This window comes from Oryzias latipes, chromosome 13 (assembly GCF_002234675.1).
Source record: "Oryzias latipes chromosome 13, ASM223467v1".
NCBI classification, from domain to species: domain Eukaryota; kingdom Metazoa; phylum Chordata; class Actinopteri; order Beloniformes; family Adrianichthyidae; genus Oryzias; species Oryzias latipes.
Genome location: NC_019871.2, coordinates 25,574,510 through 25,718,688, shown reverse-complemented (window position 1 = coordinate 25,718,688; position 144,179 = coordinate 25,574,510). Strand labels below are relative to the sequence as shown.

The 144,179-nt window shown below is 39.4% G+C and overlaps 4 protein-coding genes and 1 long non-coding RNA gene across 30 annotated transcripts in view; 2 read left to right on the top strand and 3 right to left on the bottom strand.

Annotated features, from left to right (window-relative positions):
• Positions 1-22,780: 22,780 nt before the first annotated feature.
• LOC110016254 lies at positions 22,781-53,027 on the bottom strand. Its single transcript, XR_002291571.2, has 3 exons — positions 52,231-53,027; positions 27,281-27,421; positions 22,781-23,593 (listed from the first exon to the last, which is right to left on the bottom strand). It is a non-coding gene; the product is annotated as an uncharacterized LOC110016254 (long non-coding RNA).
• gramd1b (GRAM domain containing 1B) lies at positions 25,649-123,547 on the top strand. Of its 21 annotated transcripts, none has more exons than XM_023961254.1 (24): positions 25,649-27,477; positions 39,504-39,617; positions 44,249-44,275; positions 88,402-88,612; positions 91,950-91,970; positions 93,026-93,049; positions 96,707-96,727; positions 97,412-97,435; positions 105,952-106,036; positions 108,789-108,892; positions 108,973-109,068; positions 109,744-109,824; positions 109,915-110,030; positions 111,012-111,174; positions 111,257-111,446; positions 111,536-111,703; positions 111,769-111,887; positions 111,973-112,115; positions 112,233-112,336; positions 114,396-114,690; positions 114,848-114,859; positions 114,991-115,098; positions 116,797-116,917; positions 119,863-123,547. In XM_023961254.1, the coding sequence occupies exons 1-24, from the start codon at positions 27,068-27,070 to the stop codon at positions 119,950-119,952; spliced, it is 2,847 nt and encodes a 948-aa protein (XP_023817022.1). In that variant the 5' UTR covers positions 25,649-27,067; the 3' UTR covers positions 119,953-123,547. The 21 variants fall into 21 exon arrangements, with proteins under 21 accessions (XP_023817022.1, XP_023817029.1, XP_023817024.1 ...); XM_023961257.1 differs by having other exon boundaries at positions 25,650-27,477; positions 111,536-111,679; XM_023961261.1 differs by lacking the exon at positions 44,249-44,275.
• A 3,186-nt stretch (positions 123,548-126,733) lies between these two features.
• dact3 (dishevelled binding antagonist of beta catenin 3) lies at positions 126,734-139,118 on the top strand. 5 transcript variants are annotated; one of them, XM_011482884.3, is made up of 4 exons: positions 126,734-127,460; positions 135,443-135,575; positions 135,952-136,062; positions 136,750-139,118. In XM_011482884.3, exons 1-4 carry the CDS (start codon positions 127,230-127,232, stop codon positions 138,192-138,194), a joined length of 1,920 nt encoding a protein of 639 aa, XP_011481186.1. In that variant the 5' UTR covers positions 126,734-127,229; the 3' UTR covers positions 138,195-139,118. The 5 variants fall into 5 exon arrangements, with proteins under 5 accessions (XP_011481186.1, XP_011481187.1, XP_011481189.1 ...); XM_011482885.3 differs by having other exon boundaries at positions 126,735-127,460; positions 135,479-135,575; positions 136,747-139,118; XM_004075897.4 differs by having other exon boundaries at positions 126,736-127,460; positions 136,747-139,118.
• On the bottom strand, positions 139,059-142,284 carry LOC101169056 (C5a anaphylatoxin chemotactic receptor 1-like). The gene is made up of 2 exons (XM_004075896.4): positions 141,243-142,284; positions 139,059-141,087 (listed from the first exon to the last, which is right to left on the bottom strand). The coding sequence occupies exon 2, from the start codon at positions 141,063-141,065 to the stop codon at positions 140,028-140,030; it is 1,038 nt and encodes a 345-aa protein (XP_004075944.2). The 5' UTR covers positions 141,066-141,087; positions 141,243-142,284; the 3' UTR covers positions 139,059-140,027.
• Positions 142,285-143,977: 1,693 nt separating this feature from the next.
• The window catches only part of LOC105355502 (protein LBH-like), a 14,230-nt gene continuing 14,028 nt past the window's right edge, over positions 143,978-144,179 (bottom strand). For both annotated transcript variants that reach the window (XM_011482883.3, XM_011482881.2), the window contains exon 4: positions 143,978-144,125. In XM_011482883.3, the coding sequence (XP_011481185.1) occupies positions 144,055-144,125 (71 nt within the window). In that variant the 3' untranslated portion in view covers positions 143,978-144,054. The remainder of the gene's footprint in view (positions 144,126-144,179) is intronic.

Sequence of the window (144,179 nt, the reverse complement as noted above, 5' to 3'; positions counted from 1 at the left end):
GGTCAGTGTAGTAACTCCAAGGAAAATGTCGGGAAAAAATACTGAAGTACTTATACAGTTGATGGGGGAAGAAATGGCAAAATCAAACAAGACAGTGTTCAAATCTGTCAGTTTCTTAGGGTGTTGATTTGTATCTAATAATTTAAATCTTTTCAAGACGACTTACATGAGCCTCCATCTAAACTCACAATTGTTCTCTTTGTGCAAACTACAACAAGATTTCGAATGTGGCTGTAAAATGTCTGACAGCGTTCAGGCTCTTCATGCTAAGACTACAAAAAGCTTCGAAAACTATTTCTATATTTGAAAGGAACTGCATATTGCATTGTTCGACAACACTTGAATAAGACATGGATGCAATAGCAAAAGGATAATAGATGGTGAATATGTTTTACGCTGCCCAATGGTGATTTAGCTATCCCTATGCAGTCGCACAGGTCTGTCTGCATATTTTTGGCCATTGAAAACCAAAAACATACCCTTGAGGTCTTCATTGGTTCTCTTGTAGCCAGGATTTTTGTGTGTCTGTGGTAGAGTAGTCACAGAGTATGTGAAATGAATTACTCTCCATGACGGCACATTGCAACAACAGCACTGAGAGAATTCCTTTTTCTTAAGTGCTGACTCATCGATACCCAACACTTTTTCCTTGTAATTGGATTTTTTTTATCAAGCTGCTGCTATTTCGGAGCCAACTGTACGAACAAACCTTATCTACAAACACTCTTGTGCATTACACACAGTTTTAAATATTAAAAAATCTCCATGTAGACATTACTGTAAGGCATGAAAAGAACATTGATTTTATCTTCACCTGTTATTAACTTGGAAAATGATAACTGGAATTCTGGGAAAAGAAGCTGCATATTGATTCCATCTGAACTTCCCAACATTTTTAGTGCAATGCAAGGTGGCGCACAAGAGTTTGCAACTGAATTATTATTATTTTATTAAAAGAAGGGATAAACATTTTAAACTTTTCAGGATCTATGTGAAAAGCTAAACCAGGGATTGACTGCAGTTAGTCATGATTGTGACTCAAAGCAATCTCTTTATAAATTTCAATAGTAAACAAAGGCATGTTTGTGTCACGAACTGGTGGTGGAGGACCCAAAATGCAGGAGACCAGGCTTGGTTACAGGAAATAAAACATTTAATAAACAAACTGAAACATGACAAAACTATGGGGAGAAACAAACCAGTGACACAACAGAGCAGATAACCTGACAAGGATGAACTGAAACCAAGAAACTTAAATAGGCTGAGGGTAATTAACTGAACTGAAGACAGCTGTGGATCATGAACCTGAAACTGGAGTGACTGACAAAAAGAAAACCAAAAACGTGACCAGAACAAAACCAAACCACAGAATCCTTACAGTTTGGGTGTAAGGATGCCTGTGAGTACACTTGACGTCCTGAAACTCTCAGCTGCTGCTCAATTATCGACTTTATGGTCTGTACACTTGCAGCCCTGTGTTCTGGCCATGCAGGTGAAGGCAGGCTGAGCTATCACCCAATGACCACCTGGAAGGAAGGAAAGCGGAAAATGATTGACGGTTATTGTTGGGGTAGTGTTTAAACAATTGTAAAAACCTAAGTAAATTGTTTTGATAGTTACAATTCAAAGGAAAGACATTTTCTTGACACTCTGAGCTGTATGATTTTTGATGCCATAAGCATTGGTTTTTACCGGTTTACTTCAAGTAATACAAGTAAATAAATAAAAATAAATACAAATACATTTCAAACCTAGTTAAGATTTATAGATATAAATTATTAAACATATAAAGAAAGTAAAAGATGACTATGCAATTATAATAAAACATATTTGCACTCGTACTGTACACACCGATCCAATATATACCCATTATATATGGTTTTGAAATAGAGGTTCTTGAACAGAGAAAGGCAGTTTCTGGGTGGGGGAGACTCCTGCCCCAGAGGAGCGGAAGAAAGAGGCCGGGGAGAGGGAAGTCTGGGACCCGGTCCCTGATGAGCGGAGGGATGGATGGATGGATGGATGGATGGATGGATGGATGGATGGATGGATGGATGGATGGATGGAAACAGAGTTTTAAATATTCCTTGAAAGGGAGTGAGAAGAAGAAAACATATGTTTTAATGTAACTCATGTACAGTACAGACCAAATGTTTGGACACACCGTCTTATTTAAATGAATGGAAAGGTGTGTCCACACTTTTGGTCTGTACTGTATATATTTTTGCACTACAGGGGCACCAGATGGTAAGGCGCGCCATCAATGAATGGTCTATTTTTGAACTTTTGTCTTGTATAAGGCTCACCAAGGTAGAAGACGCATTAAACAAGACGAAACAGTCAGAGACAAGTCATAGTAACTCTAGAACATATTTCAAATATTTGCATTGAAAGCCTTCATTAGTATAGTCATATAGATTCGACAAATATATATGCTTTCTTCTCTCTTTTTTTCTGTAACACAACAATACCTACAAAAACGTGTCCCTCTGAAAATCACTTTAAATTAGTAAACAACCAGACTTAATACACAAATAAAATGCTCCAGATTATGACGCATTGTTTTTATTTATTTTTAAGAAATTAAGGCCTTTAAGCGCCTTATATTGTAAAAAATACGGTAAGTGCTACAATTTAGATTCTATTGCAAATGTACCAAAAGTATGAACGTTATCCTTTATTATTCAAGGTCTAAATGTCTGTAAATGGGGCAGTCTGTCTGTTAACCAACCCAAAAGTCAAATATTTAATTTAGTTTGTTGTAAATTTAAATGCAATCTTGTTGTAATCTTAATCTCTTTACCTTAAAATGTCATTTAAAGTTATTGTTCTGACCTTCGATCAAAGCTTTAAAACCATCAAGCTTGCCTCCCTTTAAAGATTAGTAAGACAAGTTGTCTACATCCAAGCTTCACGCTACATGATTTATGTCTTTATAAAGGAAGTCAGTACAAGACTGGCATTTTTAGGAGGAGCTGGGATGGGTTCATGTGCATGTGCTGTTTTTTGAAATTATAATTGTAACATGTGATTCACAGGAACTACAAGTATATTCTTTCTTTAGTCTAAAACGCTCACTGTAAACTAATCATGATGCAAGCTTTGTAACTGAAGAGATAACAAATTCAAACAGAAACTAAAACCGATCAGATTAGAGGGATAATTTGCACATAGTGGCGTTGTCATGGAAATCTCAAGGGCCTGGCCACAGAAATGACAGATTATTTCAGTCTTCCCAAAAGTCAGACTCCTCGAGAAAGAAGCATTTTCTGACAGTGAGTGATCTTGATTGTTATCAGATAGTAGATGCAGCATTTCTTTCTTCTGTTATAGTTTGCCCCCCTTTCTTATCACTTCACCAAACAATTGAGTCGTTGTTCAGCCTCTAGTGCCAGACAACACATGTGTGCAGGCTTTGTGCACAATCAGGCTCCAAGAAAAGACGCACTCTGTGATGGGTGTGCAGATGTACACAAACACGTAGACACGGGCAGCTTAGTCACGCACGCTGGCGGACGGGCCTTTCTCTGTAACCTTCAGTTCTTTGTTCCCAAAGAAGCAGCAGAGCGCCGACATAATGATCTGCGGCGTGACAAGTCACTGTGGACTGCAGTCTCCTCGTCAGCTTTTGAAACATGGGATGAAGGCTTTCTTTGAAGTGTGCCCAACACGTGCAGGGATGGGGCGCTCTGCCGGCTATGAGGTTGTCAGTTCCTCAAATCAAAGACAGCGCCTTGTAAAAACTCACATGGAAATGATGCTTGTTTGACCTGAGACTGCAATTTGTGCTTTTGAGTGTGAATATTTTTTAGCAGCAAAACTTTACTGAGTTTGAATTTCAAAGATATTAGCTGCAAAGAAGTTTGTTTGTTGTTAGTCTTTTACATGGAAGGGAGATCAGGCAGCTTGGTGGAGTACAGTATTCCCAGCAATTACTGTTTCATGTTGACCAACATCTTTCTAAAAAGAACTGAAATTAACTTCTCACAGCCTCTATTTACTTCAGCTTTTGCTTCCTGTTTTGTGGGATATTTTCCAAAGAAGTTATAAGACACTATTTCTGCTTCCAAATCATCAGGGGCCTCATTTATAAACGTTGCGTACGCACAAAAGAAGGTGTACGCCACTCTCTACGCAATAGTTGAGATTTATAAAAAGCAAACTTGACGGGAAAATGTGCGGTCCTCCACGCAAGCTCTGACCCAGGCGTACGCACAAAAACGGGTTAAATGAGAAACGGCGACACCGTCGGCAGATGGAAGAAACACGTGAAAGTGAAAATGACAATACTGCCTCTCATAAATAACATGAAGACTTCACAAAGCAAGTCTTAGAATTGACAGCCTACACGAACACCCATTTGATCGATCAGCAGTGAAACAAATAAAAAAGATCAAACGAAAATTACAAAAGAAATTCAAATGAACACATATTTGCAGAAAGAAAAGTGAAATATGTTCTGCAATATTGGCATGTTGTGCAATTCATCCTCATAAATAATATAGTTAACAGAACGAAATAATGTACAAAACTGATATTCTCGTCAATGTGTCCGTCTGGCGGAGCAGATAGGTGCGGGCGTGCGGACGGACGGACAGATGTACTAATTGTCCACTGGGGAAAGTTGTCTTCATATTAAAACATTTCTTCATAAGCTATGGAATTATGGTATTCATGCATATGCCTTTAGTTAGTTTTATTTTTGAAAAAAACATTGTATGGCGTATGTCTCAACCATTCAGAAAGCAACAAGAAATTACATTTGCGCTGAACAATTTCCCATTTCCACATGGATTATTGCCGACATCTGTAGCTTGTCAGATGTAATTAAATGGATGGAAATAGAATGCCCCATCACAATGCGTAATGACGCACAATGGCTGATCTTGCGCTCTTAGAAAGAAGATGTGGCAAATGGAAGAATTCGGAGTGAACGCATCTTTAGACAGCAACAAGACTTGCTGGCAAACGAGGACGAGTGGCTTATGAGCCGGTTCTGACTTCCTCCAGCCGTCCTGTTGGACCTCTGCGGGCTTTTGGGCCCGGCGTTACAGAGGAGCACTCGGAGGAACCACGCGTGTCACCCGGTGCATCTGGCGCTCCGGTCCCCCCGGCGCATGCATCTAGCACTCCGGTCCCCCCCCCCCCCCCCTGGCGCTCCGGTCCCCCCGGCGCATGCATCTAGCGCTCCGGTTCCCCCCCCCCCCCCCCCCCCCCCCCCCGATGGGGCGCTGTAGCCTCACAACCTCGGATGGTTGTGAGGCTACAGCATTTATGGCGTCTGCCACCGTTTGCCGCTCACGTGCCTTTTTGGCATTAGTAATGCCCACACTGTGGCCTCCAAACAACACTTTTCTCCTCTTTTCCACCTCGCCAACAATAACTTCTACTTCACATTGAGTGAAGATACGTTTTTTTGATTTCCTCTCGGTGTTTGCCATGGTTTCGCAATCAATGAATATTCATTTGTGGGCGTTTCACGGACTATTTATGGACAAATATGGGCGTGTCACGAAGCTGCAAAAAGCTGCGCTGCATTTAGAATCGGTTGTGATTTATTAAGGGAAAGATGCGTAGGATGTGCGTGCGCACGGTTTTATAAATCCGAATATTTCTGTGCGTACGCACGTCCTATGTTTCATCCGTACGCCACTTCTGACGCAAATCCTACGCAAAGTTTTATAAATGAGGCCCCAGGTCATATTTCTTTGCTTGAAATAATAAATAAATCTGCACTATAAATGTTATAGTTTGCAGTGTTGATCCCTTAATTATCACTTCTCAAATTGCACAAAGGATCATATTGAACATATATTTCATTCTTTTTGAGCATTTGTTGCAAAAGCGTTTTGTAACTCTAGTTGTTTTGCTACTTACAAAGCTTTTCTTTTTTTAAACTGAACTTTTTTTTGCTATTTAAGAAATGTCGATTTTAAAAATGTGACTTCTGTTTTTAATATAGTGGCACAAATGGAACTTCATACATGTGAGGGTTCTCAGATTTTCGTCAACATGCTGACTTGCTCACAGTATCTGCAGGCTTTGTTTAGACTGTTGGTGGTTAAAGCATGGTCCACTTCAGAAGTGAAACTGCACACAAAGCCTGTGCTGCAGCTCCTTTTGCACTAGAATTGTGTGACTCATTCATAGTGGGAAAAAGGCATGACTATGAAAAAAAGGTGGTTTAACTTTAAAGTATGTCATATCTTAAGTCCTCATTAACAAACCCAATCTGTGCGTTGGTTATTTAAATACTAGGCAACAAACTACAACTTAATCTATTTGGACGATTTGTAATTGGAAAAAAAAACAGGTTAGAATTAAACTGTAGTAATTTTTTGGGCAGGAGGTCAGATTTGAGGAAAATCTGGCCCGCCATGTAATTTTATGTGGCCCGCAAGAGCATGAAAGTTTTAATTTCTTGAAATAAATTTTTATTTTAGTTACATATTATCTATGTGTAGCTGCTGTTGTAATTATTCAATGTTTGCAGATCTTATGTTTGTATGCAGACAAAGTGTTGTCATCAAACCATCAGCTGGATGCAAGGCTGTGTGCAGCCCTTTTTTGTAAAATGTTACATGTGTAATACATGTTCTTTGCAGCTCAGTTTGATGTTGTTTTTCTTTATTTACTTGGACAGTTTGATCCTTCATTGATGGAGTTATGTGGGTTTTAATAAGCGGACAAAATTTAAAAGGATTTATGCTAGAGTAACAAGCAAACACGTGTTTTCTATGCAACTGTAATTGTCACTTTAAACAGTTATAATAGATAAATAATGAGTTATTTTACATTAAGGAGTAGGGACATTTAGTTTTCATTACATTTAGTTATATGTATAAGTTATATCTGGCCCTATGCTGATGTGGCCCTCGGTGAAAATGAGTTTGACACCCCTGGTCAAGCTGATGAGGAGCAGCCAGTAAGAGGTTAACAGGAGGGAGGGAGGTCACTGCTGCTGTGTGGACAGACACTGATAGGTCACCGCTCAGTGCTCTGCTCCGCCGCTCTCATCCGTCAAGTAACGGCTCGCTCTCCGCCTCCGAGATGTACTGATTTTTTGAGTCTGCGCAGAGGGAAACGCTACTTCGGATCTATGCGACCATGACTGAGACTCCGAGCCCCTTTCGATTGGCGTGACCGTGCGTAAACGCGTGGAACGGGGAAGTTGGAGGAGGTCGCTTCGACTCCCCGAAGGTAAAAGCAGACACGGGTCTTCCGCTGCGCACTTGTTGCTCATGTGGGGGGGTTACTGGGGGCTGGTGTGTTCAAGCTCCTCAACGTTGCTGAAATCCGGGAAACTGATGATCAAATGTTAGTTTGGCCTTTTTTAGGAGACACGCGTTAAAATACGCGCAGGTGAATCCAAGCAAGCCTCATTAGTTTAGAGTTGATAACTTCAGGTAAATCACTCTGAAAGGCTAAACAAAACACAAAGTAAACTAAAAAACAGTGATTTAAATGTTCACTGCTAACTATAAAATGATTTCCATTATTGTGTATCATTTTTTGTTGTGATTTCTGATATATCTTGCAGAAAATAAAGCAACATTTCCAAATTGGAGCCATGCCTCACACCTGTAAAGGTGATTAACATGTGTTGTTTTAAATCACATTTGGGGCATGAGGTGCTCATTTAGGCCTGTCAATCAGAGCTTTGGAATAGTCTTAGAATTCTTCATAATCAGAGAGTAGGATTGGTGTATATTTATTTGTTGCAAGGCTTCCTACCGTCTTTGTCTCCATGTAACCGTTCTCGTGTTATTCATGATTATTGTGTGGTTTTACAAATGAGGGATCAACTGTGACACACAACTGGATTTATTAGATGGAAAGTGTTTCTCTTTCTTAAAAAGTAAATACAGTAAGTACAGAGAAGTTCAACATTTCTGTAAATATCAAGTGTTAAAGGTGAAAGTTCATTCATTATTTGTTTTACTTTTATACTTGTGTTATTAATTGCATTTTTTTTACTTTACTGAAATTTAAAAAAGTTTAATTGCAGTAAGAGCTTTACAGCTTTCACTTTAAACAAACAGAAGTAAATTGTTTTAAAATTACGATTTTAAGGTTTGTAGTTTTTTGTGTTTTAATTTTAGTTTTGAAATTATTGGTCCTCAAAATTTGTCTTTAGCTTCCTCTGATATTTTTAGTTCTGTAATTCGCCACGGCCATAGTCCATTTAAAACTCAGACAAATTAAACACTAAGACAATAAAATCATTCAAGGGGAACATTTGTAAAAAAATAAAATAAAATAAGAAGAAGAAGAAGAATTAAAATACTGAAACATAAAACTGTGAATCATAATAATCAGAAAAACAAAGATCGATCGGAATGTTTTTTGAATGAATATCCGCTGCCTTAATGTCTTCTGAGAAAAGTGCCATACAGACCACTAACATACATAAACTCAGATACTGTAGCAATTGACTGTACAGAAAGTCTGCGACCTCTTTGCACTATGCTCTTCAGCATCCATTGACCCCTCTCTGTCAGTTTACGTGGTCCACCACTTGGACGCTGAGTTGCTGTTGTTCCCAAACTCTTCCATTTTATTCTGATAGAGCTGAAAGTTGACTGTGGAAGATTTAGGAGCAAGGAAATTTCCCCACTGGATTTGTTGCACGGGGGGGATCCTATGACAGTTCCACGCTGGAATTCACAGATGTTTGTAAAAACACTCTGCAAGCCTGAGGGCTTGATTTTATACACCTGTGGCCAGGCCAAGAGATTAGGACACCAGATTCTGATCATTTGGATGGGTGAGCGAACACTTTTGGTAATATAGTGTACCTGTAAATGAGGGAGTCTTTCAGGTGAACCCTAATGGAGCAACATTATACATTGCTATCCAAAGACAGGAACTAAAAAGAGAAAAGGCTTGTTGTCACTCTTTGAATCATTCATTTTCACAAGTAGTTTCCAAGTTTGACATTGTAAAAGGTCACCTGAGGTTTGGTATGGATCAAACAAGCAAACCCCAGTCCAGTTCAGAAAGAGGATGTCATTTTTTAGGGTAATGCAGATGACCTCAGTGTGAATCCAAATGTTCACACACTAAAGAGCAAAATCAAACAAATGTAGCCTTTGCCTCATAATGTGAGCATTACACAAAATATTTCAAGTTACTGCATCTAACTGTTGAAGGTAAAAAAAAAATCTACTTTGACAATTTACATTTATTTTTGTAAAGTTTCTTCTCATTGTTCACCCCAAAAACGAATCTGCCACTCTGATCACATTATTATTATCTACAAATGGGATTTTTTTTTATGTGGACAAAATCTCTAAGATATCAATTTTTTTAGCATTGTTTTTTTAGTAAATGTATTTTTTATCTATACCGTATACCGTATTAATTGCAAGCTTGGTGTGTCTTCATACATCAAAAATAAATTAACAATTAAGGGTCTTGATGAATGTTTTGACAAAAAAAACTAGGAGAAAGCCTTTGTTGAAGAACAATAGGCTCAGATTGATAAATTGAAATTGCCTAACTGTCGGCAGGCTTCTCTCTGTGAATGAAGCCACTTTAAATGCAGCTCACATCTCCCAGTTTTGGACAGCCCCTCTCTTCTCAGCTGTTTCTGGTTGCCAGGCCTGGGAAACTAATTCTCAGCCCACAGGAAATGATGGCAGGTCAGCAGACAAAGCTGCTGCTCTTTGCTGTCCTCACTTCCTAAATTCATGTGGTGTGTTTAGATGTGTCTTTTTCATGTTATTTCACATGTGTGAATCAACTCCTGCAATCGGAAAACATTAAGAGTCTTTGTGTAAAGAGCTGCATAATGATAAAATGACAGATGCACATATTTTCTCTTGGTTTTTACCTCTTGGTTTGTTTACTGTGGTTAAAAGTTTCGTGAGCCTCTTCCTGTCATCCACTAACTACATCTTAATGAGGATCTTTTGAATTCACACGCCCAATTAGGTTTAAAAGTTCAAACACATCAAACGCTTGATGTGATGCCGCCATGTTGTCAGTAAACAGCGATTGCTCTGAGTCGGTCTGAGTCAACAGTTCTATGGCACCTACTATGCATGGAACATGGAAGAATCTGTCAAATGTTTTGAATGTTGGACAGGAGACCTTTACTGAGACATCTGATTGGCCAGTTTATAACGTGAATAACTTGCACTACAGAAAAAATATAATGAAAAAAGAAATTAGGATTATCAAGAACATGTTAAAAAAAGGCAACAGATCAAGAATGTTTATTCTGATAAATAGAATGACATGTTTATTTCTCTATAGAAGTCTATGGGATTTTGGCTTCTAAGAGCCAGCTGTTACTGCCTATATGAAATATGAGGGAGGAGGGCTCACTCAGTACAGTTTTTACACATTGATTGTATAGTTCATATATTTCAGATGACTGATCTGCATTTGCCATGTTGATTTCTAAAATAGTTATTTTCTGACGTAATACTTAAGTAATTCATCTTTGTTATGTGCTTTATCGATATCTTATAATTTTTAATTCTGTCTGATAAAAACTGGGACAGATATTGATAAATCATGTAATAAAATGGTTACAGTATAATCGGGGTGGGATTATATAAGTTTGCTTCCTCCCACTCCCTTTCAAGCAATATTTATTAATATGTCTAATTATCCTAAGTTTGATTAGTTACTGTATGCATGTATAACTGATGTTTATATTGCTGTTGTGTATTATTTCTACTTAATTGCTTGAAATAAACAATTTCAAATCAAATTCAAAATCAAATAGTAACATACAATCAATGTATGTTACAATAAGTGGTTGATTGATAGAGATTGATTTGGTTTCATTAAAAATTGATTAGCACTTTTTGAATTTTTGTCTAATGCTTTTTTCTCCTGTCATCTCGTGTTGAGTTTGTGTCACTTGGAGAGATAAAAACCAGATATTTGTGCTTCTAACACAATCAGCAGTTTCCTGCTCCATCTGCAGTGTGCTTTCCTGGCTTTTATTTCTAGAGAGTGATGACTCTGTGGCTTTTTGTTGGGAAAACAGAAACTACTTTTATTTTCGGTGTTGTGCAGATTTATTGCATTTATTTTGAGCAGATTTAGACTAAAACACGTAATGCTTCTTGGATGGTTCTTATGGAAGACGCTTCTATCCACGTGATGCCAAAGAGCTGTGCCTGTTCTCATAATGTATCCGAGCTATTTTTAGACAGTGGGGTTCCTGAATAAAAGACGAATAGCTGTTTTGATCACTTTAGTAAGCCCCGAGAGAAAGGGAAGGCATGCCGTTTAATGATGACAGCTGGGACAATGGATTCCCTGCTATCTTGTTAAGTAGAATCCTCTCTGTCAGTTTGTATGACAAAGGACTGCCCCAGCATTTGTAAGGAAGAGGATTCTTCCAGCCCGCCTTTTAGCTTTAAAGTGACAAGTCTTTAAATATTAAGGAATAAATGACTTATGGCGAATGGGAAATAAAAAATAATATTTTTTTTTTCTGTTCCACCTAAAATCAAGAGGTTTAATATGTAAAGAGAGTGCAGTCCTTCACAGTACAATATGTTCTTTTTCTTTGCAGCACTCGAAGCACAGATTTGATTAATGCAAGAGATTATGACGAGAAAAGAGAAACAGTAAAATGTGCTATCTTATGTAACATGAACACAGTTTATTATTGTGACAGCATGCTGTACATTGCATGGAAATTGTGTCCATGTCCTTGCAGGAGTGAGTAACTGCTCAGTAGCACATCCATTCATTACATTTGTGCAGTAGGTTGTTCTGTATTGGCACCATATCAGAACACATCAGACTCTTTCCTGAGAGAAAAAAGATTATGAACCAGAAGAGTGTAAATATTTAATGTGAAAAGGATATTACACCTGCTTTTTTTTAAAAAAAACAAAAAGAAAACCTGCCACTTCTGTTTAGGCGAAGCCCTTTACTTCTGTTTTAAACACGTGATTTCACTCTCTTTACGTCTTTGACTGAGCTGATACTGCAGGGTTCTCCAATTTGTAGGCTCTTCTCCTTGTTTCTGACTGTGAAACACCAAAAGTTGAATCTAGAAACAAGCTTCACGTTTGAGTCCAAAGTTTTAAAAAGAAAACTGTGTGTTACATTACAAACTTCTTTTTTTGGTCTATTACCGTAATTCAGTGCTGTTACGAAAAAGTCCTAATGACATGGTAAGCTTTTGCAAGTCCCCACAACCCTAATGGTGAGGCTAGAATCGGGCTTCAGTTTGAGGTCTTTTAGAGCAGTGTTTTTCAACCAGTGTGCCGCGCCACACTACTGTGCCGTGGGAGATGGTCAGGTTTGCCGTGGGAAATTACTCTCATTAACTGATCTAGAACATTTCCCATCTCCAGGATTTCAGCTCTGTGTTCATCCAAACAGGCCCTGATTAAAACACTAAGTAATTAGGAATATGAAAGATCGAAAAAGACTTTTTTTCTTTGTGTTTATTTGATTCTATTAAAGACATTTTGATAGGAATGACGGTACCGCGATTTAGCCGTAGCTACAGCTGTTTTCTGAAAAGTCTCGCCCCTTTAACTGTCTCCACCAATCATTCTTGGAGGCTTAGTTACATGTCATCAGTCTGAGCAATTAGAAGTGGTTAAAGTCTTCACTTCATTGTTCTGATTCTTCTCATAAAGTCTCTCAGTTCTAACAAAAATACCAGCTAAAGCTCGTCTTTAGCGGTGTAGCTTTCCCCAGAATCTGGTGTCAGACCGTGGAACAAGTGGACAAAACAATGAAGCTCAGAGACGTGAGTCTTTCTGCCCTTTTGTGGCAGTTTTCGCACTACATCTCCCATGATGCATTGGATTAAAGTGACAGCGTCTCGGCGCACAATGAGCCTTTCTTGTTAAACGTCTTGAAACCACAACGAACACACATCAAACCGTTATTAAATCTTCTAACTTAACTTTTATTACATCTTTTAGTAAAAACAGCTGCAACTTCCAGCTTTTTCTGCCTCAATAATTATCACAAAAATGCATGTGAGATTGCATAGATCAATACAAACTATGAGTTTCTCTTTTTTTTTGTAGTTTTTGGATGCTGGTGTGCCGCTGGATTTTTGACGAGGTTAAAGTGTGCCGGTTGAAGGTTGAAAAACACAGTTTTAGAGATCTACTCCGATGAAAATTGTGTTGTTGGTGTTTTAAACGAAGCCTTGAAGCCTTTATCTGATTATGGAGGACATGGATAGAGAAATTTAAGATTGAAGTTGCATTTCTGAGTATTTCTTTATTAAAAGTGTGTTGAATCACGAGCAGACTAAAAATGATGTGTAAAACATTGTATTTGTGATGTGGAAAATGCACTGAGCGTTCCACAAGATCTCTGCTCTGCTCCACTCTGATGCATCCACTTGCAGACGAATAGGTCCCTATACGTCTTTGTTTTCCTCGTCTGAGCTGGAATCTGGCTCAAAACTGATAGCTCCAATATTGCTCACCAGTAATGTTAGATTGGGGGTGTGAGGAGTTGTAAGCTAGTGGGACATCATGTGAACCGATAGACGACAGGGTCTAGTCCTGCCCACCACTCTTGTTGCTCTGTAGAAAGTATGTCCTAGTAAACAAGCTTTTTGATAATGGTCACTTTTTTATTCCAATATTCACCTATGCTCAATAGCCTGAAATGAGCTTCCTCCGTAGGGTGGCTGCCTGGCTGGGCACTCCCTTAGAGATATGGTGAGAAGCTTGTTCACACGGAGAGAGCATGGAGTATAGCCGGTGCTCCTCCACATTGAAAGGAGCAGGTGGCTTGGGCTTCTGGTCTGGATGCCTCCTGGACGCCTCCCAGGGAAGGTGTTTCGGGCATGCCCCACTGGGCAGGGACCCAGTGGAAGACCCAGGACACGCTGCAGAGAGTACATGTCTCGGTTGGCCTGGGAAAACCTCGGGGTCCCCCCAGAGGAGCTGGAGTAAGAGACCGGGAAAGGAAAGTCTCTGCATCTTTGCTTAGACTTCTACCCCCATGACCAGGTCCTAGATGAGCGGAAGAAGATGGATGGATGGAAACAGCGTATTCATAAATAAAAGACCACCAGGAAAGCTTTTGAAATACCTCAAAAGACAATCGGAGTTGGATTTCAAAGTCGTGTCTTCTTCACATGCTATATAACCAGTGTTGCATCCACAGCCTGATTCTGTCAGTAACCCCTGCTGTCATCATTGATTAGTTCTATAGCACTGATTAGTAGTATTTTAGACCCATGCTGCTTTATTTGGCTGTCAGAATTACATTGAAGTCATTAAAAATTAATTAAATTATTCATATGACTACAACCTTTTTTGATACTATATATACTATTTTTTATGTTTTCGTATCTTTTGTGTCTTTTGAGTGATCAGAACTGTATGTTGGGTTTTTTCCAGCGTTAATCAACAGTAGTATACCTCTATAATCCATCCTCTGTCTTTGTCATTCTGCTGACAAGGACACAGGGCTAAGAATAGAGAGGCAGAGAGGCAGGGAACAATAGAGCTCAACCCTGATGGTCAGTAATAAGTCATGGGGGGGAAAGTGGTCACATGACCATTCCATGTCGTGCAGTCATTACAGTGATGGAAAACTGTGATCTTTATCTCAGCTGTAACAGCAAAGCCACTCTGTGGTAGGTCCATCTGTTCAACCAGCTAATGTTCGGATGAGAAACTCTGAGACCCAAGATGGCCCGATTATTTGGGCTTTTGCTGATGTGCAAGGCATGGGCCCATCACATCACCCATGGTTAGAATCCCGCTCCCATTTGTGCCTCATATTTCTCTTTTAAACCACATCAGCGGTGTTTGGTTATTGGGAGCAACTTGGTTTATTTTTTTTATTTTTTTTGCCATTTAAAAAAAAACATTACATTTTTAAGGAACAAATGGTAAAAATTTTAAATTGAAAAGATTAAGTTTACATTCAACTACCTAAATTTGTTCCTATTGGCCTGCTGTACTTGCTACTCTTTTTTTCACTCTGGCATTTTGTTACAGTTGGTCTGTGGTTAAAGTTCACATTAATTTGTGCATTCCTGTATAATTTTTTACATCAAAACTTGCTTAGAACAATGTTCAACTATAGATAAAACCTAGATGGCTCTATTATGCTCCCACTTATCACATTTAGATCTAATGGCACTTAGAAAATGTTGTCAAAGTAAAACCATTTATAAACACAAAGATGGGTCTAAAGAGAATGTTAATTATTGTTTATTTTCTTCTAAGAGGAGACGAGAAAATCAATTATTTTAAGTCACAATAAAATATGCCAGATTTCTTCTCCATGGGGCTTTTCTCACTCACCTGAACACACCTTCCTGCTCACCTCTGCACATCCATGTTTGTATGCCTACATACACGAGTAATCTATGAAATCTGTCTGTATTTGTGTGTTGGTGTGTGTAGAGTTATGTGTGTTGAAAGTTCCCTCCACAACGTAATCAATGCCAGATTACTTGTTCCTGTCATTTAAAGGTGGTCCCTGTCATGTATTAAGTTACTTTCTTAGTAATCCATGCAGAATTAGAACATAATGTGTTGTGACAAACAGATTTCAATTTTAAATGAAGGGTAATTAGGGTTGGGCAATATCCCTTGGATTGGCAGTTGACGATGTTTGCAGTAAACCAAGTGAGAGAAATGTTGCGTTCGTGTGGTGTTGGAATAATCCGAAAAATGACTGTCCAACTAAGTAAACACACATGAACGTTAAAAAAACAAGTCTTTCAACACCACATGAATGCAGAATAACTTTCTGCACTTAAACAAAGGTCCATTTATTTGTAGTGCACCATCTATGGGGAGACACCAGAAAATAAAACATTAATAAGGATTATTAATATACTTTACTCTAGTTTTGCGGGCCAGAATGAAGAGTTTGATGGGCCACATATGGCCCTCGGGCCGTAGTTTGCTCACCCCAGGCCTATTCTATCCGAATAAAAATATAGTCTTTTAATTTTGAAGAAAAGAGACTAAATGGAAAACGAAAGCATCTCAGACCAAAACACAAAATGAAAGCAGGTTAAAATTGCTCAACCTAACCTGCAAAAGCATAACGGAAAACGTATGGTATGAAAAAACACCACAAAGGAACAGAAAAATGAAAATATTTTGGTTCATGAAGCCCTACAGGAATAATGACTGAATTTTCTAAGTCAAGATGAGTTTTAAAAAAAACCTGAAAAGACCATCAACAAACAAAAACTTTTTTTTTTATTGTTAACATCCTGCTACTTTGAACAATTACATTTTGGGTGGGTTCTAACACACAATTTACTGAACATGTATTAGGCATATTGCAAAGCATTTTACAGCAATGCCTTACACTATATTTACAAGAAAACGTTATGTATTACTGTAATGCCTTACTTTGTAAAGACTCCCTAAATGGGTGCAGACAATAATTACCGGTATATTAGTGCTTTTTTGTGTGGACATTTGAGTGTGTAGACGTTTGTGGTTGTGCACTAAAATGCATGCCCTTGGTAAACTGTAATTAGTGACTCTGATAACATTTAGTCTCAAGCAACTTCTGTGGACTACTTTGTGATTTTCACTCACTGTTATTTTTTCTTCTGCCCTCCACCCTTCCCCCTCATTACCCTCTTCCTCCTCTCCAACCATTTTTTTCTTAGCTCTTTTTTCCACTTCTGCCTCACACTTTCACCTTTCTGACTGATCTATAATCTAAAACTAAGTAAATCTTTTTTTTTTGTATAAAAAATTGGTTTATCCAACTATACACCTGCTTTGCTCACTGACTATGTAGCAGAACCCCAGTTGTATAAATAAAATCTGTCCAACATGAAAGGATCTCAGCTTCAATCTGTTTGTTCAGCTGCTGGCCGGGACAAATAGGGGGGAAAAAAACACATCCAATAGTTTTTGTCAAAAAAATACAGTCTACAGTCTACACCTCAGTTTGATGAAGCTCAAACATGGAGTTCTATATCTGTAAATAGTTTAAAACAGTTGAAAAACTTGTTTATCAGACATTATGCTGCAATTTTTACACGATTTAATTGTATTTATTGTTTAAAAAATCCTCACATACTTTACATGTAAAGACTGGACTAAAACATGTTAAACAAAATTATTTTATTCTTATAGAACTCTAAAACTGTTTTCAAACTAGAAATCAAAAAAACAATTCTAATGGTGGAGGAAGCAAAGCAATTCTGGCTAGTTTGCTGCTGTTGGTGATATTAACAAACAAATATCGGACATACATAAAAAAAGGATAGTTGAGATTACTATTTAAAGTATTCTAAAAAGATTTTAACCCATTAGTAACGTTATATTTGGATAAAAGTATCCCTAATATTTACCATCTTGATGGTTTCCACTCATGCTCCATTCACATTCAACATGATTTGCTCGTGAAATTAGCATTTGCTGCCTCTCTTTTACTGTGCATCAAATTTGATGCTTGTCAAAATATATATTCATAAACTAGACGCTCCAGACGCATGTGGGATAAGAAACTCTCAAAAGTTTGCTGCATGGACGCATTGACTGTATATCACATCTGCAAAGCATGAAAGACAAAGATGATGTAAAGATCAGGTTGAGCTTCAAAAGCATCAGTAGTCAGTCTTCCATGTCTGGGTTCATGAGATCATTCAGAGACTCTCCTTATATGATGAGGTTCACCGAAGTCTACTGGTCGAGCTGCGACTGAATGACGGCCGCTTTCAGGAGCATCTCTATCAGTTTGGTGACTTGCTGTCCTGCATTAGTCAGAGGAGTGTAAAAATAAAAACAATGACAAAATTGGAGGATCTTTTAAACATTGTGTCAATGCAAAGAAGAAAAAATATCATAAAGTTCAGGAGAGTAATGATCAAATTCTGCTCCATGTTTGTTTTAGACTCCACCTGCTGATCCCGTCATCAACACAACATAAACCAAATATCTGAACTCTTAGCCAAAGTTCAGATATTTGCAATCTGGACCCACTGCGACGCCCAAAATGACCCTGACGTCCAAAACACACTGCTGCTGGACCGCCACACCACGTCTGATGTGGACTTTGATTATGACTGACTTAACACTAGCCGCGGTTACATGTGCAAAATGTTTAAATCGGATCAAAGATCGGATCAGAATTCAACCGTGCACATGGGCCCAGAAAATCTTTTTCAGATTAGAACAAACGTTTACATGGCCACACTTTTGGTCGGAATAAATCGTTTGGGAATGCGCAGTACTCTCTAAAATACTGGAAGAGGAAATGAGTCCCGCTGTAAACAAGCCGAGCTGCCACATACATATACAGTATGTGGCAGCTCGGTAATATACAAGATCATCTTCTATACGTGCTCTTATTGTTGTTATGCTTGTTATGAAGAGCGTGTTCACTCATCATTTTATTTTTAATCCGTGTGGTCAGTGCTTTTTTTGTGGCGGAACAGAGCTGGTAAAAGCCAGGGTTAGGAGAAGGCGAACAAGCGCCATAACCCACCTATCTCGATCGGAAAAAAATTTTGATCTGAACGAGTCTGATCGGAGCAGAGTATTCCAAACGGCGTGTTTACATGACGCATTTTTTCTTCCAATCAGGCATTCTTTCCGATTACCTTTGACCATGTAAATGCAGCTAGTGAAACCGGAGGCCCCGATGCATGAATGGTGTTCGATGTGAATTCAGCTTTAGTGTTCTTTATGCTTATTTCAACTCTTTAATTTAGATAGAATAACGCGTGTCAAGAAACATTTATCAAACTAGAAATAGCTAAATTTGTGTGATTGACATTTAACACATTTGCTTTCATAATGTCATTTTATTGTAAGGATTATTCTAAATGTCTGAAGTAGAAAAAAGGATATGACGCTTCTTTTTGTCTGCCTTTTATCTCCTACTTATTGCATAAAGTAGAAATTGTGTCAGTAGCTTTACTAGCGTTTAATATTATTTTACTCTGCTTTACTAGTAAGCAGTTTTAATTTATTGCAAACCAATGAAGTAAATTCTGCCCTGAAAATCAGGCAGGTTTTCTACTGCTCATGAACGTTTCTGCTGGGAAGGAAAGTCCCTCCACCTGCTCACTTGGATTAAGTTCAGCCATGACACAGAATAACTTGAGGCCTCAAATGGAGAACCTGTGAAACTGTAACAAGAAACGTTGTCTTGCCATGATTAATCCATGATGAAGCACACCCTTAGTAACTGTGCGTGTGCATGCTTTGTGTAACCGCACTTTACACTGTATAGGATGACTGGTATTTAATGACACTTGTTCCTGGGTACATGCTGTGGGTTATTCCAATGTCAACACAGATCCTTAAGTACAAAAAGTCAAATCAGCCTGGTGAATTCTTTTAAAAGGAAATGGTGAATGATTTATCATTGTTGGTCTTCAAACCCTTACTTTAAGCTTCCTACATGTTTTTCAAAACTGTAAATGCCACATTTCCATAAATATTTTGATGCTCAAACCAAGCCTTCAGTTTCCGTTCCTTAGTTTGTTGGACCAAATGTAGCAGTTCCTCAAATGATTTTCTCTTGTTACTTTGTCCCGCCTATTCAGCCACTTTTACCACTAAGTCGAAGTGGGTGGAGTAAACTCTGGACAAAGTCCTTTCCCACTTTTGGGTGTCTTTTCAGAGACTATCCATATACAAGCTTACAGGACCTGCAAATTGAAGACAGTGCACATTTTTTTGGGTTCATATCAGGTTGCTCATGTCAGATATGTTATTTCCATTTTTGGAGTTTGCACGCCTCCCCTCATGCACTCCCATAAAGGTGTACTTTCACTGCAAGATCTTGCAGTGAATGCAGCAAACTTTGTAGACTATGTTTCTGTGATTTGATTTGATTTTTTATTTGAGCATTCAGCTTTATTTGCTTAAAAAAGATTACATTTGGAAAAGAGAGAAAGAAGGGAGTGATGTTTTGAGTCTGATTTTACAGAATGAAATAATCTTAAAGTCCTAATGTTTGTGAACTTTTTTTAATGGACAGAATAGTTTTCAAAAGAAATCAGTCTCAACACTAGCATGTAAAAAAAATGCATTAATAGGCTGCTTTGAAGTCCTAAAGGCTGCTGGAGCGGATAGGTTATGGTGCTAAAATGTTACAGACTGTATAAACTAATAAGGGCAGGGTTTGCTTTGGAAGTTTCCTCTTAAAAGCACCATCGTTTTTCAGAAAGGTGTCTAAAGTAAAGTGATCTTTTATTCTCTCTGTTGTGCTGTTGGTACCAATATTTATTAAAAGAAAAAAACATTCCTACCTGTTTGTCTTAGGGACGCTTTGAGGAAAAGATACAGGTGTTGTGCAGGAATACTAGAAAGAGTCATGAAGTTCCTAATTGATTAATGGAAAAAAACAACAACTAGAAATTTAGACACAAGCAAATAATGCTACATTTGCTCATTTTAACCTCTCAGTTTTGGAACATCTAAGGTTACAGCTAATGATCATTTTGGTTTTCTATTAACCGGATTGATTTTCTATTAAATATGTAACCGGAAGCATTTAAGTTTATTTCCGGTTGAAAATACTGGTTGTGTAAAAATCACAATTATTTTGGGAGAACAAAATCGTTTTTCTTTTTTTGTTTTTTTTACCGATGTCAGGTCACGCCACGGGCTCTGTATTAAAGAGATAGTGCTCGAAAGAACGTCGACACTGAAGATAAAGCTCCGGTGTTAAAGGGTTACAAGATATTTTTAGATAGATACTATTTATATTTTTAAAAAAGTTGCTAACTGCAAGTTAGCAAGTGGTGTTTGTCTTGTTGCATAAAAAGGAAAACATTTCAGAAGTGTGTATGTCTTTTCTCAGGTTACAAGCAAATAGAGTAAAAAGCTACATAAAAATAGATGCTGCAGGATGCTTTTTACCGATGCTTGTGCCGATAATGGATGGGTGGTCACGATTTGAGACAAAGCACAATCTCAGCCTTGACCAAAGAACATGACTTCAGCCAAAATAGGTCCCAGCGAAAGCTGAGTTTGCTTTTATGCCTCATCTGATTAATTTCATCTTTAGCCTTTATAGAGAGACATACTTGATTGTTTTTTTTTATGAATAAAAAACAAACTATTAATATTTAATTTTTATTTAAAAAGAGCAACGTCATTTATTCTACATTTATCGACTTTTTGAACTGTAATAGTTCACAAAGTGAATAGCTATCTTTCTTTTTTTTTAAATTAAGAAATGGGATGAAAATATTTGAAAAGTGCACACTGCTAAAAAACAGTGACATGAACTGAAAACTTATTTGAAAAAAACCAAAGCATAAACAAGTGGTCCTTTTCACATTTAGGTTTCAGATTGAGTTTCTTAGTTCTTGTGATGTTCCGTCACACCAGGTTAAGGTTGACAATTTCCCACAGCTGCTTTGATTTGAGTTTATCACCCCTTGTGTATTTAAGCGTCTGGTTTTCAGTTCCTGTTGCTCAGGTCATTTGCTTTGTTGCCCCTTTTGCTGCTCCCTAGTCTAAATTTCTCTCTTAAATATTTGAATTTCTGTCACAAGCCTGGTTTTTTACACCTTGCTCCCTTCACCACAGGCTTCTAGCATATTATATGTATAACTTAATCCTAAAATAATTTTAGATTGTAAAGTTTTTCTTTAATTGATTTATTTTTTTTAGCCTTCAATTTTATTGTTTTTTACTACACAATTATTTAGTCATTATGTTGTAAATTGCGATGAGTAGGTTGGTTGTAGGGCAGGGATGCTCACACTTTTTTGCCATGTGAGCTACTTTTGAGTCGACGATGTCTTGAAGATCTACAGGTAGGTGGGTAGGTGGGTAGGTGGGTTGGTAGGTAGGTAGGTAGGTAGGTAGGTAGGTAGGTAGGTAGGTAGGTAGGTAGGTAGGTAGGTAGGTAGGTAGGTAGGTAGGTAGGTAGGTAGGTAGGTAGGTAGGTAGGTAGGTAGGTTACATGTTTGTTTATTAGTTACATGTTTGTTGTACATTGTTGATGATTAAAAACCACACAGTTAGATTACACAAAAATACTTTTGTATTAACAGATATGGCGTTTTATTACAAAAACAGAAAGCAGTGACTATCTTATGTCATGCTCTGTTGTAAATCGTGCAATGCGGGAAGCATGGCATTTCAAAGGCGCTGCTGGCTCTGTACGAAACACGTGCCACGGAAAAAAAAAACAGCTTCCTTAATGAGCTCATATTTATTGGGGGAGAACCGCAAAGCTGATAGCAGGAAGACACACGCGGGGCGGCTTCAATAAACACTCTGGTTGTCCGGAGTGGTTTTCTCCCGGGGATTTGACGTGCTGCGGTCAGAAAGCGACTTTCTGATGACGGACAGAATTTGCGCTTGGTGAATTTAGACACGCATGTGCAGTGAGCTATGCATTAGAAGATGTCCGATTGGCCGTTCTGCATGTCAATCATGTCCCGTACTTCTCAGTGAGGATTTTGATTGGCTGGTGGATTGTTTAGAAGTACATTTTTTTTTTGTTATTTATCTTTGCTGGCCTGCGATCTACCCTCATGTCCTTGAAGATCGACCGGTCGATCGCGATCAACTTAATGAGCACCCCTGTTGTAGGGGTATAACAGCTGTTATTGCCTATTTTGCTTTAACAGGATAGCCACCAGAGTGAAGGGATTTGCAGGGTCCTATTTGATGACACTGGCTGCACTTCTGACCATGACCACATCTAGGATCAAACATGTGACTTGATTTTTTAAAGAAATTTCCTTTTCTGGATGTGTCTTCTGTTTGTGAACTTTTGTACTGTACAGCTCTTAAATCATGTTGTCTCTTGAGTTGTGGACACCCAGCTGAGGCAGAAATAGGTCTGATGTTATTTCTAATGGTGTAGGCTTTTAGAGAATTATTGATTGTTGAGCGATACAATGCCATATAGTCTTTTCTTTGTGCTGGTTTATACCATGTCTAATCGTATTATATTGTGCCTCTATTGATTTTGAAGTACCTCGTATGAAATTGACAGACATGATTTTGGCTTATACACTCAAAAACATTTAGATAACATCTGTAAGCAGGAAGTAAACATACTGATGGCTTGTGTGTTGATATGGCTGTTAAGTTTTCTGATTCAATAAGATGGATGTCTGCTGAAAGAACTTTTGAGAAATGTCAGCAGAGAAGTTTGAGCAATGAAAGCTGGAAAAGTATTTAGTAACTAGCCAAATGTGTGTATTGTGGAACAGATCCATGCCGGTCAAGTCATATTTAATTCAATTCTATTTTTTATATATATATACAGTATATAGCCCAATATTACAACGACATTCATCTCAATGGACTTCATACCAGTAATTGTATAACAAACATGAAATTGTTAAGAACATGAAGTCGTAGAATTCAAAAGGTAATGGCTAAACGAAACGAAACAGATTAGGCTCAACTGGGCATCCCTGCCCTTAGACCCTCGGTAAAACGGATACTGGGAAGAAAAGAAGAAACCTCAGGGACATGAAGGAGCGATCCTCTACCAGGGCGCACAGGCGGTGACTATTAGAGAGTAATTAGCGTATCAAACTCTACAACTACATGTTCAAATAGTCCAGCAGATGGGCTTCATCCAGATGGAGTTGGGGGACAGCTGGGGGCACGAGACGAGCCAGAGTCCATGGCCAGGTGCAGGAGCATGAACGAGCCAACTGGAATAAATGGAATAAGAATAGAAGAGAGGAGGAGAGGAGAAGTAGATGAGAATAGAGGACTGAACACCCAGTGCACCATACTTTCCCCAACTTCTAACCTCTAGCAATAACAACTAATTGTTATTTTTATTACATTTGATTCAAACATGTTAATAGTAAGTTAAATAATCTCTGATTACAGCTAGCCTGGAAATAGGTCAGTCCAAAGAGGAATGTTTTAAACCTAACTTTGAATGTAGAAACTGTGTCGGCCTCTCTTACATGAGCTGGGAGTTTATTCCATGAAACAGGGGCTTGGTGGCTAAACGCTCTACCTCCAACAGTGCTTTTATAAATTCTAGGAACCACAAGCAGTCCTGCATTTTGTGAGTGAAGTTTTCTGTTTGGTTGGTAAGGCACTATGAGATCTTTAATATAGGACGGGGCCATACCATGTAAGGCCTTATAGGTTAACAGGAAGATTTTGAACTTGATTCTAGAATCAACTGGGAGCCAATGGAGCAAAACCAACACAGGAGTGATTTGATCTCTTCTGTTAGTTCCTGCTAACAATCTAGCTGCTGCGTTCTGAACAAGCTGGAGACTTTATAAGGAACTCTTAGGACACGCCGCAAACAAAGAGTTAAAGTTATCCAGCCTCGACGTAACAAATGCATGGATGAGTTTTTCAGCATCACTTTTAGATAATATATTTCTGATCTTAGTTATATTTCGTAGGTGAAAAAAATGCAGTTTTACATGCCTGTGACATGTGAGTCTTAAATGATAAATTCTGGTCAAATAAAACCCCTCAATTTCTAACTGAGGAATTGGAGGCTATACTTACGCCATCTGGGGAGACTATCTGAGCAGACAGAGCATCTCTGAGGTTTTTAGGACCTAGTATAATGACCTCAGTGTTTTTCTGGGTTCAGGAGGAGGTAATTAATTGTCATCCAGGTCTTGATGTGTCTGATGCAGTCATTCAGTTTCTCTATATGGTCATTCTGGTCAGGTTTAATGGATAAATACAACTGCGTATCATCTGCATAACAGTGAAAATGAATGCTGTGTTTCCTGGTTAGGATTCCTAAGGGTAGCGTGTAAATCATAAACTGGATGGGTCCAAAAACTGAGCCAAGTGCGACTCCGTAGCTAACTTGAGTACAATGACAGGACTGTCCATTTACCTTAACAAACTGGTACCTATCAGATAAATAGGATTTAAACCACTGGAGGGCAGATTCACTGATCCCGATGTCATCCTCTAACCTTTGGAGTAAAATACTTTGGTCAATAGTGTCGAAGGCTGCACTGACATCTAACAGGACCAGAATAGAAAGTAGTCACTTTTCTGAGGCCAATAACAAGTCATTAGAGACTCTAACTAGTGCAGTTTCAGTGTTGGGGTGAGGTCTAAACCCTGACTGAAAATCTTCAAAGTGGCTATTGCCCTGTAGGTGTTTGCGACTCCTGCTGCTTCATCATCTGCTCCGTGGAGAAGACGGGGTTTCTTAATTTAATTAAAACCTTAGACCAGATATGAGCTGTATTGTTAATCTTTTAGAAAATGGTGCTACTCTCAAGGTAAATGTGTGTCTCCTTTTAGTCAAGACTACAAAGTGTGACTTAAAACACAGCTGGGACTCTAAGTAAGTGACCTTTTATTTTGGACAAGTAAAAACAAGTGTAGAATAACAAAATTAGACAAAAACATGGTAAAACAAGAAAATCATATAAAACAAAATCATATAAACAACAGAAGTCCAAAAGGGAGTGAGAAGAAGAAAAATCTTATACTTAACTTTGATTCCAAGAGTGTGTTCATTTATTTATTATTCATCCCTGAAATGGCGGTTACATTTGTCTTGCGTTTGATAAAATAAAAGCAAAATTTGCTTTAAGTTGTCTGCCGTTTGTACTTATTGCTTTCCTTAAGTGGGGGGAGGAGGGGATTGGGGAAAAATCAGAAATCGAATTGAAAAAAATAAAATCTGAGATTTTATTTTGCAGTAGGGCTGGGCTGACCATATCGCCCAGCCCTACTGCATATTTAAAAGACTGTGGTACATAACCTGTTTCCAGAGAGGTATTTATCATAGTTAATATGGAATCATTAGTTAGGGGGAAGTTATTAAAAAGCTTAGTGGGGACTGGGTCTAAGAGACAAGTTGAGGTTTTGGAGGACGTACTAACTGATGTTACTGTATTTCCGGTTGATCTACAGCAGTGAAGCAGTCTAATGTTACCGAGGTTTCTATGGATGCATTCACTTCTACTGCTTCAGCCTGCTCTGGGCTGATGGTAGAAAAAACTTGATTCAACTTATGTCTAATATTTGAGATTTTTATCATCAAACAATTTAAGGAAATCTTCAGAGCTGAGAATAACAGGAATATGTGGTTTGGCTTGTACACTCAAAAACATTCAAATTAAATCTGTAAGCAGGAAGGAAACATATTGATGGCTTGTGTGGTGATATTTTTCTTTGTGACTGCTTTTTGTTTGCAGTCACAGATAAAAAGCTTAAAGGTCTTGCTACTCTTAACACCATGTTGGGATAGAAAGGTGTTAGGAACAGATAGACTCACGCTGGTGCATGGTGGTGGATTTGTTTAGTAGATTAACCTGTTTACCATCAGTTATCCTGTTGTCTGCCTGTGACTGTGTCTTCCTGTACATATTGTCTTGCCTGGCTGATAATTAGCTGGTGTTGTATGGCTGCTTAACTTGTTCATCATTTCCCTCAGACTTGAAGTCCTATCACCTCCCTCTGACTTGTAGGCTAAACCGACACGGAGTCAACGACAGACTGGATCTCTGTACGGACATCGGCGTCTGGCACAGGACCAAGTCAGACCAAGCGTCCCTCCTCTTTTGCCCAAAGTGACAACAAAGCAACAACAAAAAACCTCCTAGGCCTGCACTCTGCATTAGTAATGGTGTTAAAAGGGTCCAACAGCTGGAGAACTCGTCTTTAACATTGTGAAACAGCTTTGACTGCCTGGACAGTACATAGCCAGTGTTTAAATGAGTTTGTGTGTAACTTGGGCTGCGTGTCCCTGGAGAGAAACAACGAAGGAGTTTTGTTACAGCCCATGACAGGCCTTATGCATGTTTCATCTCCTGCTCTTAGAACAGAACCCCTTTTGTTATCTAATCTGCTGAAGCCCTCTTCTGTCCGGCCTGAGTGGCTGACTTTACTGCCTCAAGACAGGACTTCACAGACTGTCTGCCAGCTGCTAAACTGATCCATATTCAGCAACAGCTGAGGAGAAGCAGGAGGACTTTGTCGAGTTTAGGATCTCTTTTTTTTTTGCCAACTCAGTCAGCACTCAACAAAGTCTTTAATGTCCAAAGGGCTAAGTGAAGGGGCTATTGCAGTCCTTTTTGACTTTATTTTTTAAGCAATACAATTGTTGTCTAGCAATTTGAAAAGCAAATAATTTTATACCTTAAGAGCTAAGTTCATGTTGAAAAAAAATAAAGGCCATGGCTGACACTCTTAGACCTCCTTCGCTCCAGGTGAGTGTGCCGCAAGACGCTCCAGTATATTCTGATGGAGGAAACCACCCTGTGTCAGATGGCTGTGTCCGATCGAGCTCCTCCACTCCAACTCTTCGCCGAAAGCGCTTCAAGATGCGTCGGATGAGGAACGTGCCTAGTGAAAGGGAGCTTGAACGAGCACGGATTGCTAACACTCACCTGACGGCCAGATCTCGCTCCAGCTCCAAGGAGTACCTTCAGCTACCATCCATTGAAATCACGCCATCCAGCGATGAAGACGCAGCATCTTCCTGGTCAAGCTGCTCCACGCCGAGCGCGTCACCTCGCCGCAGGCGTTTCCTGTTAAGGAGATGGTTAAAGGTCAGAGAGAAGAAGGAGCAAGGCAGTGAGAGCAGGTTGGTATTGACCCTCTTGTATCCTCACCTACCCTTGTCCTGCATTAGCCCTAATGTCTCAATGCTGCTTCTAGCTTTTGCTACTTGCATTAATGTGGCTGGCGCCTTAACAACATGCAGAGCCAAAATTTATTGTTATTGTATTTTGGAAAGCTTTAGTAAACATTAGTGTGAGGATAAAAGGTACTTCAGATCCCAGGAAGTTGCATTCGGAATGCACAGCAACCACTTATGAAAAATAGTCTTTTTCTAAATGCTTTAAAATGCATGTTTCGTCCTTACGCGTTATTGCATCGCTGCACAAATTTTTAGGTCTGTTTTTGGGCTCTATGTTCAAAACACGTGGTCGCTGAAACCGCGTTGAAAATTAAACCCGTTGAACTTTGACCAATCAGGGACTTGGGTTTGGTAGTGATGTATGGGTAGCACGTTTTCTTATCAGTTTGACAGTCAACAGTTTGAAAATTGATCATGGAGGAGAAATTAATAATTGCAGTTTGTGTCTGGACTAAGTTATATGACATCATGTCTTTTATATATCGGAATAGAACTGTGAACGATAAAGCCTGGAGTAAGAATCGGCAGATTTGCACCACTTTGACATTTAGCACCAAGCCTTTTCCCATCCGTGAGTACTTGCATTAGCAATGGGTAGTGATGGTCCAGTGTGAATACTGAACAATAAAAGCGCATTCAAGAACCCCCATGCAGAACGTTCTTGAATGCGCTTTAAGAATGACCTTGTCATATGTAGCTTCTTGCAACTATATTTCTTTCTTTTCATTACGTTACAAGTCCCATTCAGAACCAACTCACAAAAACTCCACCCATTTCCGGTGATAAAAATTGTTACATTGCAAGAATCCACATCTTTGACTAGATGTGTTTCTATTGACCATGAAATTGCAGAATTGCAATAATATGTTCTCTCAATGGAAACACGTCCCTTTTGAAAAGTTTTTGCGCTTGGAGAAGGTGTTTTTGAGGCGTATCGAAATTGACATTTGTCACAAAACTGCAATGGAAATACTTTTTTCTAATTAAATAAGTCACTTGACCAACAATTCTGCACAGACAACCCACTGGAGGTGCGGGTTTGCTTGAAACGGTCCTGGCTACTGTTGGGCGAAGGAGGGATACACCCTGCACCCAGCCAGCAAGGCCAAGTGGGACCCATAAAGTTTAAAAGCGGGCCCTGAACGGGTTTGACTGCAGTCTCTGTGTCGGCCCCACCTGTGTTTTGTGGTCGCTCAGTGGGCTGGCTCACTAAATGGGAAATGGCGTATACTTGTATAGCGCCTTTCTTCCTACAAGGACAAAGCGCTTTACAGTCACAGACCCATTCACCCAGTCACACACACATTCACTCACACATTCACACACTGATGGCGGCTCCGCTGCCAAACACAGGCGCCTGCCTACCACCAGAGGCAAGGTGGGGTTCAGTGTCTTGCCCAAGGACACTTCGACTCATGGGCGTGCAAGGCGGGAATCGAACCTACAATCTTATGATCATGGGTTGACTGCCCTACCGCTGCACCACAGCCGCCCACTATGCTTGCCAGAGGTCCGATGGGCAGTGTTGGAGCTCCGCCACCCAGGGTCCTGCAGAGCAACAGAGCGGCGCCGCCCAGGGGCTGGCAAAGCCACAGAAACTGCGGACAAATCCATGCAAGGCCCACTTTTAAACCATATGAGGCCCACTTGGAGCGATCACAATGGCCACACCGGGCGGCCACACCGGGCGGCCACACCGGGCGGCCACACCGGGCGGCCACACCGGGCGGCCCCAGGGCGGCTGGCTGGACGGCAGACAGAGAGCCCCTGTAGGATGGGGAGGCAGCCAACTCGGGCCTCCTAAATATTTTTCTTATTTTCATTGCGACAACAAAAAAAAGATCCCCTAGTTTGACTCTTTTTTTATTTTTCCACTCTCAAACTAACGTGGGTCACAGAGACATGGAAGTAGCGATGCAAAGCGGCTTAACTGCAGGAGAGGCTTGAACTTATGAACCCAGCAACCATGATTGCCGATGCTTTTGTAGAGCTTTTTAGGATAAACAGATCTGATCTCTAAACATCCTCTCTGTCTTCCATGCATTGTAATGAGATATACACAGTAAATTTCCGTGTTTTCGAATGACTTATCACGCTAGTTGTTTTGTGTCTGTTTGCATAAATGATTAAATGGAAACAGTGTAATTGCGAAAGTGTTTTTTCGACATTTCCAGAATTTTGCGCATTTGTGGAATGGAAACTCAGCTATTGACAGGTAGAGTCTTAACCCTCAAGAAGACACATCAACTGTTATGTGTTTAAAACCAAAAGATTTTACAAGATACTGCAGGGTCATTTACTTTTTTTTTTCTTTAAAGAGGGTCCATCAGCAGCTGTGAGGAAAGGTTAAAAAAATGTAGTTTTTTTTTCTTTTCCTTTTGTTGAAGAGCTGACACAGGAGAAATAGGAAACCGATTTGTCACCTGACGAAAGCTGATCCAGTCAATATCTCTGCCCTGTGTAGGTTAAACTATTTAAAATATTTAGGTGTAGGTTAAATCTTCTTTAAACTCAGGTCAAAAATTAATGTATTTATAGATAATTAGGCCAACATGTAAGGAAAAAACATGTATCCGTGCAGTCTTTGCAAAAAGTAAATGTCTCAAACGATGAATTCCCTCGTGTTCGTCGTTGATAGAGGGTTGATGGATGTGCACTCGTGTTTCTTTGACGTTTGTGAGCAGCAAGCACCTCAGTGTACTTAGTTTGCTTGTTAAAAGTATGTTTACTTGGTGTAATGACCCCTTCCTCCAGTACTTTTCCATAAAATGCAACCAGAACACTTTTTTTCTCCTCAAGCTGATAATCACGCTGTGATTGTAGTGTAATTAAATCATGGTGTTAATAAGTGGAATGGATCAATGAAAGGAAGCGTTTCTAAGGGGGTTCTTTTCATTCGCAGCTTGTCTTGTTAACGTGATCTATTGGGATGACTCTTGGACATTTTTATGACACTTTACCTGATAAACTGTTCAGCCTTGTGGCATTCAACGTTGCATCTGTCTGGAGGGCTTCCACGGAGGCTGCATGAAGTCTGACTGCTGTCTAAATGACTGAAGAGCATCAATGTAACCAACAACACTTTATTATACAGTATATACCTTTTACCACAAACTTATACTTGGTTTGCTGTTGCAAAAGAGCAGCGTACACTGTTTTGACTCCTTTGAAAGCCCCTCTTCAAAAGGGCCTGCTGTGCTCTGATTGTTCAGCTGATTGCTCGGAAATGGCACAGGCAGAACCTCTGCTTATTTTCCCTTTTATCTGTAATGAATTTGTCATCACGCAGGCATTTTTGCAAAAGATTGAATAACTGTGATGTCATGAAGCGGAAGACAACATTTTTATTTGAAATGAGCCATTTCCTGCAGTTTAGTGTGAGAGATTTTTTGTTGACTGAGGTCTAGGCCTGCAGAATATACCGCAAATTTATCGTTATCGCAATATCAAGCTGTGCAATATGCATATCGCAAAAGACAGTAAAAATTACAATAAATGGTGACCTTCAATGTGCTAAAAGAATCTTATGGCAACTTAAAGCATTTAATGAATCAAATAAATCCCAAATACATTTCACCAATCGAATGGACCCCTTCACGTTGTTGACCAATCAGATGGAGCCCTATCATGTTAGATGTTCGTCTCCTATGTCGAGGAGAGTCATTTGGAGTATAATTTTTAAACTGTTGCAATGAAATGGAAATGAGGTTTTTGATTGTTTTGCTTTTTATTTATATACCGAAAATAATATTCTAATAAATATCGCAATATTAATCACTAATATCGCATATCGCAAGTTTTCCTCATATCGTGCAGCCCTACTGAGGTCCATAATTCGGTCAAATGAAGTTCTCAAAAAGGACTTTTGTTTAACTCTTAAGTTTTTTATACGATGAAGACGTCATCTATTAGAGAAGAAACTGCTAGAAGGGTCTCAGAGGGTAAAACACTGCTACTAAATATTCATCTAAATTCTGAAGGGAGAACTTTATCCATCCATCTTCTCAACCTACTAGATCTTAAAGACTGCATTGATCAAAGTTCCGTACCAATCATGTTTTGATCTATTTTTAAAGCATTCCCAGTGGAATGCCATTTTTAGCCTAAATGTAAAAGTCCTGTGTTGTGTTTGAGGGCAAACATCTCTTCACCTTCGAGTTGAAGTCGGGACAGTTGGTGTGGAGCAACACAACTTTTTATCAACTCCCTTCACCACAGCTAAGATCAGGCTGTTTACATGCTTTTCCGCTAGCTTACGGCCCCTCACACCCTTAACATAAATTACAGGCCCAACAGACATGGTAAGCAATGTTGGAACGGTTTAGAGCCAGATTTCAGCTCATATGAGGCAAACAAAGATGTACATGAATTTACTTGTCTGCAAGTGGATGCATCAGAATGGAGCAAGGAGCTTGTGGCCTGCCCCTTTTTCTTTTTTTTACAAAAAAAGTATTATCTTCTTTAAACAGCATTTTTTTTGTCTGCGCCTGATTCACAACAGATTGAATAAAGAAATGCTCAGAAATGCACATTACATCTTTATTATATTCCTATACGTCCTCCATCATCAAAAGAAAATGCCACAAGAACATGATAAAAACACCAAAAACACAATTTTTCATTGGAGTGGGTCTAGAAGTAAAGTACCAAAAAAGTTATTTGATTTACATCAATATTCCAAATTGAATGTGTTTTTATATATATATATATATATATATATATATATATATATATATATATATATATATATATATACTCATAGCTGTGAATTGTTTTCATTTCTGTTTCCATTCTGATATGGTTTGTTGTCTTAGAACTGCTGCTCTTATTTACTGCTTTATGGGCGTTCCTTTCTCTGTTTGCATTTCCAACTTTTATGACATGGTTCCTTATTTTTGACACCCTCATATTTAATGAACATGTTACTTCATGGTATGACCATTATGAAATTTGAAGCCATATCTACTATCTATTTAGTTTCCATGACAACAAATTGGATGTATGGTTAAAAGTCAGTTTTGTCTAGATAGTGATTATTTACACATAATAATCAACACACAATACTGATGGTGCTGCTGGAAGAGTATTAGGATTAGGTAGATCTTATTGTTCCTGTGTATAGTATGTATAGTGTATAGTCTCATTTTAAGTAAAGCTAAATGGCTTCATTTATGGGGTTATGAATAAAAACGGCATGTTATGTTGTTCCAGCAAAGCAGCTGGTCAGCACTGATATGTTAACTACTGTAAAGAAAAGCCAGTGAATTTCATGTTGTTGTTGTTTTTTTGTCATTTCAACTACATGAGGACAAAACATGCAAGTGAGAAATGATGCCAGGACAGCCAACAATGCATTTTTTGTAGTGGTGGTTTAATAGCAGGTGTTACATTTCCAACCATGGGCAGCTTGCTGTGCTTGCACACTTCCATACCCTGCTGCACTTTTCCAGTTTTTATTCTTATTTTTTGTTAGGTTCCTTTTTTTTTCCTTTTCACTGCTCTGTTTTTAATCCTACTAATTTATCAGTATCACTGCATCCCTGGCAGTGCATCTCGTCAGCTAAGACGCCAAAAAACAAGACATTGTAAGAGTAATAGTTATTCATACAAGATATTAAATATATGTTAAAGTTATTGTGGCAAAATACATTTTTTTGGCCCTATATGTTATGAAAAAAAGTGTATTTTCACATCTTTATTTGCTCCACCGATGACAGCATGTTCTTGTGTATTTCCAGCATTTAACTATAATCATAAAAAACTGTACTTTACAACTTACAAGATCTTTATACATTTATACGTTTTTGGGGGTGGTATTATTATTTTTTCTGCTCCTAAAAAGACACTTGAATGACACATGACACACTATCTGTGACACCCATGACTGCACTGCACTTTGCCCCAATGAATGCCTTTGCCTTCAGGCCCCGGTTCTTTTTACAACTCCCATTCTCTGGTAAGCGTTCAAGACTTTACATTTTATAGCTCCATTATGCTGCAGAAAGAGTCAGATACCCAGCAAAAAACGAATTTAGGACCAATGGTTGTTCAATCTAAAATCATTTATTAGTACTTCTATATTTTCTGGTCTGTGTTTGTGGTCTAGTTTCTAGTTAATGTGCTACACATACACATGCTTAGACAGTTTTTTTGTGCTATAAAATGTGCTTGAATATAGTTCTGTTAATGTGTAAGCATTGTTTTAGAGTTTACTGAAAGGTTTTGAGTGCATGACAGGATCTCAACCGAGTTTCTCACTATGAAGGCGTTCTTAAAGCGGTTGTAAGTATGCATCTGTTTTCATTGAAGGTTTGAAGTCTTTTTTTGCATCATGGGTCTAATTGGATTGCTTTGAAACAGTGATCAACTGCCTCTTTATTTTGATCGACAGGTCCATCTTTATCCAGTTTCAATTCCATTCTTAATATTTAATAGTTAACGAATCAAAGAACGGTTGCAAATGTATGTTTACTTTAGGACAAAGAATTATTTAATCGATTGGGTGAATTGTGTGCCAGTCAAATTTTCAGCACTATGCCGCCAAGAATCTACCAAAAGTGGCCAAAAAAGAAGAACATCGTTTATTTCAGTTTTGAAAATAATGAAAAGCGGGAAAAATGTGTAACTTTGCATGGTAACACAACCTTTTATCAACATGTATCAACAATTAAATGTATTTTGGTCTGCTGTATTATCTTCAACCAAAAAAAAATGTCTTGGAGTACCATCACATTACAAGCTATCCTAAATTTCTGTGAAGACCTAAAAGCACTCCGACTAACAGAAAACTATAGGTGAAAGTCTGAACACTAAAGAGGTTTTTTGTCACCTTTTCACCCCTGAAAGAGAAGACAAGAGGGGAGGACTCTGCACGTCCACAACATCAACATTCCCTTTCTCACATTAGCTGCTGTGACAATGAAAGGGGCCCCGGCTGTGTTGGGAAAACACTCCTTCATTGCAATGTGGCGGGAAAATCCTAACTTCCCACAGTTCATGAGAGTGATCATTACCCATCAGTAAGCGCTTGTTGGTTGAATGGAGGACTTTCTGGTTTTGGTGCCATGACTTCATTGTGTTAATTAGCGCTTTTGGAAATGATTCCATTTATTTTTCCTTTGTGCTGCCTGCATGTCTTCATTTTGTTTCATTTTTTTTGCATTTTCTTTTTTAATTATTCAATGCAATCTCAGTATTTTCTTATTAGAAGGTATTTGTAATTCCCTGTGAAAATGATGCTTCATTTTTTGTTTAGAGCTGAAAGGGATTTAGTAGTTGTTTATTTGTTATTACCATATTTGCACATCAATTATCTCATTAGTGGTAAAGCTTTGGCAGTAAAAAAGAATTTCTGTAATTATTCTTCAACTGGAGACTTCATTTTCATAATTAGGGAGCAATGGATCTTTTGTCTGACATTAAAAGGGATCTGGATGAAAAATAGTTTTAGTGACCACTGCTTTAGAAAGTGTAAAATGAAACTGAGCAAATGAGGAAAGGTAAAATCCTTCTGAGAGAACATTTCTAAAGGAGATCTTCCTAAAATTTGTTGTTTTTTGGTTATTTCTGCTCCTGAACTGCAAGATACGTCCTTTTTTCAATTAGGAACACAACGTCTATTCTTTGTTTATATGTATTCTTCTTTGTCTTACATGAAAACTTATTGGGATTTTCACTGTCCATTTTCTCTATTTAACACCTTTTCAAAATGTCACTTTGGTGGCTGGAATGCATTAAACCTGCAATCCCATTTCTGCACACACACACATCAGTGGAGCACAGTGTGTTGGCAGGGGTCTGAGACTGTGCGTGCAGGAACAGTAAAAGCTTGGATGCACAGCGGAATCTGCTGTTTTGCAGCCTGATAAGAGCAGAGCTATTTTGAGGAAGTGGTGAATTAGTTTTCACTCAACCTCTTTGCTTCACTGCCAACCAAGTATTTAAATACTTTCCCTTCCCAAGTTCTCACAAAGGAAAATCAAGCATCTGGACATGTGGCAACAGTCTGTTTTTTTCGGATTTTTTGAATTTTTTCAGTCCAGAAAGTTAAAAGTTAAATAAACGTGTTTTCTGAAATTACCTTTTTCCTCCTCTGCAATATCATTTTTATGTTGTTCACAGAATGAATTACAAGTTTATTTGCAAAACCATCATTGAATGAATGAATGAACGAATGAATCATTGAACTATTAAATCAAATGAAAATTCAACAGGAATTGCTATATTTATTACATTTCATTGTTGATGCATGTCTAGCTTTTAAAGATTTAACATGTTCTTGTAGCATTTTTAGATTAAGGTGCGGTTGTGGTGCAGTGGTAGGACGGACGACCTCAGATTGGAAGATGCCATGTTCATCAGTGTGTGAATGTGTGTGTGCATGGGTGAATGGCGCTGTGACTGTAAAGTGTTTTGGGCCTTCGAGGAAGGTAGAAAAAGCGCTATACAAGTATACGGCATGTAACCCTTGTGCTATCCTAGGCACTTTTACATTGGGAGTTGGGTCATCTAGACCCACTAGACAGTGCGCTTAACCTTTTTTCTTCAATGATTTGTGATCTTCACTGGTGTCCATGGATTACATGAAATCTTTCTACCTTTTATCCACCTTTGTCATGGTAGGAAGAACACCTCAAAGTAAGGGTGGGGTCATCTAAGATAGCACAAGGGTTAAGATGGACATTTATGAAGAAAATTAAGTGAAAATTGCATTTCTGAGTATTTCTTTATTCAAATCGCTGTGAATGAGGACCAGATGAATTCATAAAAAGGGGGTGTATTTATGATGTCAAACCTACAGTACAAATACACATGCATCTACTAGCAGACGACTAGATCCATGTACGTCTATGTTTTCCTCGTCTGAGCTGACATCTGGATCAAAACTGTTACCTTTCCAATTATTCTCACCGCTGTTGTTGCACCGGTAATGTTAGGTTGGGGGTTCTGAGGGGCTGTAAGCTAGTGAGGGGGCGTGTAAGGAAAGGGGGGGGGGGGGGGTCTTGCTCTCTGTCAACAGTCCCGCCTTCAACTCATAAATGAATTTCGAATGAACTGCTGCCGCTCTGCAAAAACCATGAAAAAGATTTTTTTGATTTTGGTTAAAATTGCCAAATATGTCCAAAATTACGAAAATGGATACTCTTTAAACCTGCAGGCATGTTTTGTTGCATCCCTGTTCCAGCTGTGTTGCACTATGCCACTAAATGTTTATGGTTTTGAAAAAAATTGCAAATTGTCGCTGTCAACAATATGTGCCTTCTCATACCATTCACTTGTGTCTTATTGCTTTAAATAAACGTTCTTTTTGAGGTTCAGCTTTGAAGCTGATGCTATAACTTTCTGTTATTATCGAAACAATCGCATATCATTAAAATTCGCATGTCGTCTTTCGTCCTTGTTTGGGAAAAACACCGCGGCCAGATCACGAGAGGTCGTTGAATGTTGTGAGAGTGTGACAGTGAGGAAGGTCAGTCAGGAAACATTAGACGCCATCCCTAGATAATCGACTTCAATGATAAACCCTATTCAAGGAGCCGTTTTTAAGAGAGAGGACAGCCATCCTCTCATTCATCAAATCCCGCTTGATTGCAAAGCCTCGTTATTTATTTTCAGCTGTTGAGGCGTCACCTCCTGCTGAAGCTACACACGAATAAATCAGATAAGCAAGAAACACTGCGCTTATCTAATACAGCTCACACAATAAGGAGCATGTGGATATCAGCATGAAGGAGCAGAAATAATGGATGCAGGTTTCTAACATTCCTGCGTCACTGTTCCTCCATCGTTTGTGCTTTTATGTGACGAGCAGCAGAATCCCAGCATCTACGAGTGATGAGAAACATCTGGAAAAATTGGTTGCAGCAGGGGATCTGACATTGGGAAGAAGCCAAGCTTGTCATATAGATGACATCTTAACATCCATGAGATGTGCCACCGCTGAGGAAAACAGGGAGGCAGATGCCAGAGTCGGGAAGGGAGACAACATAAATGTCACGGCATGTTGTAGTAAATTAACTGTGGTTAAATATAGATCTGTGTGTTTCTATTACTGGGCCTAAATCTAATTTGGCTTTCTAACATGGAAACTAATAAGTGCAGCTACTCTAAAATGAATAACTTGTTGTAGGTGATGTTTCAGAAGTTTATTAGAGACTAATCCAAATATTTCTTATGTTTTATACTATTGAAATGCGTCTGAAACAAGTTTTTGTAATGATGCACACTTTTACTTCAGAAGATCTTCAAAAAAATCTTGATTCAGTTTTTATTTTAGATACAGCAACATACTTTTAAGAAATGTGTTGTTTTTAAAAGGAAAAGCTTTCACTAAGTTTCATCTGAAAACGTATCTGATAATTATGGGTATAAAATGAACAGTTTTCATCTCAAAACAAATGTACAGTAGATTTTCCGGTGTAATTTGAAAGACGTGACAGAAATTAAATAAAAAATCCATATATGTATTTAAATGACCATCAACCAATCATCCTTCTCACCGTGATGCTATGCCACTTGATTGACATGAGGAATGGCCAGTGGAATGCCCTCTGATACATTATCACTGCACATGCGTGTTCAGCCACGCTGAACGCTCCGTTTCACAAGGATATATGGAATTTGATTTTCCACTTATTTTCCAGAAAGGTGTGAGCGTTTTAGCGTCAGACTCCTAACCGTGGATGCTGTTGCTGATGTGTCTTGTTTTTTTTTTCTGGAATGGTTTGAGCGCAGTCGCTCCAAAAGAAGCTTGCGTTTCCGTTGTCTGCGCACCATGCACAACTGCATCGTTGTCATGACAACACACAGGTCCAATACAACAAGCTTTTGAAGGAAAATTTGATTTTTATTATGTTGTAATCTTACATATTTGTCCATTTAATGCAAATTTTAGAGCTTGTTTCAAAAGTAGCTCACATGCTCGAAAAACAAAAAAGTGTGGGTATTGATGGTCTATTTCCTTCTGTAATGTGATAATGATGTCACCTCAAAATGTAAAATGTTCAACTACCATATGTCCTTTAACTAGAATAACTATACAGTATGTTTTCACAATTTCACTTTGGTATTTCATCTTTCAGTGTTTTTGAATCTGAAATTAATTTATTCAGAAAATATGTCAGGAAATATTGAATAACTTTGAAAACTATTTTTAGTATAAAACTGAAGTTTTGAAGAAGAAAAAAAGAGAAAAATTTTGCTCCCATGCTATGAATTTTTGATACAATGCAGTATTCCTTAAGGCTACATACAGCCCATAACTGTTTAGGAAATGGACTGGGGCCTCATTCAGATAGAAATCATGAATTAATGAGGACATCAGTCAAAAAAGTGCCTTTATGTTAAATGTCAAAGGATGGTAATAGCTTTTAATAAAAATAAGAGTTTTTAAATGTAAAAAATATTCACTGAAGAGACTTAAAGAAAATACTCTACTAATTTGGGTAGATTGATTGATTGACTTAATTTTATTACATCATGTTTAAGTAGCTGTTTAAGTAGCTTCAATGAGATTTCTTCATCTTTTTTCTGGTTCAATTGAAATATTGACATTTTGAATATATTTAATTTCCTAATGGTTTCTTTTAAACCTGGTTTCTGCCTTGTGTTTGCATTTATGTTCAGGTGTTTTCATGTATAGCAAAACCAAAAAAATCCAGCACATAAGGTTTCACCAGGTATGTGACATATAGCTCCATCTAGTGTCAACAGTGAAGATGTACATGCAAAAGGCTTTGCTCTGCATTTTGATCTCTGCTGAATGCATGTTAGCAGATGTTTGCACCTCATTTACACGTAGATTGAAACGTGGTTTGAAGTTAAGCCCTGCTGGTTCATTGAAGACAAACACAGGGATCTTTTAGCGTCAATTAAAGAAGATTATTCCCTTGCTTTTCTTTTTGCATTCAAGGTTTAGGGCCAAAAATCTCCCATCTCTTTACACTCACTGATTTCTCTTCACTCCACAGCAGTCAGCAAAGCAGTCAGCAAAGCAGCCTGCAGAGCAGCCTGCAGAGCAGCCTGCAGAGCAGCCACGAAGATGACAACACTCGCTTTTTATCCCCGTTAATCCGGGAGGAGAGGTGAGCTGTTTGCATGTGCATTGTTGTTGTTTTTTGCATTTGCGGGGGCCGGTGAAATATTTCCCGGTTGGCCCCTAATTTTATTTGTGTTGACGTGCAAAGTCTGTGCATCTGTTGCACGACAGGCGTATTCATCAATAACAATAAAATGCAACAATAAACATGACAACAAACACTTGCTTGCATTTTGCCCACGTCATGCTCATGTCCTCCACAATTGGTAAAGCTTTTTCTTTTAATAGATGACAAACAAAGAAAGGATTTACAGTATAACTTTAGCATTATCTTTAAACTCAGAAATAATCCATTTTTGAAAGATTAAAAGAATCCTTTTATTACCATATTAGGTGTATTAGGTAGTTCTGTTTTGGGAAAATCTAATTTAGCATAGTCTAAATGTGTTTTTTTCCTTCTGGGTCCGTTTGGGTTTCCAGAGCTCGGTTTGAGCTGAAGCACCAGGCGCATCATTAGCTGCATGTCACTGTGACAGATGTCCCAGCAGCACATATGAGCAGCAGACACCTGAAAACTGAAGCTGGTGTGTAGCTGTGTGTGTGTGTGTGAGGGGGAGGACTATCATTTGGAAACGTGCATTATTTTTTTTCACCTGGTTATGTAAGGTGGAGCATAAAAACTTTAAGAAAACGTGCAGGTTTTTCTGTTTGTTTGACAGAGGTTTATCATTTCTCACATCACTGGCATCTGGTGTTAACTTAGCTTGAAGTTTGTGCTTCTACATGGTATCAATATTCACAGTTTTATTTGCAAATGCTTATAGTAATAGCTGTTGATGACGATAAGTCATATTTTTATACCAACAAGCATGAAAAAGAATACTTTTTTTTTAAGGTTTTTTTTTTTAGAAAAATCTATAAATTCTAAGATATTTTTTCTTAAGAATTTGACAGGAAATGAAGACTATAAATTGATGTTTTTCAAATCTGCTAATAACATGAGGAAATGTAGTAGGTTTTACAGAAAATGCTCTTTTATCAGCATAATTTCATAAAGATCACTAATACTTTCATCTTTTCCCCCTTAATATTGTTTACGCGATTTTAACTCATTACATGTTTACGCGATTTTATGATTCTTAAAACGTTAGAGTATCACTTAAAAATAATCTGATGTGTTGGAACAGAAAAAAAAATGTTTCTTTTTATTTGTATTCTCGTGCACACACAAAAAAGGCTGGATTGGACTGACGTGTGCATAAAAATGTGCTTTAACTTTGCAGAAATAATAAATGTTGCTTACAAACTAGCTACACACAAATACACTATTTGAATATCTTAGAATATTTATTAAAGGAAAAAAAAACATCAGTTCTGGAATTTGACAAAGAAATAAAAATATTTAATGTAAAAATAGTCTGCATTCTTGAGTAAATCCTGAAAACAGCATCAAGCTTTTTCCCGTTTACCCAGATGTTGATGTGCCTGCTTAGAAATATAACAGTTGTTGCTAAATACTGTTTAAATAATTACAGCTTTAATGAAATAATGTTAACATTTTTGTTCTTTTTCCTTCTTGAATTCCTCATTTGGGAGGTGAAAAATTGTCCTTAACTGTGGCTCAAAAGGTTAAAAACTGCCACTAGAATTGTCACCGGATGCAAATGAAGGAGGCATCTCCTGCCGCAGTAACAGTAAAGAAATCTATTTGAAATGTGAAGCCTCATTATAACACCCACTTAGTCATCAGTCTGTGCACCAACACCTCCACTCTGTCTCCCTGTCATGCTCTCCTCTGCCTTCCTCCCTCTTGCTGCCGCTCTCTGCCGCACATTCCTTCGCCTATAAGCACATCTCTACTTTCTCGCACTGGCATGAGTTCCTGTCAAACCTATGGGATTTTTTGCAGCCTTTCTCTTTGCTGTGCCGGTGTTGGCTAGTGCGGAGCATCTGCAGCGGCTGCAGGGAGAGCAGCGTTCTGTAGCCGGCTTTAGAGGGCACGGAATGTCATGTCTCCTCTGCAGGTAAAACCAGCTGTGTCTCTGCTCGGAAGCTGCAATGCTACCGACCCTAAAAGTCCACCGGCACCGTCGTGTCTGTCCAGCCTGTTTTTGCTCTGACTGTATCTCTCTGTCTGCTTCATATGCTGCAGTATATTCTTGCGTTCTGAAAATAGGCTGCCAGCTAACATCTGCCTGTGTGTGTGTGGGTTTAGCCGTCTGCGCCAGCTATCAAGCTTTCATGGAGCTTTTGGGGAGAGTTTGGAAATTCAGTTTGCTAACATCAACACAAAAAATAACGATTTTATTTATGCTCGGCCGCGTGATGCTTCGTGCGCCGCCTCCTCTAAAGCATCAGACAGCATTATGTAATAACATAATGTGACTTTGCTGAGTGAGCGTAACCATGTTTGGGAGTTGTGTCAACACTGCAGCCCAGCTGCCTCCGCTTTTTGTGTTTTTAGAGCATATCACACCCCCTTTTCTTCATTGTTTGATTCATTCTTAAGCAATAACAGGAACTCTTAACCTGTAGCAACGCAGTAACTATCAAAATTGTAATAATTGATTCATTTCATAAAATACAGCAGACCCATGGGTGTTTTTTTTTCAAGCAAAAGTGCATCATATGCACTTTGCTGTACAAACCAAGGACCACTTTGCAGGTCTACTTCAACCTAAAGTAGCTGCTACTTAAGAGAAATGTCAAATGTGAAGCATCCAGACTCTTCTATTTGTGTTTTTTTTTTCAATTTCTCTCCTAAAAATGAGCATTCAGGGCTGACAGAGGAGAAAAAACTGGGTGTTTCTGGCTGTTTTTTCTTTTTTCTGACACAAACGGGTGGTTCAATTTTTACGGATTTTGAGATTGTGCTGCACGTTTTTTAGCATTGATCGTTTTCATTGCATGCATTTTTGTCTTTAATCTAATTACAATTGAAATTGTAATTGCCAAGCATCTCCGAATAACCTTTTTCTAAGTCTTTACTGTGTCTGAGTCTTTACTAAGTTTCATAATCATAAACTTATAGTTAAAAAAAAAAGGTTATTTACAACCACAAATCAGTCTTTACAGTCAGGGGTAAAGGTTTGTATTTATGGTTGTTTATCAAGTAAAAGTTATAAGTTAATGATGTTGTTTAGGACTATAAGCATGACGGGCCCAAAAAAGAAAAAAAATCAACAAGAGTCTCAAGCTTCTAAAATCAGAGGTCTTTTTTAGCCGAAAGTAAAAAACCTGAGTCATTTTCTAGATCTAGGACATAGTTTTTGGCCGGACGGTTAGAGTGGAAAAATCCTGCCTTTTTCCTCTTCCTGTTGCTGAGAGCTCTCTGTTTACACACTCTCCCGCTAGCTTACAGCTCCTCTCACCCTTAACATAGAATTACTGTTGCAACCTAAATAGTGAGCAATATTGGCTCTATCCAGCTGTACAGTTTTAAGCCAGTTGTCAGCTCAGACGAGAAAAACAAAGACGTATTGGAATCCAAGTGGATGCATCAGAATGGAATTCTTATTTTTATGAGGAATTTTTTCATCTGCCACTGATTTACAACGATTTGCATTACAAAAAACTCTGAAAATGCATTTCTGAGTTTAACTTTCCTCAGAAAAATGCCACAAGAACATGTTAAAAACACCAAAAACACAATTTTCCTCTGAGTGGGTCTTTAAGAAAATGTTACCCTACTTCTAAAGCAATCTTCCTTTGCTATGGACTAGTAAACCGTCCAGCAGTGGCTGGGATAGGCTCCAGCAACCCAGCGTAAAATGGATGGATGATGAGGAAAATACTTTCTACTACAGTCAGATATTAAACTTTACATAGGAGTTTGGTGGCATCAGTTGTAAACACTGGATTGTGAACTCTTCAGAGTGTTACCTTTACTTTCGGAAAGCACTACAGTGTCTGTATAAGAGTAACTAAAACATTGAATCAACTTAACAAGGTTAGAAAACATTTGAGCTTGTTTTCCATTTGGAATCAAATCAGTTTTGATATGAAAATTGTTTTTATATACTGTAAAGTGAACAAAGGGGAAAGTTTCATTTACATTGCCATTTCCAATAAACTTTTTTTTTTTTTTACAAGATAAGAATTTAAACATAAACAAGAAGGGGCTGCATTCCCAGAAGAAAATGCAGGGTTGAATGCTATATTGCTGAATGAAAATGAAACTTGAAGGGTAATAATTGGCAAAAAAATATTAATAATAAAATGATCAAAGTTGACTTTGAATGAAGTGTAAACAGCACAATAACAAAAACAGGAAATTTTTGTGAAAAATGCAAGCCCCGATTATCGAACCAGCGAAAGAAGCAAAGGTTTTTAAGGATTCCTGTTTATTTCAATGGAGGCAAAAATCCTGGAATAGGTAAACAGTGGGTTGAATGCTTTATTTTATGCTTTATAGCATTCAACAAATTAAAAAACTGATTTTCCAAGTGTTCATCTTGGCTACTTGCAGTCATGGGCTGTGTCCGAATTACCGCCCTAACCCCTAACTACTAAAACCCTATATAGTGCGGCACTATATAGTGCACTATATAGTGGTTAGGGCGGTAATTCGGACACAGCCATAGTCTCTCTTTTGTGGCAATATCATTAAAAACTTTGCAAAACCCAACCGAGAATTGAGCGTATTTCCTGTCACTGATCTGTTGCTTTTATGTGCAGGTCTGACAGTGCAGCGGAAAAAGTAAGGTAAGACTGCGTTTGGACGCACCCTTCTTTAAACCAAAGCTGAGTGAGACTGCATACTGCCAGTTGTTTTGCATAAACTCAGTGGTACAGTGGGATGGCCTCACTGTCACCCCATTTGCCCCGGTCCGCCCACCCTGCATGTGACACAGATTCATGGCTTTGTCCACAGACCTAGGTGTCTGAATACGCTTTACATTTGGAGAGGCCGGTTGTGAATACAGTTGCAAGCCATGGAATGCTTTTGTTTGCTTTGCTGGATAAACGGCGTCGAATGCAAGCAGAGTTTTGTGAAGTGGACACTATTGCAGGGCCCTAACTCTAGAGGCCAGCCGGCCAGCCAGTGGCAGCGGGTCAGGGCCGCGGGTGCAGGCACGTCACTCTCCAGGCTGTTGAAGCTGTCCAGTGCTTAAGCAGCAAGGTTCAAGGCTTAAGCTAGGAAGGTGAGTGTGATTATGAAGGAAAGCAAAGCACCCACCCAGCTGTACTGCAGAGAGGTGTCCGAGGGGAAAACGGTCGTGTCAAATTTCTATGCATCTGTAATGCTATTCCATTTCATTAGGTTTTATTTCACCTGACTGCAGAAATCGGAGAGATTTGTGTGTATTCAGAAGAGGGACACTGAGTGTGTCTGACATGTTTTCTTCAACCCATTGCACACTGTTGTTGTGTTGCATGCGTGCCTGCTTTGGTGTGTATTGAACTGTCACTAATGTGTGTTAAGTGATTGGCAAACCAGCTCAGTTGAAGCCACTAGGAGTCCCTGTGCCCCAGCATTTACACCAAAACATCTTTCAATACAGTCTTTCATGGACTGAACTGAACTTTTCATGTTTACCGATTCAAAATAATTTTTTACACATTTTGTGTACTGGAAAGCTTCATGAAAACTTGACTTCTGAAAATCCAAAGATGTAAACATTAAAGTTATTTTGAAAATGCAAAATGAACATTTAGGGGGGAAAAAACGGGGAAAAACGTATAGGCCCTTAATGATGTCCATTGAAATTGGTACACAACATAATAGATCCAGTGCCGAAAGATGTCTGTCTTCTACGTCACAACAGTGGTGGTAGCACTCAGCCAAGGTACCACCTATTTTACACTCCCCCCCTTTACCAAAATGAAGTCAATCAAATCAAATCAAACTTTATTTATAAAGCACTTTTCCTATGAAAGTATAGCCCAAAGTGCTTTACATTAAAACAAAACAACACAAAATACCACGTCTCCATGTTTTGACAATACGGAAGCCGCCATGTTGGAGCCGGGGGTCAGAAACAAGTGAGATGTATAGGCTTTAGCGGGAGAGGAGAGATGGCAGAGAGAAAGAACGTTTGAGAAAAAGAATAATAATAATTTACAAATTGCATCAAGATCGCGAACAAACCTTGAACTTTTTTCCTTCCAGACTCATTTAGCTGGGGATTGATACACTTGCAGAATTACACACCAATACACGCACACACGTGTGTAAAGGTATTGAGGCATCTAATTGGCCAGTTTATAACTTCAATATTTTTACCAAATGTGAAAAAAAGAGGATTATCGAGAATATGTTAAAAGGAGGTATCAGAGCAAGAATGCTTACTTAGACAAATACTGTATGATGACTGAATAATAGCTGTTTATTTCTCTATAGATGTCTATGGGATTTTAGATTCTTGGAATTAGCGGAAACTTCCTGTTTGGAATGCAAGGGGTCACTCAGTCCAGTTCTCACATACAGTCGATGGTCAAAATCCAGACAAACAGCTTTTTCTCCCCCTCAACAATTCTACCTGTAACTGATTTGGACATGCAAAACAGCAAATTTTTTTCACTAAACCCAAATATTTCATAGTTTAGTTTAGGTTCTGTCCAAAAAAGGCAGAAAAAATTACTTAGAAAATGCATTTATTGGTTGGTAACGATAAATAAAATTGACCTATGTAATATGATCTGCTTTATAAAATAAGAAGAAATATTGAAAAACTTTGGATAATTATCAATGGCCTGAAAAAAACCTTTTAACTTGCACATTTTTTTTCTTGTAGACCTGATTTTTACAGTCGGTGATGCCGTTTTAAGTTCGTTAACAGATTAGATGTGTTACCTGTGGCATACGCTGTCTTTGTGGAACAATGTCAACACACAGCATTCGACTTATCCAATTGTCTTTTTCCTTCATGGATGCTGACAACAAAGTTATCCCACACAGGAGAGGGTAAGGAGATGGGCGGGGCCTCATCTCTGGCCTCGCGTCTGCATTAGCCATGTGTTGACATGCTTACTGTCCGTCACCTAATAGCGTCTCAAATGAAACTCACGGCTAACATTAGTTCCGCCTCTGCAAAAAAGGGGTTAGCCCCGCCTAAAGCCACTAAGACTCATGGGAAGTGTGAAATCTTGTGTGTTGAATCCTTCACCATAAGTGAGAGAGCTGTGAAGAGAAGTCACATTCATGTTGTTACGCTGTTCGCATGTGTTCATAATAAATGAGCTTTAATGCTGGAAAGGAGATGGAGCATCTATTTCTCTGTCTACCTCTCCCTCTCTGAGACTGTTTTAGGGTGTGTGGAGTATGAGGCAAGGACAGCTAACGCAGCTAGTTCTTTAGCAGCTCGGCTCTCGTTTTCTTGCTGCGAGTGATTTACCAGCTGGGTCGTTAAAACACATGTGCGGGGGAAAAAAGAAGGAACGTACCGAAACGGTACAGAAGTGATCCAAACCAACCCTGCCGTAACGAAATTATTTAGTTCAACTACGTGTATCGTTACACCCCTAAGTAAACAGTCAACACGTGTGATACTGCACTTTAGTACAGCTTTTTGTTCTTTGCATCTTTAGGTTTGCACTCGCATTTGTAGCTGGTCCCTTCAGGAAGCGCACCTAAGCCCACACAGTGATTTATTTCTCCTACACATTTGTCTTGCTGACTCATGGTCCACAGCGTTTACATTTTTTATACTGCATGCATAAAACTCTCTGGCTTTATCAAGTGAATTATCAAAAACTCAGCAGGTTTACTTTGTTGCAACAACATTTGTTTTTCCATTCAGAAGATGCCAAGGAGTTGAATAGAGCAATAGGGTTTTTTTTGTAACGGCTGTGAGAGATGTTCTGCAGAGGTTCTCCTGGACAGTCCAGCATTGTACCGTTGTTCTAGCGTCAGCGTTGCTCTGCCATCTCAGATGCTGGATTATTGATCTTTGTCTGGGGTTTAAGACTTTAGCCACCAGTGACTGGAATCAGCATAATCGGATCTTTCCATTAAAGTTCCATAAGATCATAAAAAGAAACACGTTGGATAAAATGATGCCCAGAAATAAAAGAAGCTGCTTTAGAATCCAGAAAAAATAAACGTTTTATTTTACCTTTGTTTACGTCCATATTTTTAGGAAACCTCTCAAATTCTTTTGTGGTATACGATCTTTTTTTTTTTTTTAACCTTAGCTCCAGATAAAGAACAGGGTTATATCAGCACATATAAATAATGAAAATGTATTTATTTTTTCAGTTACTAGCTTCAGCATTCAAATGTTTTTTTTGTTGCTTTTTTTGTTAATGTGCCTGGGAGGCTGACGGATCTGCATAAAGAGACGGTGTGATGCGACAGCACAGAAATCGTGAATGAATATAAATATCTGAATAAATCTACAGAGGAGCACGGGCACAGAGAGTTTGAAGGGAGCTGGAGGAGAGGAGGTGAGGGACCTCCCTCGTCGAGTAAACCCGCTCGCAGGGAGCCTACCATAGAAGCCTTCCCACACACACACCATAGTGAGCCAGCCAATCGGAGCGCTCGCATCCTTGATCCATCCTCCCTCATACAGTTGCTCATGTATAGCTCAGCAAAGCAGATGCGCGATGCGAACATGTGCACCACCTTGACTGAAAGCTGAAATGAGACGCATTTCTAGCCCAGAGGGATTGCAGCAGCAATGAGCGTTTTGTTTGCATAGAGGACACCCCTGGTTTAGATTCAGGGCAACGTCGTGCAAGCAGCCTGGATGGAATTTTGGTTTAACAAGTGCCGCTTGCATCCCACTGATGCAAGTGATGTCTGAGCTCTCATTTTCCTTCTGATGGATGTTGAACGAGTACCGTATAGGAGACAAAGGATGCCGGGCAAGTTACAGTTTGACAGTGAGACAGCGGATAAAGTGATTGAAGAAAGGCCATGAGAGCCAGGAGAGAGGCCAGGATGGTGTCTGCCTGTTCACCATGCACAAACATAAGGTCAGATCCGGTGTTATTCCCAATCTTTTATCCCAAACTTTAATAAACTTGCATGCATAGCCTATTTCAGCATAAATTTAGTCTAAAAATCAATATTTGACTATAACTGCCATTTTTTCTTAAGAAAAAAATACAAACAATTATTATAATATGATGTTATTATAATGTTATTGCTATTACTATTATAACATATCCATCACATTTTACCTACAAATGGAAATGCTGTTGTGTGACATCTGACAATAAAGAAGCAACTATCTATGACTTTAAGCGATAATGCTATTATAGCTTTCACTGACTAGATCACGTGACCCACATGCCTTGGGTGCTTTTTCCCAGCTGTGCCCTTTTTTGTTTGACCTTTATAAAGAAAATGCAGCAGCTGTGTTTTTCTGGGGCTTTTATTTTGGGTCTTAAACAATTTAGCAAACATGTGATTATGTCTTTGCTTTGTAACTTAATTTATTACGTCCGTGTAACAGAATGTTTTTACACTCATCTAGTTTTTTAAAAAAAGTGACAATAGGTTGTCATGAAATGTTGTATAACTGTATTCTGTAGTAGACAATTGATTCATTTTGAGAACAATGTGTGGAACTACTTTATATAAAGTTGCTTATCCATCATATGACAAATTCAGTGATATGGCAGAACAATCATTTGTGACGAGTCTTCCTCTCATTTACGTACACATTTGTGCAGAGTTTTTTTTTTTTTTAGCTGTGCTCTCTGTGCTCCCAAGTCCGTTCTGGTGACTCGGATAGACTTACTGCAACTTGTCAGAGGGGACAAAGGCCAGTTTGAAGGCGGGTTTATGTTTTCTTAACCTATAAAAATCTCTGTATATTAATTTTTCTTAAAAAAATTAAGAAAATAATTGTCCTTCTCTTGAGCGTGTTCAGACTACAGGTGACTGACTGACTCCTCACTCCTCATTGGGGGTACAAGGAGGCTTTTTAGCCGTGCTAAAGAGAAGAAACAACTCATCTGTGACGCAAAATAAACTAAATACACTGTGTGAAAATGCCAAAAGCAGGGAGCAGTGAGAGGTTGTTTTTGGCTTTCATTATGTCGTGACCTCCCCTCTCTCTGCACTCAACATATCCGTTTTTTCTGCAGTTTTTCTTTGTAAATTAACGTGATAATTTTTCCACACTCAGCAAATTCTGTTTGAAGGGTTATAGCTGCCAAAAGTAGGAGCATAACAAAATTGGTTTAACAGCTGAAACAGATACTCTGTTGAGTGCGAAAAACATTTTTTTTCATGTAATGCTCAAGCGTAGCTCACAAAGCATCAGCTGCACTGATCTACAAACATTTTTACAGCTTGTATATAGCTTGTATATAGTTGAACTTTGTGTTTGAGCATATCTCCAAAGGATATGTTTATATGAAATAGTTTTTGTCAAATGTCATTTGTAATTTGTGTTAAAGAAAGTAAAAGCAGGGAGAAAAGAAACAATTTAAAATCAAATTTGATTGTGAAAAAATCTATTTTAATTGTTTTGGCCATATCGTGCAGCTCTTATAATAAATATCAAACATTATGTATACATTTTTTATATTTTTGTCTGTATGTTATTAGCTTTCATTGTGTCCATGGCCTCAAAATATTGGATTCATGTTAGTTGGGCTTGTTTAAGTATTTTTTTCAACCCAGTCCTTTTTTTTTTACATATTTAAAAAGCTATCTAACATTTTCCTGACTTGGACACAGGACTCGACAGATTTTTGGCTGGATTTGCAATATTCTGTCTTTTAAATCCATGCATATATTTTTGACTGTTTGCCATTTAATATTTTTGAACTACAGCTAAAATTGCATTCTTTATTAATGAGTCAGCTGTAGATGTTGCATCCTTACAGAGATTTATAAAGAACTTCCCTCTATAAATACTCTGGCTGTCACTGACACACCCCCTTACTGTTTCCGTGAAAGGTCTTGTTTTCATGCTGGGTGGACATCTGCTTCACTGCAGTGTTGCGCAAGGGCTTGAGACTGCTGCAAGAGGCAGTCCAGACCGGGTTCATAGAAATCTAACAATAACAACAATCTACTTTCACCTTATCTACAATGAGGCAGACAGACTTGATTTACCGCATGTATATCTCAGCTTCGTGGCGCTCACACCCTTAACTGAATACGTTGAATCTGACAGGGCCATGTCTTTTACTGCCAGCTGGCCATCACTGCTGAATAATCAGAAGTTCTCTGATGACTCATGCAGTGATACACACAGAAAGTATAAGCATCATTAGGTTAGAGTGAACTTTTTGTTTCTTTAAAAGATTGAAATAAATCAGCTCAAAATGTGTTCAAAGTAACTTTAAATATCCTACAGAACCCAGCCACAAGACAGAAATCTGAAGACTCACTCTGATCAAAATTTAGATTCAGGTGTTTTTACCTTTCTTTTGTGTTATTTTTCTGATGGAGGACATATAATAAGGAAATTTAGATAAAAAATGGCATTTTTGAGTATTTCTGTATTCAAACCCTTGTTTCTATTTGTTGACTCAGCTCCAGTTTGCCACAAAAACAACTTTTACTGCACATCTCTTAACATTATGCTATGTTGTGCTTTTTTTCCCCCCTTTTAGTCCATCCTTTTTACAAATTTCTTGTTCATAAATTCCTCACTACTTCCTTTTCTTCTGTCTTTGTTTTTCTGAGTCATGTTTCTTGTTGGTCAGTAAAAGTGCTGAATCAGATTTGCAAATTCTATTTTTTTTATCATTTTACTCTATCACATTTGTTTCAGAAATGTTTATACCGCTATTAGATGTTTTTTAGACATTTTCTTCTTTGACCTTTAAATAAATGATTTTTTTAAACTTATTTTATTACAGCTGGTTATCAGTCCATTATTGTCTATGGCTGATGGGAAAAGGCTGTCCTGGTGTATGTATATTTATTACCATTAGATATGCTTCTGTAAAGTCATACCCAAAGTAAATCTGAAGAAGTGGAGGGAAAAAAAATGTCATTTTTTTTCACACAGGCTTGTAACAAATAGGTCGGCAACAGTTATTCAGTGACGGTGGTATTGAAGCGTCTCTGTCGCTTAAACAGCCAAACTCTGCAAGACAGATCTACATAATCTATGCTGACATCAGGACTACACTCAGTCATGTCAAACTTTCTGTTTTAGTGATATTTCTAAATGACATCGCAAAACAACACAGAATTAAAGTGAAATAAAATGATGAATGAATCCATTTTTTACACTGCTTTTATACTAATTGTTATATGAATCACCAGACATGTTAGAAAACATTTCCATATATGTAGTCTTGACATGTTCATGTCCAGAAATCTCCTTGAGATGTTTCACTCCACAAATGCTCTAATCTTTTCAGGATTTTATATCTTGAATAAGTTCAAATGAGTCAAATCAAATCAAACTTTCTTTCTATAGCACTTTTTCAACACATGCTACCCAAAGTGCTTTACATTCATTGAAGTGTTTTTTTTATTTTCTTTTTTTTTTTATTTAGGTTTTGTAAATCAATTTTTGAACCCCCGCCCAACTGCTTTGTCCCCCTCATCTGTTCATTTTATTCATTTGTATTTATTTTAAATTCAAACGGAAAGATCTTGTAAAAAAATCATCATTTTTATGATGACAATAAATCTCCTAAAACATAAATGCTGTGATCTGCCTCCTCCACTATATGTGGAACTGAATTTTTCTCTTTTAACTGTCACGCAAGTATGATGAATTAATTATACTTACAATTACTTGTGTCCCTCTGAAACCAACTCCAGAAAAAGGTCTAAAAAAAACAAAGATTATAATTTTAATAATAGTTTTTAATAACAAACATGGCAGAAAACTTGAATAATTTCAAGAGGCCACAGCACAAAAATTCATTACCTAAGTGACCTTTACTCTCAGCAGGTTGTACTTCGCCTAATCAGTTTCCACAAGTACGAAATAATTCAATTAAACATCCTCACAGACAGCCATCAGATTTGTGGAAAGGCCTATTCAATTGATTAAAGGTATTTTCGGCTGCTGCAAAGCTCAGTGAGGGTGGTAGGTGTAGGAAGAAACTGCTCTCACAAAGAGCCGTGCCATAATATCAGGTACATCAGCAATAATGAACTGACTGAATGCAAAAAGGAAGGGTTGAGGGTTTCTGATTGCAGTGAATCAGGCTGCATGGGGGCGCTCTGTATTGGGTAACTTAGCAGCAGAGTGGAAAGACTGCACTTTGTCATTTTGGTTTTTCAAAATAAAGCTATATTGTGGTGTTTGTTTTTTTCTACTTACAATAGGATAAGACTTTGGGAATTTTATTTTTTTTAAAGCAAATGATTTTGGTGTTTGTTTGTTTTTCCTTTTTTATTAGACAAGGGATTCAATTTGGCATTGATTACTGAGAAGTTTTGGCTTGTTTGTAACCAGGAAAAGATCGTTTTGAACCATCGAGAAGGAAATTCTATCAAACTTTATCATTTTGCTTTTCTCTACCTTCACTGATAGGCCAAGCAAAAGACGTGGAAGAAACTGATATGGAAATCTCAAAGGTAGGAAATAACATTCAGAGCACAAAACTCGCCACACTTTAACAAAAACAAACAAGTTTTCATTCCGCACAGAAAAGAATAAATGGCTTACAGTTGTAATCGGAAGTGGTCTCTTAACCTTTTTAATTCGAGTAAGACCTCTTAAGGTCATTAAAAAGGTGCTGCTGTAATGTTGTTTTTGGTATGTTTGTTACTACCAAAATTAGTACTCAATCAGACATATAATTTTTTTCATTTTTTTTTTGCTGATTTTTGTTACATAATTCTGTTGATTAAAAGAAAAAATATCTATTTTATCAATCTTTAGGGTACATTTTTAAAAATGTACCGTTTTTTGAGCTATTCTTTGCTTTTAGACTTCAAAAGGTAAAGACCTTTTCTAGTGGTCTTTATGATTATGCTGTTTTTAGCCAGAATTAAAAAAAAAAAAAAACGTGTGGATTTCTGGGACAGTTTTCCATGGGTTCATTACAAATTGGTCTTAAAGTTGTGGGCGAGACTGTTGGTGTGGTGCAACTCCGGCCCCCCTCCCCGTTGCGTAGCGGAGCAGGGATCTTGTGGCCCGCCCAGCGTATTTTCTACTTCACAGATACGCTCTTTTTCAAACAAAACGGTTTCTTCTTCTCCATATTCACAACAATTTAAACAATGAAATACTCAGAAATGCATATTTGAGCTTAATTTTATTTATATATGTCCGTCAAAATCAGAAAAATGCTACAGGAACATGTTAAAAACACAAAAAAAACTCTATTTTTATCAGAGTGGGTCTCTTAAGGAGAACAAAGTCAGAGATGCAATGATCTCAGACATGATCTCAGATACGTCCATTTGCATGTACACTATTTACAGTAATGTAAATGGACTAAATTAAGAGCTTTTTCTTGCAATGCTTTGAGAGTTCTCCAACAGAAAGCACTTTTGTTCCTGGGTGTCAGGTTTCCCTGTGACTCAAATCCAGAAGAAAAAGTGCTGTAGCACCTTTTGCTGAAACATCGTCAGCTATGTCCTTTGAAAGAGAACACACTCAGTAATGTGAAACTGGGCCAGGTCCATTTATGTCTTCCCTGGAACCCACACTGGAAAGTTTTAAAAAAATGCAACCCATGACTAAATGATAAATACTGCATGTCAGGTTAGCTTGTACTTCATATTGAGGTGTTTTATTTTTTTTTAATGATAGAGTTTGAAGATGGCAAATTCTCCCAGATGTCAGTAAATTCCAGAATATTCTTTAGTATTATGAAGTGAGTGTTTGAGCATTAAAGGTACAAGCAGTTTTAATAGGTCTTACTTATGGTTGCAGGAGACATTTGGGTCTTTATTGCCACTATTCCTGTAATGCCTTTACTGCAGTACGAGAGTGGAACAAGCTTTTAACTCAAAGTAGTCAAGTTTGCCAAAAATCTCTGGTAAGTTGATCATATATTGAAAGATGCACGTGGGTTTGTGTCTTGGGCAATATTAAATATATTTTGCCATCTAACAGCAGTGTGCATGGGAGGATTCTGAACAGGGTTCTTCAGTCTTGTCGTTGTTTGTGTGATCTTATCGCTTCTGGCCCTGGGGGGTATTCCAGAAAGCAGGTTATGCTAGCTCCCACGGTAAGTTTGAGGCTAAGGAAGTTGATAACCTCAGTTTACGGTTCCAGAAATGGAGGTATGTTTTAGGGTAGGTCAAGTTGCCATGGCAACTCATGCTCTGAACATAACCTGGTCGGGAGCAGGTTTAGTTGAAGGTTAGTTTGAGGGAGGTGAAGCAGCATGGCGTGTCCATTTGAAGATGATATAGTGGATGAAGAAGCTCAGACAATACTTTTTCCACCGTGAGAGGGTGATAAGACCACATATGGATGTTGGAAAATTAAACTTTTTTACTTTTATCTAACATAGTTATTTGCTTCAGTTAAGATAAATCATTTGTTTGTTAAGTCAGTTTAAAAATAACATTCAGTTTTCATTCAGTTATTTTACTTTCATTCAAATTAATTCAATTAAGTAGGTGTAACGTTGGTCCTGCTGTTAGATCGGCACCGCAAAGGATTGTGGGATACCATTTCCTTTGCCTGTCTGGACGGATTTTGGTTTAAGTGTGGCTTTGTGACCAAATGTGTTTAGTTGTTTAGCTGTTTTACTGTGTTGTGCCATGTTTTGCTGAGTTGTTTAGTCCTACTGTGCTTATGTCTCTGCACCATGAGTGAGAGTGAAGGAGAAGATGATGAGTTTAAATAGCACGTCTACAGGAGTGAACTGTAATGACTATGACGGAAAATTCTTTCATGAATTTGTGCGCATTGTGCATTTTTTCTCCCGTCCTTTTTATTGTTATAAAAATGAGCATATCTGCCGGCTCATACTTAGACATATGAGAGATCAAGAAATATAACTAATTGAGATGGAAAAAATATTAATTGAATTGGAGTAATATGAAATTTAGTTAGATAAATACATAAGTTTGAGTTGTATAAACAATTATTGAGTTTTATAAATGTAAGAAATTAGGTTGATTAAATTTTACTCAATTATTTGTTACCAATAGAAGTAATTCATTTAAGATGGCAAAATTGGATAAGTTATACATATATATGCGTCACAAGGAAAATGGAAATAAGATCAGAAACTTGTGCGTTTAATTTGTCTGTTCTTCTACTACAAGCAGAAAGTCTTTTTTTAGATGATGCAGCCGTGTTACTTTTTTGATGGACGTATAATCTTCATACGCCATCATTAAAACCTCAGACTCCGTCTCACCAAAGTATAGCGCTTTCTTTTTTCCACGCGTTTCCATGGTGACTCTGGAAATCGGCGATCTATTGAGAATGTCATTATGTACCTGCTGTGTACAAGCATTAACCCAGGGTTACCAAGTCGAGCGTAATTACGCTAACTCATATTTGGTCTTTTGGAAACGACATACCCAGAGTAAGCAAGTTCAGGCGGATTTCAGACAGAGTTCAGGATAAAAGTCAGGCTAGTTTAAACATGCTTTCTAGGGTTGGGCGATGTCCCCTAAATTGGCCATTGACGATGTTTGCTGTCAACCATCGGGATGGACGATGATATCGTCGTGGGGGGGGGGGGGCTATTTTTAATTTTTCTGTCTTATATAATTGCTATTCGTTATTTTACTTTATTACTTTATTTTATTTCCCAACTAATGACTCATCCGCGATGATCCAGTATAAACTGAGCGAAGAGACTTTAACAAAAAAAGTAACAAACAAAATAGAAAAGAAGTTTTCCGCTCCCGCACTTAACTAGTCAAGTGGACCAGCGGAGCGCGGACTTACAGCTTTGTGTTTGAGGGGAAGGGAGGGGTGCTTTGTTACATGAGCGCTATGTGTGTGAGATTTAAGACTGCGATCCGTCCCGCAGCTCTAGGGGAACTAGCTACCGAACTCAGAACCGGGTCTAAAAGTGTGTGTCTGAGCACAGCTCGGATCGTCAGCACACACAGCGGCGGTTTGAGGCAGAAATGTCGCTCAGTCCTTAGAAACCGTTCAAAAAATCACGTGGATTTGTGTTTCCAGTCGTGTCCCGACTAAATAAAGGCTGATGTTATTCCCAAATGTTTGCGTGCAGCCAGCATGCAGCGCCACCCAAAGCTAATGTTGTTAGCCCGTGTTAGCATACTGCTAATGATCCTGGCTTCTTTCTGGCTTCGTTCAGAAAAAGCACTGACCACACAGATTAAAATTCAAATGATGAGCGAGCAGGTGTTTCATAATAACCGTAACATTATTAAAAGCACGTTTAGAAGATCGTTGTATATAGCCGCTCGGCGCTGTTTAACATTGTTTTGTATTGAATTGATACATTCAATAAAGTTTGAAAAAAAAAGCCACTCGGCGGAAGTTATATCCTCTTCCGGATTGTCAAACCCTACTGCGCATGTGCGAATGATTTATTCCGACTGAAAGTGTGACCTTAGTGAACGTTTGTTATATTCTGAAAACGTTTTTCTGGGCCCATGTACACCGTTGGATTCTAATCCGACCATTGATCCCATCAAGATATTTTGCACATGTAACCGCGGATTATGGTGTCGACTCGCAACGTGGCGGGGGCGTGGCATCACGATGGTGTCTCTCCATCGGGATGTCAGTCACCCATCACGATGGACGATGGTATCGTCCATCGGCACAACCCTAATGCTTTCTGGAATACCCCCCAGGAGTGTCCCTGACCTAGATGAAGCAGGTAGAGAGGATGGATCAATAGATAATTGAACCTGCAACTTTCCACTACTTGGTAAAAGTGGACGCCTTGCCATGTGTTCCTTCAGAATTCTTTGCCTTGTCAGCAACATGGGGGTGTGACAACAATAACCACTTGATCTGTACGGGTTTGAGGGACCATCTCTTCTCCCAGCGAGCTTTTTTCCCCCTTTTTCCCCATTGCTGCCATAAATTGAACGAGCGCCACGACAACTGAGCGGGCGTATTCAGGAACTGAGTGAGTGAACCAATTACAACCACGCAGGCGCAATTCTAACTGAGCGCCTCGCATTTTACAACAGCACGCCTGCAACCCTACCTGGTCCTGCACACTCACTTCGCTCCAGCGCGCTCGCTGGGTTTGCACGCCGTGTTAAGGGGGCATTTTGGTCACTTGACTTGCATGTCAAATTTGGCGAGGCAGCTGGGCGGGACTTTCTTTTTGGGGCTTTAATAGAAAAACGGTAATGAATGCAGTGATTTTCACATGAAAAAACTTACAGCACAAAAAACCCGCTGCGCTTTCTTACCTTTGTCTTCGGTCGTTGGTTAACGTTTAAATCCATGTTACATCCAACGTTTTTTCCTATTAAAGCCTCTAACACAAACAGGGGTGGCGAATAAGTTTGACACAAAGAGCCGAAATTTTTAACTGTGAGAGTCAAAGAGCCACACCACACACTGACCTACCAGACACACAAACACACACACAATTAAAGCCATATTATGTTCCACAACCCCCTCCTCTCCTTACAATACAAGCACAGGATTAAATGGCGCCGTTTCAGTTTTTTTTTTTTCTTTCTGTATTTAACGTTAAAACATACCGGTAAAAGATGCATGCTAGTGTGTGTTAAAAAGGCAGCGAGCGCAAAGCTGAGTTGGTTGTGATTTATTTTTTTGTCAGTCATCTATCAGCATCCAAAAATCCATCAAAGTCCTCATCTTCTGCATCTGAAACAGCTGGGCTAGATTTCTATCAAACACACCGGCTTCCCTTACGTCATCGTGTCTCTTTGCATTTCCAGGGTTTCCCAAACGAAGTTGTTCTGCATCATTCACATATCTGCACCTTTGTACTGGGGGGGGGTCTTCTTCTTTCACGTCCTCTCCTCTCTCCGTACCGTTCTCATGCTGTTCTATCCTACATTTTCTTTACTGAAGTCACATAACAACACATTCGGGCCGCTCTGTACCGAGCCGCCTGTTAACCCCCCCTGCTCCAAAAAATGAAAGTCCCACCCTGCTGCCTTGACATACGAATTTCAGCCAATCAGATCAACCAGAAAACCCAGCGAGCGTGCAGGAGCGAAGTGAGCATGCAGGATCACCGCTCAGTTAGGATTGCAGGCGTGCTGTTGTAAAATCCGAGGTCCCTAAGGCCGCCTTTACACTGCATGGTTTAAGTGACCCAATTCCGATTTTTTCCTCTCACCTGGCACAGATCGGATATGATCGGTGAACGTGTAAGCAGGACAAAAGCGCATGGATGCCGTTTTTCTCAGATCGGATACAGGCCTCTCTCATAATATGTGGAAATAAATCGGAAACGAATCGGATACGTGCATTTGCGTGTGCCACGTAAGCAGACAGATCGGATATTCCCAAGTAAATGCGAGTCGTACCTCTGTGACGTCAATTCAGGACACCACCAACTGAGATCACATGACTTATTAAGGTGCTTTTTGTGCGCTGATTTTGCTGTCAGCGTGTTACCTTTCAGCCTCAGGCTTCAGACCGTAGTTAGAAACCGCTGTTATGTCCTGTCCAGACGCAAACGGTAACTAATGAAGCGGGACACCGTTGCTATGGAACAGGCTAGAAGCCGTGTATTTCTTTGGGGGGCATGTGTGATGGGGACCGTGTGTGTGTGAGCGCGCGCGCGTGCTTGCGTGTGTGTGTGTGTGTAAGGAGAGAGAGGCGGTGTGAGCGTGGAGCGGGGGAGTGTCGGAGAACCGTAAATCAAAAATAAGGTGTCTCCCCCAAAAGTTTTGAGTCTTTCTTAACCCACTCTGGAGGCTGAGGGTTCAGAACGGAAGAGTGAACCCCGAAGAAATCTCCCGTGCGTTTTTGACTACGGTCGGAAAAGAGAAGTCATCGCGCAGGAAAGGTTCAACTCTTGGATCAAGTACAGCACGTCTGCAAACACTTCCTCATTCAAAACTCAGAGAGAGCCGAGCAGCCCTCCTTCTTTTCCTCTCCCGTGCATCCCCTCTGGAGCGCCAAAGGCAACGCCTCCTTCCCTCGCAGCCTTGCCTCCATGACAACCGCAGTCACACAAAAGTCCGAAAGAGGTCCGCGGAAGGCGGAAATCCTGCTACGTAGTCCTCAGAACGTCCACGTTTGATAGTTTCAGCATTGTATTGTGTAAAGGCATAAATCAGATACGGGTCACTTTTAAAAGATGATGTAAGCGGGTCGTCAAAAAAATCGGATATAGTCAGAAAATCGGATATGAGAATCAAGACCTGCAGTGTAAATGCGGCCTTAGTTAGAATTGCGCCTGCGTGGTTGTAATTGGTTCACTTACTCAGTTCCTGAATACGCCCGCTCAGTTGTCGTGGCGCTCGTTCAATTTATTTATTAATTTATTTATTATTTGTTATATTTTTTATAATCTCAACGATGAAACCTTGTTGATTTAATCTAGGTTACTTTTCTTTCTATCGATCCATCTTCATGACCCGCTGAATCTTGCTGGAGCTGGAGAGTTGCTGGAGCCTGTCCCTAAACCAATTCATGTTCTTTTCTAATACCAAAAAGGTGCCAGAAGATCTCCCTAAGATTCTCACTCTTCACGGAGATGCTATAGAGCAAGTACATGAGTACAAATACCTTGGGGTTTTACTTGATGATTCCTTGACATTCAAGCCCCACACTGAAAATATTGTGAAGAAACTAAAACTGAAATTGGGTTTTCTTTTTAGAAATAAGCTTTGCTTCTCTTTCGAGGTAAAAAAACGGCTTGTGACTGCAACATTTCTATCTGTTTTAGACTACGGGGACCTTTTGTACATGAATATTTCAAATCATTGTCTTTACAGATTAGACTCTGTGTATCATGCTGCTCTGAGGTTTATAACCAATAGTAGAGCATTAACACATCACTGTGAACTGTACTCTCGTGTGGGGTGGTCATCTCTGTCCACAAGAAGGCAAGGACACTGGTACACTTTTATTTACAAGGCCATGCTTGGACTGCTTCCCTCCTACATTGGAGATTTACTAACGAGGAGAAATGTTGACTCATATTCATTGCGTTCAAATGATCAACTGTTGCTCAGTGTTCCATTTGTCCGCACAGAACTGGGAAAAAGGTATTTTTCTCACGCTGCTCCCACTTCATGAAACACACTGCAAAAAACCTGGAAGCTCCCTGAACTTATCTCTGTAAATGATTTTAAAGCCAGACTGAGAGCACTTGAGGTCAACTCCTTTAAATGTAACTGTTTTTATAATTTAAATTGTAATTTTATTTGTTGTCTGTGTTTAACTTTTTGCTGCCTCTTGGCCAGGACTCCCTTGTAAAAGAGGTTTTTAATCTGAATGGGACTTTCCTGGTTAAATAAAGGTTAAATAAAAATAAATAAATAAAAAAATTAGACAAAACTGAGGTCACCAGTTTGTTGCAGAGCCTTGCTCCTATTTTTTTACCTTCATTTGGAAAAAGGAAAAAGAATGCTTTTGTTGGATTTAGGAACAAAATGTTAAGACACTGGGGGGGGAAAAGAACCTTGCTGCTTTTTTTGTTAGGTGGTTATGATGTAGATCAATCATGGAGCTTGAAATAGCTCAAGTGCTGCTCTTGAATGCTTTGTGGGCTAAAAAAAATGACATAGCAACACGTCAGGAACGCAGGAAACAAGCCAACGATGTGCGCTTCAGTGGCACATTTTTCCCTTCTTACTGTACGTTTGACTAAAAAACGTTTGTGGCGGATGCAGCACGCCAGAGTGCTCCCAACTTTACCTGTTGTGTCTCCAGCTTCCACCTGGAGACATATCCCACAAATTCTGCAGAGGATTTGTCAGGGCGAGGTCATTCTAACATCTCCACACCCAATCCATTATCTTATCACTTTTTTAAGCTTGTCCGTAAAAGCATGAAATAAAGTTTATAGCTTAAAAAGTATTACGTATACAACTTATGTATTTTTACTGCCACATCATCTGTTAGAGACCCCCCCCCTCCCTCCAGGTGGCAGCAGCAGAGCATTACTCTGATATTGTTAGATGCTTTGGTCTTTGTATTTTGCTTTGGTGGTTTTTGTGTAGTTTTTAGTTATTTCCCTGTAAATAGATTCCCTGCTGGGTGTTTTGAGTCGTTGGTGTATTTAGTTTTTACCACTATGTTACATCCTTTACAAGCGTCTAGACCTCTGGCGTGTAAGCACTGCTCTATTTTACTCAGATGTACAAGTTACCAGAGCAAATCAGAAAAAAACTGAAGATTGCATACACTGCTTCTCCTGATTTTCCAGCAGCCTTTGGCAGGCTAAAGACTGTCCGGACTAAATCAGCTCAATCCACTTATATATTTATTTTATTTTTATTTAAACATGAAGAAAAGGCCCTTGAGATGCAACATTTCATTTTCAAGAATGTCCTCTGTATCTATATCAGCAACAGAACTTTGTTTTAGGTGTTAATCAATAAAGTTCCTAATAAATGTCTCTGAGGAACAAAGTACTTTTTCTTTTTTGTTTATCATCAATTCCTAAGTTCTAGAATAAATCAAAATTAATAGCTTCATAAAAAAATGTTGATAAAATCGAAGCATTTGGATTTCACCGCCTCATCCTGTTGTTCTCTACTGAATTAGACTTACATTTGAAATAGAAAGTTCTTTGGGACTGATAGACCAATTCATTTGTTTAAAACATTTAATGTTAGATTAAACTCGAGTTGAAAAGTTCCCTTTCTGTGACAGAAGTGTTATATTAGCAGCTACATGGATGTTGTTGACTTGTGGCATTGTGAGGACCATGTTTGCCAACCTTTATCTATCCTATCCGTACCAATTCCAGTTGTGTTAGTTAACCAAAAGAATAGATCAGATTTGTTTGTTTGTATGATTACTTCATGCTTATAAAGTATTTTTGCCCATATGTTTTACGTCGCGGGTTGTCTCCTATTTTGAACAACTGTTTTCATGCAGTTCAGTAACAGTTTTGATGTTTTTAACACGCTAAAATGTACCTCTTTTTTGTGTTGTTGTTGTTCACCTTTTAGCATATCCCCTCAGGGGTCGCCACAGCAAATCAGCTTTCACTGATGTGCACATGTGGAGATTTTAGGCCCAGCGCCCTTCCTGACAAAACCCTGTATTTATCCATATAAAAGAATCAGTTATTGCAATAAAAAAGTATGTCTTACACTGCTTTTACAAAGACAAAACAAGTATAAAACATTAAGTACTTCGAGTAATCAGTTGACCAGACTGGTTGACTGCACTGTTTAGTTTAGATCTGACAAACTGAAGAAGCATCTAATCATGATGCAGCCTCCACAGGCAAACAGAAGAAAGCTTTTGAGCAGTAAAACAATGATATTTAAGCTCATGTTTGTTCATTAATCTGAAACGGGATGACTCTCGCAGCATATAATTTCACAAACAAACCTAATTTTGAGATTTTTAAAGATAAATGCATTTGTTGGAGATTTGAAGATTTGAAAAAAAATTAAAGGGTGAGCTTTTCGAGAGGCAGCAGAAACAGAAAGTGTTAGTTTTCTCTTCTTTATATATATATAAGGAAGGCCTTTAATGTCAGCAGGTGTTTTCCTTTGTTCTTTTATTCATGGCCATGTGACTGTCACCCAGAAGGCCATCTGGGTTTTGAGCTGCTTTTATATTCGTCCTGCTCCAGCCTGCATATCTAAGCTGTGTCTGCAGGTTTCTCCCTTTTTAGTTCAGTGACATTATGAAGCTGTGAACTTATTTTTAAGGCATTAGTAAATATTACAATAACCTCTCTGTACTGCAGACTGATTTTATAAGATCGTATTGATTAATGTACCGTTTTCTCCAGCTTCACTTCCAACATAAGATCAAGTATTGGTAGAAACATCAAGACTTATTCCCACTAAAATATTCAGATGGGAAACAGCCTTAGTTTTCTGGCATATTTTTAGATTATACACTATTTTAAAGGAATATTCTAAAGAAAATAACTAAATTGATCATTTGTTAATCACTCTGAGCTGATATTTATTCTGATATTTACAGATCTTTTTCATTTGAGTTTCTTAGATCAAAATGGCCTTTCGTGGGTTACTGGAATGCCAAATGAGTTTTCGAAAGTGCTTCGTTTGTGTCCTCAAACACCAGAACATTTTGTTAAATAAAGCAGAATTTTCTTTAGGCGATTTGGTGAGGAATTAGGATTGCAGATCTGTTGCACTTTGGGAACAAATCTACCAAGAAGTCTTGCGTTGTCCCATTTGTTTAGGGCGTGTCTGATGTGCCCTTATTGTGTCCGTCATCAAACGAGGTTGACTGAAACAGTCAAAGGCGATGAAAGGCAGCTTCAAGGCTGTTGAAATGGCTATAAGCAGGATTTCAGAAGAGGGGTGAAAGGTGGATCAAGGATCTGAGAATTGTAAGCACTTTGGGAATTCAGGAAGAGGGATTGATAAGGACCTAAAAATGTCATTAAAAAAATCTTTAAAACAGTTCTTTCAGTAGGCAAGAGATCTTTAAACATGGAAATCCCATCCAGTCCTGTCCAATGTCAGAGGTTCCGAGTGTGAGAACACTTGGGACCCACCAGGTGTTGTGAGTCACAGCAACCACATGAAGACACTCTCAAGCTCATGTTCAGTTCTGGGTTATTGCAGAAGCACATCCACTATAAAACGGATGTCAAATCATGAAAATTGTGGGTTGATTCGATTTGAGAGAGATGCTCGCAAGTCCGAGTCAAGTCTGACGTGACAAATCCAAGTCTTTAGCTTCAATGTCACGTCAAGACTTTTAATTTTTTCAAGCTCCCACATTTTCTACTTTGAAACTTCTTGTGGCAACACAATAAATGAAAATTCAAGTCCCCTTTTATCTGCTATTTTAACCCCTGAAGCGAGGAGCTGAGAGAAAACAAAAACATCACGACACACACATCAGTTGATAATCTAAATAAACCTAGCATTAAATGATCTATAGTTATGTTTATGCTTTTTGTAATCACATATCTTCCTATTCAGTAACATAGTAACACTAACACATTTTTTCATAGTCTTCACCCCTGATATGGAAAAAAATGTGTTCAGCAGAGATTTAACCAGTTACTTCCTTGACTGCTTTCTGGGGTTCTGGTGTTGGAGGAAGACTGAGGAGATGCAGTCAAAGCAGAGTTCTGCTTTTCTTTCTGTTCTACAAAGCAGCGTTGAGGGATCACCCTGGATTATCTGACAATGCTATTCTTAGAAAGAAAAAAAAGAAGTCACCAGAGCTGAGAAGTATTTACGCAATGCTTAAAAAAAGGCTAGAAAATCACCAGTTTTTTTTTTTATCTAACCTGCAATTGCCTACTAAAAAAAACAATTGAATATGAACATGGGGAAAAAACCTTAAATGAGCTTTAGAGTGTTGAAGTTTAGCTTACATTTTTCCAAACTTAATAAAAAAAATAATAAATGCTGTCGATTCAAAATGTTCTTGTTATTTTTGAGCAGATTACTATGATTCATCCGCAGAAACTGGCTGTCATATGCTATTCATCCAGCAGATGGCGTCAGTGGGATAAATATCTCCTTGCCAGCTCTGAAGGAGCTGTCCATTCAGAACCTCTAGCTGTTTCTAAATGCAGCCACTTGAATCAATCTACAAGCCAACTGTAACTTCCTAGAAGTTTTCAAAGGCAACATTTGTGTTTTAGAGATGGGGGTAATAATCCTTTCTCTGTACATTTAAGTCGGATTTATTCATTTATAGGGAAGCAATTGAACACATTTAGCCATAGAAATTCTTATATAATCTTGTTTATTTTGTTGAGAGTCCCTTTAAAAATAATTACATGATCAAAATACAAGTTTTTTGCATTGAGATTTTTGAAAATGTGTCTGATTTTGATATGAACTTTTTTAAAGTTGTTTTTTTCGCAGTATTGATTAATATAACAACAATTAATAACAGTTCATTTCTTTATCAAAATATTAATCAAAAATGTCAATACATTTAGATGTTTAATTTTATAATGTGGACCCTTATTCTGGTCTTTGTTTGAAATAATAATAGACAGAAAAATGTATTATTCCAGGTCAATATAATCTTCCTCCATTGTGCAGTTTAACTCCCATTGCAACAGTGTAGTTTAGTACTGACACGATCAGGCGGCCACTCTAAGCCTGCACAATAAATAAATAAACTTTATCGCTATTGCGAAATCAAGCTGTGCAAAACGCACATTTGCAAAAGGCGGAAATTCTAATATTTGATTGTTACCTTAAATGTACAAAAATAGTCTTATGGCAGCCTGAAGTATTTAACAAATTTAAAAAATCCCTTCATGCATTTGATCAATCGATGGACTCCTTTTATGTTAGATGCTAGCTTCGACTAGTGTAATTTGGAGTATATTTTTAAGGGATGTTAACTCTTATTTGAATTAAACTCTCGCAGTGAAATGGAAATGTTTTTGATTGTTTTGCTATTTGTTTATTTATCGCAAGTTAAATCATCATCGAAATATTGATCATTAATATTGCAAATCGCAGGTTTTTCTCATATTGTGCTGCCGTACCACACACACCTTCTTTTCCTGTATTACAGTGTTTTTCAACCAGTGTGCTGCGGCTCACTAGTGTGCCGTGGGAGATGGTCAGGTGTGCCGTGAGAAATTGCCCTCAATCACTGATCTAAAAACATTTTCCATCTCCAGGAAATCAGCTCTTTGATCATCCAAACAGCCCCTGATAAAACACTGACAAATTAGGAATATTAAAGATCGTAAAATACTTTTTTCTTTGTGTTTATTTGATTCTATTAAAGACTTTTTTGATAAGAATGACGGTACCGTGATTTAGCCGCAGCTACAGCTGTTTTTGGAAAAGTCCCGCCCCTTTAACCGTCTCCACCAATCATTCTTGGAGGCTTAATCACATGTCATCAGTCTGACCAATCAGAAGTGCTTAAAGTTTACACTTCTTGTTCAGATTCTGCTCATAAAGTCGCTCAGTTCTGAAAAAATACCAGTTAAAGCTCGTCTTTAGGGGTGTAGCTTTCCCCAGAATCCGGTTTTAGACCGTGGAAAAAGTGAACAAAACAATGAAGCTCAGAGACGCGAGTCTGTCTGCGTTCGGCGGCTGTTTGCATCTCCCATGTTGCATTGGGTTAAAGTGACAGCGTCTCAGCGCACAATGAGTCTTCCTTTGACGTCTTGAAACAACAACGAACACACATCAGACAGTTTTTAAATCTTCCAACTTAACTTTTATTACATCTTTTAGGAAAAACAGCTGCAGCTTCCAGCTTTTCCTGCCACAATAATCACAAAAATGCATGTGAGATTGTGGCGGGGCTGTAGAATCAATACAGACTGAGTTTCTCCTTCTTCTTTTTTTTATTGGATGCTGGTGTGCCGCGGGATTTTTGTCAAGGTTAAAGTGTGCCGTGGCTCAAAAAAGGTTGAAAAACACTGCTGTATTCAACAAAAATGCTGCAGTTCCTCAAAAGACCACTGGAGGCAGGTTGTGGAAAGGAGCCATTTCAAATGGTTATGCTAAAAAGCTGGAGGTGATTTTCTTTTTAACATTATTTTGATTTTATCAGACGTTGTCCTCCCTAATAGACATTTTCAGAAAATTGTTTAAGTCCCACTCCAATAAAAAATTGTGTTTTTGCAGCATTTTTCTCATAAACGAGGACAAATCATGAGAAAAATTAAGATTAAAATTGCCTTTCTTAGTATTTCTTTATCAAAATCCTGGTGAATCAGGAGCAGACGCTGTTTGAAATGGCTTGAAAGGGTTACTTAGGGCCTACAAGAGCAACCCACAAGCTCCCTGCTTCATTGTGATGCATCCGCTAACTGTTGAAAAGATCCATGATTGTTTTCCTTTTCCTCGTCCAAAGCAGCATCTGGCTCAAACTGATAGCTCCAGTACTGCTCGCCATTCTTGTTGTATCGGTAATGTTGGTCTGGGGTGGGCAGTGAGCTAGCAAGAGAGAGTGTGAGCTAAGAGATCATGGGAAATGTGCAGAGGCTTACTTCCAAGCCAACAGTCCCGTCCAAATTTCTAATGAACTCCAGCCGCTTTGCAGAAAACTATATCCTGAAACATGACACCGATTTTTTTTATTCTGTCCAAAATGGCATCATTTTAATTAAAAGACCACTGGGAACACTTTTACTATAGATCAAAAGACGATCAGACTGGGACTTCAGAGTGGGCAGGGCAAATGTAATTTTCCAGTCAGTCCCACTTCAGGGTTTATTAGTGGTTTTTGTTTTCTGAGGATGATCAATAGCCTCTCCATTTTGGTACTTAATAAATGATCTGCCCTTTATATAATAGGAACTGCATAAGACAACTATTCCAAAACATATACAAAAGAAATGTCTCAGTATGGGTGGAATGATAAAAGTTTGCTTCTTTCCTTTCCATGTCAAGCAACAGATCAAATTCTAGGCTTTATTTGACAATCATTATATTTATTGTGTCTATCGGGACTTGTGTGTGTACTGTATGCATCACTGCAGAAAAGCCTATGACTATGAATAATTACACTGTTTAGAAGATGGCATCACTTTCTATCCTCTTTGTTGTTTTTTTCTTTATATTCTAATGCATTGTTTTATATGTGAAATGGGTTTGACGTATGTGTGTTTTGTAGTTTCTTATTGTATTATTCCATTATTTTTAATACTTGAAATAAATCCAATCACATTTTTGAATTTAAAAAATGCACTCAAACTGTGATCAGTTGATCCGACAGCTGTTTGCTATTCATCAATAACTGCTTCCTCAGTTTTGAAGTCAGATAGAAACTAGTGTTCTTTTTCTAGTGGGGGTTTCTGTTCGGTGGCAGAATCTGCTGTTCAGCTGACTTTCTGTTCATTTTTACATCATGACATGGGGCGCTTGTTCTCTGGCTCAGGAGCAGAGTTCCCATTTGTTGATCTTGGACGCGTATAAAGATGGGAAGTGCCCCGCTAGAGTCAAAACATTAGAAGAATTGCAGAGTTAGCTGCTGGTAGCGGGTAACCCATGGTTGCTGGGAGACGGTGGAACTGGAGCATGTCCACTCAGCGAATCGTTTTCCCTCGCATTGCATGGGGTGGAGATATCTGTCGGGGGTCACTGGGCAGAGGATTACCCCCCCTGCTCCTTGCTTCCATGCTGAGCACACTGGACGTATCTTGGAGAGAAAGGGAGCCATCTAGGGAAAAGGACGGAGAGAACAGAGGAGGCTGGAGGGGGGGGTGAGGATCTGCGCCTGCTCACTGCGAGCACAGCAAGTGCAGCTTTCATCCGCTGCGGAGGCTGAGGCGGAGCGAGTTTGAGTGAGCAAACAGAAGCTTGCAGGGACGCTGTGAGAGTGGGATAGAAGAGAGGGGAACCGAGTTGGAACAGGAGCAGCATCCAGTCATGCCGGCGTATCTCTGCAGCTCCTAACCGCCCGCTTTTGCGGCATGTCGCAGCTCAGGCTGCCAGCGCTGCAACGCAGGTCATTTTTTTCCTCGTTTGGGAAAGCCGTGCTCCCCCGGGGAGGTGTGATTTTTCTGGCACCAAAGCTCGGCACTGCGGCAGCCGGATTCCAGTAAAGGAATGTAGCGGGAAGGTTGGGCACGGCTGAAAATCCTCCTCTCCACGCTTGGTGCTCCTGCCGTCTATCAGCCTCTGCATCTTGTCCTCCCTCCGTGCCTCGCTCCTGCTCTGTGTATGGAAGGTGAGGCTCTGGTAGGCTGTCAGTCAGCATGCGGCGCTGTGAACTGGCAGCTCGGTGCCCACAACACGCTATGGACGTTAGACACTCCTTGCAGTACTAATGAAAGGCTTCAAGCTCGCCTGGTAAGAACACGCAAAACCGAATGGGTTTGAAATATGCCAGTAATTCCTTTACAGCCGGGAAGCACATCCCAGACTCAGGCTACATGTCTTTTCATGCATTTCTGTGTCCTGCGACTTTATTGGCTACAAGTCTGCATCAACACTCATTTATCTGCACATTTTAACACGACAAATCCATCACTTTCTTTGCTTATCTCTGAATGGTTATGTAAAACTGAAATGAAGGCTAAAGGAAGACCAGTTGAACATGTGCACATCCAACAGTTCATCTGGGTGTGCTGCGCGCATTCTGCCTTTTTCCTCTGTGACTACAGCGACCCCGCTCTGCTCCCCTCTGGCGGGCTCAGTGTGAGCAGAGCGGCTGAGGAGAAGCACTCACGTGGCTGCCTGGAAAAGAGCAGGGCACATGCTCTCTCACCGCCTCACCCCGCTCAGGCTCACGCTTGTTTTCCCATCCCCGTCATTATCTTCACACGGACGAGCACTTCCATGGCCAGGTGGTTGGGCTAGCACTTTTTTTCCTTTTCCGACCTGTTTGTGCCAGAGCCTGCACTCTTTCTGCATATTTCCCATCATCCCTGCTTTTATCCTCTCATCCCGCTCGTGTTTGTTTATGCCCCTCCTCCTCCTCCTCTTGCTTGATATTTTTAGAGACGAATTACCAAGCACTGCAGGAGAAAAGAACAAAAAATGGGGGGGTAGTTTCGGCAACGTGTGTCCCTCTTTCTTCCTTTTCACTTTCAGGAGGACCTCATCTGTTCCCCACACGGGACCACTTTTCTCCTAAGTCTCCATCTTTCTTTCATTATTTCTAAATTTATCCGCGGCTTTTTTTGTGCTTTCATCCTTCTATTATCTATGCTCCCATTTTTTTAAATCCTGGTTTCTTTTTACTGAGTCTCCCCTCAGGGCATCATTAAATTAACCAGATTGAGTGCATACAGTTTAAATTTTATTTTATTTATTTTTTACAATCTATCATTTTCTACCATAGAAACTCTGTTGAACCTCAGACTGTCCCTAGTTAATCTGTTTGTGGCGCCCTGACGGACACAGGTTTCTTTACACCCAACAGCCATCTGTTCCTGTCACATGGAGCAGACCTGTCTGGCTTGAGTGTATTTGCAGATTTGTTCCTCTTTGTTGTTATATAACATCATGTAAACATGTTTGAGGCTAAAATTGAAAGAATCCCGCATACATTTCACTATTATTTTAGACTATGTAGTCAAAATGACGTGACAAGGAAGTCAGTCTGTCAATCAGTACCTGAGCCACTGCAGTTGTTGTCCCGAGTGACACGGTGCAACAGCCGCTTATTGCTCTGATTAGGGTGGATTCAGTGGTTTAGAGCCCTGCAGGCTCTTTGAAGGGGTCAGGCTTTGTTGAATCATCTCTCCTTGTAGATTATGTAGCTCTGATTGATGACTGTGCTCATTTCACAAACAGCACGCCCACTTTACTGTAAGTCAGCTACGATGCAGCTACTTATCAATGGCAAACCTAACATGTATGACAAAGGGCATAATGGTGTGCAGTGAAGATGATTCAGAGGATGGGACTTTGAATGTGTAATGTGTGAGTAATGAGGGCAGTATTCCAGTTAACTCTACAGTTTCACTCTGTTTATCTAAGAATGTGGTTAGAACTTTGCATCAGATTGGGGGGTTTTATTTTTCAAACTTTTTTTTTAGAAAGGACGTTGTCCTCAACACTTGATGATCCGGGTTCACTAACCGTCACTTAAAGCCCCACTCTGATCATATTTTGATCTAACCCTTGTGCTGTCTTATGGGGTCCAGATGACCCCACCCTTACATTGATGTGTTCACCCTACCATGACAAAGGTGGATAAAGGTGAAGAGGATTTCATGTAATCCATGGACACCAGTGAAGATCACAAATCATTGAAGAAAAAAGGTTCAGCGCACTGTCTAGTGGGTCTAGATGACCCAACTCCCAATGTTGAAGTGCCTTGGATAGCACAAGGGCTAACGTAAAAGCATGCCCAGTGGTCTTTTAATTATCATTATGCTGCTTTTAGACCAAAATCCAAAAAAACCTGTGTCGTTTTGGAACATAGTTTCTGCTAAGCAGTTGTTCATCAGACATTTACCTCTGAGTAGTGGGCAGGAATGAGCAACCCCTCTTCCCCTCCCCGTTGCTGAGAGCTTTCTGTTTTCATGCTCTTCCGCTAGCTTACAGACCCTCACACCCATAACCCATTACCGATGCAACAAGAATTCAAGCAATATTGGAGCAATCCAGCTGCACAGTTTTGTCTAGTTGTCATGAGAATGTAGCAGAGCAAGGAGCTTGAGCTACTATTTCACACCTGCAAGCTTTTTTTTTGTCTGCTCCTGATTCACAACAATGTGAATAAAGAAATGCTCATCAATGGAATTTTGAGCTTAATTTTCTTTGTTTATGTCCTCCATCATGAGATGAATACCACAAGAACATGTTAAAAACAGCATTTTCATCAGAGTGGGTATTTAAATGAAATGATGAATATTTTAGAAACAGAATCAATACTGCGTTGGCTATGTGGTGATGTCTGGTCAGACATGGGTCAGAAGTGTTTTCAGAATGGAACTGTGAGTGGTTGGAAATCACATTAGACAGATTATTTTTACATTACTTGTCAGAAGAGGACAAAGAGATAAGGAACGAAGGGGAAGCCAGAGGAAGAAACAGTGTGTGTTTGTGTGTGTGTGCACATGTTTGCGTGTGTGACCACCAGGGAAAGAGGGAGATGGCTCTGGATTTGGCGACGGTCCCAGTGCATGAATGTTTGCTCTTGGTATGACATTTGGTGTGACTTAAATCTACGTGCACGCACACATACGTATGGATGCCGGGTTGCAGATGTGCAACAACAGCTGCAGCAACAGAAAGGCTACAGCCAACCAGAGGATGAGCTTATTCACTGCACGTGGCTCTGGGGATGGACCCCTTATGCATTTGGACAGACTTTTATGCAGGCTTTCTAAACAGCCACACATATCTGTACTGTAAAATTAAGCCTCATTTTCAAGTAACAAAAGACGAGATTCGGTTTTTAGCCTAAAAACTATATCAAGAGAGCCACTCCTCCTGCTCACTTGTTTACCATATTTTGTTTTTATCTTCATGTTTTTAATCCTCATGAATATTTTATTTTGTGCAGTGTTCATGGGAAAGGCACTTGTAAAAAAAATCTCTTAGTAATATTATTGTAAATATTTGTCTGTAATTTTTTTTCATAGCTGGAAAAAAAATTCAGGCTTTAATAGGTTACGTCTTATGGCTAATTTTACATTTTGTTTGGCTTTTTTTTTCCCTTTTATGACAGCAGAATTCATTTCTTTGTTTACATAAAAACGGAAAAATACAAATGAAAAACTTCAGCTTAGTTTGAACTAAGTAAGGGAAAATGGCAGACGAAGTGAGCATTATCAGAAACAAACACACGCCATGGAAGCCTGAATGCAAAGCTGAGGATGGTTGCTTCCGCAAAGGGGGTTAATTTCTGATAATGCACACTTCAAAGGCCATTAACCCGTTTATACAACATGGTCACTTGCAAAAGAAAGAAATAATCAGTTTTTAGTCTTTTATTCTTGTTATTTTTTCAGTTTAGATCGCTTTTTTCACAAAAAAGTGAACTATTTGTTACGTGGTGCGGCGCGTTTTCATGTTACCGTGACAACACACAGCTGGTGCACATTATCATGACAACCTGCCGCTTAGCCAGCTGAAACGGCACAGACGTCGACTGCAGCAGCAAAGGAAAGCGATACAGATGCTGATCGTCACGATGTGTTAAATAAAGCATCAGTTCAGAGAGAAAGTTCACCTCTTACCACTTTTTTTTGTCCAAATGATAAAGCAAAAAGTTGTTTTAAAGAAGCCAGCGCAGTGATACAAAACATTTAAGCTTTGTGAGCGAAACTTTTTTTTAGGTGTCCATTATCACTGTGCATTATCACTTTTTAATTCACACCCAGCAGCCAATCAGTATCGAGTATTCACCCTGGTATAATACTTGTTAATTACCTTTTAAAATCTATTAATGTCATTTAAAAGTATTTCAAAAGAAGCATGCACCCAAAATTAACCATACTCTAGTATAATAATTGTACAAAATAAGAAAAAAGTCAATATGGAAAATCCTGGAAACAAAAATATGTGCCTTAATGTTGTGGGATAATTTTGACTACTTTTTACACAAATCTCCAAATACCTTCATCTAAAAGGTTTTCAGGTTTCACCATTTTCCAAAGGTTGCTAATGCCGTGCCGTGGGAGGGCCCCATCATTAATGGACTTCAAGTTTCATTCAGGGACAAACAGTGGTGGCTGCCGCTCTCTAATAGATGCGTGATTGAAAGAGTGTACATTAGCGTGCGCTTGTTCATAAAGCTTATCCAAACAACGGGGCCTTTTTGCTAACAAGCCTTTATAGAATAACCAAGGCTTTCCCTGATCCTTGCCACTGTGCTCATGCACAAAGCTCATCGGTTACACAGTTCATTCACTTTATGTCACCAGGAACTTTAGTGCTTTTGTGAATTTGGTAGCATCAGAAATAAAGCTGATATTCTTTCCAATTTTATTTGAGACATGGTGCTCTAGATTTCAGCGCAAAGACTGAACAAAATCGCAGTAGATTCACACATTTCTAAAAATTGACCGTAAAATGTTGATGATAAAGCCGAACCACGTTGATTCAGTTAATGAAACAAACATTTGAAGCCTGATCAGATTTTAGTGTAGATTTTGTCACCGTGGGAGGAAAAAAGGGGAGAATACTCCTTGATCTCTAAACATCATCCATGTCTTCCGTGCAATGTAATGAAACCCACACAGACAGAAATATGAAGTATCTTCTGTAAATCCAACTATTGTTCACATCTGTGTTTATGAAGCTAGGAGCTAAGTCCAGTAGGGGAAGCAGCAATCCGGGCTTATCAATGACTTGTGACGTAAATAATTATTTTGTTCGCACAAATTAATTAATCGTGGGAACGGAATATTATTTTGTGGGAACAGGATACTATTTTGTTCGCACAACTTGATTATTTTCTGAGAACAAGATATTAACTTGTGGGAACGAGATATTAACTTGTGGCAACATGATATATTTTATTTTATCCATGTCAGGACACAGGCTCCATAGCCTGAATCTGCTTCTGTTAAGCGAAGGCGGGGTTCATCCTGGATAGGTTGCCACTCTGTTGCAGGGAGGTTGGGGACCAGCTACAACAATTTTTTTTTAAACAGCATGACTGCAACTGTATATATTTTATTTTTTTGCCTTTGTGCTAATGTTTTATCATCCTCCCCTACCCAGTGGCTACTGTGATTTTGCCCAACCTGCCCCTCTCCTCCTTCAGATGTCAGTGGCTGTGCCTCGTCCGACAGAGATAAAGTATCCCACAGGAACTTAATGTGGCTGCCAGTTTCCTGTCTCCTGCAGCCTCCTTCCTCACCAAGTACTGGTTTTGAATATAAATTGGTGCTAAATTTGATGTGTTTTTTAAAAGATCATTGCATCTACAAGCATAGGAGATGACAGCATCTGTAGGAAACCTAGGATTGGCTCAGGCCTGACACTGTTCAGTTCCCTCTCTGCAAGAATAATTCGGCATTTAAATTAAGCCTCAAACTAATTGCTTGTGGGACAAGTTAAAAAGTTAGGAAAAGGTTGTGACACACTTAATTTTTAGTAGAAACTGTTTCTTGATACTTTGAAATTCCATATTTGGAAAAAGATGAAGACACTGAGCCCAAGCAGGAGCACCTTTGGGCATGTGGACAGTGAAGAAGGGCACCTAAAATCTGTGACTCTGCAGTGATGGTTTGGGCTGCAGTACGTCCCACTTTTAAAACACACAAACACAGTGCTCCGGTTCTGCCTTTGTCCCCTCTAGTTGGGTCCCGTTCGTGTACACATGAATGGCTTGACGGGCTGCCATGGAAACTGCACGGCCACCACAGCCGGGCTAGCAGACATTTCCGACCCAGCCAGGCGTCGACGCATTGATGTTGCCATGCCAACTTTGTAAACAACATGCCTTCTCAAAAAGATGCTATGGTATCTTTTCATGTGGGGTTGTGATTCTCTCACACTTCTACTAGATTTTTTTTTTTGAAAACTCAAAGTTAAAAGGAAACCGTTTTGGCTCTGCTCTGTTGTTGTTCAGTCTGTTCTATGTTTATGAGTATGTTGTAGTTTCGACCATTATGACGACAATGAGAGTAGAGGTCCCCTAAGTAGGTCAGTGGTTGGTGTGAAGCTGGGCAGGCTTATCTGGGCACACATTGGTCCAGCTCAGTGGACCAGTTTTTTGTTTGACTGCAGGGCTTTCCTGAGTACTCCCACAGAGACGAACAGGAAAATCCGGTCAGGTTTTTCCAGCGACACAGCTAAAACCATGCAGTTTACTTCTTCACAGAGAAACACAGATAATCCGTGAGCTGATTATCCATCTTAATGCATTCATAGAGATGATTAATTCCTTTACATCATTTTTTTTTTTGGCAAGATCCAGTTGTTTTTAAGACATGTCTCTTAAAATATAAAATAGTCTTTTGGGACAAAAGAAAACAGGACAAAAAATAAAAATATAAAAACAACAGCTATGGTGCAGATTAGAGGTTTCTGTGCCTCTTAATTAATAAGTAAAGAAGAAAAAAAACACTAAAAAAAAGTTGAATATCCTAAGTTACATGTGCTTATGATGAAAAGGTTTGTCCCTAAGGAGTTGATGAGTTGAAAAATTTGAAAACGTTAAATTTTCCAAAGTTATTTTATAATTCAGTAAGTCAGTAAGTATGGAAGCGATTGTGTAGCGTAATTAAAAATAAAAGTCAAAACCAGAAATGCTTTTTCATTTTCAAAATGTAGCTGCATTTTTTGACTCAAAATTCAAATGAAAAAGCAATCCACCAAAATGCTTTTTCATTTTCTTCTTCAACACTGCTTATTCCGTCACTTAATTAAAATGATAATGAAAGGCATATATGACATTTCATTTTCAACAAGTTCTCTGGTAAATGTGTAGCAAAAATCATTTAGAAATGTCTAATTTGACAATTAAAATGGATTAACAGAAATGCTTTTTCATTTTCAAAATGTAACTGCATCAAATGACTCAAAATTAAAATGAAAAATCAATACTTCAAAATGCTTTTTCATTTTCTACTTAAAAACCGCTTATTCTGTGTCATAATTAAAATGAAAATGCAAAGAGAGGATTGCATTTTCATTTTAACATCCACCCTGCGAATAGTGTCGCATTATTCAATTCAACTTAGCATTTCCAGAGGGAAGGCGGGGCGATGACGTCAGTGCTATCTCCGTGTGTCCGGCTGCTAAGAGACTCATGCTAAGAGCAGTGGAGCTTTGTGTTAGCGGTAGAGGAGAGGGCTTTGTGACTGTTGTCTAATCGTGGTGATTGTACACCGTTTCTCGGGACTTTGTAGCAGCATTTCCGCCTTCTGCGGTTCAGAGTTTGGGACCACAGCCTCCTTCGGAAGCCCCGCTGTCCGCAGCCGGTTCGAAGCTCCTCCCTCGGACTAGCTTTGTCTTCGGACAGAGCTAAACCCGGCCCGCTAGCCCGGAGACAAAGCTAGCCTGGGAAGCTTTGAAGCGCAGGAGGAGGAAGCGCTGCTACGCAGACCTAAGAGACTGTAAATCATCATATACGTTTGTGTTTCCAGTGGTGTACAGACAAAATAAAGGATGTTATTCCCACATATTTACATCCAAGTTGCTCATTGCTGGATTGACTGCCTGGAGTTCTGTTCCTTCACAGCTAATGTTTTTAGCATATTAGCCTAATGCTAACCCTTCTTTCGGGTCCTTGCAGCCAAGAAAAAAGCAATGACCGCACGGATTAAAAAAATGATGAGCAAGCATAATAATCACACATAATAATAATCACAACAGTAATAAAGCACATTTAGAAGATGGTCTCCTGCAGCTTCACGCTGATTTTGCTGTTCGATGACAGCTGGAGCCCCATCAACAGATTTCGCCATGCTAAGCGTTTGCACCAACACATATCTTCTAAATGTTCTTTTATTATTGTATTACTGTCTTGGGTGCTCCTGGTCTTTCTAAATGAATTTTGCTACACATTTACCAGACAACTTTTGAAAATGAAATGTTAAATACCATTTTCATTATCATTTCAATTAAGTGACAGAATAAGCAGTGTTGAGGAAGAAAATGAAAAAGCATTTTGGTGGATTGCTTTTGAGTAAAAAAATGCAGCTTCATTTTGAAAATGAAAAAGCATTTCTGGTTTTGACTTTTATTTTTATTTATGCTACACAATCGCTTCCATAAGTAAGTAACTTTTCACTGAGAGCTACTACCAAAGTGCTTTGCAAAGTTAAAACATGATACAACCGAAGAACTAATACAAGCTGCATGTAAGTAAACACAATACATAAAATTTATTCTAACAAACTAAGTAAAACTCAAGTAAAAGATAAAATATGTCAGCTTAAGGTTCTTCAAGATAAAAATACTACAACTTGAGTTTTAAAAACTCAATTTTTAAGTTGTCACTATTTTCGAATTATCAACGTAATTGCAGTTATTTAACTTTTTTAATTTTATACGTTTTTTGCAATGTTGTTTCAAATTTGTGTTCTCTTGTTTATAGTAGCAGTTGTTTTCTAAAAATAACCAGTGATATGTCATAGATGTTTTAAGGCGGTAAGGCTCCTCACTAAACACTTTATACACTTTGTCAGACAGACATGAAGGTTTTCAGACGTTTCTGTCTTGTTTAAACTCTCAAAGTACAAACCTTTGCAGGAAATTAAGTCCAGTATTATAGAACAAAAACAAAGATCTGATCGCTGATTTACGGCAGGGAGGAGATTGATTAAGAGGGCCAACAAATCCACGAGACCACTAAAGGTGAACCGCTATGTAGCGAGGGACCACTGCACTGATATGAAGGAGAATTGTGTGACCGAAAGCTAAAGCTTATAAAAAAAAAAGTCTAAAAGGATTTTAGAAAAGATGTTAAAACATCTTTGATTGATTGCATTTTTAAATTGTCTTTTATTTTGACAGCGTTTAAAGTGCTGTTTATAAATTCTAATTGGCAAAAGAAATTTGCTAGCTATGTTTTCTAAAAAAAAATACAGTAGGTTTCATTCTATGCGGTGACACTTCCCTTCTAAAAGAGTAAATGCATTATCATTTAAAATGATCAGTGATGAAAGTCAGGTAAGGAAAAAATCCCTGAACTTTTCTTTGAGCGATATGGCGGGCACAGAGCGAAATTTTGGAAAAATACGTGGTCTTAGATGCATCCTGGTGCATTCTGGCAGCTAGTTATTCACTTCTTTATCAAGAAACTAAGACTAATTGGAGCATCATGATTTGTCATTCAAACCCCTAGTTTGACTCTCCATTAAGGACTTGCTGGTCCTAAAAAAGAATTTGGAAAATTGCTCAAAGTAACACAATCCTACAATCTACGCTTTTCCTTAAAGCTGCAAAACATACAATTGCTAAAATATAGTAACATCAAAGCCCCAAATGGCAAAAAGAACACCAGTAACTATGATATTCTATGAAAATACCTCAGTTATTTATACATTATTTCTGCTTTAGAAATGACTGATGTACAACATCCACTTGCACTGTTTTCTCAAACTATAATTACATCAAAATATGGGATCTACTTTAAACTATAATTCTATAACATAATACATAAATTCTTTAACACCAATACTAAGTAATCTGGGAAATATCAAAACAAACATACAAACTAAACTAAACATTGTAAACATTATTTTTTAAGGGAGTGCGGGTCCAAACCATCAAATACTTATAATTAATGTCAACTATACTGAACTAAATCATGGTAATTAGGAAATACAAATAAATTCAATAGAGAAATGTATTCAAAATAAAAACTGAAACTCAAAACTAAAATTGAAATTATTTCAAAATGTGGTTTTGAGATTATTTTACACAAAAAAGTATTTGACTTACACTACCTTAAAAATCTTTTTTTTCCAGCCAAGACCACTTCAATTTGTTTTTTATCGTCTTCTCACAACTGAGGTCGTGACCACGCTCAATAATGACGATGCCTGCCATTATTTTAACACAAATTTGATCGCAAACTCTTCAGATGTGTTTGTGAAAGTTTAGCGTGGGTCCGCCAGTTTTGGTCTCTAGGGAAGCGAGTCACGCTGACCACGTGGTGCAGACAGAGCCAATCAGACCCGTCGACGTATCCGAAAGCAACTAAAACGTCCCGTCATTGGTCAATTAGGCCGGGAAGACGAGAGATGGCCACGACCATAGAGGAAGCGATCTGCGGAGAAATATAGAAAATAAAGCTAAAATTAGCTGATTTCAGACCATTTTTTAATCCGGAAAGCGATTTGTCCGTAGAGATCAGGTCTTTATTTCCCGGAAAGTACGTTCGGTTTGCTCAAAAACCCGGATTTCCGGGAATTCCCGGAAGACTTTCATCACTGAATGATTTAAAAAAAATGTTTCATTCTTACATTAACATAGGGGATTTTTAAAGAAAAAGTACAATAAATGACTTGAAAAGTTCTAAAATCTAATTTTAAAGACTTTATAATTGAATTTGAAGTTTTTTAAGAGAAAATAATTTTGATTGGTGTATTTTGTAAAGGCGGATTCATGAAGCACTGATGCTGCAGCTTATTCCTTTTAATATGGTCAAAATGTGAGTCTGTGTAAAACCATGAATTGTGTTTCCCACAAAGCTTAGCCTTGCTTCATATGTGATTTAGAAGGAGCTCCTCATGTAAAGTGACCTGAAAGCTGGTGATGTCAGCTCCTCCATTCACCAAACACATGAATAATAGAGAGAGCAGCAGTCTCAGAGCTCCAGCTCTAAGTTAAGGTGGAATACAAAGTGAAAGCCATCTCTTTTTTTCATTTGATCTGTCTCCCTCTCCTTTTTGACCGACACATTCTTCCTGTGTTTCCTTTTTTTTTTCCGGTTGTTAGCGCGCAGCCATGGAAGCATGTAAACGCGGAGCGGAAATTGCAAAAGCGTCTGTTGGATTCTCAGGGGACGAGCAGAAAGATGATTTGAGGAGGGAGTGAAGTGGGCAGACAGATCGGACTGAAATAAACGCAGACGAGTTATTGATAGATGAGGAGGGGGAAAAAAACAAAAAACAAAGCTCGCCTGTTGGAAAAATACATCCTGTCTCTAACGCCCTTTGCTGCGTTCGCTTCTTTCTCGTCTTCCTCCCGGCATGCTGTGAAATCCCTTCACCCTCCTCTTGTTCATCCCCCATGGCTGTCTCCCATCTCCTCTTCCTCATCTGTGCATCCATCTCCTCTTCCTCCTCCTCCTGTGTCTCATCCAAGCCTCCTGCTGTTTGAATAAAGCCGTTTGAAAGAGGCTGATTGCTGCGGAGCGGCTCTTTACATGGCTATGAGCAGGTTGGTGATGGAACAACGCTCTGCCTGCCTGCCTGCCATCTTTTTAGCCTCGGTCTACAACGCAGATGGCTTTTGCGTCTCTGCGAGATCAACCTGTGCTTTTTAGAAAGAGAGCCCAAGAGGAACTCCAGTGCTTCTCCTTTGGCAGGTGGTGTTCAGGGCGATGTAAGCTGGTTATTAGGAGATCAGAGCTGACCAGGGAAGATCAGTCTTCCTTAAGCCTGCTCCAGTAAATCTCTCTGCCTGCCTCTTCCACCTCTCTTCATTTATCTGCCCAAGCGCCTTTCTTCTTTGACTCTGAGATAGCGTAGACAGCAGTCAGTGGGATGATCGGCTGGGAGACCAGGTCGTCAGCAGGGGCTGCCTGCGAGGACATGCTAGTGGCTGAGTCCGTAACGGTGGGCTGCCGCCGCCGCGATGGCTGCTACAGAGAGGTGCTGAGAGACTGTGTTTTTCAGCTGGGGTATGGTATACTCTGAGACACATGTATGTATGAGGGTGTTTGTAGACATTTGTGCCAGGGTGTGTGTGTGAAGAGAATGAGCGGGCGGGGTTGGATGGGTTTGGTTACATAATGTGCCCAGTTTATGGGTCCATTTAAATTTAGAGGGGTGTTTTTTTCTATTTTTCCATGTTAGTGCGTGCATATAAGCTTTATGGCGTTGCTAATTTTGTCTGATGCCAAGAGAGCAGCGTGTAACGTCCACATGGCTGTGTTTATGCCTTCGTCTGGGCTGTGTGCACCTCCCTGGCAGGGCACTCAGAGGATTGTTGTCGGTGAGCGCGGTGCTCCTCGTGGGCTTTTCCACACAAGCTGAGCCGAAGGGCCGCAGCCAGATGGGTATTTTCCAGGATCAGCAAAACTGTGAAAACAAGTGGGAGCCTCTAAAAGGCCCGGAACTCTGCTGCATTGTGAAGCTGAGCGTTTAGACAGCTTGAGCCAGTTGGATTTAGGGCTTTAGAGCTTATTTAAAGAAAAGGCTGAAACAAAGTGTTGCAAACAGAATGCTTGTTTCGTTTTGATTTTTTTTCTCCTTTTTTCATTCACAATCTAAGTTGAGCTTGACCTGTTTTTGAAAAGAGCGGCATCAATTAACATGTAACGAGCTCTATTTCTGTGATGCACTTAAATTTAGTAAAACGCCCACGGGGGAAACTTTATTTGTTGGATTGACTATATATTTGTTGGATTGACTATATTTTAAATGTGGAGATGTTTTTGGCTTTTGATGTGATATAGGGATTTTATCATTTAAAAAAAAAAAGTCCAACTTAAAACTCAATGGAAAATTGTGTAGCTCCTGAGGAGAAGAATTTGCTTATCTTTCTTGGTCAGAGAAAAACATACTTTTCTAATCACCATGTGTGTCAGATCAGCTTGTTAATGTTTGAACTTTCAAGTTTATCTTCAGGACAAAGTTATTTAAAAAATACATTTTCTACAAGAATTGCCAAAACATGACTTTTAATACCGGTAGTTTTGTTCTAACATTTGTACGGTGGCCCTGAAGTGCCAATCACACCAAGGAATCCCTCAATGCAAAAACATGTTAAAGATAATACATTTAATTAATTAAAAAAGCAAAAGAAAAAAACATTACACTTTACAAATCGATACAAAATTCCAGGTAACTAAAACACAATTCACAAAAAATTTAAATGAAATAAAAATAAAAAAACGTTTTTAACATTTTCTTTTGATTTCTGTAAATTATTATATTTTTCTTTTTTATGGAAACTGGAGAAGATAAGTCCTGTGTGTGGGACATCGCATGTAGCAAAACTGCAGATGTTTCATAATAATCATGAAACTTTTATTAGTATGCGGACATTCAAGACATATTTGAAAAAATTCAAATGTTTATATCCATTTATCGATGTCCCATAGTACCTGCCTTTTCTAGTTTCTTATTGTATTTCGATTTGAGCTCCTTATTTTAATTTCTGTAAATTATTTCCGTTTTCCAAAACATTTAATTTTTATGTCATTTAATTTTTTAGAAATCATTAAAAAACATTAAAAAACTTAATGTTTTTAACGATTTTTTTAAATTGTTATCATTAAAATGTATTTGCATCGAGTGATTTGTTGAGGTGATTTGCACTTCAGGGCCACCGTACATTTGGGAGTTAAAAAAAACGTGTACGGTAATCCAAACGGGATTACACAGCTTGGTAGTGGAAATAATAGTGTTTCATAAGGTTTGTATTCATGAACCAAATAATTCCTCTTGCTTGTAATTTATTCAATCTTATATCAGGAGAAAACTTTCTCTAGTTGGTATTTAATGTTATGCCAAATCTTTTTCATCTTATAAAACCTTTTTGGTACTTCTTTTTAAAAATCAACTGTATATGTTTCCTTCTTTCATTATCTGTTGTGTTTTCTAGACATTTTTAACTCATAGGTTTTAGACAGATGGACAGAGCACATTTTTTACTTTTCTATAATTGTATTTACTTCTTGGCTTTCACTTGCATCTATTTTTCTTATTTGTCCAAAAATATCAAATGCTTCATGTTTTTTTTCCCTTCTTACATGCTGGTTTGTTTGCACTTTGGCCTGTGTGTGAAACAACCTTAATCATGGAGATAAAATCATATAACCAGCTCTACGTATTTGTTTAGTAATAGTCTCTCGTGATAAAAATAAGGGATTTACAACAACACTGAGAAAAATACATTATTATTTAGTGATTAAAAACATAAAATATTTCCTTTTTGCCTGATTGTGGCCAAAATTGTCTACCTCGTGCTTGTATTCATAATATGCTATAAAAACTAGTGCAAAACTGAACTTTTCGGGGAGTTTGGTACTGGAAGTAATCTGTCCACTGATTAACAGCTGAATGCTTAACTTTTCATAATACGCCCACTTTATAAAAAACAAATATGGTTCAAAGATTGGTGCTGTTTGTGAATGTCTTGACTCTAAATTTAGCCAACTACAGTTTTTGTGTTCCAGTGATTTTCCCTTTTCACGTATTTATTTAAAAATCTACATCCACTTTAGGTTCAAGAATGAGAGTTTTTATGGATGTCCGTTTTCCTCAAAACCCCTTGTTTTATTATAACTAACTAAATTAAGTTAAATTGTGGATCCTTGCCATTGTCTGTTTGCCTATAGAGGAAACCATAAAAGGATCATTATCAAAATAATTCAGCAGGATAATTTTTGCAGATATGTCTCAGTTACTGATCTGTTTTTATTACGCAACCTTGATTGCCGTAAACACATTAGCGTACCTTCAACAGACTTCAGCGTGTCGAGCATGCTGTGGGAATGCTGTGTTCTGTCACTACACTCGTCTAATGAAACCACAAACATTCAATGAATCCCTCCGTCACTAAATGTACATAGTGCAAGAGTGATGTCAAAGCACAAAGCTCTATGGTCAAATCAGTATCCAGTGGAGTTCAATGTTCTGCCAAAAAATACTACTTAAGCCTTTACATTTGCATACTCTGGTACTGTTTTAAACCAGTTATGCACAACAATTACCAAGTGTCAACACTTTGACCTTTAAACTTGATTGTCGGACAAACAAAAGCTTCCTTGACCTGTATAGATGTGGCGTCCACATACACGCACATCACATTTTTGGTGCTATTGCCACAGTATTTAATTCTGCCCTGTGACTAAATGTATAGAGGGTCAGCTCAAATGTTAGCTCAGGTCTTAAAAGGTTGAAATACAAAGTATTCTTTAGTTGCTTGCCCACTTTAGAAAAATATCATAAACCCTGGGAGGGTTCTGGTTTATGAAGATAACTGATTTCTTGTTGTGTTTAGTGCTAAATTGGCTTTTTATAAATCTTACTATATTTTAGGGTCTATTCAGACTGGACTTTAAACTGTGCTTTAAAAGCGTGTCTCTTTGCATTTTCAGGGTTGACAAAACGATGTTGTCCTGCCTAAATCACAAACCTGCACTTATGTGCTATTCGGGGGGGATGTCACACTTCCCTCCTTACCGTTCTCATGCTGTCCTCTCCTACGTCCTCGCTACAGAAGTCACACAACAACACATTAGGCGCACCGCACCACAGGGCGCACCGTACATTTTGGAGAAGATTTACGACTTTTAAGTGCATCTTGTGGTCGTGAAAATACGGTATTTAAAGATTCACTGCGATGAAAATGAGGTTTTTAGTGATTTTTAAAATGCTCTTGTATTTTTCTGATGATGGAGGAGATATGTAGAGAACATTTCAGAGTATTTCTTTATTCAAATTCTTTTGAATCATAAGCTGGGTATCGCCAATATTGCTCGCTATTTTAATTACACCGGTAATGTTATGCTGAGGTTGTGAGGGGCTGTAAGCTAGTGGGAGAGAGTGTTAACAGATGGATGACGGGATGTGGCGCCGGGCTTTCTCCGCACCAACAGTCCCGCCCACAACTCAGAGGTGAATTTCTGATGAACTACTGCCGTTCTGCAGAAACTATGTTCTAGAAACCAACACGTTTTTTTTTTTAGTTAGTTTAAAACAGCACAATCATCATTAAAAGACCACTGGGAACTCATTAAAAATCGATCAAAAGATGATTGGAGCGGGTCTATAAGTTTTTCACAGCGTCCAAACTGTTACTACATTTTAATGTTATTTTTGTATTGTTAAGTTATATTAATAAATCTATGATTACACTCCCAGTCTTTTTAATTCTTCCTTCTGAACAGTGCTTGATGCTGTTATAGCCTTAAACAAGTTACACATTGAATGTTGAAACCTTCCTGCCATCGTCTCTGTGCACTGTTGCTATAGCGATGTTCATTCAAAGCTGTACTTTATTTGGTCATTTGTGCTCCCAGTGATATGGGCTTTTATTGTTAAAACTGTTTACCAGCTCTCTCAGGTCAATTATTTAGTGCAACTTTAGAACTCAACAGCTGCCACAGTTTTTTTTAAGAGGATTTCCCCTCCAAAGTGATTATGGTGTTTTGTTGTGCAGGCAGGTACCGTATCGCCAAAATAAAGGTCTTTTATTCCATGGATAAAGCCTGGATAAATTGTTGGTAATGCCTTTCTTTTCCCAAACATAACAGTCCAGAGAGGATTTCTATGGGATTAAACCACAGTTATCACTGTGGTTTATAAAGCAAACCGCTTTAAGTGACGGTTAGGGTCGCTCAGTTGTTTGCCTGGTAACGGATCCTTGCTTCTTCGTGATCTGCTGTCTTTTACATACAGTATCAGTAAAAGACAGGGGATCATTGAATGTTTCTTCTGCATAACATCATGTGAGGTTGCTTTAAAACCATTTTTTTATTCTAAATTTATGAGTTTAAAACCCAACTTTAACTTTTTAGTGTCACAGTGGAAATACATTTTTTGTTTTTTTTTTATCTTTAAAAGGAATATAACAGTTTATAGGAAACTGATTTAATAGTTTTTGGATCAACTGAGCTCTACGAAATTTGCAGGTTTTTTTTTTCAAAAGTGTAATAATATTGTTTACCCCTTGTGCTCTGAACCTTTTTTCTTCAATGATTTGTGATCTTCACTGGTGTCCATGGATTACATGAAATCTTTCCACCTTTATCCACCTTTGTCATAGTTGGAATAACACGTCAATGTAAGGGTGGGGTCATCTGGACCCCACAAGATAGTATAAGGGTTACAGGGATCCACTACAGGTTATAATATCTACTTTGACACCTCACTAGCTGTCTGTAAATGAAAATTCACACATAATATGTGAATTGACCAGAGAAAAACTGCTTTATCATCTTTTACCTTGTACTCAGAATAACCAACTTCTCAAAGAAAGTGGTAGGTTGTCGTATTGTCTCCCTCTCAAAACTAGAAGACGCTAGAAACACATCAAAAGTGCTTTGGACTCTTCACTGATGTTTTTAGGTTTGTCAGTTTTGGCATTATGTTGGATTTTTATTTAAAAAAATCCCTTTTTTTTATATAAGTCGTATTGCGCACTCCATCACATAAGTATCTTTTGTGATGAAGTTTCAGGTAAAGAGTTCAAGGCCACGCCAGGAGGACAAAATCTCACATGTCAGAGAAAAACCAAACATGACTCATTCACCGTGACAACAAGTGACTGAACGTACAAAACGGCTTGTTGCTCTTTGGAGAACCTTGATGTTCTCTGCTCTAATCTATATAATCACTAATTCTCCTGATTTTCCAGCTGATAACTGTTACTAATTCCATATATGAGTTACTGTAGTTATACAATATAAAAAACTCATTGTCTTTCAAAAGTCCTCCTTTCTAATCTATAATAAATGAAAACATCTATAGGTGTGTGTTTTGAGTGATCACAACACAAAGAATCTTTGATTTTTACCACAGAATGAGTTATATTGATCAATATAAAGCCTGCTCTGTTCATTTTTGACTGTAAAAAATTCTGGATATTTACAGGAAAGTTGCCACAGGGGTGCATATCCATAAAACCCAAATCTGGTTATTCTCCACAGTTTTTATTCCTGAATAATTTTAGAACCAGCAGGATAACCTAAAATGTAAGTCATATTCTGTAGTTTTCTTATTAAAAACCAATATTTCCTCTAAAAAAAAAAAAATGAAAAAAAAGGGTGAAAAATGTGTTATTTCAAGTGATTAATACATTTGGGTCATTCTAACTTCAGATTAGTGGAAAATGAAACATTTAAGGCTCCCTTATAACTATACAGAGAATCCAAAACCCATCTGTAGCTTTGCTGTAATGTTGGTGACATTATGAGCTTCACTCACGTGACCTAATCCCTGTCAGCGAGGACAAATAAGAAGTCAGAGCAGAGAACGTTGTGTTTGTCTAAAATGAGCCCTCCTCTCCTCTCAAATGAAGGCAGAGACATCAGTGCTTTTGCCTTTGTGACTCTGCGCTAAACTGACCTGAAGGCTCTTTGTGAGTCCACCTGCTGTCAGCACAGCCCGCCCCAACAACGCTCGTTATGATTCAGGGCTCCCCGCTGCATCCACGTCCTCCACGAAAGGGAAGATCAGTCATTCATGGCCACGAACAGCAGACATCGGCGGCCCGTGACGCAACGGCTTGCATAATGTCATGTCAAGTACGCGGGGCTGCCAGGCGGGCGGGCGGCCTCACAGATCACTTACAGCCTTTTGTTCACTTGTGTCATTGTAAGGAGAAGACTCCTGAGGTGTGGGCTTTTGTTCGGAAGGGTGTTCAGTCTCTGCTTCTTGTTGAAATGTTGCCAGGGCAACCTTCCTGAAGAACTCCTTAGATTAATAAATGATTTAATTTAATTATGTTTAAATGTGGATTTTACATTTCAAATCAAGCTGACCGTGACCTAAGAGTGGCGGGACTTTTTGTTGTTGTTGTTTTCCTGATGATGTTTACTTGCTGCTTCAGCTCAGGTGTTATGAGGCAGGTTAGCACATGGTCCTTCAATCCTATTAGGCCTGGAGTGATGTAAGAAAACAGTGTGTGTGTGTGTGTTGTACTGCTAAACACACTGACCTGTGAGTGAATGGCAGTGTCACACAGAGCTGCTGGCTGTCCTGGCTGTACCAGAGCGGGATTTTAACACGGATTTCCTAATTTGCTGTTTCATGTGACTTAAAACCAAATGTTGAAGTTATGATCAAAAATTCACTGACTGAATAACAACAAACAGTTCCTTTTTTAATAAAACCTGTAAAGATCACTCTAAGGAAAATATCAAAAGGTTTTTATCTCTCATCCGTCTTTTCTCTTTGTGTTTCAGCACTGCCAGTAATTCAAACAAGAGCACACCTGCCTGCTCACCTGTCCTGCGTAAACGCTCCCACTCTCCCACCCCGCAGAACCAGGAGGGTGAGAACATGGTGGAGAAGGGTTCGGACCACTCCTCTGACAAGTCGCCCTCCACACCTGAGCAGGTCGTCCAGAGAACGTACACGGTGCAGTCAGCACGCAGCGGCGGGAAGAACTCAAAGGTGAGTTCAAGGCTCCACCTAGGTTCCTAGTTGCTGCTGTCAGGGACTGAGAGCCCAACAGTTTTCAACGGTGGACAAGGGCTAAGATGAGGTCTTTAAGCCCTTTCACCTGATAATCCAGAACGAACATGGCATTTGAGCGCCGGTTTCGGAGGATGACTCAGAAGGACAACGCAGGAGCAAAATAGAAAATAGGATTCAGAGAAAGCAAGAACAGTACCAGACAAGCAGAGCCAAAACAACGTCCAAAATCCCAGAGTCCAGAGGTCAGGAGGCTAAAAAAACTGACCTAAAGTATCATTTTTGGACAGAAACTGGGTTAGTCACATGATAAGTAACTGTTAATGGCTGACAAAGTATGCATTATTAGAAATTAACGTACAGCATGGAAGCCTAAACCGTCCCACGCGATGCGTTAATTTATAATAATGTTCACTTTGAAGGCCATTAACCTGCTTATATCATGGTCACTTACAAAAGAAATACATATTCAACCAGTTTGTAGTCCTTAATTCTTGTTCTTTTTCCGATTTGGATGTATTTTCTCACAAAAAGCGGATTATTTGTTACGTGGCGATTCAAGATTCTGCGATTATGCATATGCTGATCGTCCCGATGGGTAAAATAAAGCATCAGTTCAGAGAGAAAGTTCACCTCTTACCGCTTGTTTTTGTCCAGATGATGAGGCAACAGGTTGTTATAAAGAAGCCGGCACAGTGATATAGAACATTTAAGCTAGGTGACCTGAATTTATCTTTTAGGCGTGCGGTTATCCTGCCCTTTATCCCTTTTTAATGCACACCCAGCGGCTAATCAGAATCGAGTATTCACCCGGAGCATGGTACAAACAAGCAGATAAACCGTTATTAGCTGACCCTGCAGAGGAGAAGCAGAGCACTATATGGACAGGGAAGCAGGTGAGGAGCAATAGAGATCAGAAGAGCATGACACTAAAACTTCAACCTTGTTAATGCTGAGCCTTTCTAAATCCTTGGCTTAGTTAAAGTAATTCCGATTCTAAATGCTGTTTTTAGTTCAAATCAAAAAGTATCTGTCGTTTGCATAAATATTTGCCTTTGACTTGTGGGCGGGACTGCTGACCAGGAGTAAGCCTGCGCTCATTTCCCATCACCTCTTTGTTTACACTCTCTCCCACTAGCTTACAGCCCCTCACAACCCCAACCTAACATTACCGGTGCAACAAAAATGGCGAGCAATAATGAAGCGAACATGGATCTATTTGTACATGGATCTATTTGTACATGGATCTATTTGTACATGGGTCAAAGTCAACTTTATTGTCAATCTCTATGATGTTTTCACAGACATGGAAATTGAAATTCCATTTTGTCTTCAAACTCCAGTCTAAACAGGGAATCTAACTTTAAAAAATACAAAATAAAATAGAATAAGACAGAAAAAAATAAAGTGACTATAAAAAGAGAAAAAAAGTGGATAAAATGGATATAGAGCCCCAACCCTTTTAAATTACGTGGTATATTGCAGTGTTTTTTAACCAGTGTGCCGTGGCCCCTGATAAAGCACTGAGTAGTTAGGAATATGAAAGATCATAAAAGATTTTTTTCTTTGTGTTTATTTGACTCTATTAAAGATATTTTGATAAGAATGATGGTACCGCAATTTAGCCGTAGCGCCAGCTGTTTGCGGAAAAGTCCCACCCATCTAACTGTCTCCACCAATCATTCTTGAAGGCTTAATCACATGTCATCAGTCTGACCAATCAGAAGTGGTTAAAGTCTTCACTTCCTTGTTCCGATTCTGCTCATAAAGTCTCTCAGGTCCAACAAAAATACCATTTAAAGCTCGTCTTTAGCGGTGTAGCTTTCCTCAGAAATAGTGAACAAAACGATGAAGCTCAGAGACGCTAGTCTGTCTGCGTTCGGCAGCTGTTTGCACTACATCTCCCATGATGCATTTGGTTAAAGCGACAGCGTCTCAGCGCAAAATGAGTCTTTCTTTGACGTCTTGAAACCACAACGAACACACATCAAACAGTTTTTAAATCTTCCAACTTAACTTTTATTACATCTTTTAGAAAAAAAACAGCTGCAGCTTCCAGCTTTTTCTGCCGCAATTATCACAAAAATGCATGTGAGTTTGACGAGGGATTGTGCATCAATACAGACTATGAGTTTCACCTTTTTTTTTTTTTTTATGCTGGTGTGCCGCAGGATTTTTATCAAGGTTAAAGTGTGCTGTGGCTCAAAAAAGGTTGAAAAACACTGGTCTATTATTTTTATCCTGTTTGTAACTACTGCCTATTTAATTAGGGGCCTTCATTTATTTATTTATTTGTTAAAGTCTGGAAATAAAATGTAAAAATGGAATAAAATGGCCCTTCTGAGGAATAACAGAAGCCTCCACATGAACACAATTAATCTTTAAACCTGCAATAGAGTCCTTTAAAAAAAAGACAAGCTCTAAAAAGTTGAACTGTTTTTCTTTCATTAGTTTTGATAAATTGTCATGGATGCCTAAAATGTAACTCTTCAAAGGAAAAAAACTTAGAAAAAGAAAGATTTACAGATAAATGTAGTTCTATTATGGAATAATGCAGCTGTCCACAAACACTGAAGCATCAGCTTCCCTTTCCTCATTCGTCAGGGATTTAAGTTTTTGATTCTGCTCGAACATTTTCAATTCCTAAAAATCTCCTGCTTGCTGTTCCTGTAGCCCCACTCCGATCCTCTTTTGATCTATTGTAAAAGTGTTCCCAGTGATCTTTAAAATATACAACTAAAAGTTTTTTCTAACTGAATCTTTCATCTGCACCTGATCATGACAATTTGAATAAAGAAATACTCAGGAATACCATTTTTAACTTAATATTTTCAATCCAAGTCCCCCATTCTGAGAAAAAGCCAGAAGAACATGTTAAAAACATGATTCTTTAGTGCTATCAGGATGGGTTTATTTCACACTAGCACTTAAATTTCAGCCTATTCATTAAAATCAGAGGACATCAAATCTGGGATTTCTTCTTCTGGTCTGGCCTTTCCTTTGGTTGTTCCCTTTGATGGAGGTGCACAGCTTTAATCTTTTGTTCTTTCATTACACTCATTACAAGTCAGGCATTCTAACCTTGATGTCCTGTCCTCATCGGCTTCTGCTCTTTGTTACTGTCCTTTAAACTGCTTCTGTGCACGCCTTCTGTCTTTGCTGCTGCTGCTACATGTCATATGATAAGCTCTTCCATCTGATAACGACTGTTCGGCTCTTCTGTCCTTTCTTTTCAGCTCTTCCTCATTGCAGCGTCTCATTTCATTCTCGTTTTTCTCTCTGATTTTTCTTTGTTCTTCTCCTGTTTGCATGCTAGTCTCACAAGCGACTTTCCAAAGTAAGCATCACTATTTCTTTTGTGTTCTTCAAATATGTCTGCGCCCACCTTCCTCCCTGCAACACCTCTTGTCCTGTGGAAAATATCTGAAATCCCGAATCCTGATCTCAGCCTTAACCCAAGATCCCTCCAAACGGATATTTTTGTCTCCTTTTTGTTCCGTTGTCCTCCTCTGTTCTGCCCTTAAAGTAGTAAACTAAAGAACCATATTTGCCTTGTACTTCTCAGCTGTTAGAAGATGCCATAATTAAAAAGAAACAGAAATAATAGCTTGTGCTCCATCTTTGTTTTAACTATACATTCCAATATGAAAATTAAGCTAAAGGATTATGGGAAATCCTGCCCTCCTCCCTGCTCCACTGCCCATGTCTCTGTGCTTTGCCTCTCCCAGCGATCTCCTTTATCTGTCGTGCTGTGTGATGTAATACCCCCTCTATGGAAGGATTAACCCATAAAAATCCTGCCAACATCCCAGTCCAGAGATTTAGGACCACATCTTCATTTGATCAGCCTTGTTGTTGCTTTAACACAAAGTTATAGCCCCAGATTTCTGCCATAATCTTATTTTAACTTTTATGGGCTTAATGTGTTTACCTTTGACCAACTATACTTCTTTAAGTAGATGATATTTTGTGTCTAAATGATGGAAATGATAGATTTCAGAAACTGGAGTTCCTGCTGCCTTTTTCTTTGATTCGTGCACAGGAAAGTGTATTTGATAAGCCTTGGCGCCCTGCAGTGGTCACATGACGCCATGCAAGGGATGCATTTTTCCCAGAGAGTGTGCTCGATCGCCTAACTCTAATGCAATCCAGATAAAGGAGTGCTCTCTGCCAGAGGCTCTGTGCCTCAATAATCAATCAAGCTTCTCCTGTAACACAGAGTCATATGAATGCAACGCAGCCTGAGCGGACTGACGCAGCGGCTGCACTGTTATGGCCGCCGCACACTTCACTGTTGCATCTTCCCCTGTCATTTTTCCTCAACTCTTTTCCATCTCTGTCTGTGTCTTTGTTTTGGTTAACTTTTGGTTTTTCTCTTTAATTTTCTTTCAGTATGACAGACTAAACCTGATTAAAGTAAGCATCTCTTCTTTATTTAGTCCCTGCTGGCTGGTTCCCTCCCTCCCCGCTCCCGTCCCTCCTGTCCCTCTGGTTCTCCCAGATCAATCTAATTATTTAGGATCTGTTGAGATCATAAAAGTAGAATTTTTCTGACCTCACAAAATTTATTGAGAATTTATTAAGAGAGAGGAAAAGAAAGAAATAAAACACAGACATCTTTTTACTATAATCTGCCTTTGGGGTTATCGCTGGCTTACTTTCCATAAATAACAACTCTTACTACACATTTCATAGGTTTTTATCAGACATGAACATCTTTCTCTCTTGTTTCAACTCAAAGTTTAAACCTTCATAGTAAAATAGGTCCAGTTTTATAGAATGAAAACAAAGAAGATTGATGTAACTATGGGAAGCTGAGCAGATTTTGTACAGCAGACCAGCGTGCAGTGCAGTGTTCTGTGCCCTGATTGGCCGTTGAACTCGTCGGTCAATCTCCTCTTTACCACGTCGTCTGCACAGGACACATTCAGTCAGACATTTACATAAATGTTTGTTTAATAGCAGATCTTTGTTTTCGTTCTATTATACTTAGCTGGTTTTTTTTTGTTTTTTTTTACAAAGGTTTAAACTTTCAGAGTTTAAACAAGTGAAAAAAGTCTGGAAATGTTCATGTCTGTCAGAGAAACATGTATAAAGCGTGTAGTGAGGAGTTTCACAGCCTTAAAACATCTGTAACCTTACTTTTCAGGCTTCACCTTATTTATAGAACGTAACATCTGCGATAAACGAGGGAACACTCTGTACTTCATTTTTTATTTTATTTTTCTAAATGTTGATGCATTCTTTTCTAAAATTATTTCGTGCTTATTTCAGTGTGTTGTGAAGGTCTGAGTATCACCAAGGATTTCCAGAATCGATTGGATCCACCAAACCCTGAATGGCTCCATTTTTTTTCGATCCTGTCAGTCCGCTCGATTCGATTTGATTGAATTTTGAATTAACACGGTTTACACATTCAGACATATTTGTATAGAAATACATTAATAATCTATGTATGTTTTTGAAGATATCCATATTATCCTGATTAAGTTCACTTACTGTAAATGTTATCAGTGAAATAATAAGCCATTGTTAACAGCATACAGTGTTACACGATTTCTCAAAAGCAGAAGCTCCAACATGTTCTGCCTCTCCTGGAGGGCCATTCAGTTTAGCCTATAGGTGGAGTTGGTGTTGTAGCATTAAACTTTATTCCAGAAGATTTGAGCAAAAAGAAAATTTGCTTTAGACCACAAATGGTTACATTATAAAAATGTTTCCAAATTCTTGTCTGTATGTCCATAAAGCGGTTCATTTAGTCAGCTATGTTTGTTAAGGTCGACCAAGCGTTAGCATCAGCTGTCCTATGGGAAATTCTATTAAATGTTAGCATCAAGCTAATGGACTTTTTAACTGCTGTTATGCATTAGGTCACCAGAAAAGGAAAGGAGTAAAAGATCGATCTCTACTTTTATGGATCGATAATTGATTTATTAATAAGCTTATTAATAAGCTTAAACCGATTCAAATTGATTAATCAATTTTTATCAACCCAGACTTAGTATTGTGTAAAAGAAAATTATTTCAAAAATCCGTAACTTTAGTATATGTTTACAGCATCTGTTGGATCTAAAAAAAAAAAAGAAGAACATGTTTAAGTTCTAAATGTGTTTCCCTGTTTAAATCTGTAACATATAAATGTTTACAGATTTAATACTTTATTTCCCTTTGTTTTGATGCACCCGTTCATCTCTGTGTCTCTGTCAGAACAGCTCACCTGTGACTGATCACACAGACCTCACAGCCCCACTAACTGCAGTCATGGAGTCAAACGCAGTAGTACTAACGTGCGTCCACGTACCTTATCCAGAGAGGGGCCTCCAAGTAATTCCACTCTCGTGTCTCCGTCACCTTCAAATCAGATTAGCCCACATTAGCTCAGCTGTCGTCATGGCTGGGCCTGCAGCCCGCTGCTGCTGCAGCTCACTCTTTCTGCTGCTGCTGCTGCTGACAGCACACATACAGCGGAAACCCACCAAGGGCATCTAGAGTGCAAAAGAAAGACCTTTGAACATACAATTGAATCGGTTAGTTCAAAAGGGGCCCAAGTCCAAGAGGTTTGTTTTTCCAGGAAATGATTTTAATTGCAAAGCCTAAAGGGAGGCTACACCAAATAATTAATACTTTACCCAGATTTAGCACCAGTTCATAGCTTACAAATGCTATAATATGAAGCACCTCACTTTTAAAATTTCAGAGGAGTAGAAACTTAAGTCTCTGGAGTTGGGCCCTTCTTGAATTAAACAAGGGCGCTGCCATATTGGATAACTAGTGCTGCCATCTATGGGATAAAGCAAAACCCATCCAAGAGAGGCCCATGTCCGGGAATTTTGGACTTAATGCATTTTAAATGTCAAGCATAGTCAATACGTTACAACAGACTTGGGACTTTATTTGCACATAAACAAATAGCTTTTCTCTTGAAGATCATAAGACATAACATCTCTATTTTGAAAAAATGTGGACTTGGGCCCCTGTTGTACTAACCGATTCAATTCAAAGTTTGCCCCCTACTGGCCACGTGATAATACTACATGTGGTAGCTGAGCATGAGCTTGTGTAAACCGAAAGGCTTTAAGGCAAGACTGATTATGCAACAAAAATATGCTGAAAACACAGATATTACTTCAAACTTTTTAACTATGGTGTATTAATAGAAATATCTGTAATTAAGAGAATGTTTTGTTTGTTTCTCTGCTATCAACGTATTCTATGCTGCATTTTTTTCAATCCTTCAAACTCTCCTTTTCCGTTTATGCACATCATCCTCCTCGTTTCTCCCCAAGAGCAATCGGCGCATGTTTTTTTTTTTAGCTGTGGCTCTTGTGCTCTTAGTTAAGGCTCATCTTAATTTTCCAATTATAGCTTGAAGATTTTTGTGTCCTATTTCATTTTTCCAGAGACCTCAAAATCAAGCTCAGCTAAATGTTTATTTAGGGCTGTCTGAAAGTAAAAGGAGACTCATAGAACAAAGCTTTAGAGCAATACAAGAATTTATATAGCAACAAATAAACAAGTGACTACAAATACTTTAATTATACTCCTGTGAGGAATAATAAACTACAGCTGTTCAGTATAGTTATACTTATGTGATGGAATTGGGTGTGAAATCAATTTATAATAACTGTACAAAGTTAACATTTCAGTTCATCCTATCCCATACTAACATGTGTGTCGTTGAGTCTGAAACAAAAGTTTAGGATAAGCAACATAAAACACTGGGTGAGTCTTCAGCATTTATGTTCAGGAAAAATAAAGATCACCTGGTCGATGACTGTTTTCTCTGGTGCCCTCTAGTGTTTGAAAATTATATTACACTTAAAATGCAGATGAAAAAAAGAATTTAAGGGGCAGGTTTTTTCTGGAAACTGCATTAAGTTACCACCTTTCTTTCCAAAAATCTTATCTTTCAGGAAATAAAAATATTTAGAGGATAGATGAAACTCTTTTGCACCACTATAAGTTTGAAAAAATGAACATGTGACTTAAATCTTTAGAGAAAAACCTTTCAACTGTGTTTTTAATGCAATTTCTAATACATTGTGTCTGTTGTTTGTTTGTTTTTTTTCACAGAAGAGCCAAAGCTGGTACAATGTAAGTTTGTTTTCATCTTTACCGTTTATTTGTGTTTGTGCTGCTGTGCATTTGTGACGTACATGGAAGTGTTCCACTTCAAGAGAGGAAATATATTTGCCCTAACTCGATTTACTTGAACCCCACCACTGGGGGTGGCTTGCCCTGCAAACAGGTGTTAGCATGAGCTTAGGAAAGCAAAGATTACCACCGCGAGTTTGTATTTAAATTTCAGGCCAGTGATCCTCTCCTTTTAGCCAATCTCAATGTTTTCCGGTAGATCTTCCAGCCTGCTTTTCCTTTATTCGTTTTTCTGCTTCAGCACACCTGATTCGGCCTCTTAATGACAGTTATTGAACTCAGATGTGCTTTTGGAGGAGAGCACGCTAAAGATGCAGGTTTGGAAAGGCTGTTGGTCAAGATTGGAAAGCCTGTTTGTGTCCTAAATGAAACCCGAGTGTTGCAGTTTGGATGTACGCCACAAGGTGGGGCACTAAATCTTTTGTAAAACCAGCAGTTAACCCACGGTCAGACAGCTTTACCTTGTGCGTTGTGTGAGTTCACAGACCGATGATGGATGACAACTGCATCAGTGTCTAACTTTAACCTGGAGTGTCTTTTGGAACAGCTGTTCCTATTTCATTTTCTTTCTTTTCTTTTTTTTTTTTTACACTGCCCGTGTATACGTTCTCCTTTTCTCCCCAGCATGAAAGGCAACACATCCTGAGAGTAAGCATGACTCGTATTCTCGTGCAACCTTGCATACCTCTGGATATCTCTCTGTCTGTCGGACTTGTGGGATTTTGAAGTCCCTCTTTCCAGTTTCTCATTCCATTCACTTCACCTAGTGTTGTTACTGGCCCGCTGCAAAGCCACGCATTTTTTCAAGAATAAATAATATAAATATTGTTTTAGTATAGGTCACAAAGATGCCAACAAATTGCTGTGATTAAGTCTATTAACTTACAAATTTGCATTTTTACTAAAGTTCCTTGGATTGGTTGTCAGATGTGTGTACTACTACACAAACACGTCTTGTTGGTATGCAGCAGGTGGTAACAAAGCACTGAGCTTCTCACTATACTAAAGAACAAACCATTTCAAGAGCCTCTGAATGAGCCATAGGAATGTAACACGGTTACCTGGGCTGAGGCACGTTGATTCTGCTCCTCCTGCTCTGGAAAACATCCGCACTTGGAACGGTTGGCTGTGGGATCTGGCTGTCGCATTAAGCGGGAAATGCAGCAACTATCCAATAGACATAAAAAATGGAAAATGGGTGGTGTGATCCAGAGAGTCCAGAGAGCCTCTTGAACACGGCTCTAACACACTTAGGTCATAGCAAACCCTCTTTTCCCCTCTATATTTTCATATATAATGAACCTTTCCTCTTACAACACATTTGATGGCACTGGTGCTTACCTCTCAGTGTTGTGTTCCACACAAGTGTTGGGGATGTTAAGAGAAGCTGCTCAAACATACAGTTTTATTTGCACTCTGCAGTCAGACCTGACCACACTGAGAATATGTGAGATGTTCTTAAGAAGGTACCTGTCTCACTGTCGACAAAAAACAGAAACCTGTGAAGGAAAACCAATGTTATAACATGGCTTTTTCAAGAAAAGCCCAGGTAAAGAAACATTTTAAAGATAAATGTTGTCCAAAACATTTTTTGTTAGTGATTTTTGAGTATATTTAACAAAAACATAAGGCTATTCCTTCATAAACAATAAAAAAAGTACTAATAGTTAAGACAAGTGAGATCACAGATTGATAATAAAATTAAAGATTATAGATATGACTTCAACAGAGTGACAGTGGCACAGAGTAGAGCGGTCAACCTCTGATCATGGGTTCACTAGTTTGGTTCTTTGAGCCTTAAAGGAGTCACTTTTTAAGTATGAGCCATTTACAAAACTACCAAATCCGTTCCAAAGTGTTATTTAACATAGACTGAATAAATCAACTTTTTTTCTGTCATTTCTTTCTTTTTTGCAAATTTGGTTATGAAAAATCCGTTTTTACAAATCCAATAATTTTGACATGAACAAATCAAGGGTTTGTTTTTCTTTTCAATAAGAAATAAACTTTTTTTTTTTGCTCAAAGAACCACAAGAATTCATTTTTATAGATAATTGATTCATAGATGTCATATTTACATACTGGCTTTTTGTAAATAATCTAAAAATAATCCTTTTTTTTCTAAATCAGCCTTGGTTGGACAAATCTGTGATATGCCCCTTTTATATAAGGAAAATACATAAAATTAAGTAAAATGTCAAGATCATCAAGGAAATGATCAAACCATCATTGTGGTGTTTGTCACATTCATGATGCACACAAACATGTCATTATCACATACGAATCCTGAAAGTAGTGAACAAGTAAATGCGGCTTAGATTAAGTGGAATTAGCTTTTTCCTTCATTTTTAGCTGCTGACGCACAATCATAGAGTGATCGACAAATCATTTTTCTTTCATTTCCATGGCTGGTTTCCAACATCTATCAGGAAAAGCGTCCTCTGTTCAGTTAGGAACAAAAGCACGATTGTTTTCTCTCCTGAAGCTTTGAAGTGTGACGTGGAAAAAGACAATTCCAGACATGACCTCAGTCTTCGTGGAAAAACACAACTATCTTAATACATTCATCAGTTTGTCTTGACTGTATTTTGACTCGGGTCCATGCAGTCCATCTTCGTACCTGACATTCTCAGCGCACACCCAAAAGCATTCACCTTCAACCGAGCAGGGCTGAGCTGAGCAAACACAACAAGATCTGCTCTTTCTGAGTCAAAGCTTTCTCCTTAAAAAGTTTCAGTTTGAGACAAAAAGATGATCAGAATACCGCTATGTTATATCATCATTAGCACACATGTTTAAATACCAGAGATTTTTTTAAACAAACTTTATTAACAAAAATTGCTCATACAAAATATCAAACATTGACTCTCCACGCTATGTGCAAAATTTTTACATTTGCCAGAAAAATGTACAGAAATATCAAAAATCTATATTGATAGCAAGATAATACATAAAAAACTAAGAATAAAACAAAAATAATAAAGGTAAAGAATTCTGTTAAAGTCTTAAAAGTGACCATGTTTCTACAGGAGATGACTAAAACCACATTCACTAAACTGAATCATAATTAATTATCATAAAAAGAAATGTTGTTCCTGTCATTTTCTGCTCTAGTCTTCACAATCTTCATTAAATTAACACATCTTGTGTGTGTCATTATTCTTGGAAAATCTCCAAAATCAGGTTGAGTGTTGAAAAACCTATTACACTAAAGAAAATGAACAATGAACGCCACAATTAATACCCTTAAAATCTGAAGTACTTATAGAAAAATCTCCTTTGATGACAATAGTGCTTTTTAAAACATATATTTTGTGGAACTCCTGTTATATAGAATTAGTATTCATAGATTTAAATGTTTTATCCTTTGTCATTTTCATTATTATGAATTAAAGGGAAAATCAAGTCAAAATTCAGCATTTCAGCAAATTGAAATGTATGGAAAAACTGTTATGTAGAAAATTCCTGGTGTCTTACCTTGTTCTGATAATTAAGTCAATACACTTGCAAAGGTTTCCTGAGCCCTTAGACTTTTTCTCAACCTGGGTCAGTCAGGCTTAGTCCTGGGGAAGACTGCTGATTTGACAGATGTTCAGCAAGGTCATCAACGCCCAGGAGGTCAAGCCACAAATGATCATTGCCTAAAACACTCTAGTGCTGTATCCAAGTGGCCGTGGTGCAGCGGTAGGGCGGTCGACCCACGATCGTAAGATTGCATGGTCGATTCCCGCCTTGCACGCCCATGAGTCGAAGTGTCCTGAACCCCACCTTGCCTCTGGTGGGAGGTTGGGGCCAGTGTTTGGCAGCGGAGCCGCCGCCAGTGTGTGAATGTGTGTGTAACTGGGTGAATGGGACTGTGACTGTAAAACACTTTGGGCCTTGAAGAAGGTAGAAAAGAGCTATAAAAGTATACACCATTTACCATATACCAAGCATATTGACAGAAAGTTTAGTGGAGGGAAATGGTGCGGTAGGAAAATCTGGAGCCACTCCACGTAGACAAACATCTTACACGGGCTGCGAATGTTGCAATCATAATGTCAAGCCACTTGTTTACCAGGAACAACAAGTACGTCTCACTTGAGTTAAGGGTCTTCTTAGATGACAAAAAAAATGTAAAATGTGCTTTTAGTTTGGAAATCAGAGTCTGAAGAAAGATGGAGGGGCACAGTCTGTCAGTGATAGTCGGAGGTGCCAGAGTGTTGGTCCACTGTGTCCACAGTCAATGCAGCCATCAAGCAGGAAATTCTGGAACGCTTTAAGCCGTCTTCTGTGGACAGGCTGTGTGGACTTGGCCAGGGTTCAAAGGACCACACCCAACAATGAAGATGTTCTTAACACTTTAGTCCCAACTACTGGATATGAGCTGTCTGCAGGTGAAAATGGTCAAACCAGTATGGGGCATGCAGGTGGCTAGCACAGAATTTTAAGATAGTCGTAGAGCCAATATATTCATGCACATGTTTTCCTACGAGCTGCAAGCGGCAGGTCGTAGCGAACACTTTAGCAACATGTAAGGGTTAGAAAGGGGGAAGTAGATGAGACACAGGCATGTTGTATGGATCTTTCTTTTTTTTCCGCCTCTCCAAACACTGTGCACTGCACACGGGGCCTGTTAGTGCTGTTCAGGTGATAATTGTGCGCCGCTTATGCGCCCGTTGCACAATCCGTGTGCGCAGCTTGACCGTTATAAATGAGCAAATCAGATGTTGGTATCCTACTGGCGTCTTACAGGCACTTACACATCACATTCACACTCCATCCCTGGGGCATTTGCACACGATCAGTGAAGGACCCATACGCACACCTCACCCTGGGGGACTAGAGTGCGGTGTAAGGGCACTCTATCACCCGTATGTCATAAGTCTGTGTAACTTACATTGTCTTTACAAATACTTCAAAAAAACTGTCACTACACGCGATAATGGTACGATTCATTTTCATGACGTCCCTTGAGCCTTAAAGGAACTACGGGATCCATCTGTGCTCCTCTTGAGATGCTGCTGCTCCTCTCTACAACCTTCTGCAAAAAAAACAAAGTACCCATATGGGTCAACCACCGTACCGTTGCATGTGACTGAGGCATTAGGCAACTATCAAAGCAACCTGTGCTTCCAATATACTTATTGGATGGGCACACTGGGTATGTGGCACACATTCAAGAATGTGCTAAATGTGGGATCATAAATGCACGTATTGCCCATTGAGTTCCCACTGAATGAGCAAGGAGGGGATTCTTCTCCTTTTTTTACTGCTTACTAGCTTACTAGCACATGTCTGCCATCTACAGTTGGAAAAGGCTTGGTGCAAAATGTCGGAACGGTGAAAAATCTCACGAATGTTGCTCCAGGCTTTTTCTTTCACAGGTCGGGCACAAGCTGCAAGTAATTTCTCTACCATGATCAATTTTCTATTTCATAAATTGAAAATCCTAAAATGAAAAGGCATGCTATCCATACACCACTACCAAATCCAGGTCCCTGATTGGTCAGGGTTCGACCTTGTTTATCTTTCAGTGTGCATTCAGTGGCTGCATGTTTTGTCTGCAGAGCCCAAAAGCGATCGTAAAACCTTGCGAAACTACAAGAGAACATGAGAGTTTTAACGCAAAAGCCCACATCTGCATTTGTGGGCGTGCACATAGACTTTTCACTGGTAGTGGCTACTTAAATGCACGTTTCCGATGTGAATTTAGCTTTACTCACAGCCACAGACCGATGTTACCAAGGTACCTTAAAGGGCCTATATCATGCTGTTTTCAAGCCTTCCATCAAGCTGCTACCCAACCTGGAAGTAAGACGACTCGATCTTTGAGGCACCGGGTTTCACTCCATGTGGGTGCCGCCTATTTCCTAGTGTTAATCTAAAACAGGCACTCAGAAAAGCGTGAATGGATCAAAATACGACTTTGGCGTTGTTTACAGTGAGGAATGATATTATAATACAATAAAAATAGATATAAAGGCCCTTTAATGCAGTTTTCACACAGAATGCCCAAACAACTATTGAGGGTATCAGGGGGGAAATTTAAAGCCTGACATTTGTGTCATCCTTTTTTGATTAATAAAAAAAATGTTTTGATACACTGAGACGCTCAACTGTAGGATTTTCTGGTTTTGATACCAAAATAAACAAAATTACAAAAAGGAAAACGTTTTAAATCTGTGGGTAATTTTGCTTTATAATACTGAACTTTCACTCATTGAACTGACGGACCAAAAATGTTTTACATTTTTCACAAAATGTCCTTTTATTTATTTATTTATTTTATTCTTTTTAGATGTACCTGTATTTTGTCGTCATACAAGTTTGGCACAATGCTTCCATGGTACTGAGAGTTCAGAGGGTTTAGCAAATCTGTCAAAATGAACACAAAAAGAATTAAGACAGAAAAGAACTGAGAACAATCAAGTCTTTCATTAGTTATTATGGTTATATGAGGTGGCACAGAATGTAAAACATTCTTACTGATAAAGGTTTATTATTTATGGAGGAAAAGCCCGCTCCTTTAGCACACACCCTGCTTTACAGTACCAGTCTCCTCCATCCCCTACTGTTTGTCCAGCAAGTTAATAATGAACCAAATCAATACGCTCTGTGTCTGCAGTCCCACCTCATCTGAGGTAGCAGCACAGAGTACCTGAACTCTGGACCCTGCATCACTCACCTTATACCCCTTTTTTTTTGTTTTTTTAAAGAATAAGTGGATCGAGGATCCCTCGATGTGGACATCACAAGTCATTTTGAGGGATGAATCCTCATTTCCTAGACGTTCAAACTCTAATGATATAGAGGACATCTGTGCAATTAAAGCATTGTTCTGCTCTCCAACAAGCCTTTCACCAAAGAGTGTTTTCCAGGCCGGATTCCAACATCTGGTTCTCTGGCTTCAGTTTGTCTCTTTAGGATCTAGCTAAAGAAAAACTGGGGAAAACAAGCAAACCTTGTCTTCATCCTTCATGCAGAAGTTGTGGCTTAAGTCACACTTCCACAGCTGCCGTTTTGAGTTACAGTTTGGAAGTCGCACCCACAGGTTGTGTTTTGAGGGACGCTAAAATAAGAGCAGCACATTTTTCTCATCTCCCTACAGTAAAGAAGGGGGATCGGGTATCAGGGGTATGTGGTTATACTCCAATCCACGGTTAGGAGAAAACGCCTTCAGATCCATTGAGTGATCCAAGATCAGCACTCATACTTCCTTTGGTTTAGATTTTAGTCGCTATCGAACATTGATGGAACAACTCATTCGTCGGAGAAGACTGGATCGCCACCAAATGCCGATTCTCTCAGAATAGACGGTGTTGTTCTGCAGGCGGAGGTAACTGGAGGTTGTGTTCACATCTGTTCTCTATTAATCAATCACTTGGAAAGACAGCAGGATGGACTGGAGGCAGGCTTTGGTGGAGGGGAATGCATTTATTTATTTTTTGGTTTCAGTTTGGGTCCACTTATTTCCTCCAGCTTTGACGGGGCTCGTATTAGAGCTTTCCACAAAGTAAACCTCCCTAATTCTGTCCTGCTTGTAAACAGAGTAATTACAAGGCACTTGAGACTTGGACAGCACCTTACACACACATGCACACTCTGCTCACACAATATAGGAGGAGTAAGCAGGAGAAAAAAAGGGAAAGAGCTTGTGGAACGATAATAAAGAACTTGTTGGTTGGGGTTACTAGAGGGCAACGGCCGTAACTCCTCTCCCTGTGAGTGTGTGAAAGGAAGTGGCAGAGTCAGACAACGGAGGGGCAGTTTTAGGATCATGTGGCTGGAGCGCTCTGTGTCCACTGCTCCACTCTGAAAGCAAGTGTGGGGGGGGGGCGGACACTGCATCCTAAACGCCGCCGGACTCGCCAGCTGCTTCTTCTATTTCAAAACTCTTGTGTAAACTGGGGAGTCCTCCGACATCAGTGGAAGGAAAAACAGGATTCCAGGAAAAAAAAGGATCCGACACGATGAGCGGGGAGCTGGACGAGGACCCTGCCGTGTCGGAGTGGGAGGCCATGCTGGAGCTGGATGAGGCATTAGCGGGGTGGCTCCTGCAGGGTCCGGCCAGAGGAGAATGGGGTTGGGAGTGGGGTTGGGCTGCGTCTGACCTTCCGGACCCTGACTGGGACGATGAAGACATCCCCGCTGTAAGTTGACCTCTGCTTGTAACAAACTGGGCTAAAATGCTGAGGGGCTCTTGCAAACAAGGTAGTCAGAAACCAAGCTTTTGGTTGCAAACCTTCTTTTTGTTGTAACGAGTGCGTCTTTGTGGTGATTCCCTAGAACAAAATAAAAACCTCTGGTTCTGGTTATGAGTCATAGCTGTTGGAATTCTTGCAGACCTCAAAGAGGCCTCTTGTCAGAGGAAACCATCAGATTACTATGGGCATCTTCTATTCTATTCAAAAATACAGGTGTGTGTTTGGTTAAATCTGACTCACAGGGAGAACGTGGTGTAAACAGTTTAGGGATGTCACTCAGTTGATCTTTAAAAAAAAGCATAGCAGAGGGAGAAGAAGTTCTACATAAACAGGCTTTCCTTTCCTCGCCAGCCCTGCTCCAAAGGTTTTTTTGTTTTGTTTTTGTTGGATTGGCAGCTATAGCTTCCTGAACATTTCCTGCTGAATGGAAACATCTGGCGCAGATACAGAGAGTCTTCACTTCAGTGAACACTCCTTTTTTTTTTTCTTGGCACATCTTAAGCTAAAAAAATCAAGGCTACTTGAAGCAACAACAAAAAAGGATAATTTGAAAGATTTTCCCAAGAACTAGTGGAACTTTTCTGCACCATCATCAGATACACTTATCCACTGCCACATTAACAAAACCAAAAATGGGCTTCTTTCTAAGAAGAATCGTATATGGTTAACCCTAACCTCCTGTCACGGCAGCATGTGCATCAATTGATCTGCTGGTTTTCATACTGTTAGCTCGGGCTGCTTTCTTGTTTGTCATCCACCATATATCCATGTACCTGTCAAAACCCCCCACAGTACGGGAGTGGAGGCCTGGCTGAATAAAAGCAGCCATCCTTGTCACATCTGTGGGTGGTTTTAACAAGATGATCTCACGTGCTAGTAGAAACAAATAACCCAGGAAAGTCTTGCAATGAAGCATGCGGGTGATGGCGTGAGCTTGGGAAGAGGTGGTCTGTAACGCCAGTGTGCCCGTTCCTGCAGGTGCTGAGCCCCACATACAAGCAGCGCAATGAGGACTTCAGGAAACTCTTCAAGCAGCTCCCTGACACAGAGAGACTCATTGTGGGTGAGTCGCACACTCAGGCCATCCGAGCACTGGCACAGTGCAGCCAACTTGTTAGTAATGAGAAAATGATTAATCCTCATTGAGCTTCGCCTACAGTGTGCCCTAAATGCATGCAGTGTTTCTTTTGCTTTGTCCATGTCTACCTGGCATTCTTGGCAGCCCTCTGCACTCTTCTAAGAACAAGTGTTGCACTTTAGTTTAGTCTTTTGTCTGATTAAATGTTATAAATTATATCATAGAGGCAGGAAGGCGAAAAATGATTAAAGTCGCACTCCAATCATATCTTGTTCCATTTTAAAACTGTTTTCAGCGTTTGTTTTTTTTCCCGTTATGATTACGCTGATTTTAGCCAAAAGCACACAAAAAAAATGTTTTAAGACATAGTTTCTGCAATGGGCGAGACCATTGGCACAGAGCAACCCCGCCCCTGTTCCCGTCTTCGTTGCTGAGAGCTCAGACCAGGGAGCTTGTGGCAAATAAGCTCTTTTTCAAACAGCACTTTTCCTTCTGCTCCTGATATACAACGACTTGAACACAGAAATACTCGGATAGCTTAATTTTCTGTCATCATCAGAAAAAAACACCAGAAACTTCATATTCATTGGAGTGGGTCTTTAATGTTGTGACTTTTTACTAAAAACAAGCAAAGGGTAGAAATGAATTAATTCAAACTGTTGGGAAATGCAAAAACTGTTATTTCTGCTGAGGCATCAAAGTCATAAAAGAAAAGGCCCAAATTTTTGTCCTCAAACTAACATTGTAGTGCTTTTGTCTCTTTAGTGCGGTTTGAAAAGGATTTTAAACAGTCAGCATGATGAATGTTTGACCTTTTTAGTCAAGTGTATTCCACATAAACTCAGTTTAGGCAACTGAAGGCGCAGTACCATTTTCCAGCTACTTTACCACAACATGGAGGCGTGGTTAATGCTGTTGACTCTCTGCATGAAAAAGTTGGGTTTCAGTCAGGCTGTTGGTGCAGCCTGACCCTGTTGAATGGCGTAAAGCTGTCTTTTGCCTGCAGCAGAACTCCCTCAAACCACCACTAATCCTCACATGAGCTCAGCACTGGAGCCTGCACTCAGAGGCATCCACTGTTTGACAACAAACATAAAGGCAGCACTTTCAAACACATGACCTGCATTGCCTCAAGTATCTGTTCCAGTCATCATCATTCCAATGCAAATGGTCTTAAGCCAACTTTAGGTCTCTCCTTCCTGTTCTACCCTGTGAGGGGTATGAAAGTGATTTCTTTTCACAAACCTGAAGCATACAAATTATTAATACAGACACCCAATGTGAATCAATGTATTTGCGACCAACTCCAGGCGGTCAGGGAATTGTTAGACGTGCAAAGACAATGTTTCTCCTCCCAGGAAAGTTATTCTGACCCTGTCAGTGCAGAAAAAGTCAGAACGATCCTAACCTGAATCATGTACACTCTCTGTTTTAGGTGTTATCTTTACCCTGACGCCAAAAACGTGAATTTTAAGTTTTAAAGTTAGTGCTTAGTCTTTAGCACCATGACAGAACATGAGTGAAGTATTGTTACTTTTGTATTTGGTCTTTCAGGTAAAAAAAATAAAAATTACTAAAAGCTTTCAAACTACATCTGAGAGCCAACAGCTATAAAAAAAAACTCCAGGTTTTTTTCCACATCATGTTTGGTAATCTTGCTTTTACTTCATCAGCTAATTTATTGTTCAATATTATGTTCCTTTCTGAGCTGCTCATTGACATATTTGGCACTAGCTATAGAACAATTCAAATGATTTGGTTCAAACCTCGATTTTTGGGTCACGGTTTTGTTTTCCTTGGATGTAAGATTTGTGTGTTACAAAATAAGTAATAGTTGGGGGGAAAACATTTTTTATTTGTATTAAGCAAGTAACAATGAAGAAAACCTTTTAGTTGGCTTAGACTAAGCCTGTTGTTACAGAATAAAACAATAAATACAAAATCCTTCTTAAATTTAGCAATAGTTTTTTGACCTTGTCAACACCAACATACTGGTATACAGTAGTGATGCAGTGATTCACCTCCATGATTCAATGTTATGGTCAATCACATGGTTTGGTTTTAGATTGTGATTTTATTTAGCACACATTTATAGTAAATTCACAGTTAAGTGTTGCTCCCATGTCATTTATAACTGTCTGACAAAAATTAAACAGTCATTACTCAGATCTTGCATCCATTACTGCAACTCTACTTACTCTTAGAAAAACAATATTAAGCCTGAATCCACCATTTGAACGACTTTATTAGCAGCATCCTGGTAACATTGGACAGCTGGTTGCTAATGATCATGCAATATTATTATGGTGTGTGGGAACAACTGTCACAATAAATCTATATTAGAAGTAAAGACTCCTGGTTTTTGTCTGTTAAATATAGATTTATTTTATTTTCAATTGAAAGCCCTTCTTCTGTTTCCTCACTAGATTTTTTTCTGCGAAAGTAACTTTGTTTGCTTGATTAGTGGCTGGTGTAGCCAAGTTGGGGATGTGTTTTTGACACTTGACCGAGCGACTTTACACGCGTCAAGAATGAGTCTGATGTGGTGGGGGGACTCCAGTGGTTTTTTGACAAAATAAAATCAGAGTCAAAATTGAAAATACAATGGAAAAAACGTAGGTCATGTATTTTTTTTCTCTGCAGTCTGGTACCAATTGTCTGGCCCGGCGGTTGGGGACCACTGCTGTACTGAATAGATAATGAGGACTGATTTTTTTGTGACTTGTTTGTGTTGCAGACTACTCCTGTGCTCTTCAACGGGACATCCTCCTGCAGGGAAGACTCTACCTCTCTGAGAACTGGATCTGTTTCTATAGCAACATCTTCCGATGGGAAACACTGGTAATGCCTCTCAGGGGTCCGTTCAGTTTTTTGCACACCATTGACGACCATGTACATATGACTTGTGTGTGTTTGTACAGCTAACAGTGAGACTAAAGGACATCTGTTCCATGACTAAAGAGAAGACAGCTCGCCTCATTCCCAATGCCATCCAGGTCTGCACGGACACTGAGAAGGTACAGGAGTCCACGTGTGTACTCTGCAGGGACTGCAGGTTAACAATAATTATACCATGGTCCGGTTGAAAACTCAGTTCTGATTGGCTGCTGGGTATGCATTAAAACCTGATAACCGGTGAAAAAAGAAGTTCTGGTCACCTAGCTTAAATGTTTTGTATCACTGCGCCGGCTTCTTTAAAAAAACCTTTTGCTTCATCATTTGGACAAAATCAAGTGGTAAGAGATGAAATTTCTCTCTGAACTGATGCTTTATTCAACCCATCGCGACGATCAGCATATATATATCGCCGAATCTTAACTGCAGCGGTGGTGCTATGCAACGCGGACTATATGTTACGTGATGCACCGCATCACGTAACATATAGTCCACTTTTTGTGAGAAAAGCGATCCAAATCCCCCAAAAAAACAAGAATTAAGGACTAAAACCTGGTTAATATATATTGCTTTTGTAAGTGACCAAGGGTATAAGCAGGTCGCAGGTCCGCTTCGCGTCGGACGGTTCAGGCTTCCACGGCGTGCGTTAAAAAGTAATAACCGCACACTTCGTCTGCCATTAACCCTTACTTATCTGAAGTTAAAAAGTGTCACTGGTGATTCCCATCAACCCAAACAATCAGGAATCAAACCGTACAGTTTTCAATGCTCTTCAGTGTTGCCTTTTCTATTCACAGCACTTCTTCACCTCATTCGGAGCCAGGGACCGGACATACATGATGATGTTCCGGTTATGGCAGAATGCACTACTTGATAAAGTCAGTATATCTGATGCCTGCAAGTGCTCTCAATACATCAAAGTAAAAAATGAAGGGAATTTATTATTTTCTGCTTTACACCTTCTTCAGCCCTTGTGCCCCAAAGAGCTGTGGCACTTTGTCCATCAGTGCTATGGCAACGAGCTGGGCCTGACAAGTGATGACGAGGACTACGTTCCCCCTGATGATGACTTCAACACCATGGGGTGAGTGTGCTTGAGTTAAACTTGCTTGTAATAAACACTTTGGATCAATTGGCTGACACTTAGCTGAAATAAAATCAAAAATGTGTTTAGAAATCATTAATTGGGCACTGAACCAATCAACAATGAATAGTGGCTATTAATGGGAAAGGCTCTTTTCAGGGGTCGCCACAACTAATCACTAACATGATCATGTACCAGCTTGCGGTAACACTAGAAAGTGCCCCCAAGCGGTTGCAGTAATTTCCAGCACCTAGTAGTCCTTGAAGTCGAGTCTTGAGTTAAGTCTAAAACCCTTGATATCAAGTTTTGCATTACGTCCTGAGACCTCAAAGCCTGGTCTCATATCAAGTTTCAAATCCTTGAGGGCAAGTCTCGAGTCAAGGTACAAGTCCTTAAGCTCAAATCTCCAATGAAGGTTTAAGTCCTAAAGTACAAGTCTCGAGTCAAGGTTCAAGTCCTTGAGGCCAAGTCTCGAGTCAAGGTTCAAGTCTCAAGTCAAGGTTCAAATCTTTGATGTGAAATCTTTCTTCAAGTTTTAAGTCTCTGCTTTTATGATTAAAGTGAACCTCAAGTCTGAAAGGGAAGTCCAAGTCCCTGTCGTTCACGGAGCCAGTCATGTTCACACAGTGGAGTGTTGACTTACTGTCTGTTTACTGTACAGTTTTCCATATGAAGATACAATGTGACACATTTGTGTCACATTGTCTTCTGTTCTAGATTTGTGTGTTCAGAACCTTTTTTCACATGATCCACACTAGAAGGATCATTATATAAAACATTGTTTCCTATTTTTGTGTTGTTTTTGGATTTTGATATGTTTGAGGATGGAGTTTTCTACTGTTGTTATATATTTAATTTACCGAGTTTGCAAATATTCCTTTGCATGTTGTAGCTGTTAGAAAAAACCTTTTTCAAAAGTTGAGACTGAATTCTTTAAACTAAACAAACTCTCCCTCCATCACTGTTATCTGGTCCCTCCAGGTTTAGCGAGGAGATTCCAAATGAGGAGAATGAGATCAACAATGACAACTTGACAAAGAGCAGTGCAGAGGCCAAGCCTGAGGGGAGCCCTCCTCCGCTGCTCAAGAAGGTCATTCCAAACAGCGCCATCCCAAGCCCTGGCAACAATGACACACCCATCACAGTAAGCCATTAACTGGTTCTTAAACCCACTAAACTCTCTTGAGATGGAAATAGAGGGTTACAGATGGGATTTTCTCCCTCAGTTTGACCTTCCAGTGGAGGAATTTACAGACTGCCTCGCAGACGGGGAGCTGTTGACTGTTCCTCTATTAGAGGAGGAGAAGAAAGAAACCAGTGGACCTGAAGGTCCTGTTCCCTCACCATCCCTGGACCTAAATGACAATGAAGATATCCCTACTGAGCTCAGTGACTCTTCAGAAACCCACGACGAAGGTATTTCAGCTTCCATCCTTCATCCATTGCCATTGTGGGGTGATGTTGAGGAAATTGGAAAGAATCACACCTTGAATTTTGCTATTCAGGTGAGGTGCAGGCCTTCCATGATGATCTAAACGGCAGGCAGCATATCAATGAGGTGTACAGGATCAGCGTGGACAAACTCTACGACATTCTCTTCAACAAGTCTCAGTTCATGAGTGACTTCATGGAGCAACGGCGATTCTCGGGTTATTACCCCCTACATTCTTATGGTAATACAGTCACTTTCCAACGGACCTTTGTAGTTCAATAAAATCTGACTTTTTTTTTGATCCAGACGTGGTGTATCACCCATGGAAGAAGGACGAAGGTGGACACCAAACCAGAGAGATCATGTACACCATCTCTCTGTCCAACCCTCTGGCACCTAAGACAGCTGCGGTCACTGAGACGCAGGTGGAGCAAGCCCCACAAACGTTCCAAATCACTTTCTAGCTATTGAGCAGCAGTTGATTAAGCCACATTTTGCTGATTTTCTTAGACTCTGTACAAAGCCAGCCAGGAGAGTGAGTGTTATATAATAGACGCAGAGGTCATCACGCACGACGTGCCCTACCATGATTACTTCTACACTCTCAACCGCTACATGCTAACACGCGTGGCCAAGAACAAATGTCGGTTACGGTGAGGGACCTCAACTAATTTGAACCAAATGTTGCTGTCTACTTTGTCTTTGACATGTTTGTATTCAAAACTGCTGTTCGTGTCTGCCGAAAATGAGCTTGTATTTGTGTCCTTCAGGATATCAACGGAGCTGCGTTTCAGGAAACAGCCGTGGGGTCTGGTGAAGGGCTTAATAGAGAAAAACTTTTGGAGTGGACTGGAGGAGAACTTCCGACATCTTGGTAAATGTTTCTGTGATTTAGCTTGTCTGTCTGTGTCACAAAAACTACCATTATCTTCTACTAATATCACAAATAACTAAACTGGGAAAAAAATTATTTACATTTTTTGCAACTTGTTCCTTGGATCAAGATTTTGTCATTGATTGCAAAAACCCATCCATTCATCCATCCATTTTCTATCCCCGTTCTATCCCAATCGTGGTCACGGGGTGGCCGGAGCCTGTCCCGGGGCGAAGGCGGGATACATTGAGAGGCATAAAGCAAAATACCTGATGATCTTCTTTTTTTTTAAATTAAGGATTGATCAGCCATTTTTTTCTCTGTTTATGATTTCATTTTAAAGATTGCCTTAACTGTTCATAACCTTCACAAGTTTAATGATTGCTTGCTGGTGATAGAAAGCTTTAATACCTTTTACTTTGGTGAAAAATCACAACTTTCTCCACAAACCCAGTTAAAAAATATAAATGTAAATGTACTTTACATGCAAATGTACACCTGGGCATTGATGACTGACATTTCACTTGTTTTTTTGCCAGTCTCATTAGTTCAAGCTGTTATCATTAGATGTTTCATTGGACCTGACCCAAAGTAAACGTTTGCCTGATAGAACCTGATGAATAATCACTGACAGTTTCTTTCATGTAGTCATTCAACTCTTTGTCTGCCAATCTTCTTCTGAAAAGTTTTTTTTTTACCTTTTTCAGATCAACTGTCTTTTACTGTTAACTGTGTTCCCAGATTGCTTTGAGTTTTTTGTTTTGCAACTTTCACCAGTTTTTATTTCTGTCTTCGTTTTGCTTTGACACGCCTTCCATCTCATTTTTCTCATTGTAAGCACAGCTGACTGGGAATACAAACTACCCTGTTATGGGAGTTTTTAAAACTTTTGTATTGTTTCAGTTGACAGCTCTCCAGTTGGAGCCATGTTTCCTGTCAGTCACCCAGGTTAAACAGCTCATTAAAGTCAGCAGGCACCCTTAACTGCAGACCAAGCTGCATATCTAGACTTGTCTGGGTGTTTGTGTAAGAAACACAAAGCAATTCCACCTTTATACCAGTTTTTCTTTCTATTTGATTAATTCACATACATTCGATTTTTTTTTGTTAAAAAAAGCCTCCTGTATCATGTGTCATACATTAGTATTGAAGAGCTAATGAAACACCATCCATGAGTGAGGAGACACTGCAGTTTAAAGAGCTGAGACTAAAAACCAGACATCCGTAAACTGCTGATTCTGATCTACTCCTCATAAATTAGCTGCACTTTTAAACACTCTGCTCATACTCAATGGATTAGAGTGTGGGAATGGAAACTATTGTAAAAGCATCAAAATTGGCCAACTATTATTAAACCGGGAAATGAGGAATATACTCAGCTGCTGTGGATAATTTCCTATTGCCTTTTTAAAGGGGATTGTTTTTAAAGCACACTTTATAGTTTGCCTTTAAACAGATCTGCTATTAAATAGTGTGGCAACAAAAAGGAAGCAATACAAAGCCTTTTATATGGAACCCTCTTGTTATGTTTGTTTCAAAGGAGAAGCACTGATGGTCCCGGGTCAAACTGACCCAACGCACATTTAAATATACAAAAGAGTCAGAAACCGAAAAGCACTAAATAAACATTTGTATCTCATCATTAACTCCTATATTAACCATTTAAAACAATGTTTTGTTCCAGGATGTTGTTTACTGTTCACAGATTATGATTCAGTGAGGATAAAATAATCGCTTTTTTACAATAATCATGTTAATTGTTTTTATGTACCAATGAAAAGACATACAGATAAATTACAATCATTTTGAAATCCAATTGATTTTTGAAAAAGGTGATTTTACATTTTTATTTAATTATTTTTTGAGTGATGTTGCTAAGCTAAAATAATACGCCATCTCTGCTCACTTAAAATCGAAATAATCAAGTCTTGTGGATTTGTATTGAAAGTAACTTTTTTTAATGACACTATCAAACAGTTTCATTTCTGTGTGTTCCAGCCCTTAAAATGAACATATGTATGATGCGTTACTTGACAGAACTTTTTTTTTTTCCTGTCAGAAATGGAGCTGGCCAAGCTGGAGGAGGTCATGAATGAGGCCAGCCAGCTCTCTCCAAAGGCCAAGGGGATAAAGAACTCCACAGTGAGGCGAAAGAAGAGGCCCCTCCCACACATGCGCAGCCAACATCTGGACGAAGCCCTCAGTCCTGTTACCACGCCGACAGATGAAGATGTGATTCAGAGGATCAAACAAGTGGCGGGCTCCACGCAGACGAGAAGTCCAGATCACCATCACATGCTTGGAGGCCTGGCTCTGTACAGCGTTTCCAAACTGCTGCTCATCATCAGCTTTGTGTACGACAAACACACACAGATATGTTTTTATGTGTGTCTGAGCACACTAACGATTATTATTGCACTTCCTGATTTCAGCTTTGTCCCTTCAAGGTTTCCTCATACCAAATCTCTTAAGTGTAACTTCTCTCTCTTGTTCTTTCATTGCCATTCTTAGGATCTGTCTCAGGTACACCTCTTTCCTGCTCAGCAGAAACATTTATTCAAACTGCAACTATCATTTGCATTCTCCAACAGACTATTCGATGTGTGCTAAAAGGAAATGAAAGGTTTTGACTGTTTTCTAAATGTCCTCTCCAGCCTGGTTCTGCTTGTGTTCCTCAACATGATGCTCTTCTACAAGCTGTGGATGCTGGAGTACTCTGCACAGTCCTTAACAACCTGGCAAAGTCTTCGGCTTCAGGAGAGGTACAGAGAAATCCTTTGTTCATCCGTCAACAAAAACTATGACCGGAAACTTGCAGTTTTTGGGTCAAAAATGTCCGGGCGACTAAATAAAAATATCAAATATAAAGAAAAACTATCATGACATGTATTTTTCGTCAAAAAAACTGTAGACTAATCTGAATTTCAGATGTGTAATTCTAACTGGATCTAAGTACTTTGTAAATTTAAGTAATGATTAAAATAATAAATAAAAACACACATTCTACACTTTCAAAGACACCCCCCCCCTCCTATCCCCCTCCTACCCCCCTACCCTCTTTGTTGAGTTAACACTGCAGTTGGTGATGTCATGCTGCTGTATGACTTTCAGTGTGGGAAGAAAACAGATGCTCAGTTTTTGGAAGAACTATGACTATAGAAAACACAACTGTGTGTAAAATATGCAATGTTAGAATAAGAAAATAAAACCACCACAGCTGCAGGAGGCTTCAAAACATCCCAGAAATGCATATGTTTAAAAAGTTAAGATAACATTATCAAGAGAGAAATGGGAGCTGTCCCGTTAATGCTTCAACCTTTAGTTTATCACTTTTAAACTGTAGCTCATGTTGTGTAGCAACACGTGTAATATTATAGCTATGTATGTAGGTATATATTTAGATTTATTATTTTATATTTTGACCTTTTTTCTGTCCTGAACCTACTAATAACTACCATTTTCATTAAAAAACAAATCTCTCCACATTCATATTTTGATTTGGAATTGGTTTATTTCAAGCAATCAAAGATTAAGATACAAAAAAAGACAAAGTAAAACATAAAAGAAGATATACACCCATATAAATACATCCCCATACACATGTAATAATGTTATTATAATTGCTCTTTATCAAAAATTGAGATATTTGAACTTAAACATACAATACAGGACACACTTAACCCTTGTGCTATCTTAGATGACCCCACCCTTACTTTGACGTGTAATCCATGGACACCAGTGAAGATCACAAATCATTGAAGAAAAAAGGTTCAGAGCACTGTCTAGTGGGTCTAGATGACCCAACTCCCAATGTTAAAGTGCCTAGGATAGCACAAGGGTGAAACCACTAAATGTGAAGTTTGTCGAAAAGAGTTTAGCCATTTGCTTGAAAAGGAGTGGGAGGAATCAAAAGCTTTGTTTTTCCTCAATTCAGACTCCCAACATTACTGTTATGACAAAAAGATGTGGACATTACCTTATGAAGAGCCACTATCTTGTTTAAAGGATCAGAGACAGAGTTAAAACTACTTAAATAGTTGCACAAAGCAAAAAATATGTTAAAAACTAACCTTTTTTTTATCTACTAAATTTGCAAAATATAAAAATGTGTTCAGTCAAAAGATTAATTCTGAAACAAAATTAAAGTCAACTTCAGAACTCTGCTTCATTGGTGGTACAAAGCCTTCTTCAGTCAGGAGATGACACTGAGCAGAGGGCTGCTCTGGTTATTTGCACCAAAAGCTGTCACACACTTACGCTTTCAGACGTACAGACTAAACTATATCCATATGGATTCTCACGTGACAGGAAAAACAGTTTCTAAAATTACCTCTAAGTAGCTCTGGACTTATTGAAACAATTTACTAAAGTGTTTATTGGCAAGTCCTTCCAAATGGAAATCATGCTCTAGGGCCCTCATGATGTTGCTGATGTGTGCTGTGTGTTTGTGCGTCTCCCAGTAAACTGCCTCAGACACAGATGGAGTGGGCCCAGCTGTTGGAGGCGCAGCAGCGTTACCATGACGCCGAGTTGCAAAAGTGGAGGGAGATCATCAAGTCCTCAGTAGTTCTGCTGGACCAGGTACTCAGACACATTCAGGTTTTCAGTGAGTTTAAGTAACAACAACTTTGAAAGACCAGCTCCGATCATCTTTTGATCTACTGTAAAACCGTTTGCAGTCCTCTTTTAACTACAATGATGTCTTATTTAGACAAAATCCAAAAACCAGTGCTTCATATCCATGAGACTCTTATGTGTGTTTGTGTTTGTGTGTGTGTGTGATGGGGGGGTCACAATGTGCATGTGCAGCGAAGCCTCCAGGATCAAAACAACAGGAAGAATTTGCTTTTTGCATTTTTGTTGTGGGATAGTTCTGATAAATAAATATAAAACTTCTACACTTCAATCCTCTTCCACTATATTATAAGTAAACAAAATAATATCATTGGTAGAACTTTACCAGAATACTAGAAGTGTCACTTTCATTATATAGTTGCACTTAAGTTATTTGTTGTGTTTGCAGGCAACTGAGGAAAAACATTATTGCCGTATTTTAACTGGCAATGTAACTAGAGTTACCTTGCTGGGTAACTAGTTACTTTTAATATGCAGTAGCTGACTTACTAACTCAATTACTCTTTAGGTAACAAGTAAGTAAACTGAATAATTTTAAAATAAGATTAAGATGAAAATAGCCATGAATTATAAAGCGGTGCTCCTATGTAAATTAATGATGAAATAAGAGTATCTTTGCATCTTTTGTCTACAAAAATTTGCCATGGATGATCAGTTCAACCTGTTTTCTCATCATTATTGCCTGCATGTGTGACACACTGGCTGCTGTCTCAGGGAAACGCCAACAATCCACATTTTCTCTGATGTCACAATGCCCATTACAATAACACACTGTATTTCGGTGTGACAATAGCCAAAAGCTGCTGGCTGTCTTCCCCACTAGATGACATAAAGGTCTTCAATGAAAATAGTGTGTTATCTGTGTAAGTGACATTAAAGGCTGCTAAAAAAATTAGATCTCCTATTGTCATTGCTACCAAATTCCACCCATCAGTGGTCAAAATGCACCCACACATTGTTGTACTTTAGCAAAAACAGTTCTCTGAGGTGACACCTTTTTATACAATCTGCTTCATAACTCACCACATGACAGCCCTTATCATTGTGAAACCAAGACGTTGTGCAATCAGAGGAGACATCTGACACTGCCCCCACTCGGGGGAGTTTTGAGAGTCAAAATCACAAGCGAGCAAGTGTTGAGCAGCTGAGATTGCATACGATGGTCTGTTCCCGCAGAAGCGCAGTGGTGGTGGTGGTGGTGGGGGGGGGGGGTAGTCCCATGTTGGAACACATATAATCTGTGTTTAATCACGGCTGTGGGTCCTGCAGAAAACTCCCTCATCATGGGAATGTTCCACTCTAAAGAAAGTAAAACGCTCGGGGTGTTTCAAGTGCACATTGACAGGCATAGGTTTACCAGAAAGTGAAATGTCTTTGTTTTATTGTTTTTGTTTGAATTAAGTGTGACAGTAGATTGATTCAGATAAGGTCATACTTGTTTCAGCGGAGTTGACTAATTCAAATGACATTTGATGGTCCAAACAGTTTCTGTTAATGCAAAAGATTACATGTCAATAAACATCAGTCACACCTTAAATGACAATTTCACATGAACCAATCAGAAACCACAGTTCTTCATTCATGAAAAAGAATCAGATCTACACAGAGCATTCTTTACATTTACCTAAATTTAAATTTAAGTTTTAGTCCAGTGACGGTAAGTACTTTTGCATGTTTCCTTTCTGCTGTGGAGCAGACATTTTTGCAAACAATCGCTGAAAGACGGAGTTACGTTCTAAAAATAACCCACGATAAGTGAAATCCTTTAAGTAGGGTCATGTTGTTGTTTTAGGGCTGTAAAAACCCTCACTGCAAAATTGATACATTTTTCAGACAGACATGAACATTTTAACACTTTTGTCTCTTGTTGAAACTCTTGAAGTGCGAACTTTCATAGAAAAATGAGTCCAGGATTAAGGAATGAAAACAAAAATCTGATCGGGGTCGATAAAGAGGTATGACATATTTGAAAGCTGAACGCATTCTGCAGGAGACGTGGCACAGAGGAGACTGGTTGGCAATCAAATCAGAACGCAGAGCAAAGTGTGTTGTTAAAGAAGAAAAAAAACCTGTGAAGTTGCCCTGGAAAAAAAACCACGAAACAGTGAGACGGCGAAAGGTGAACCAGACAGACGAGCTCTGTAAACCTCTTAAAGATTGTTTAAAAACCCACTTTGATGACAATCGGGTTTTTAAAATGTTCATTTTTCTAATGATGGAGGACATATTTTAAGAAAATTAAGCTTCAAATTGGATTTCTGAATTTCTAGTGTTTCAGAGAAGACGAAAGAATGCTGCCTAAGGAAAGATTGTAGTTGTTACGTAGAAGCTACAATCGGAAGGCCAAAATCTCTTAGCTCTGCTCCATTCTGATGCACTTGCAGACAAATAGATCCATGAACGTCTTTATTTGCCTCGTCTGAGCTGGAATCTGGATCTAAAACGTACGGCTGGATAGCTCCAATGTTGCTCGCCATTTTTGTTGCTCCAGTAATGTAAGGTTGGTGGTTTGAGGGCCTGTGAGCTAGCAGAAGAGCTGGATGGGTGACAGAAATAGAGATAGATGGGTGATGGGAAATGGCAACTACGTATGTCCTAGAAAACGAAAAAGGTTTTTTGATTTTGCCTGAAAGCTGCAAAAATCATAATTAAAATATCACCGAAAATGCTTTTACAATAAATCAAAAGATGATCAGAGCAGAACTTTATTTTAATCGATTTTGCAAGAAAGTCCACAACATACATCAACATACCTTAATAGCCTAAACTTGGTTGTGAAGTCAGTAACATCTTTGTTTTGTCCTTAACTTCCTGCAAAGAAAGAGATGGTTTTAGGTTTGGAGTGATTTTTGTTAATAAAAATCTTTATTCCTCTTTTTTCCATCATCCAGATGAAAGACTCCTTGCTGAATCTCCAGCGAGGCATTGGTTTGAGGGACTACAACTCTGAGACGGAGGAGAAGAAAAGTCGATATCACTGACAAACGACCACATGGCCACAAGGGCATGCTGTGCAATATAGGACCTGTTTTGATTGTGAACCAGTGTGCAGGGATCACCAAGGCAGACAGGACAGAGGGCCATGCAGGACCAACCACGACTGGGTCCAAAGATACAAAGAGAGCTAGTTAACCCTCCTTTTAGGAGCCGGGGGATGAGATTCATGCACGCACACAGGAACTGGGGAATCCCCAACTTCACAGAGCTGTGTAGTGGTGGGGGGCACACGACCCGATCCTGCTCTGCCCCCCGTGCCCCTTCAACTCTCTTTATTTCCAAGTGCATCCTACTGTAAGCCATGTCGGCACGAGAGGGGCAGAGAGAATGAAGGAAGTACTGCATGCATGTAGAAACCCTAGCTCCCCCTCGGTCAGTGTCAACGTGGTCCAATTCCAGTCTATGTATATCTGATAAAAAAGGAGATTTCATCAAAGTCGAAAGGCTTTTTGAACTCTCTCGACTGTTCGGAACCAATCGTCCCCTGACGGTCCGCACTGCAGTCTCCCCCTAAAGAGCATCCAGGGAGCAGTTTGCTTCCAAACGAGTGTTGCAGCTGAGGCGTCGGCCCATCACATCGGTTTTCTTGTCAGAACCTGGCCTGTCTGCTTCCTGCCGGGGCTGGTTCCCTGTCAGGTCGATGACTTAAACTACTGACAAGCAGAACCTACGGACTGATGAGACTGGAGCCCGTCTCTCATCCTGCACACAAGATCACTCGGTCCTACCATAGTTTCTGCTACCAAGCGTGGCATTGTTCCTTATCCTTGAAAAAAGGTGGAATGTAATACGGAAAAGAAAACAAAAGTCCTCCTGGATGCAGGGACTCTACAGCCGGACCAGCAGGGAGACCTGTATCCTCACGTTTCATCACTAAACTGTGATTATATCTCTTTAAAAACGTTTCAAATTGGAAAGAACTATCAATATATTTGAAATATATAAGAATATTTCACTATTTAATATATAATATATATTTCAAAACATATAAACATTACCTATATTTATTGTTAATATGTGTAAATACAGAAATTATCAGAGCTCTAGAGCAGGTAAAGAATTTCTAACTTAAAAAGTGTTTTCTTCTTAGAAATGCATGCCAGATATGTCTGTGACATGTCCAGTGTGCAAGTATGATTCCGCATTGGCGCTGTTATATTCGCGCACGTGTGTGTGTGTGTGTGTGTGTGTGTGTGTGTGAGTGAGAGTTTGTGTGCGCAAAAAACACATGCGTGCAGGTGAGTGTGACATTTCTACCATTCCACATGTGTATGTTTCTCATATTTTCTTTTGTTTTGGTTTTTTTCTTGTGGCTCCTGCAGCCAGACTGCCTTTTTTTTATTTCAAATGCTAATGAATTTGGGTGTCGCCTTGCATCAGTCCCACCAGGTTTACAGCCGAAGAGTTTAGTTCCAAAGCCATCCTGCGTCTGAAATGTCCCAAATTAACATTGTTTAACACGCACGCTGTGTTCATTTAACCAACATTTAGAGCAGATCAGCAGAAGTAAGGGCATAGCGGGAAGGCCCTGGTTGGAATCCTGGCTGGAACCATTCTGTGTGGAGTTTGCATTTTCTCCTCGTGCATTAATGGATTTTCTCTGTCCAGTCCAAAAACATGCTTCATAGGTTAATTGGTGACTCTAAATTGCACCTAGGTGTGAGTATGTGAGTGTGTGGCCCTGCAACAGACTGGTGGCCTATTCAGGGTGTACCCCGCCGTCACACAACAGTAGATGGGTCGGCGCCAGCAGCCACGCGACCCTGACAGGGATCCAGCAGTTTGGAAAATGGATGAATGGAAAAGCAAAAACCCTGACATATTAGGTATGAACTTGAGGATTTCAATGAAAATGAAAAACTTTGGAAACAAAATCTTCATTTTGTTCTCTTTTGTGGCTTGACCCCCCTCTTTCCAATAAGAAACATTTCAACAACTATATATGTTCTTTCTCCTCAGTGGTTGATGCCACTGCCATGTCTGCACTAGCAGGAAATCTGGAAAGACAGAAAGTTTGAGATAACTCCTCAAGCTTTCTTCCAAACTGTAACTCCCTCCCTCCATTACAAGTGTTCTTTCTTGGTAGGAATGAAAACATGAGAATAGGTTTCACACAATAAACCAAAAGAAAGAAGCAGACTCGGGCCTTCGCACATAACCGCATCGTTTTAAATGGAATGATTGTCATGTACTGTATATATTGAAGAGGTGCATCAAATCACCTCTGATGTTTTTGTCAACGAAGACTCCTTAAAGCACTTAAAAAAGCATGAGAGGGAAAGAGAAAAAGGAAGCACTTTAAGGTCTGCTTGAGTTTGGTCGAAAGAATGTAGATCCAAAAAATATATATATATATTGTTGATGGAAATTATTTTTTTAATTTGTTCAAAAAATGGATAAAAAAACACTCCAGACAAAACATCTCCAAACTGCAGCGATATGAGCAACACTTTTAGTTTTCGGGCGACACAGGTATAAAGGATTTGAAAAAGGGAAATGTGTCTTCAGCGTGGGTCTGCTGGAGTCCTGCTGTGTGCAAACTCCAAAGGAAGGGCCACTAATGATAACACACAGAAACCTCAAGACCTGAATGTGAGACGAGGAACGTTTCGCAGGCTTCACTTTCACGACCCCAATGACCCCGACAGATTGCACCGAGGTTGGGATTCGTGTCTTTTAGGGCGCAGGAATGTCTCGTGTTTGGAAATGTGACTGAAGTGCTTTCAAAGTTTGTTTCTTAAATATTCTTGATGGATTTTGCATCCCGTAATTTTAGCTTTGCTGAAGCTGAATTGTCATCGGTGAAGAGAAGGCTCGACGAAACAATGGCTTGATTCTTTTCACTCTCTCTCATCTGACAGATCTCCACAGTTATGCTGATTATTCCAGAAATGTTTCAGCCCCAAATCTGAGCTTCGATCTCTCAATGCTTTTTGTTGTGTTTTTTTCACTTCTCTTGTGTTTTTTTTGTTTTTTTTGGAGGGGTTCTCACTTAACCCAGGTCACACAAATACTATTAATGTTGCTCTGGCTGCTGAGCTGCAGAACCGAGACGACCCGGGAGTTTGGGGTTTAGCAGTGACAACTAACAGATTGTTTGCTTGGATGACTATACCCGTTGGCATTTGCCTTGCTGTCACAGAACCAGTGAGACTGCAGTGCCAACCACAAAACACAGTGCTAACTAACAGCCTTCAACAACACATAATAGATGTTCATTCTGAATCGACCACAGATCGAACTCATAGTAAATGCACATCTCAAAATTTGCTGGTGTATTTTCAAAATTCTGCTGTACGGTTTTTCCTTATCTCTCTGTGTGTGTTTTTTTTTAAATATATTTTAGACATTGTTTTATTTCTAGAATTTCCGTGACATTTCTACACAAGTTGAACATGCTGTAAGATTCCGTTGTGTGTATCTGCATTCCACGCACACTCTGACAAAGAACTGAACCTGCGCTGTGCGCAGGTTTTCACTTGCAGACGACTTTGCCTCATAGACACTGAAGAAAGAAGTGGCTTTCTGGTTCATGTGAAGTAGAGATTGGAAGTCTGAATAAAGGACAAATAAACAAAACTCTGCTGTTTAGGTCCTTTTTTTTTTTTACACCAACAGGAGCAAGATTTAAAATTGGAGGCTAAAGATTTTTCCAACAGGAGCAGCTCTCTCAATCTCCCGCGTGTTTTACTTCAGTTACTGTCCCATTCCCATGTCTGACTAATTGCACAGTTGAGGAGTAGTTTAACAGTAATTGTGAGTTGCCATCACAAGCTCTGTGGTTTCTGCAGAGCTTGTTAAAGGTGCAAGTTTTTCGCCTACCAACGAAATTAAGATTTTACATTGTTTTGAGGTTAGAAAGAATTAAGTTTAGAGTTTTTAAAAAGTGATCAACTTTTTTGTTTTTTTTCCTCATGTTTACTCTTCATCTAGCTTTTAACTGACTCACTTTAATACTATATAACCTATCATATCATATTTGATACAGCCATTTCTGAGACGCGAGATCTCATTAGCATGATCCAAACTTTCCTTATTAACTTACTCTATTTTGGTTCTTATTTTTTGCCCTGTAGAGCATCTTAATGGGGATCAAAATGGCTGCTTCTGTGAGATCTCAAAAACACTTTTGGCGTGGAACGTTTTGTTAATTTTCAAAACCTTAAAGAGATTATAACTTTTCTATTGTTATTCCTTTTTTGAAATGACTACTTTCTGTATTGAAAGAATGCAAAATGTGTTAATAATTAGATCTTTATAAAACAGTAACCCCATGTTAAAATGTGTGGATCACACAGTGAGTAAACAAGATGATTGTCAAGATTTTTGGATCTTAAATTAACATTGTTGTGAGCAAAAACTAAACCAACATATAAATGATACCATCTGTATCTTATAAATCAAATAATATTGTATTTTTTTTTCATCAAAGGGCTTAAAAAGCATTTTCATTCCAAAAACAAATTGAATTTTATGTCAGTTCTTTAATGTAGTGGGATCTATAGAGTTAAAAAACAAAACAAAAAAAAAAACAATGTTGCCATTAGAAATCCTTAAAAGTATAAATTAAAAGTTACGATTTGTGCCTTTTAGTGGCAAATCAAAATTAAGGATGTATTCAGACTGGACACATTTGGTTTGCTTCAACTGAACCAGAGTTTGCTTCACTCTGTTAACCAAAACAAATTTTCAGTCTGAATGGACCCAAGCGATCCCTGGACGGGGACCAGGAACCGCTCTCTGACCCATCTTTGGAGGTGATCTTGGTTCATTTCTAATCGAACTGAGCTTCGGTTCGCTCTGAGATGCCTCAGTCTGAATACAATCTGTCCTCAGAGTGCAACAAATGAACCAAATGGCCACTGTACCCGGTGGTCACATGATAAAAACAGATTAGGAATGTACTGAAGCAACTGATGAGCTGTGGACAAATATAAATCAGTGATTGCAGTGTTATCAAAGAGTCTAACTGCTCACTTGTTAGAACCTTTATTTTAACATAGTTGAAAACGCTTCTTACAAGCTTTTCTGTGTCTCGATACACACTTGGCGCTGCTGTGATGTCATCACAAAAACTACCTTGTGGTTCCTTAACAGAATTCTCGTAACTCTTGTGCTATCTTAGATGACCCCACCCTTACATTGACGTGTTCTTCCTACCATGACAAAGGTGGATAAAGGTGGAAAGATTTCATGTAATCCATGGACACCAGTGAAGATCACAAATCATTGAAGAAAAAAGGTTCAGTGCACTGTCTAGTGGGTCTACATGACCCAACTCCCAACGTTAAAGTGCCTAGGATGGCACAAGGGTTAAAACAATGCCGCCGCCACAACGATGAGACACAGCAACTCATTGAAATGTGATTGGATGAATGCAGAATCATCAAAACAACTTTTAATGTTTTCCCCACAATCTGTATGTCATAAACACTTATTAAAAAGTGTCAAGCCTGACGCTGAGACAGATGTTCAAAATTGGTGAGCGAAATACAGTTTAAAGATTGAACGAACTATTCCAACAAAGTCTGCAAAGCCCAGGCCTTCTATAATTTCTGCCTCTAGTTGTTTCTTGCCCCGTCCTCGTAGTTCTTGACCAATGACTAAAGAGATCTTTAGTCATGTGGTTTGTTTACAAGCTTTAGTCTGGAAAAGGGAAAGTCTGCCTGATGGCAATCTGATTACAGGCCAAATGCAAGGTTCAGGACTCAATCCAGACCAAAATAAGTGGACACCAGACAATTTTTCCAGTGTGAATACACACTTAGTTCGGATTTTTAGAGTGGTGATTTTTTTTAATGCTAGAATTTGCAAATATTCTGTTGGAAACTTATGTGTCCGCGCAGCAGCAAATGTACCACAAGAAGTGAAAAATATTGATGAATACTGAAACCCTAAAGACATTCAAGCCTTTCTAGTAGCCGCCTTTGTGGGTCTTCTTTCAACATTGAAGTCTGGATCTGTTTACCGTTGTGAAAAGCAGGCCGACATAGTCCTTCAGACTGTTCAAATACGAATGTTGTCTTTCCTCATTAATTCTTTTCAGAGGAGCTCACAAGTCTTCAGGAGGACTGGAGTCAGCTGATGAATGAGGACAGTCATTATTTGGTCTTTTGTCAGCCCCTTGCTGGAGGACTTTAGTGCATCTGAAGAAACACCATGCAGTGTTTTCCATTTGTGGAAAAAACAGTCACTTTTAACAAGTTTGTGTGTGTTTTAAACTACTGAACATGATAAAAGCTCATACAAAGGCTTTGAGGTACATTTGCACCAGAAAGTGGCAGGAACTATTAGACTGATGTTCTTTTTGCAAAATTCACTTTTTAAATTGGGGCTGAACTGGAGTTTAAGCTATTTTGGATGAGGGAGTCACTTTCCTGTGACCTCATTCATATTACATATGACCAGCCTCATAAAAACAGATTTTCTTTCCATAATAATATTGGGTTTAAATGCTTACTGGCTGCTGCGTGACTGCAAAAAAATATCCTGCAGAAATGGCTTGCAATTTAGTTTTTAATCCGATTTCCGAAAGCTGAATTAGCTCCTACTTTATGACAGCAGACACATGACTGGGTCCCTCAGCTGATCTGTGAAAAGCATTCACTCTATTGCTGTATTTCAGTGAGTATGGTTTGAGCAAACTCCATATGACGAGAAAGTTCAGCCCTTCCAGGGAAAAAGTTATGCATGTGGCACTTTTTCTACATTATATTTAAGTCACGTGCAGTTTTGTTCTTTTTGCGCAGCGGCTTTTCGCACAGGCTGCTGTTTGCTGACTCAGAGCTCCTCATTTTTCCAGCTGCTCCCGTCAATGTTTCAGCGCCGTCTGTTAAATCGGTCTGAACCCCTCTGTCTGCCTCCGCTGCGAGGAGAATAGTCCCCGAGGAGAGGTCCATTAGTCCCGGGCCAAGATGGGTGAGGTCGACGCGTCACTGCATGGAATGGGGTGGATTACGCGCATCTCCCACACAGTTTGTATCCGCTGACTGAACAGGCTGGTTTTACAAAGAGGGGAGGGGGGGGGTCACTCCCCACTTTCTCGCAGAGGGTGGAGCTTTGTGGATACATTTGACAGCTGCGAGACAAGAAAATGTGCACCGCAGAGTAGGTTTGGGGGGACCATGCTTCTGCTCCGAAGGACATGATAACACTGAATGGAATGACAAAGTTGGCTCGCCAGTACAGGCTGCGACGGCAAACTTCAAACTAACGGGAATTATTTGCTTTTTCCTATACTATTCTTGGGATTTACGCAGAGATGCAGCGAGCTTTTTCTTTTCCGGCAACGGTGGAGCGCAGTCGGACTAAGGAGCGCTTGGAGGCGAGCCTGGCTGGACTCTGCGAGCTGGAGCTCCGCCGGCAGAGGCAGGAGTGTCTGGTGCAGGGAGCTCTGGCTCTGGGGCAGCCTCTGGGCCAGGACGACCCCAGAAGAGAGTTGTCGTGTCTCAGCAGCTGGGGACAGCAGAACCTGACGCTGAGGCGCCAGCTGGTAAGAAATGGTGTTGTTGGATGAGTGTAATTATTTGGATCTTTTAATCCTGTAATCCCCTGTGTAGTTTCCGCTTTGTCCTCAGTTTCTGCTTGACCGTTTGACTCCTGCTTTTAGGCTGAACCTTTTGTGTCCTGTGACCTTTTGCAGCAAAAAAAGTTACTCAACTTGATGGATAGTGTCTCTCTGTGAAAGGGAGTAATGCCTAAAAATGATCTGAGCTCAGATTTATGCTTGTGGGGAACGAAATTAGGGGGAGGAGCAGCCGCCGCTTGTGACACAGTCAGACTATTTAATGGCCCATTGTTCCCTCGTCACAGACTTTAGCAGGGTCCAGCACTTAACAAGCTCTAATTTTTGCTTTCCGTTCATCTTAAATAAGTGAATTCAATGTATCTTTTTCTGTTGCTGGCAAAGTGAAGCTTTTCGTTTTCTTTTTCATTTTGTTTTTAGGTTTTTCTGTGATGAAAAATTAGGCAAAGTTGCTCCAAATATTGTGTTTTGATCAGCAGTGATTTAAAAAAAAGTTTTGGTAAACTGTAGAGCATCAAACTTTTAGGGACTTGGTGCAGAAAAAAATTAGATTGGTTTGGAAAATTTACAGTACATTATTGGAAGTTTTAGCGCGTCGTGCAGCCTTCGGCACCTCTAGAGCTGCGACTAAAACAAGCCATGATTAAGAAGGGTGGAAGGGATCTTAAATCAACTGCCTCCCCGGTCACACCTCCAACCCCCCCATCACCACCACAACCTTCCCTGTGCCAGGGGCCTAACAAAAGGCGCATATGGAGCGGAATACTAATGAGGCGGACAAGGCGCGCATAGCATAGGTGGCGTTACACACTGGCGCGATGGCAGCAGCAACTCCTCGCCTGAGTCCGTGGATGAGTTCGGCGGCGTTGTGACAAAACAGGAAAAAAAATGTACTTTGATGAGGCGGTCATGCGTTTCCAATTTTTGAAGTAAAAAATAAAAGCGCAATGAAGGAGGGAGGGAGTCCTACGAGCGCTTTTATCCCACTTTCATGTGTTTCTTTTATTTATTTTTGCGCGCCATTTATTTATTTATTTATGCGTGAGAGGAATGAAACCGTGCATTCCTCAGAGAGCCTCACGTGTATCTAAATAAAGATTCGTGTTAATCAGGTCACCATCTGCGTCTGATCCAGATCCTGCAGTCTCACCATCCATGTATGTTCCAGTCTGGTGAGATCGGCCTTGGTTCGTGCACAGAAACAGCTGAGTGTGTGTGTGTGTGTGTGGGTGTGTGTGTGTTGTGTGTGTGTGTGTGTGTGTGGCGGGGAGGGGGTGGGGGGGCTGGGCCTGTGTGTGTGTTCGTTAATGTTTTTGTGTGCGCATGACTACTCTGAAGGCCAAGCCGACGCCACAGCAGCCCAAGAGACATTTTTCCCCTTGATACAGTGCGGTTTGTGTGTGTGTGTGTGTGTGTTTGCGCGTGCGTGTGGAAGTGGGGGGTAACATTCATGTAGATACAGTCTCTTTTGAGTGTGAGGGAGGTCGGTCTTTCATGCTTTCTCAGCTGCTGTCCTGCATCCAGAGGCTGTCAACACCTTCAGTGACGCGCACACACAAATACCCCCTACACACACACACACACACACACAATGTGTGGATGCCTCTGTGGATGTGTGGGTGCCTCAAAATATTTTTCTGTTTTTTTGTGGGTTTTTTTAATCTTCGGAGTCAACCCTTCCAGATATACTGACTCTGTGCTGAAAATATGCAAACCAATCTAACAGAGGGACGGCTGAGTCCGATTTACTTCCAATCTTATACAAAGTGAGCAATATTTCATCAGAGTTCAGTTTGTCTGTAAACAATAGTTCTTTTTAGTCTCATTTTCACTGCTTTAGGGGAACATTTGGGCATTTTAACCCTTACCCATTGATTTTATGAAAGGGTGCTTCATCAAGGCAAAAGTAGTGTTTTCATGTGTAATTGAAACGTAACTGTTTTTCCTTTTGTGCATAAATCATCTACAGATGTCCTAAAACTGTGAGATAATACCACAGGAGCATTTGATTCAATGTTGCTGAGAAGGTTCGGCAACAACACAAATGCTCTGTGGCTCCACAAGGCTTTGCACAGAAGTACCTAGGAACTCAAACTGAGCTGGTTTTGCATGTCTCAGTCACATGGCACACACTTTATTTAGGGATACTTTTTCAACTCTAGCTGCATGACTGCCATTCATTTTGGCTATGTCAACATTGAGCATGAAGAATGGCTCCTCTGTCAAAGTGTCTGAAAGAATCATAAAGCAAACATTTACCCGGTTTTATTTAAGTTGTGTTCACATGCTTGAAGATATATAGAATCAGTAGCTGGACTATAAAGTGGAAAAGAAGCAGGGCGTCTTATGTGAGTGTTCTTACATTTATTACCTTATTAGGACCTTTTCTTGTGTGATCACCACAACTGCAGCACCAAAGTCCTTATGGGAACCGGACCAGTTCTAATCCGCCCAAATGCAAATCTGAGCTCCTGATCACAATGATCGTGGAATAATGTAAATTTAGTTTAGGTAAAAGTTTGAGCTTGCATGATCTGGCATTATTTGAGGTTAGGATGTCTTCTTAATGCCCTAATAAGGAAAAGTGAATGTGCACACTGCCTGTCACAGACTTGTGGATCCAGTTACAACATAAGTGTAATCATGTGCAGTTGTGTTTACTAGTTTTTTTCTTTTTTAAAGATTTAAACTAAAGGGAAAATAGGGAAACTAAAACACTGACAGTTATCCAAATACCACCTCTGATGAACAGCTTTAAGTGTTTTTACTATTTATTCAAGATCGTGTAAGTAAACAAGCAGTGTACTTTTTGAAATTAGACCCCTTGCTGCTTCAGTACGAATTCATCTGCAAAGTAGCAGGCAGGAGCTATCAATCAAATTCACTTGAATAATTGATCATAATTGAGACACATTTCTTACTGCTTATCAATCTAGATAGAGCAACAAGCTATTTTAAGCACTTTCACCTCCGCCATGCCCCAGTGGAAAATAATATTTACAGGACAAAACCATAAAAAACGTTAGTTAATATTAAAACAATCATTAGAGCAATGTTAACTCAAGTTAACTCAAAGAAAATACCAGAACCTACAAACTGCATTTTTGACAATATAGCCATTTTTAGCTTGTGGCAGCACAGAGAAAATACAAATGTTAGGAGAAAACTTCCGTAACAGAAACATTTCTACATTTTTTATATTTGCTTTGTTACTCTTGAAAAAACATAACTCCTTGGTGGCTTATTGGAAGTACCCCAATATTGACACATAAGATGATTCAGCACCAACACTGCACAGCAACTGTCAAGCATGGTGATGGAGATATAATGGTTTGGAGCCTGGAATTTTGTTAGTCGAGATCTCCTCCGTCAGTGACGTGCGGTGAGGTTGATGGCTGGTGAGGCACCGACTCCTCTGGAGTCAGATTTACAATTGCAAGAACTGAATATTTCCCCATTCATCCAACAGCAGGTAACATCATGTAAGATACAAACAAGAACATATTTTTCCTACAGAGGATATTTATTTTATAGACATAAATAGAACACTCTTCTTGTGTATAAATGATTCATATATACTGTAAACAAATTAAAGTATGCTGATGTGTTCAGAACACATTTAATTTGACCCTCAGTAACTATTTCTGGTACTTTTCCAACTTCAAATTCTGGTGCTTTAATGTTATCAAATGATGTATGTGAAAATGACCATAAAAATAATGCTTTTAGGCCTAAAATCTAGTTTTACTTACATTATTTTTCAACTTACTCCCATGTTATTTAAAAAAAAAAAAAAATTGAAAACCAAGTTTGGTTTTACTTTTTGAGTCGATGCGCTAATCCTTCTCTACAGAAAGCTCTGTAATCTGTTGTAAAGTCTTCCTTATTTTGCTTTAGTTTAATGAAGAAACACGTCTTCGGTCTGTTCTATTTTTACGGCACCAGTGTGGCTACAAAGCAGCTGTCAGCTCACGTCTGCCCCCTGCTGGTGAGGCATGCCTCATCTGCTGCATTTTCTGCAGGCCTACAGCAGCGTTCTCACCGCACGTCCTGCCATCAGACATGAGGCACAGCAAACCCGAGCCTCACCCGGAGTTTCCGCTCCGTCTGTGATCTCGCAACACTCAATTTCGTCGATCTTAACCTCAGAAACCGCGGAAAACATCTGGAGTTGACTGAAAATGTATATTTAACACAGATCAGTGGAAAATACTATTTACTTAATTTACCTTTTATTAGTTTATCACAATCATGACAGGTGAGGCTGTGCCTCACTATCCTCATCTGACCGCACGTCACTGTCCTCCGTATTCTGAGAGCTGCAGAACCAAATGTGGGACCATCTGCGTTACCGCCTAAAGACCAGGCAAATTGGGGTCACACAGCAGGACAGTTATTTAAGGCCCATTAACACACTCGCCTCCAAATGGCTTAAAAATAAACAACAGCAAAGACATGGCTGAATGTTATTGTGGAATTTTATGATGATGGAGGATTTATATTAAGAAAATGCAGCCTAAAATTGCGTTTCTGAGTATTTCTTTATTCAAATCAACGTGAATCAGAAGCAGACAAAATTTCTTAAGAAAAAGCGTATTTGCGACAGAAGATTCGCTGGGTGGGCCACATGCTTCCTGCTCATTCTGATGCATCCACTTGAAGACAAGTAGATCTGTGTGCGTGTTTGTTTTCCTCATATGAGCTGACATCTGATCAAAACTGGGAAGGGGGGGTGATTTACACCATGCCAAAGGTCCCTTCACCTCCACGTCAGGCAAATTTCAAGTGAACTACTGCTGCTCTGCAGAAACTATGTCGTAGAAAATGACACAGGTTTCTTAAAAGTTTGGCTAAAAATGGCATAATCATAATCAAAAGACCACTGGGAAAACCTTTACAACTGACCAAAGATGACTGCAGTGGTGCTTTAAACACTACATAAAGGAATGGACCTCAAGGAAGTCAAATGTTATTTTTTTAAAATATAAAAATAAAAAATGGCGTCCCAAACAACTGCACATCATGTAGATGTACTCTTTTCCATGATAGCCCTTTGTTGTTTTTATTTTATTTTATTGTTTGTTGGAATTTAGTTACCACAAAAATGTCTTACTGTTTGACTGGGTTTAATTTTTTTGCTATTATTGCTCAAACCTGTAAGGCTGTAACCATAGTGGAGGTCCACTTAAACATCCTGCCTAAAATAGTGAAGATCTGCACTAACTGTAACTGCAGCAAATATTTAAAGATGTATTTCCTGTGTGTCTTGGCTCCAAACTCTCCAGATTTCAGTTTTTTGCTGACACACTAAAGGGTCTGTTAGAGATTTCCACAAATTAAACCGTCCTCCAGTTGGTTTTGGTTTCACCCGGTTTCATTTGCAGGTCGTTCCTTTTGGTTTCAAATGTAGGTGGTCCTGATGTTTTGCTTACCCACAGTGTGTGACAGTCCCACGGCTAAGAGTCTGCATGGTGTCCACTGCCTACCCCATCCCCCCACCAGCATGGGGCTCAGTGCAGGAGCACAGCAGCGCTACAGTGCACACAGGGAACCTGTGTGGGAGCAGAAACGGTAGAGTTGCGTCTGAGAGCAGGACGCAAGAAGAACTGCGCTTCTGTGTAAACCCACTGGCTCATTCTCTGAGATTTATTTGCCTGTTACTCTTAATTCAGGAGCAAGGTACAACTGATCCCCATTAGTCCACCAAGAAGCGGCGAGCAATCAATTGCATGAAGCAGGACTATTGATTTATTGATTTCCAATAGTCTCCCCTAGCAAATTTTTGAACCCATTCATCAGCAGCTAAAGCAAAACCCTCTGCTCTGAATGTACTGATGCGCCAACACTGAGGCTTTGTTTATGGTAGAACAATAACCACCCGCATAGAGACAATGGGGGGGAGCAGACAGTGTTTGGGGTAAAGAGGTTAAGAACCAGGGTTTGGTACAGCAGATATTTGCATCGTGAATGGATTTGAAAAAGAAAAAAACTTTTCTTTTTTTTAATGGATGATAGGAAGACATGAGGTTGCAGGAAGGTTTTAAACAAAGAACGTTCGAACTCACAGGACTGACACATGCCACATGGCAGTCCTTGTTTTCTGCTTGTTTTGCTCCTTGTTCTGCCATGTACTCTCCTGATGCATGATTCAAATTCCTCTTCTGCGAGACAATAGGGGCACTATCTTTGTCTTATCCCAACTCATCGTATGCCATCCAATTCCATCAAGATGGTGAGATTTGAATTGGATTTGGTAGCTAAATAAGATTGAAGCTTTGCACCACAATGACTACAAGGGAACATGCACTTTTATTTTTCAAATCTCACCAAAAAGTGTGTTTGAGTGAAAAATGTTCGTGTAAAATATAAATTTTAAAGAGTAGATATTGATGGGGTTAGTACCAAGGTCAATTAAGTAAGACAATTGAATCTATTGAAGAGTATTATTGTGTGCAAATAGATGTGGTCCACATCTACTGCCTTTTCTTTTGGATTGTTGCATATTATCTGGGTAGCATGAGTAAGCATACTGGCCTGTTTAATTGTGTATCTGTGCCCCCCCCCCTCCCCCCCTAGCTGCATGAAAGAACATCCCCCTACCCACTGGATGGTCCTGAATTATTCATCTTTCGACTCACTGCCTCCCATGTGAGCCCGCCTGCATGTTAGAGCTAGTGACAGATATGAAAGCCATGCGTGGATGCGCTTCAGTTCTGCACAGTGGTGATGAACGCATTTGGATTTTAGTAAACTGCAGCAGCAAAACCTTCATCTGAGCTTTATTTTTACTCAATTCCTACTGACACAGTTTTAATCATTGAAACCTGCTTTGTGTGGTGAAAAATAATCCATAAATTGAAACAGCAGCTACTCTACCTTTGCTATAATTTGTACACTTGATGTTGATTTTGAACGATTTGATGCTTAAGAATACTTGTGTGTAACTATAGTAGACTATGTGTTCGAAGACTACTAAATTAATACTTTTTCAAACTAAATTGGAACATTTTAATTTACAATGTATAGATAGTAAATAAAAAGAAAATGTCAAGTGTATTGCCTCACTTTTATTATAGACAAAGTACGCTCCTCATACACCCAAATAAACTACTTTTTGCTAAGGGCTACCTCTAAAGCTACGTTCACAGCGCCCTTGGCAATCAAGTAACCATGAAAAGAAAATCGATGTAAACGCACATTTCAGGCTTCCACGTTCATAACTTGCTCATTTACGCATAGCTACACCAGTTTTAAGACAGTTTCTGGCCTCTACATAAAAAATTCAATTGAACGCGTGTTGAAATTTAAACCAAGTGGAACTTTGACCAATCAGGGACTCTGATTTGGTAGTGACGTATGGTTGGCGTCCTTTTAGTTCATGGGAGTGCCAACCATTTGAAAATTGATCACAGAGGAGAAATTAATAATTGCGGTTTGTGCCCGGCTGGAATTATATAATACCACGTCTTTCATATTCTGGAATAGAGCTGGGAAAGAAAAAGTCTGGATTAAAATTCACCAGATTTGCACTGCTTTGACATTCACACCAAGCCTCTTCCAACTGTAAGAGGTGGACATGTGCTAGTATCGGGTAGCCATAGTTCAGTGTGAATACCATGCGCTAAACGCACGTTCAAGAACTTGCGTCACATGCTTGGTGTAAAGATAGCATAACAGAGATCTCATTTGTTACTCAGATTCAAAGCATCTTGTGATGAATTGGAAGTTTGACCTTGTAAACTAGAACACTGATGGATTTACAGTATCAGAACTATTTCAGCTTTTGATATCTATCTGTTGAAAAATAGAAGAGAAAGCTGTGCCTCCTTCTAGAACATCTGGAAACAAGTGTTTTAGTCTCAAACACTCCAACAGGTTTTTGATCTCTGACTACTCCATGCTTCAGTCAAAACCTGCAAAGCAGTCTGAGCAGCGTGTTTGCTTTTCAGAGCGCTCTTCACAGTTCTCCATGGGGCTTCATGCAGGCGCTGGAGCGGCAGGTGGGAGAGCTGAGGATTGACACCGATGATGGCTGCTGCGATGGAGCTCAAGGAGACACAGGCGACAGTCGGCCCAGTTCTGGTACTCCCACTGTTTAAGAGCTTTTCTGTCATCACTGCTCTGTCAGCCGTGTAATTAACATTTTTGCCAAATGCAAATTTACTTTGCCGTTTGTTCCCACTCAGTGAATCAGCGAAGTATGTTTTTGTATGATATTGCTGCTCCGACTAACAAAACTTGCTCTCTCTGCGCTTTTCTACATATACTTACCATGACTTTGTCATTCAACTCATATTTGTTCACGCTCCAGTTGCTCGTACATTGGCTTTGGGGCCTTATTTGTAAAAATGCAAAGAAAAAGCAGAGACGCGAGTATTTTTAGAGAAGGACTGTGACCAGGAAGGTGGATAAATAAAAGAGATGTCTGTTCTGGCTCTCTACTTTTGCTTTGTCCCAGGTTTCTATGAGTCGAGTGAGGGTCAGTCGCCAAAAGGAAAATCCTCCTGTGCTGAGCTCACAGAGACCGTTCCATGTCACGTTTATGCCAACGACAGGCCCAAGTCTGTAGGTGAGAAAAATGAACAGATAAGAACAGACAGTATAGACGGACTTAGTCATCACTTATTTCAGTCATTTTCTTTATACTTTTACCATTTATGGATGGATGGACAGCCACTATATTTAGAACTTAATTGATAACTCGAAGGGGAAATTACCATGGCTTGAAAAACAACGGATAATTATAAAAACAACAGATTATGAATAGTCCTGAAATACAATAAATAACAATAATAATATTAACACTATAATTCAATAAATAACACAATGAAGTGTGCAATGTTCACTTTGGAGCTCAATTTCTTTTTTATCATTCTAAAATATGTTTAGTAAGGAACAAGAATATTTCTTGCTTAATCTTCCTCAGCTTTTCTGTATCTCCTAACAAGCTGCTAAGCTTCTGTGCTTTTCTATGGTGCTGCTTAAAATTAGTAAAATACAATTTGACCACTCGGACTGATGAATATTCAGTTAGTTTTAGTTTCACTTTCTTTTTGGAGAAATTAATTAAACTTTCCTTCTGAAAAACATCTTCCAAAAAATCATTGTTATGGTAATAATTCACACATGAATCTCAACAGCCTGTTTCAAAATAAGTGCACCTCCTTGTGGCCACTGCATAAAGTTTTAGCATTCTGAATTTTTGCGTTTTGTCGTTTCATGTCAGCTCACCGTTATGTTATTCTGTAATCAGCAGACCCCCTGGTGGTAAATGGAGAAATCCATGTGCAGGTGCCACACCCCTCTCTGCCGCGCTCTTTCTCCGCCCCTCACCCACCTCTGGAGGGCATCATGGAGGAGGGCTCGGTGGGAGACGCCTGGCAGTGGGACTTCAGAGGGGCCGACCCCGCTTGGCTGCAGGAGGCCGCAGAGGACCATCTCACGGAGGAGGACTACCAGCAGGCTTTGAGGGTGGAGGGCTACATTCTGAGTCTCATCCAGCGCCACGCCCTCTCGTCCCGGCCATGTCAGCCTCGCACCACCCTGAACCCCGACCCCCCACACGGAAGCGTTTCTGGACACAGGAGAACTCCCTCTCAGTCTGCAGAGCAACGCCTTCCTGACCCCCATCATCAGCCCCATGTTGACCTATTGACCAACTCTAAGAGCCATGCATGGGGTTGTGACCCGTCAGAGGTGGGGGCCTGCAGAGGAGAAGCCCAATTATTTGAGAAGGACGGTTATTTTGCTCTTCCCTACCCCCAGTCAAGGCCACACTCCCTAACTGGGAGGTTACCATCACCCCTACCCTCTATGGACCCAAACTGCAGCGTTGGGCCTCCTGACCTTTTTTGTGAGCCCCCATCCCCCCAACATTATCTGTATCCACTACCCCCAGTTCCTCAAATGCACAATTTAGTAAGTGCACAGTACATCTCAGGACAGAGCTGTCAGCCGCCTGTGCGCTCCCCCAGACACTATAAATCAGAACAGCCAAAACCCAGCCGAGCTGCCGCCTCTCCTGACCATCCCAGCTCCAAGTACAAAGCATCTAAAAAGGGTCACAGTGATCGACAGAGAGCCAAGAAAACCAACGGTAAAACCGGTCGATCCCAGTCGGAAAACAGCCTGCTGGGGCAGCGAGGGCTTCCTGAGAGAAGGTACAGCACCGCAGAAAGGCGTCAAGACAAAACCAATCCTTCTCCAAATAAAGTCCCAGCTGTCGGGCCGCAGGTGAGCAACAATGGGCGCAACGGGAACCGACGCTGGTGCTCCAACCTTGAGCTCAGTCAGGATGAGGCTGAGACCCAGACATCTGCTCAGGCACACAAACGACCTCCTCGAAAGATACGCCAGAGTCACCCCTGCTCTCATTCTCAACAGCAACACGCTCAGAGGTGGCACCAAGACTGTCAGGGCAGAGCGCCTCCAGCCGAGTCCGAGTCCAGCACTAGTGAGGTGTACACTCCAGCTTCCAGCTCACTGTCCAGTGACTCCGACGAAAGCGGGGGACTGGTGTGGCCCCAGCAGCTGCCGCCCCGCCTTGCTTCTACATCTTCCTCATCCTCTCCATCTCCTCAAGCCGCTGCGAGTGCCTCATCTCACCCCAAAGCCTTTGTTAAGATCAAAGCTTCCCACGCTCTAAAAAAGAAGATCCTCAGATTCCGCTCAGGGTCCCTCAAGGTCATGACCACCGTGTGAGCAGAGAGTCAAACTTTATTCCTACAAAGACCAGCACTGCTTACCTTCATGTTCATTCTCAGAGCAGCATTGTCACTTTTGGTTCAAATGTTAAGTCAATGTCAAGACTAACAGGTGAGGAGCCTCTTCAGTGAGATCTTTGTTATGTTGTGTCCTTCTGAATTTACTTAATAGACATAATTTGTATGCCTATCTGCTAAGTTCAAAAGTCACAACATTGTTTATTAAAAACTGCTTAAAGATAGCCAAATCAAGACTTTACCACATGGAGCGCTCTAGAAATGATTGAATGCTATTTGTCTTTCCAATGTTTTTAAAGCCAAAGTTTTCTTTATAATTTATGAGTTTTTCACGAATAAGCATAAATTCTGTTGTATTAAACAAAACAACAAAATGACTGTAATATTATAGATTTACTTCATTACATGTTATAAACAGACTTTGCCTGCTGTCCATCGCCTTTCCAGTTTATTTGGATCTCTTACAAACGTGCACATGTAGTTTCTCATACATTGCACAAAATTGCAGAAAATGTTGCAGGAATTATTAAGAAAAAAAGGATAAAATCTGTGTCTGTAAACCCTCTTTCAGTTTACAGTTTGATTTACAGTAATAAACATTTCCTATAGTTTTATCATTTCCTGCTTTGAGTTCTCAAGTAAGGCGTTCACATGGATATTAGGAATCCAGTATTGTTCTTTTACAGAAAACTGATAACGGGACCAGTAAGCAGGCCTCATAGGTGCATTTAGTAGTCTGATGTGTATGCATTCATTCATTCATCTTGTAAATATGTTTTGTGTCCGTGCCAGCACGTGGCCTTGTTTGAAATGAATGTAGGTTGTAAATAGAAAACGAATTTGGTACTTCAACACTTTTGTGTTTATTTTCTTCAGCATTAAATGAATATGGATACATATCACACAAATGTGAAGTGATCTTCTTGGACGATGCTCACAGTCAAAGCTTAGAAAGATGGATGTTTTAAATCCTCCAAAATGTTCATTTCCATAAGTACTTAGATCAAGCCTTTGTGGTTTGCATGCTGAGTTTGTTCTTTCCACTCATTTGCAAACATCTACCAATCTAATCAAACACTTTGTTGACATATAGAAATATGCTGGCATGTTTTCCAGAACACAAAAACTACACAAATAGAGAGAAAGTGAGGAAAAATAATAATAATACAATTTGGCCTTCTACATTTTGTTTCCAATTTTAGCAATTATTAAAAAACATGTTTGTATTTAGTTATAAATTTATTCCTGAACATTAACACTTGGGAATCCCATTTATCGTATTATAAATGTTACATTAAGCCTGATAGAAATTACAATCTGATTTTCATTCATGCTAACTCCCTGTTGGTCCCCAAAAAGAAAAAAAGAAATGAAGCACACAAGTTCAGTTTTCATGTTGTTTTGTAAACGAATAAATACATAAAAAAACAAAAATATTTAAAGGTCAACAACAAAAAAGTTCAGAGGAACTATAACTAACAGTCTGTCTCCCTCTTGTGGTCAATAAAAAAACTGCTGCTGAATAATAAACAATTACAGAGCCACCTTGCCCTTTAATGTGAAGACGAAGGGCTTTTTTCTGTTTACAGAACACATCTGAAAAGTAAATTTCACATTTAACAGGTGATCTCATGGATTTTGCTAAATGTTTCTACAAGACAAAAAGAGAAGTGTCTTTCGGGAAACATGAAAACTTGCTAAATGCAGGTTGAACAATAGTCTGCAACAGTTCAGAAGTTCTAAAACCACAGTGGCCAAGCCTTCACAGTTTCTGAGTCTCTACCAGCATCCTGGGACGATTCTAAACTCCAGGCTACACTTTGGTCGTCCCCTTCCCACTTGACGTGCTCTTAGTGTCGTTGTTGGAGACTGTCAGTTTAGTATTGGGTTCCTCGCTGATGAAGTGAAGTAGTCCCCGCACAGAGCGACTCATGCTTTCTTTGAAGCTTCGACCCAGGCACACATAGAGCAGAGGGTTCAGGCAGCTGTTGACGTACGCCAGGCAGACCGCTAACACTTGAGCCAGGTAAACCTTTGGGCTGTGAGGAGAAGATCGAGGAGTGGAAATCTCAATGAAGTCCAGGATGTGCAGGGGGAGCCAGCAAAAAAAGAAGGTTAAGATGACAGCAAGGATGACTTTCAGGGTTCTTTTGGAGCGGGTCCGGCCTCGTGACAAGCCCCTCTCTGTGCTGTTGTACACCATGACGTGGCAGATGACAATTACCAGGAAGGGGAGGACGAATCCCACCAAGAATTTAAAGGTTTGAATGTGCCAGATGCTCCGAGTAGTGTATCCCATCACGCACTCTCTTTTAACTTCACCTGCTTCGCGTTCAAGGGCATAAACGAACTGCGGAATGCTAACAAGGAGAGCCAGGCCCCACACGGCCACGCAGCCGTACACAGCCCGTCTGGGCCGCCTGTTGTTCTGACACCAAATGGGCCTTTTGACCAGCATCAGGCGGTCCACACTAATCAAAGCCAGCTGTAAAATGCTGCAGTACATCACCAAAAAGAACAGCCCCTTGACCAGCGTGCAGGCCAAAGCTCCAAAGTGCCAGTGGTCATCGTGGGCCAGTGGCACCATGAGCAGAGGGATGGACAAGCAGCACAAAAGATCAGCCAGCGCAAGGTTGAGGAACCACATGGAAGTGACGGAGCGGGTCATGCAGAACCCCGTTATCCACACCACCACGGCGTTACCGGGAACTCCGACAAGAACCACAAGACCATAGAGGAGCAAAGCCCCAATCTGGAGAGGCTGAATCTCAGGAGTAAGGTCAAAATCTATATCTGGCAATGTGTAGTTGACATCATAGCTTGTGTTAGTATAATCATACATGTTTTCCATTGAAGCCGGAGTTTCATTAAAGCTGCAGGTGGAAAAACAGAAAAAGAAAATAAAAACAACACATGAGACATCATTTCAATCAGATAGAAGATTCTCTGCCATTTATTTAAAACAATTCAGATTGAACAAACAAGCTAACCTTATTTTTAAAAAGATAAAATTGATGTTTCAACTTACATCTGAGTGTCCTGTTGATGCTGCGCTGCTCTCCTGTGTGACAGGAAGTTACAGGAGCTGTGGTTTAAAGGGTATTCTTTTTTATACCTCCACCCCTTTGCTTACACACACATGCACTGGACACTCCCTTAAAGTGAGTACACGCCACGGACTTTCCCTCCGTCACCCTAAAAGTCTAATCCAAAACTATCTAAACTTTAAAAAGGTCTCTAAAAGCATAGATAGGTTCCTAAAAATTTTTTTTTTTTCTAAACAGGAGATAAGAATAATTTCAAATGTTCACACCCTCCTCTTCATCAGCTCATTATTACAACAAACATTTCCACAGAATTAGTGAGTCTGAACACGTTGGGTAAATAACCTTTAAAATAAACTGCGCTAAAAGGACGGATCCTACACCAGCGCTTCAGTTTCAGAACACAAACATTCATTGTACTCAAACATATCAATTTTGATCACATGAAACTAAGGATTTTTTTCCATTTCTTAAGATCTTCTCTCTTAACATTTACTCCCACGATGATGACTAAGGATCCTGAAAAGCTTTGACAGTCTAGCGTTATTAATCTGTTGCAACATTGTCCTTTTCTGCCTCACTTGGGTTGAGTCTTACCCTGCCCTTGATGTTGTAACAATTGTTTTTTTCTGTGCTCATCTCTTTCACTTCCATTCAAAGCTTTTTGACATGCAGCAGCCGTGTTATAGTCATCCGCCAAAGTTCTAAAAATACACATCATTAGAACAAAGGAAACACATAGTTGTGTAATGCAGACCTTGAATAATGTCTTTCGAATAACTTCTCATGGAACAAAAACTTTATTGACAACTTTATAACGATCAACAAACTCAGAATTTCAGAGTTTTGTTTACAATACACAATAATTAGCTTTAGTTGTCTATTGGTGAAAAGTAGCTGAAAAAGATGAATGTTTGCGGTTTTGTGTGACTTCACAAATGCTTTTTGCTAGTGACTTATGTTGGGTTTTGGAAAACAGCATGCAAAAGGAATTTTTGACATAGTGAACGACACCCCCCCCACCCCCCCCCCCCCCCCCCCATAAATGATGACATCATAGTGGGTGAAAACATCGACAGAAATGAATGGTGCCAAAATCCTTTATGTGGCTCAAAAAGATATTTCAAAATCCACTAACGAAACCAAAAATCCCCTTTTTTTCAGAACATCCAAAGGAAGCTTTGAAATTATTATGGGATGGCAACAGGACCTACGACTTTGCGGTTATTTTGTGGCAAATTGTGAAATTTGGCAGTTTTCAGATTTTCTCACAATATAGAAAAAGGAAGTTTTTTAATTGAGTGATATTTTCACCAGCTTATGCCCTGTGCTATCCTATGGGGTCCAGATGACCATTGACGTGTTCTCCCTACCATGACAAAGGTGGATAAAGGTGGAAAGATTTCATGTAATCCATGGACACCAGTGAAGATCACAAATCATTGAAGAAAAAAGGTTCAGCGCACTGTCTAGTGGGTCTAGATGACCCAACTCCAAATGTTAAAGTGCCTAGGATAGCACAAGGGATAAATCTACAACCACCATTGATGTTTTGTAGACCCTTGACCGCCATTTTAAATTTTCAAAAAAACAAATCACCTATAGTATTTTCTACAAATTTAAACTCTTGATAGGGATTTTGATCCATCGCCTCCTAACTCTTTGATCATCAGGGGAAAAAAATTGTTTTAGAAGTTTTTAATGGCATTAGAATGGCGAGCTCACAAAAGTGGCGTTTCCCTGTGGCTTGGAGATTTTTTGCTGGAATATTTTGAATCTTGAATACACGAATCATTTGTTCAAGCTGAACCAAACAAAATAAGAATTTCAAACATTTTACTTTAGTTAATTTTTCTAAAAATGTCATAGACCTGTTCGCCACTCGACCCAAACATAAAAAGCTTTCCATGGAGCTCAAACCAATAGAAAAGCCGCCATTTTGTGTTTTTTGTTTTTGAGAATTTTATCACATGCAGCTCCCACCATGCAGGCAGAGGCCGAAATGCAAAAAAAGAGGCCTGAAGCAGCCGCTCAGCTAGTGAGGGCTGGTAAAAAAGGGGCAGTGGGGGGCAGCAGGGGCATGGGCAGGCAGCGCTTACAACGCCATACACGGCTTTCATTTATCTTGGTCCCTTTGTTTAGCTTGACATTACAGTTGCGCGGTTGAGCTCAGCAGATCCAAATGTGGCCAGGAAGGTCAAACAATAACTGTTAACACTAAACTGTTATTACATGTTATTATACACACGCAAACTGTAAGAGCCTTTGATTTGCATTTGAAATGCACAGTACATGTTAAAAACATCCGATTTTCTTCCACATGATGCTATTAATCCCTGCAAACATGAGGGCAAACAAAGTAAACCTGAAATGCTTCATGTCATGTCAAAATAGGGACCTAAGAAAACTCTTGTATAAGAGGCAGCAGATGCATGACTGAGGACAGAGTGGAAACAAGAGAATATCTTACTGATGTGTAATGTTTGCTCTTTTGTTTTAAATAGCTTAGTTACATCAGCAATCTTTAAAAATTTGGGAAACAAAAGGGGAAATGAAACACAGACTCACAACAATCAGCAAAATGTTCCCAAAATTAACAAATTAGAGTTCAAAGAAACATTTTTAGAAAACAAATAAAAATAAATAAAATAAAACATAGCTCATATGTCTGCTACTTGCTTTGCATGTGTGCCACCAACATTAACATTGAATCAAAAGCTGATGGGTTGCCTTTTTATTTTCTTTCTGCTGACACAGTTCATGTCAGATGTTTACAGGGCGAGCGGAAGAGGGAACTCAGTTGAAGGCTGGAGTGCTGCTTGGAGGAAGTGTTGGAGTGTCATCTTGAAACGCATCGGCCTGGAGGTCTGCAAAAAAAAAAAACATCAAACCACATTCATCACGGGGGTTTACTTGCGTTG

Coding starts and splice junctions, on each gene's coding strand:
- gramd1b (XM_023961254.1), top strand. CDS start 27,068: ATGGCTGACACTCTTAGACCTCCTTCGCTCCAGGTGAGTGTGCCGCAA. Junction 27,478..39,503: donor GAGCAAGGCAGTGAGAGCAG/GTTGGTATTGAC, acceptor TTCACTCCACAG/CAGTCAGCAAAGCAGTCAGC. Junction 115,099..116,796: donor AGTCTTCGGCTTCAGGAGAG/GTACAGAGAAAT, acceptor TGCGTCTCCCAG/TAAACTGCCTCAGACACAGA.
- dact3 (XM_004075897.4), top strand. CDS start 127,230: ATGCAGCGAGCTTTTTCTTTTCCGGCAACGGTGGAGCGCAGTCGGACT. Junction 127,461..135,442: donor TGACGCTGAGGCGCCAGCTG/GTAAGAAATGGT, acceptor TTTGCTTTTCAG/AGCGCTCTTCACAGTTCTCC. Junction 135,576..135,951: donor CGACAGTCGGCCCAGTTCTG/GTACTCCCACTG, acceptor GCTTTGTCCCAG/GTTTCTATGAGTCGAGTGAG.
- LOC101169056 (XM_004075896.4), bottom strand. CDS start 141,065: ATGGAAAACATGTATGATTATACTAACACAAGCTATGATGTCAACTAC.